The sequence below is a fragment of the Budorcas taxicolor genome, chromosome 1 (genome assembly GCF_023091745.1).
Source record: "Budorcas taxicolor isolate Tak-1 chromosome 1, Takin1.1, whole genome shotgun sequence".
Taxonomy (NCBI): Eukaryota; Metazoa; Chordata; class Mammalia; order Artiodactyla; family Bovidae; genus Budorcas; species Budorcas taxicolor.
In genome coordinates, this window is record NC_068910.1 from 206,448,508 (window position 1) to 206,591,971 (window position 143,464).

The window sequence follows — 143,464 nt, forward strand, 5'->3', positions numbered from 1 at the left end:
GAACTAACTCATTGGAAAAGACCCTGATGTTAGGAAAGATTGAAGGCAGGAGGGGAAGGGCATGATGGAGGATGAGATAGTTAGTTGGCATCACTGACTCAATAGACATGAGTTTGAGCAAACTGCAGCAAATAGCGAAGGACAGGGAAGCCTGGCGTGCTGCAGTCCATGGGGTCACAAAGAGTGGGATGCGACTTAGTGACTGAACAGCAACAACCTGTGCAGACCCCCAGCTACCTGCCTTCAAGTCCCCTGGCCCTGAGAGAGGTACTTGCTAGCTTTGCTTTTGTCTCTCCTCTTGCTTATAGGAACACAAACAGCCTTCCCTCAGGGCCACTGGGACTGTCCCAGCCACGTGGGCAGGACCCAAGCTGTCCTGGTGAGGAGATTTGAGATTTGACCAACATCCTTGTGATTTCCATCAACTCACAGCTTGATCTATCTATTTTACAATCTCAACTGTGTGAGATATTCTTACGTGGTTTTCCAGTTTCCACATTCCGAAATGGTTGCATGGGCAGAGGCGGCTATAAGAACCTGCATGCCTGGGGATGTCCTAGGACCCCTTTTCCTGTGCTAAGGGGCGAAAGTCTCTGCCCTTAACTTCCTACGTCATCTTGCTCTGCCAGGTATTCTTGAGCTGTTTCACCTTTGGCATCTGGAGAACAGGCTCTTGGACATTTTTTGGGGACCGCAAAAAATGGGGCAGGTGACTGGGGCTCATGCTTCACTTTCCATTTCTTATTCTGGGGTTCATCAGGAGAAAACCACCTCCATCCTCATGCCCTCATGGGCCTGTGCCCATGTACCACAGTCCTGCCCTGAAGTGAGTGACCTCAGACACACGGCCACGTGGGACAGGCAGCCGGACAGACTCACTGCAACAGGCTGGGTGGGGGAAAGGAGGGCCACCTCCAGCATGGGGATAAAGCTGCCAGGGGTGTGGGGACTTGTGAAGGGCTGTGAGAGGGATGGGATACTGGGGCATCCAGCCCTCGGTCCACCTGGGCCTTCCTGTCACTCAGGATGGGTTCTGAGATGTGGCCATCAGGGTTCTCTTTCCTGAATCCCACCCAGATGTCCCGATTCATGAGTCTGCGGTAATCTGGAGGCATCACAGCCCCTCCCCCAGGAGAGTCTGCTGGGCAGCCTGGTTATGGCAGGACTCATCGTATTGTGGAGCTTCCTTGATGGCCAGTGGGTAAAGAATCGGCCTGCAAATCAGGAGACACAGGAGATGTGGGTTCGATCCCTGGGTTGGCAGGATCCCCTGGAGAAGGAAACGGCAACCCACTCCAGTATTCTTCCCTGGAGAATCCCACGGACAGAGGAGCCTGGCGGGCTACAGTCCATGGGGTTGCAAAGAGTTGGACATGACTGAGTGAGGCCACTGATGACAGGATTGTAAGTGGTGGGGGGAGGGCTGCGTATCAATGACACAACAGGGAGAGGGGTCCTCAAGCTTACCTCCAGGGCGGACTTCATGAGGACGACACCACATTCACAGGGAGACAGAAGTGCTGCAGGCATTCAGAGGAGCTGGGGAAAAGCACCAGGTCTCACCCACTGACTGAGTGTGGTATGGTGTGTCTAACAAGGCAAATTCCCAGGAATTTCTCATGCATATTCACCTTTAGGTCCAGGCCTCTCATTCCAATATTTGAATTCATATTTGCATCACCCGGAAGCTGTTCAGACTCTGGACACCCAGACCTTTGCCGTCAGGGTCTCGGGGGGATTCCAGGTTTCAGGCATTGCTACAGGACAGGCATGGAGTGAGCGCATCAGGAAAGGGGGAGCTGGATACCATCCTGGGTCCGTCACCATCGTGGGGACAGAAGAGTGGCCATCACTCACGTGGAGCTGGAGAGACACGCTTCCGTGTCATCTCCGATTCCTGAGATGGTGAAGCAAAGTGGAAGGAAGGTGACATCTGGTGGAATGGATTCCCCCGCAGCCCTGGGGAGCCCCCAAGATCCTGTGCTTCGGGGCTCACAGGTGGCCACACTCAGCTGCCCCACAGGAGGAGCCCTAAGAGCTGTGGCTCTCGGCAGCTCTCAGGAGGGAATCGAGTGTCCCAGATGCATTCACAAGGCTGTCAGCACCAGGCACCCCCCACCCAGGGGCACTCTTGTTCCCCGCCTGTTTAAGGTGCTGCTAGAGTCACCAGTGCCCTGCAGCTTCTCAGGAGGGAGAGGTCATGAGCTGGGAGGGGGTCCGGATCCTAGGAAATGCAGGGTTGGGGGAAGCGGGGGAGGAACCACTGGACAATGAGCTCGGCCAGGATGACTGGGCAAAGCCAGGTTCTACTGAAGTTGTGTTGATGTCGGGTGGCAGGGACGGTATTGGCCTCAGACGTGTGTCCTGCTCTCCTCTGTGGACTCAGGCCCTCTGGGGAGGGAGCACGGAGTGGGCACCACTTCTTGTGAGAGGCCTCGGGGCCCGCACACATCCAGAGCCCATATCAGGTTATAGACAGGTGCAGGATGTCCAGACTGGAGACGTGAAGGGCAGTGTGAGGCTGATGGGACACCAGTGCCCGACCAGGAGGAGACAGACCGGCATGGTGGGGATGAGGTTGGCTGGGAAAGGTGGGGCCAGAAAGGGTCCAGGGACACTGGACCTCAGGGAGCAGACCCCAGGCTGTTCCTCGGTCCTCAGGGCCCTGCGCATAGCACGCATGGCCTCAGTTCTAGGTCTGAATCCTTACCTGGTGTGGTTTCCCATTGACTCCCTTCCAGGCATTGCCAGCTGACAGCCCAAATAGCGCTTTTGATCTCTCCTATGGTTAAGAGTTGAAAACTTGGTACAGTTGAAATAACAAGGTGTCAAACACTGTTGTGTAGCAATTGAGACATAAGAAAACCAAAGCACTCTCAAGTTCTTCCACGTGAGGCATTTATCACACAAATGACAGTGCCCACATAGGGACTCGTTTCCAATCACAAACCTGTACAAAATCCCTCAAAACCCTGCACTGAGAGGCAGGCAAAACCCCAGGGAACCAGTTATGGTTACCATGAGTTACCTTTGTTCTTAAGAGAATAGGGTTTGTACCATGCACCACAGGTTACTTCAGTTAAATTGTCATTAACATCAATTTTAGGACTTTTTGAGAAATAAAGAACAATTTACTCAAATGGTGGGTTGTGATGGGTGCATTGGCAATCCTCAGTGTCTATGGCCCATTCAAGGAAAATGGTGAAAATGGTTTCAACCTCTAGACCCTGTGTCGCCCAAGGCAACTAACTAGCTTCCCAAACTGTTGAGGGAAAAGTGCCTTCTGATCTCCGGTGACTCAACACTGGGTTATTGCATCGGAGTTACTGCTGCAACATGTACTTCCTGGCCTGGTTCCTGCGGTTGCAGTCACAGACTCCAGGGTAAACCAACCCAGACGTCCCAACTGGTAGGTGAAAGTTGATGAGTGAATATAATAACGAGAGCACAGACGTCAGGAGACACAGTTCGTCTCTTGTCTGTGGAGACAGCTGGTGTGTTTAGAGGCCAAACTTCTGAGAATGACCCAGTGAATAAACTTAGAAGTCAAGGACTTCAAAATTACTGTGACAAATCTAATAGGGTAAAAGAGAGACAAAGCGGGGTGCAAAGTGGGAGCATTTCAATGAAGGATTGGAATCTACGAAAATTGTTAAATGGGCTTTCTGGAAGGGCAAATGAATATCTGAAGTGAGGGTGTTTCAGATGGCTTTGACAGAAGACTGGATATAACAGGACACAAGATTACTATGTTTAAAGATAGACCAAGAGAAAATATCTAAAATGAATCACAGAGAGAGAAAAAACTGTGAAAATAGAACAAAGTGTGAGACAGGTAGGGAGGACGTGATTAATATCAACATGGATGTAACTGGAGTCCTAGGGAAGAAAGAGAGGGAAAGACAGGGGAAATAGAGGGAGAAGGGGGGAGAATAGAGGAGGAAGCTAGAGGGAAAAGTGATACTTAGAAAAATAATAGCCAAATATTTTTGAAATCTTATGAAAGGTAACAACCCACAGATTCAAAAATCTAATTCCAGTCAGGATGAATAATTAAGAAAAAAAATCAAACATCATAGTTCAACTACCTATAATATAAAATATATTATATACTATAAATATAATATAAAATATGCTATCTAAAATATAAAATCTATAAATGTGTGAATTATTGTCATTAGTAAATGATTTTAGAAAATTCACTATGTGCACATCAAACTACACTATTCTGAGTTATCAGATATTCAAAGAAGAAACCACAAGGGAAATTAGAATAAACTTCACAATGAATGAAAATAAAATCACAATATACCAAAACTTAGAGGATACAGTGAAAGCAGTGCCTAGAGGGAAACTTATAGCTGTAAGACCGCAAATCAATAAACTTCCACTTTAAGAATCTAAAACTTCCACTCTAAGAACCTGGAAGAAGCACAAACAAAACCCAAACCAAGCAGAAGGAAGGAAATAATAAATATTAAAGCAAGAATAAATGCTTAGTTATTTAGGAAAAGATTCCTAAATAATCTTTTAGGAAGATTACAAGATACAAAGTCAGTCTAGAAAGTCAATTCTATTTCTACATACTGCAAATAATTGGATAATGAGTTTAAAATATATCTTTTACAATAATAAAAAAGAATAAATCTAGCTAAAGATGAACTTAAAACATAGTAATACTGATGAGAGACACTACAGATGATGTATATATGGTGAGATATTCTATACTCGTGGGTTAGGATCTTTAAAAGACTTCCCTGGTGGCTCAGCTGGTAAAGAATCTGCCTGCAATGCAGGAGACCCTGGTTTGATTCCCGGGTTGGGAAGATCCCCTGGAGCAGGAATAGGCTACCCACTCCAGTATTCTTGGGCTTCCCTGATGGCTCAGAAGGTAAAGAATCCACCTATAATGCGGGAAACCTGGGTTCGATCCCTGGTTGGGAAGATTCCCTGGAGGAAGACATAGCAACCCGCTCCAGTATTCTTGCCTGGAGAATCTCCATGGACAGAGGAGCCTGGCAGGTAACAGTCCATGGTGTCACAAAGAGTTGAACACAGCTTAGTGATTAAACAATAACAAATACACCTAAATACAGTCTATGAAATAGAACATAGTCGCTGAGCAACTAAGCACAGCACATCACAGGGTATTTAAACTGTCAAGATGCAGTCTCCTCTTTGGAGGACCTGTGGTCTTCCCAGCATTCTTGCCTGGAGAATCCCAAGGAAACTGGCAGGCTATAGCCTATGGGGTCACAAGAGTCGGACATGACTTAGTGACTAAACCACCGAGATGAGGTCCTAACATGAAGTAATCTTTAGACGAATTCAATCCCTGTCGAAACCCCACTAGATTTGCTTTTCCTCTCCCCTCCTTTTGGGATGACAATTGATAAACTGGTTTTAAAATCTATGTGGAAATCCAAAGGACCCAGGATGTTATCCTATTCCAGGACTTACTTTTAAACAATGTAACGAAGATGGTGCGATATTGGTGTAAGACCAACGGACAGCCGTTGGGAAGAATAGATACTCCAGAAATGCACCCTTCCTCTCATGTACGGTGATGTGATGAAATCAAAGTGCTGGTGCAATTCAGGGGAGAAAGGATGGTGTTTTTGGCAAACTGATGCTCGGAGCTATTAAACATACAGAAAAAATAAACTTTGGCCTTTGCCTTTTGGCACATGCAGAAATTAATTCAACACGGATCACAAACTGAGAAGTGAAAACCAAAACAATGGCACTTTTAGAAGAAAATATTAAAAATATTTTCATATTCTTGTGGTAAGTAGGTTCTTGTGGTAGATTTCTTAAAGACATACATGCAAAGAACCTATAACCACAGAGGAAAATTGGATTTTGTTAAAACTAGGAACTCTGATCATCAAAAAAAAAAATTAAGAAGTTAAATGGCAAGCTGCAGACTGGGAGAATATACTCACAAAATATTTGGGCAACAGGGGACATGTATGCAGGACAGACAGACAAATCCTATAAGTCGTTAAAAACAAAACAATCCAATTTTTAAAATTTATTTAATTGGAGTCTAACAATCCAATTTTAAAATGGGGGGGGGGGAGCGGAATTGAACAGACACATCACTAGTCAGTAGAGAAAGTAAAACCTTGGTGATGCAAACACCAAGCACGCATGAGAACAGCTACAGTTAACCAAAAAAAAACCAACTGGAAATGCAAAGTGATGGCAAAGACGTGGACCAGCTGAAACTCTTACATGGCTGGTGGGAATACGTTGGTAGAAATTTGGAAAACTGGTTGGTAATATCTACTCAAGTTAACCATATTCTTGTCCCATAACCCATCAATTTCACTGCTAGATATATTCTCAAGAGAAATGAATATTTACGTCCACCAAGATACATTTACAAGAATGTTGATAGCATTTTTATTTATAATAGCCTCAAACTGGAAACAACACAAGCGTCATCAATAAGAGAATGAAAAATAAACTGGGTGTAAAGGAATGAACCATGAGTATGTACAACAACAAGGGTGAGTCTCAAAATCATAATGTGGAGTGAGAGAAGGAATACACAAAATAGTATATATGGTATTCCAATTATACAGAGATCAAGAATAAACCACTAATCTATAGTGTTTATTTCGAAAGACTGGAATTGGTTGAGCAAGTGCCCAAGAAACATTTTCACAGGGTGAATGTGTTCCATTTTGTAGTTGGTATTTAGGTGTATTTGTTGTTTAGTCACTCAGAAGTATCTAACTCTTTGCAACCTTGCGGCCTATGACCCACCAGGCTCCTCTGTCCATGGGATTTCCCAGGCAAGAATATTGGAGTAGGTTGCCATGTACTCCTCCAAGGGATCTTCCCAACTCAGCATTGCAAGCAGATTCTTTACCACGGAGCCACCCGGAAAGTCCTAAGTAAGTGAATAGACATGTAAAATTCATCAAGTTTTAACATTAAAATATTTGTGTTTTACTTTAAAAAGAAAAGAAAAGAAAAAAAATATCCTTCTTACAGGAAAAAAAAAGAATCTGCAACTTCTGGAGCCAACCCTGACCATTTTGGATCTGAGATTGGTACTTTTTTGCTGTGTGACCGTAGGTAAGTTACATAAACTCTCTGTGCCTTATTTCCCCATTGTGAAATATAATAGAGTGAAGAATAATTAGAGACTCTGGTTCATGGGCTTCTCTGGTAGCTCAGCTGGTAAAGAATCCACCTGCAAGGCAGGAGAACCCAGTTCTATTCCTGGGTTGGGAGGATCCCCTGGAGAAGGGATCGGCTACCCAGTTCAGTATTCTTGGACTTCCCTGGTGGCTCAGTTGGTAAAAAATCTGCCTGCAGTGCGGGAGACCTGGGTTTGATTCCAGGGTTGGGAAGATCCCCTGGAGGAGAATGGCAATCCGTTCCAGTATTCTTGCCTGGAGAATCCCATGTATAGAGGAGCCTGGCGGGCTACAGTCCATGGGGTTGCAAGGAGTTGGACATGACTGAGGGACTAAGCACACAGCACTGGCTCATGGAGCTGTGCTAAGGATTAAGTGAATTAATGGCTCTCAAGTTCAAGGTGTTGGGCACCTAGTACAGTCTCCAAGGCTTAGTTCTTGTTAGCAGATGATGGCTAAGCTTCCTTCAAGCTCTGAAGTCTCAGAGGCTTCCCCAGCTCACTTTTTCCCACTTTGCAGCAATAATCTTCAGCTAGAGCTATCATGGTACGATGTTTACAAGTTATTCTAGATCTTCTACCAAGAAGCACTCCATTTACCTTTGGTATTGCCCTGTAAACCTTGATGATTTCAATTTTTGCTGTAGTCGTGTTCAGTGTGTGCTATTAAAACATTCCACCATGTTCACAAATGCAAAATATATCAGCTGACTACCTGTGGAAAATACCTAGATTTCACACTTGCTCAGCCCTTGGACAGAGAGGTAGTGGATGCTTTTCTATGCCAGTGACCCGGGAACGAGCAAAACTGACCGTTAGTAACCTCACTCCCTTCCTGTTTTCTACAGTAACAATTACATTGGGCAATATTATTACACAGATGATTACATCATGCTTATTTTAAAATAATTCTCCTTGTGGCATAAAACAGAAACTGAATCAAGTTTTGTGGTTTGGGGGTTTTCACGCATCTGCAGGGGTGACAGCTGAAACCTGCCCTACATCAGGCAGGGGCTTCTTCCCTTTATTAATTGCAAAATAAATATACTTCATTCAGTGGGTCTGTTTTGCAGCAGAAAGATTCCTTGGGAAGTGTTTATACCTAAGCTGTGGCTAAGTCACTGACAAAATGCATTTTAGTAAAAAAAAAGTTTTTAATGTGAATGTAAGGAGTAAATGTAACTAGATGTGTATCAGGGAAAATACAAGTCATGTCTCTTAGTAAAGGCAGCCAACAAAAATTTGTAATTTAAACTCTGATGTAAAATTGTTGAGGTCCTTTAATGGACCGGAACCTGGTGGTCTGGAGTCGACCAATAAGAAAGTAAAGGAGAGAGAAGGAGGCTGATATTCCTTTGTTTACACAGAAAGCCAATAAAGCCCCTGCACGGGGCTTGCTCTGTTCATGAAGGCCTCAGGCGCCCTCTCGATGGGGTGAAGGTGCAGAGCGCCTTCTCGAAAGGGTCTTAGAAGCCCAGGCAGCAAAGTGAACTCAGAGAGCCTCTGCGCTCCAGGGGATCAGCCTGAAAAAGAGAGAGAGGGAGAGAGAGAGAGAGAGGAAGAAAGACACAGGGACCAGAGCTCTGATGGAGCAAAGCTATTTTAATCAACATGGTGTGGGCATACATACTGTCTTACAAGGTAGTTATTTTCAGCAAAGATAAAGATTAAAATTCCAGACTTACAAAACTTAGGCGATCCATATTAGAGAGAGAGAGTTGTAAACAATCACTTTTACCGCATGGTTCACAAGAAAGAAGAGGGTACTTATTACCGTATAAAAAAACTAATGAAGGAAATGCCTGGATTCCTCAGCGCCCGGGAGAGGTTTGCCTCTCCTCTTAATTCCTGAGTATTTAGGAATTAATAAGGAACAGAGAATTCCTGACAGATCCAAAACAGCACACAGGAAGCCTCCTGTTAAATGCTTCTTGACGTAAAGTGTCTGTGACAAATCAACCAATCTACAGATACTGAAGAGTCTCCTTACAGGCAGACACCTGCTAAATGGTGGGGACCAGTGAGAAGCAGTCAGTGTCTCCATCCTCTGGGTCCAGAGACTAGTGGGGGAAGCAGAACAAATCTGTAAATTCAGATGAACTGAGTGTCAGCAAAAAGTAAGATGCCTTAATATTTTCTCCAGTTGTATTGAGAGATAATTGATATACAATATTATATTCAGTTCAGTTCAGTCACTCAGTCGTGTCCGCTCTTTGCAACCCCATGAATCGCAGCACACCAGGCCTCCCTGTCCATCACCATCTCCCGGAGTTCACTCAGATTCACTTCCATCGAGTCGGTGATGCCATCCAGCCATCTCATCCCCTGTCGTCCCCTTCTCCTCCTGCCCCCAATCCATCCCAGCATTAGAGTCTTTTCCAATGAGTCAACTCTTCACATGAGGTGGCCAAAGTACTGGAGTTTCAGCTTTAGCATCATTCCTTCCAAAGAACACCCAGGACTGATCTCCTTCAGAATGGACTGGTTGGATCTCCTTGCAGTCCAAGGGACTCTCAGGAGTCTTCTCCAACACCACAGTTCAAAAGCATCAATTCTTTGGCGTTCAGCTTTCTTCACAGTCCAACTTTCACATCCATACATGACTACTGGAAAAACCGTAGCCTTGACTAGATGGACCTTTGTTGGCAAAGTAATGTCTCTACTTTTGAATATGCTATCTAGGTTGGTTATAACTTTCCTTCCAAGGAGTAAGCATCTTTTAATTTCATGTTAGTTTAAGGTAAACAAGATAATGGTCTGATATATGGATTGCAAAATGATCACCATAATAAATTTAATTAACATCATCACCTTCTATAGTTACAGATTTTTTCTTGTGATGAGAGCATTTATGACTTATTTTCTTAGCAATTTTCAAATATACAATATAGTATTAACTCTATCCACCATCGTACATTATGCATTGTGTGCTCAGTTGCTCAGTCAAGTCCAACTCTTTGCAACCCCGTGGACTGTAGCCTGCCAGGTTCCTCTGTCCCTGGGATTTCCCAGGCAAGGTTACTGGAGCAGGTTACCATTTCATCCTCCAGGAGATCTTCCGGGCCCAGGGATTGAACCCATGTCTCCTGTATTGGCAGGTGGATTCTTTACCACTGCGTAACCTGGAAAGCCTGTACATTACATCTGCAGGAATTATCTTTTAACTGGAAGATTTTACCTTTGTCCACCATATTGATGCTTTAATATTTAACGTCAAAATATATCATTGTGAGGTTGGTGACAATGTTCCTTTGTACATTTATCCACCCATTTTATTCTTTATAGAATATCCTACATGGCAGTTCATCATAGAAGGCAAAGAAGAATAAATTCACTGGACGAGACGAGCAGTGAAAACAATGGAGGAGGGAAATGGGCAGGTGAGGGGCTCAGGATGTGAAAAAAAATGTCAGATGCATATGAAACACCCTCTCTTCTCAGCTCCCAGGCACCTGAACTACCTAATCTTACTCAAGCGTCACAACAGTACTCTTTTTATTCCCATTTTACTGATGAAGATGAAGGATTTGAGAGGTTAGAAACCAACTTGGCACCGGTGATGGCCAGCGATGGGGCTGCCATCTCGCCCACCACTGTCTGCCTGCAGATGCCTGGACCTGAGCGTGCACACGTGCACTCTCTCTCTCTTTCTGAGTTCTAGTAAGGAGGAAGAGCATCATTCCTGGTCCTCACCTTCTGAGATTGACAAAGGATGGTCACGGTCCCTTGTCCTGCAGCCCAGCTGTCTGATTCTGGTGACCTGACACCCTCTCGTTCTAGGTCCTCTCACTGCTCATCTCCAGAGCTCTTCCACCCACTTCCTCACCCCCATACTCCATGTAACTGCCCCCGCTGCCACAGTGACCTCACTCAAGACTGTCCTATGACTTAAAAAAAGCTGACCTTGATACAGCCTGGAGACAGAACATTCCATGTGCACAAGGATGCCTCCAGCGACCCCTTTATGATCACATCCCCTTTCACTCCTCCTCACCTGCTTCTTAACCTCTGACAATCACAAACCTCTTCCCCATCTGTATAATTTTGTCATTTCAAAAATGTTGCATCAATGGAACTGCATAATATATAACCTCTTGCGATTGGCTTTTCCCATGAGAATTCTCTGGACGTTCTTCTATGTTGTTGCCTGTATCAGTCGTTCCTTCTTTTTTATGGCTGAGCGGTGTTCCATGGTGTGGATGGACCACATTTGGTTTAATTCTTCACCTGTTGAAAGACATCTGGGTGGTCTCGAGGTTTTGACTATTACACATAAAGCTGCTGTAAACCTCTGTGGGCAGATTTCTGTGTGAATGTGAGTTTTCGCGTATCTGAGGTTAATGTCCAGCAGTGCAGTGGCTGGGCTGAAGGGTAGTTGCATGTCCAGTTTCTGAAGAAACTACCGGACTGCTTTCCAGAGTGGCTGTACCTTTTACATCCCCACCAACAAGGCACCAGTGATTCAGTCTATCTGCACTGTCAAACCTGGTGATGTCCCATTAATTTCTAACTTAGCCATTCTTATATATCTGTAGTGCTATCTAACTGTGATTTTCATGCAGAACTTCTGTTCATGCACTTATTTGCTATCTCTTGGGGTAAAACGCCTGTTTGTGTCTTTTGCCCATTTTAAGCCAGATTGTTTGGGCTTTTACACTGTTGAGTTTTGAGAGTGCTTTATATATTCTAGATACTAGTTCTTTCTTGGATGTGATTTTCTCCCTTCCATAGCTTGTTTTTTCATCTTTCTAACAGGGTCTTTGTCAGAGTCAAGATTTTTCATATCAATGTATTAATAGTTCAATGCATTCACATTTCATTTCATGCATCATGCTTTTCATTTTTGAAACCTCCTTGCCTGGCCCTGGATCCAGGATTTTCTCCCACTTTTTTCCTAAAAGATTTGTTGTTTTACATTTAAATCTATGGTCCCTTTTGAATTTGCACTAAGGAGCTAAACCTGAGCCACAGTCAGCTCCAGATCTGGTTTATGCTGACTGTATAAGAGCTTCTCCATCTTTGGCTGCAAGGAATGTAATCAATCAGATTTCAGGATCGATCATTTGGTGATGTTCTTGTGTAGAGTCGTCTCTTGCGTTGTTGGAAGAGGGTAAGAGTTGGACCATAAAGAAGGCTGAGTGCTGAAGAATTGATGCTTTTGAACTGTGATGCTGGGGAAGACTCTTGAGAGTCGCTTGGACTGCAAGGAGGTCAAATCAGTCAATCCTAAAGGAAATCAACCCTGAATATTCATTGGAAGGACTGATGCTGAAGCTGAAGCTCCAGTACTTTGGCTACCTGATGTGAAGAGCTGACTCACTGGAAAAGACCCTGATGCAGGGAAAGATTGAGGGTAGGGGAGAAGGGGGTAACACAGGATGAGATGGTTGGATGGCATCACCAAATCAATGGACATGAGTTTGAGAAAGCTCTGGGAGTTGGTGAAGGACAGGGAAGCCTGATGTGCTATAGTCCATGGGGTCACAAAGAGTTAGACATGACTTAGCGACTGAACAAAAGGGCAGCTGAGATGTGTTCAGAAAATCCACAGTCCATCCAGCACCTGCTGATGGGGCTGTAATTGTCTATAAAACCAACTTACCCACTGAAAACATGACTTAGCCACTGAACAACAACAATTTTGAGTTAATTTTTACATAAGGCATGAGATTTGGACCCGGTTTCTTTTTCTTTCTGACTATGGATGTCCAGTTGCTTCAGCACCATTTGTTGCAAAAGATATCTTTCCTGCAGCGAAGTGCTTTGAACCTGCGTTAAAATCACTTGGGCATTGTTGTGTGCATCCAACTCCAGGTTTCCCTTTTGGCTTCCATTGATCTTTCTGTCTCTCCCTTTACCAGAAACAGTCTTAATTCCTGTAGCTATAATTAGTCCTGAAATCAGGTAGAGCAATTTCCCCTACTTTATTCTTCCTTCATAACAATGGTTTAAGTATTCTAATCCCTCTGCCTTTCCAAAAATTTAGACTATACTTATTTTAATCTATAAAGAAATGTTGCTGAGATTTTGATAGGAATTGCATTAAACCTGTATTTGATCCGGGAATAACTGACATCTTTACTTTGCTAAGTCTTCCAATCAATGAACATAGGCTGTCTCTCCAGGCTGCAGTGGAGATGCAGACATAGAGAACATTCTTGTGGACACAGGGCAGGAAGGAGAGGGTGGGACGAATGGAGAAAGTAGCATGGAAAAATATACATTTCCATGTGTTAAATAGGTAGCCAGTGGGAATTTGCTGTGTGCAGGGAGCTCAAATCCGGCCCTCTGTGACAACCTAAAGGGCTGTGATAGGGTGGGAAGTGCGAGCGAAGTTCAAGAGGGAGGAGACATTTGTATACATACGTAGGGTTGATTCATGCTAATGTATGGTAGAAATCAACCCAGTGCTGTAAAGCAATTACCCTCCATTAAAAATAATTTTAATTTAAAAAAAGAAAAGAAAAAGAGGATTTTCTTTGATTATCTTCCATCATCATTTTGTAGTTTTTAGTGGATAAGTCATATACATGTGTATGTTAGGTCTGTACCTAAGTATTTGCTTTTGTTTGAACAACTGTAAATTACTTGCTATTTTTAATTTCAGGGTCCATATGTTGATTGCTAGGATATAGAAATAAATTTTATTTTTGTGCATTTATCTTATATTCTCAAACTTGCTTATCTCACTTAATGTTCTAGGAGCGTTTCTGTTGATTCTTTAGTGTTGTTTGGTGAAAGTTCAGTTCAGTCGCTCAGTCGTGTCCGACTCTTTGCAACCCCATGAATCGCAGCACGCCAGGCCTCCCTGTCCATCACCGACTCCCGGAGTTCACTCAGACTCACGTTCATCGAATCAGTGATGCCATCCAGCCATCTCATCCTCGGTTGTCCCCTTCTGCTTCTGCCCCGAATCCCTCCCAGCATTAGAGTCTTTTCCAATGAATCAACTCTTCACATGAGGTGGCCAAAGTACTGGAGTTCCAGCTTTAGCATCATTCCTTCCAAAGAAATCCCAGGGCTGATCTCCTTCAGAATGGACTGGTTGGATCTCCTTGCAGTCCAAGGGACTCTCAGGAGGCTTCTCCAACACCACAGTTCAAAAGCATCAATTCTTCAGCACTCAGCTTGCAGCTTGCTTCACAGTCCAACTCTCACATCCATACATGACCACAGGAAAAACCACAGCCTTGACTAGACAGACCTTAGTCGGCAAAGTAATGTCTCTGCTTTTGAATATGCTATCTAGGTTGATCATAAATTTTCTTCCAAGGAGTAAGCGTCTTTTAATTTCATGGCTGCAGTCACCATCTGCAGTCATTTTGGAGCCCCCAAAAATTAAGTCTGACACTGTTTCCACTGTTTCCCCATCTGTTTCCCATGAAGTGATGGGACCGGATGCCATGATCTCCGTTTTCTGAATGTTGAGCTTTAAGCCAACTTTTTCACTCTCCTCTTTCACTTTCATCAAGAGGCTTTTGAGTTCCTCTTCACTTTCTGCCATAAGGGTGGTGTCATCTGCATATCTGAGGTGATTGATATTTCTCCCAGCAATCTTGGTTCCAGCTTGTGTTTCTTCCAGTCCAGCATTTCTAACGATGAACTCTGCATATAAATTAAATAAGCAGGGTGACAATATGCAGCCTTGACATACTCCTTTTCCTATTTGGAACCAGTCTGTTGTTCCATGTCCAGTTCTAACTGTTGCTTCCTGACCTGCATACAGATTTCTCAAGAGGCAGGTCAGGTGGTCTGGTATTCCCATCTCTTTCAGAATTTCCCACAGTTTATTGTGATCCACACAGTCAAAGGCTTTGGCATAGTCAATAAAGCAGAAATAGATGTTTTTCTGGAACTCTCTTGCTTTTTCTATGATCCAGTGGATGTTGGAAATTTGATCTCTGGTTCCTCTGCCTTTTCTAAAACCAGCTTGAACATCAGGAAGTTCACGGTTCACATATTGCTGAAGCCTGGCTTGGAGAATTTTGAGCAATACTTTACTAGCATGTGAGATGAGTGCAGTTGTGCGGTAGTTTGAGCATTCTTTGGCGTTGCCTTTCTTGGGGATTGGAATGAAAACTGACCTTTTCCAGTCCTGTGGCCACTGCTGAGTTTTCCAAATTTGCTGGCATATTGAGTGCAGCACTTTCACAGCATCATCTTTCAGGATTTGAAATAGCTCAATTGGAATTCCATCACCTCCACTAGCTTTGTTTGTAGTGATGCTTTCTAAGGCCCACTTGACTTGCCCTTCCAGGATATCTGGGCTCTAGATGAGTGATCACACCATCATGATTATCTGGGTCATGAAGATGTTTTTTGTACAGTTCTTCCATGTATTCTTGCCACCTGTTCTTAATATCTTCTGCTTCTGTCCTTTATCGAGCCAATCTTTGCATGAAATGTTCCCTTGGTATCTCTAATTTTCTTGAAGAGATCTCTAGTCTTTCCCATTCTGTTGTTTTCCTCTATTTCTTTGCATTGATTGCCAAAGAAGGCTTTCTTATCTCTTCTTGCTATTCTCTGGAACTCTGCATTCAGATGCTTATATCTTTCCTTTTCTCCTTTGCTTTTCTCCTCTCTTCTTTTCACAGCTATTTGTAAGGCCTCCCCGGACAGTTATTTTGGTTTTTTGCCTTTCTTTTCCATGGGGATGGTCTTGATCCCTGTCTCCTGTACAATGTCACGAACCTCATTCCACAGTTCATCAGGCACTCTATCTATCAGATCTAGGCCCTTAAATCTATTTCTCACTTCCACTGTATAATCATAAGGGATTTGATTTAGGTCATACCTGAATGGCCTAGCGGTTTTCCCTACTTTTTTCAATTAAAGTCTGAATTTGGTAATAAGGAGTTCATGATCTGAGCCACAGTCAGCTCCCAGTCTTGTTTTTGCTGACTGTATAGAGCTTCTCCATCTTTGGCTGCAAAGAATATAATCAGTCTGATTTCAGTGTTGACCATCTGGTGATGCCCATGTGTAGAGTCTTCTCTTGTGTTGTTGGACGAGGGTGTTTGCTACGACCAGTGCATTTTCTTGGCAAAACTCTATTAGTCTTTGCCCTGCTTCATTCTGCATTTCAAGGCCAAATTTGCCTGTTACTCCAGGTGTTTCTTGACTTCCTACTTTTGCATTCCAGTCCCCTATAATGAAAAGGACATCTTTTTTGGGGTGTTAGTTCTAAAAGGTCTTGTAGGTCTTCATAGAAAGGGACAGTCTTATTTCTTCCTTTTCAATCCGTGTGCCTCATTTCCTTTTGCTTTACCATAGTGGCTAGAATTTCCAGTGCTGTGTTGAATAAGAGTGGTGAAAGCAAATATCTTTACTTCATTCTTGATCTTAAAAGGAAAGCATTCAGAAAAAAAAAAAAAGGAAAGCATTCAGTCTTTCACCATTAGCTGTAGTTTTCTGGTAGATGGGCTTTATCACGTGGAGGAAGTTGTCCTCTATTCCTATTTTACTGAAAGTTCTTTTTTAAAAAAATCACGAATCAGTGTCAAATTTTGCCAAGCAGTTTTTTTTTCTCTGCATTAAATGACGTGATTGTGTGAATTTTCCTCTTTAGTCTGTTAATATGGTTCACTCCATTAAATAACTTTCAAATATTGAAGCAGCCTGGCCTGCCTAGAATAACATCCACTTGAACATAGTACGTAAGGTTTAAAAGGTATTGCTGAATTCCATTTGTTAACATTCTGTTAAGGATTTTTGCATCTGTATTCATGAGGGATATTGGTCTGCAGTGTCCTTTTTTTCATGCTCTCATTACCTGGTGCCAGGATAACACTAGCAAATTAAATGAATTGGGAAGTATTCCTTTATAAACCATCTGTACCCAAAGAATTCTTTATTTGGTGTTTTAAAATCTTGAATCTAGTTTCTTTAATAGCTGTTGTTAGTCGTTAAGTCTTGTCCGAGCCTTTTGCAACCCTGTGGGTGCAATTCTGTTCTGTGTGGTCAGTCATTTGGTTCTGTCCGACTCTTTGCCACCCTGTCGACTATAGCCCACCAGGTTCCCCTATCCATGGGATTTTTCAGGTAAGAATACTAGCGTGGATTGTCATTTCCTTCTCCAAGGGATCCTCTTGATCCAGGGTTCCAACCCATCTCTCCTGAACTGGCAGGCAGATTCTTTACCACTGAGCCTCCAGGGAAGCTCTCTTAATATTTATAGGGCTACTCAAATAACCTATTTTATATTCAGTGAATTGTAGTTTTTTGAGGAATTGGCCTGCTTCATCTAAGCTGTGAAAATTGTGTGTTTAGAGCTATTTGTACTGTTCCCCTATTGTCCTTTGGATGTTTGCAGGATCTGTAATGGTATCCCTGCTCCATCTTGAATATTGGTAATCTGTCTTCTCTCTCTCTCTCTTTTTTTCCCTTTACCAGTCTTGTTAGAGTTTTGTCGATTGCATCGATCACTTCTAAGAATCAGCTTTGTGTTTCATTGATTTTCTTTAATGTTCTTCTATTTTTAATTTGATGATTTCTGCTCTTATGTTTACTGTTTTCTTTTGACTTATTTAGCTCTTTTTCTACATTTCTGAGGTGGGACGTTACATTATTGATTTGAAAAGTTTCATCTGGGTCAGAGAACACACTGTATAATTTCAATTCTTTTAAATTTGTTGAGGTTTGCCTGATGGCCCAGGATAGAATCTGTCTTGGTCTATGTTTTATGAACATTTGGAAAGAATGTGTAGTCTCCTGATGTCTGGTGGGGTGTTCTATAAATATTGATTGGATTTCATAGGCCAGTGGTGTTGCTGAGGACATAGATATACTTGTTGATTTTCTAATTGTTCCAGCAATTGAGGAGAGACAGAGAGAGGTGCGGATGTGTCCAACTGTAACTGTGGGTTTATCTCTTCTCTTTTCAGCTCTATCAGTTTTTGCTTCACAAACTTTATAGCTCTTCTGTTTGGTTCATACATACTTAGAATTGCTATGCTTTCATGCTGGATTGGCCCATTTATGATCATGGCAATACAATGTTCCCTCGCCTTCTTAAAATAACTTAGTTAATTTGTTTATTTTTGATTGGTTTCAGCCTTTGTTGCTGGCGGGCGCTCTCTAGTTGTGGCGAGCTGGGGCTCTCCTGCTTGCTGTGCTTGGGATTCTTGCTGCAGCAGCTGCTCTTGTTTCGGAGCATGGGCTCCAGGCTGAGGGCTTCAGTAGCTGTGGTGTGTGTTCTTAATTGCTCTGTGGCGTAGGGAGTCTCCTTGGACCAGGGGTTGAACCAGTGTCCTCTGCATTGGCAGGGGATTCTTAGCCACTGAAAGTGTGAGTTGCTCAGTTGTGTCTGACTCTTTGCGACCCCGTGGACTGTAGCCCGACAGGCACTTCTGTCCAGGGGATTCTCTAGGCAAGAATACTGGAGTGAGTAGCCATTCCCTTCTCCAGGGGATCTTCCAGACCCAGGGATCAAACTCGTGTCTCCCGCATTACAGGCAGATTCTTTACCATCTGAGCCAGCAGTGAAGTCCATAGTGGCTCTTAATTTTTGTACAGCTTATTTTCTTTGTGTTGTGCTTCCCTGGTGGCTCAGCAATAAAGAATCTGCCTGCATTGCAGGATGTGCAGGTTTGATCCCTGTGTTGGGAAGATCCCCTGGAGTAGGGCATGATATCACGTTCCAGAATTCTTGCCTAGAGAATCCCATGGATAGAGGAGCCTGGTGGGCTACAGTCCATAGGGTTGCACAGGGTTGAACGTGACTAAAGCAACTTATCATACATGTACATTTTGTCTGCGTTGTTCAAATTGGATGATTTTTATAGTTCTATTTCATTAATTCTTTCCTTTTCCCCTTTATTCTGCTGTTGAGCCTGTCCACTAACTATTTCATTTTGGTTATTGCATTTTTTTGTTGTTTACAATTTCCATTTTATTCTTCTTTACATCTTCTATTTCTCTGCTGAGAGTTTCTATTTTTCAATTTGTTTCAAGTGTGTTCCCAAATGCTCACTAAAGCATTTTTGTGATGGCTGCTTTTATATCTTTGTTGGGTAATTGTAACTTTTTTTTTTTTTCATCTTGGTTTTGGCATCTATTGATTGGCCTTTTTTCCCATTTAAATTTTGCTTCTCTTGATTCTTGGATGATGAATGATTTTTTATGGAAACCTAGATATTTTCAATGTAATGTTACAAGATGCTAGAGCTTATTTAAGCCTTCTGTTTTAGCTGACTTCTTTTGACATCACTAGGCAGGGAAGGGAAGAGGAGCACTACCTCATTACTGCCTGTGAGGGTAGAATTCTAGGTTTTCTGCTCACTCTTTGTAGACATCCAAGGGGGAGATTTCTTGTTACTGCTGGGAAGGACTGGAATCCTGACTCTCCACTGGCCACTACCCATGCCTCCCTGGCTGGGACAGGGGAATTTCATTACTGCTCCCCACACGCTTTCCACTGGCATCATGGTTTGGATCGTGTTCTCCTTACCACTGATTGGTGCTGTGAGGGCTCATTCCACTGTGTCTCCTCTGCCACCACTGCAGCAAGGAAGGGAAGGAAGCAAGTGGGTCCCAGACTCCCTGTCTGGCCTTCTCTGATACAGTTTTGATGGGGGATGAAGCAGGTTTTGGTGCTTCATGACAGCCTGGGGAGAGTGAAAATCTAGGCTCCCCTTTTATCTTTGCTGGTGTGGGTAGTGTTCGGAGTTTACTGCATGGTATTTGTCAGGAACAGAGCCGTAATTGTCTACAAATTTTCCATCCTGCTAGGTGGCTCTCTTTCCATTCCCGTGGCTAGAGTGAGTAGTCTTTTGTGGGACCTTTTTCGTTTGTGCCAATTGCCATTTCCGGTTTGTTGGTTTCTTCAGCAGAGCGTCTGGGATCCATGCAGTGAAAGAAAGCCCGGAGACCTCACCACCATGTATTACCTTGGGTCCCCAGGTCCTGGCCACCCTGTCTTGTCCACTCCACCTTCCAGAGTCTCCTCATGTCTGTTTTGTATTATGTCCAGAGTTTTTAGTTGTACTGAGGGGACGAATAGAGAAAAGCATGTCTATTCCATCTCCCCTCTAGTCTGCCTGTGACTTTTAAAAGACTGCACTTGGACTTGTAGCTAGTTCTCTCCCATTTAGAAATAGGTTTGACATATTCTCAACAAATGTTCCGTTATAGTTGTTCAGTCGCTCAGTAGTTTCAGACTCTTTGCGATCCCATGGACTGCAGCACGCCAGGCTTCCCTGTCCTTCTTTGCCTCCTGGAGTTTGTTCAAATTCATCTCCACTGAGTCAGTGATGCTATCTGACCATCTCATCCTCTGCCATCCCCTTCTCCTCTTGCCTTCAATATTTCCCAGCATCGGGGACTTTTCCAGTGAGTCGACTCTTTGCATCAAATGCTTGGCAGCTGTAAAAAAGTGGAAAAGGTGCTCATCGAGAGTTAGGAGAGCTGGGTTCTTGCCTCGGCATCTTGGCCCCAGGCAGGTTTCAAACCTCGTGTAGCCTCCATCCCCTTCTTTACTGCAGCAGGAAATAATTTGCTGAGATAATCTCTGACACTAATTTCCTTGCTGGAGATTTGCCCCCTTCCTTTCCTCTAAAAAGTAGCCAAGATTTTTTTAAAAATTAGATTGATTCTCTCTTGCCTTGGGGACTTTTGAGTTGCAAGGCTCTGCCCTGAAAGTTTCCAAGTGTACAGAAGATAATCTCCCTAACCAGACTTCTGTTTTCAAAAGCCAGGGCTCAGCAAAGTGACAGTCAGGTCTTCCCAGAGGGGAAGGGATAGAGCTGAGTTTCCAGAGGGGAGAGGCAGGAGGTGGAGGAAATATTTCCCAGGCTTGAGGAGGGGAAAAGTGGGTGGGCAGATCCCAGGAGAGCTCAGGTGTCTCCAGGAAGCATGAGGACATCTGCTGGGTGGCCTGGGTGCTGAGCACAGTGGACTGGAGCTGTGGTCTTCGGAGCCATGGAAAGTTACTCTGTGTTCCAGTGGGCCTGACTTGTCCTGCTCCTGGGGCTTGGGACTCAAATGCACACGTGTTCCTGTGATGGCACCTGTGCTCTGACCCTGCAGGGCTGTTCCGAGCATCTCAGAGGGTAACGCACGTCACAGCACTTTTCAAGCCATTAGATGGAATGATCTGGTGGCTCTGGGTGGGGGTTGTCTTGAATTGAGTACATGGAGTTGGGGAGGGCAGTTCCCCAGAGGAAAAGTGGGTGCCCGTGGCCTGGGGGGGGGGTTCCATCTACTCCCCAGCTGGCATCTTTTATGGGGGGATATGCTTCTATGTCTGTGGGGGAAGGAGGCCTCCAGTCGTTTTCTGATGTCTGCCTCTGAGACTTCTCTCCTAATTTTCTCCTTTGAAGGTCATCTCATTGCCAGATGCTATTTCCTCTTTCTTCATTTGTAGAAATAGCTGGTCTCCTGTATCTTTCCCACCATTCTGTGTTCCACGTTAATGAGAGAAAACAAATAATCTGCTTGCAATGGTTAACTTGCCTCTTGCTAACTTAGCTTATAAAATACTTACCTGCCTTTTTCCTTCCCTCATTCACTCACCTCCACCTTCCCTCTTACCATCTGGGCTCTTTTTCTCCCTCCCTCCACCTGCACCGCACTCTCAGTGGTGACCTCGCCCCTGCTCTCACCTCTGGCAGGCTGGGGGTGGCAGGGCCCCTCTCTGGAGCTGGGCTGATGCTCACATGTGATGGGGGGAGCATCTGGATCAAGACGCTGGGGGAGTTAGACTGTTGTTGTTTAGTCGTGCCCAACTCTTTGTGACCCCATGAACTGTAGCCCACCAGGCTCCTTTGTCCATGGGATTCTCCAGACAAGAACATTGGAGTGGGTTGCCATTTCTTTCTCCAGGGGATCTTCCTGGCCCAGGGATGGAACCCATATCTCCTGCGTTGGCAGGTGGATTCTTTACCACTGAGCCACTGGGAACCCCGGGGGACTCAAGAGGGCTAGTAAAATAGGAATCAAACAAACCATAGAAAGAAAACAATGTTTCTTAAAAGTACACCAATTACAGAGTCCCCATTTGGTGTGTGGCTTAGCCTGTCATCCTCCCAGGCAGCCTCTGTCTGTGCGTCTGTCTGCTCATCTGCTCCCCTTTCCACCCTTTCCACCAAAGGCCGAGACTCCTATTCTTCCCACTCAAGGCTCGTTCTCTCTCCCCCTTTCCACCTCCTTCTTTCCTGTCTTCCTTCCTCCCTCTCACCTCTTCTCGCTGTCTCTTTCTCTCTTTCTCTTCCTTTTTAAAAGCGGAAGCAATGGAGGTAATGTGAACTGAAGCAGAAGGGGTCCGATGACTCTGCCAACATGAGTGGAAGGACCACAGAGGCCAAGAGGCCAGCGGCCATGACCTGAAAGCAGGTCTCCAGCCCAGCCAAGGGCAAGCCTCCCCTTGGGATGCCTCCAGTGACCAATACCTGCAATATTGTGGGCCTGGGGGTACTACAGGGCAGGGCTCCCCAGACCATCCCTGCCTCCCAAAGGCCCCACCCACTATGTCTCCCATCCCCGCCAGTCTGGGGAAGGGGCAAGCCCCACCCTTCCTATTGGTTGTTGAGGCACCAGATTCTGCTTTTATTTGTCGGATAACTTTACCTTCAGAGTCAGAGGTTGGGTTGTAAAGAGTAAGCAAGCAAACACCTTCCTACACCACACCTCCAAAGTCAAGCTCGGTTGAGGCTTTGGGGAAAGAAATCCCATAAGCTCTCACGTTGCTGCAGAGCAGGTGTCAACATGATGAGAGGAGCTAAGGAGGTGGGGGTCAGCCTTCTGTCACAGGTTTTTTTGTTTGTTTTACTCCAGTCAATAGTGGTGGTGGTGGTGATTTAGTTGCTCAGTCGTGCTTGTAACCCCATGGACTGTAGCCCTCCAGGTTCCACTGTCCATGGGATTTCCCAGGCAAGAATACTGGAGTGGGGTGTCATTTCCTTCTCCAGTGAATCTTCCTGACTCAGGGATCAAACCCACATCTCCTGCATTGCAGGCAGATTCATTACCACTGAGCCACCAGGAAAGCCCGTCTGGGCAATGGTGGGCACCACATGGGGGAGAAGCCCGCCTGGTGGAACACTGACAGGCATGCACATCTCCACTCTGGGCACTTCATGCACACTGGGAACACCCAGCCTGGAGGATCCAGAGGGACTGGAGGTGGGAGGTATTGACTGAATAGCTCATGAGCTTGGACACTGCTCCTGGGGCTGATGATCCATGAATGGGTGGATATTCCTGCCCGCATGGGGTTTACATTCTTGAGCAGTGTGGTGGACAGGAAACACAATCGATAGTGAATTAATTAGGTGATGCATGGATTATAAGGGGGCATAGCATCAGGGATGAGAGGGTTTGCGAGGGGGTGCAACTGCAGATATATATATATATAGTCTCCAGGGTGGGACACCTGCAGGACTGATTCCGAAAGGGCAGGGCCAAGAGAGACCTGAGGCCTGAGAGGCACCAGTGTGCTTCTGGAAGGGTGTCCCTTAAACTACACAATAAGAGTCCCTCTAACCTAGGCAAATCAGTTCAGTTCATATTTACGAAATACGCTAATCTCACAGAGCAGGTATAAAACATACCAAATTTAGATCCCTGGGTTGGGAAGATCCCCTGGAGGAGGGCATGGAGACCTACTCCATTATGAGGAGGGCATGGCAACCCACTCCAGCATTCTTGCCTGGAAAATCACATGGACAGAGGAGCCTGATGGGCTACAGTCCATGGGGTTGCAAAGACTGAGTGACTAAGCACAGCACATACATTCATCATTAATGTATGTACCCAGGTTGCTTCTCCAGGGCAAGATATTCTCAGGTCCATGCCCTGAGCCATGAACCACCTGAGATCTCCTGCCTCCTGAAACTACAACTCAGCGCTGTCACAGATGATAATTAACCTGAGCTCCTTTGTTCTTTCCCTTTAAAAAATCCCCAAATCAAAGGGCCGGTGGAAGTGAATCTGAGGCTTGTCTCCCCATTCCTGGCTTGGTGCCCTGCATTTAAGGCTACACTTTCCTGCCTCACATTCCAGTGTCAGTAGTTTGGCTTGGCTACATGATGGAAAAGCAGAGCTGATCTGGTTTTGGCCACAGTGATGGGATGCAGGCTTGTTACCGGGAGGGCCGTGTGGTGACAGCCTCCCATAGTGGAAAGCCAGCAGACAGAAAGCAAAGCCATGGACAGAGCTTCGGGATCAAGGGCTGAAGCCTGAAACCAGTGCACCCTGAGTCTTCCTGTTACCTAAGACAGTGAAGTACCTTGAGCCAGTTGGAGAGGGTATTCTTTCACTTACAACCAAAGAAGTCCCGATAGCCACGTCACAGATCTGACCGACCTTATTCACCATTTGCTTATTCCCAGGTTTGGCACAAGAAGGATAACATTAGTAAGGATTAGAATTGCTGGCTATGTGTCCATGAGCAGTGGAGCACACATTATCTCCCACGTTGGCTGAGATGATTGTTATCACCATGTACAGATGCGTAAGCAGAGCTCTCCATGGCCTGTAACGGAAAAGCCAGCAAGAACCCACTTTACCACTGTCTTCCCTCTCTGGCTTCATCCTCAGGCTCCACATGTCTCCCTGCCCATTCCCAGGAGCTTGGCGAGCAGAGCCTTACACTTCCAGTACCTGACCAATCACTGGCCAGATCAGCTGGTGTAGAGCTGGGGGCAGGGGCAGTTCCAGAAGGATGTTCTGAGCACATGCCCAGCAGTGAGGAGAGTGGGTCTCAGGCAGAGAATACATGCCAGGGAAGTAGGACCACACTGTCACTTGTCCTGGCTGCACAGCACGGTCCAGTCGATTCTCATGGAGAGTTCCTCCATGGTCACGTTCTGTTGTGTCTTTCGCCCCTGTTTTGTGTTCCATTTGGCCCTGGGGCAAGTGGTGGGCTTCAGGGCCGCCCACAAATCCCAGGTCTCAGAGATGAGGCACCTCCATCCCTGCCTTTGGGTCTCAGTTCTCATAGACAGGCTTGTGAATCTGAAACCTCTTTCCAGAACATTTGGAGTTCATTGGCCTCCCTGCTCAGCATGTTCAAGGCACCACACAGCCTGGTGGGCCCGGCATGTAGAGAACCAGTGGCACCTAGAGATACAGCAGTCAGATTTCTTAACAACAGAATAGAGGTGATGCGTGAACTATTCAAGTGAACTGTGCAGACAAAAGCAGGGCCCTCTCGCCTTTGAACTCATACTTTACACTGCCTTTCCCTCCATCCTTTGATTCGAGGGTCATGAGACCTCAGGTGTAGCCCCCCTGCCTGGCATGAAAAGCCGTGCTCCCTCTCCCCGTGAGAAAAGCAGGGGCTTCACCAACCTGAGGAAAAGTGGGGAGGGGTGACCCAGGTGTGCTGGAGGTGAGAAGGGATGCATTCCCACCTGTGGTCCCCACATGCAAACCACTGAATAAAAGTATTAGCCTCTGAGATTGGGAGTAAGAAATGTCTTATCACCATGGTTACCAGGAAATGGTTCCACTTACTTATAATAAGGGTCTTAGCAGGCCATCTGATACTCCCATCTGGGGCCACATGAGAGGGTGTCTGATGTGTCTCTCCTTATGCAGTTACATGAACACAGCTGTGAGCCAGGTACTGGGAACACTAAATTAAAAGAAAAAAAAATGTTTTTGGTTTTTTGTTAAGGTGGGAGTTGGGAAGCTGGGGGAGGACAGAGGCCTGGGCATCTTCACCTAGCACCCTTTTGTTACCCAGGCCTTAACTCTGCGTCTGGCACCCAGCAATGTTGGGTGAATGAGTGAATGTGCTGCCTCAGTTTGCAAGGGCGGGTGTCCCAGATACAGAACTGTAACGGGGGGCGGGTATTGGAGCGGCCGTCTCCTCTTTAGTTCTCACGCTCCTACCTGGCAGAGAGGTGCCCAACAACGGAAAAAAAGAGAGAGAGAGAGAAGTTCCTTTACCCTTCCACTCTCCCTCCCAAAACGAACTCCGCAACCCCCCTCCCGGCACAGCACTACAGGCTGTAAGGTGGCAGTCCTGACGGGGACCCCCCGCTGACAGTCGGGGGCCCAGGGTCTCTGGCCCAGCCCTCGTGAGTTTCGGAACTCGAAGACTCGAGGTCCGGGGAGGATCCTCGGCACCTGCTGGGCCAGCGGCTCGGACAGCCAGTGGAGCTGGGACGCGGAGAACTGGGCCAGCCGCGCCCCCGCAGAAGCAAAACAAGAGCACGCGCACCTGTCGGCTCCGCCCCACCCCCGCGCGCCGGCCAATCGCTGGTAGAGGGCGGGGCCGGAGTGGGCGAGTCGTGGGCGGGGCCGGGGCCCCAGAGCCCTTAGAGCCGGAGCCCGAGCCCGAGCCCGCTCCGCGCGCAGCAGCCGAGCCGGTGCGAGCGCAGCCTCGTGCCCGCCGCCCGTCCCCGCCGCCCTCAGCCTTGTCCCCGCCGCCGCCGCCGCCGCCCCCGGGGCATGGCCTGTCTGATGGCCACTTTCTCGGTTGGCACCGCCATGGTGAGTGAGCGCATCCTTTGCCCCCGGCGCTGGGTTCTGTTCTCCGGGAGAATAAGAAACGCACAAAGACCCGCACCCTGACATCTGCCCGTGAGCCCCTGGGGAGGCGCCCGACTCACATCGCCCCCCGCCCTGGCCACCTGACGCCTCAGGATGCTGCTTGCAGCCGAGGACGCGGGGAAGGCGGAGGGCCAGGGGACGGAGGAAGGGAAGGAGGAGGTCCCACGACTAGACAGATGGCCTTGACCTCGTCCGCCTCAGAGTGCTCGGCCTGGGAACCCATGGCATACTGGGGTGGGGCGGCAGCCTGGGCCAGAGAGAAAAGGGGGTCCCATCCCTCTGCCCGCTCGCGTGGCGGGAGCCTGAGGATCCGGCGCTTCTTGCGCTGCTCTCCGGAGCGCCAGCACTGTCTAGGGGAACAAAAGAGAGAGAGGTGGTCGAGAGCCTGGGCTGCCCCTTCGCCCCCGGGGACAGCCTCTCCCAGACCTGCTCAGGAGGGGCCTAGACGGAGTTAGGGGGAGGCGAGTGAGGGGCTAGCCTGGGTCACATTTCTCTACCCTGGGAAGAGACTGGGGTGGGGACAAAGGCGCTCATCTCACTCTTCCCAAGGGTGCCAGCTCCGTAGGGGGACCACCGGGTGCAGGCGAATTCTTTGCTAGACACTTACAGTAAGTGCTGTTTCTATAGGTGGTCAGGAGTCTCCTCTTGCCCTTTAAAACAGCTCCATAAACTCACATTAGGAAAAAAGCAAAACAAAAGTCTCACCCATCCCAGGGCCTTTCATTTCTATGCCCAGCACACCGGCAGTGCAGTGAGGTACTTCTGGACTGATTTCAGGTCATCTAAAGTACAGATAGAATAAAGTATTCCGTATTCCAAGCCATCTCGCCTCCCCCCCACCAACCGCCCCCCCCCCCCACCATGCATCCCTCTTCTGTCCTTTGTCTGTGTGTTTACTATCCTGCTAGTCACTTCCCATGAGCTGTAACCCCACCGTGCACAGCACGCACGGGTTTCTTCCCCATCCTTTGCCTTTATTTCATTTTTAGCATCCTGTATTTGAAGTCAGCAGGGCTCCGCAGGATTTGACCGACAGTTACCTCTTGCCTTGAGCGAAAGAAAAAAAAAAGTAGCCGGGTTTCTGCGCATGCTCTGCTCTGACAACTGCATCCTATGATTCCAAACAGGTTACTGTAGAACATACCCAGCCTCGCCAGCTCATTATATAATGATTTTGTGTAAACCGAGAGAATGGGGCCGCGGACACATTGAGGAGGTTGGCAGAGCAGGAAAGAGCCAGGGACAGGGGGATCCACATGCCGGGTCCCATCTCTGGAAGGTCTCTGCCTTTATGACCTAGCTTCTTATATATGAGAGGGATACCCAAATGAAAAAGGCAGCCCCCTCATGACGTTTGCTTTTATCTGGTTGAATGTTTGGGTAACACTTGACTATTTTTCATTTTGCACTTGTTCATTTCTTTGGGATTCCAGAATGAAGGTGGGAATGGAAAATGAAGGAGATTATTGTTGTTAGTTGTGGGTAAAGAAAGTTTCAGGTCTTGGAGGTGCCTGGTAACTAACTCTTGAAGCCCTTTCAAAGCTGCAAAAGTGGTTTATACATGTGGGACAATAGTGAATCAGCATGTTTTAAGGTAGAGATGTTTTTGCCAAGATTTCCTGAATGTTACCTTACGGTTTGATGCAGCACCAGAACTTAGATGTTTCTTTCACAGGAGGCTGAGCTCACTTTTTTCAGAGAATGTTGTTTTGCGTGAAAATCATTCTCCCTGAAAACGTTGTCCTTTTTTAAATTTAAAATTTCGACCCAAGTCATAAGCAGAACCCTAGAGACATTCCTAGGGCCCTAAACTTTCCTCTAGGGTCCAGCCCAGGGCTGACTGCCAGGTGTGAGTCTAGAGAAGGTGCCTTGGAGGATGGGAAAACCACCCACCCGTGTTCGCGAGTCCCTGAGCTGGGCTGGGTGGGGCGGGCAGGGCTCCCAATGGGATTGGCATTTGGGGCTGTTGGAAGCCAGGTTTTGGAGACAATGAGGTTGGCACTGAATGACCGTATCAGTGACACCTACCCTTTGCTTAATTAAGGGCTTGACACGGGTTCTTTTCCCTTAGGCAGTGCTCTTGAGGGTGCTGGACCTAGTTTTCCCTTTTTTTGTGCTCAAGGTTCCAGTGTGTGTGTTTTTGTGGGGGGGTCTGCCCTCCAAATGCAGGGTCCACTCATCAAGGTGGACACTGTAGCTGGCAGCAGGGAGAGAAGTGGGAGAGAGTGCATGCCAGTGCCTGGAGCCTGTGAGTTCCTCTTTCCTTTCCTTCCCAAGATGCTGTGAAAAGATGCTGAAAAGTTTCTATCTCCAGCTGGGCTTCCCTGAGTAAAGAGAGTGAACCAGCGTCACTATGGTCTGGGGTGGGGGCAGGGCTTGCTGACTGTTAGAGACCCTCCCTAGCTAAATAGGTATCTAGATATGCAAGGAAATCAGTGGCCCAGAAAAAATTCTTGCCAACAGCAAGCAAAAACAGTCCAAATGGGTCTCCTTGCCACTCAACACCTGTGAATGGACTTGCTATTATTTACCGTTTATTATGCAGCACTAGTTGTGTGGAGGGAGAGGGCAAAGACAATGCTTTGGTAAGACAGGGAAACATACAATGAAAGGGAACAAATAGGGAGGGAAGATATATTTGTTTCATTTTTAATGAGCTCCGGAGGCTAAGGACAAGCTAGCTGTAACCTACATCCTCGGCAGCTCTCATCTGAGGATGTGTTTGAAGAGAGCTGGTCTATTTTGGAGTGACAGCCACTACCTCCCATCAGACAGGATTGTAGGATTTTATTAATTGGACACCCGTTGGAAAGACGGGTGATGGTATGCGCTGCTTTGGTTGCTTTGGAAGGTGGGCTTGTACGGTTTCCCCAGTCTCTTGTGGCTTTGCCTGTGATGAACAGGGGCTGGGATGGCCTAGGGACTACTGCAATTTGCCTATAGCAAGCCAAGCAATATTCCGGCGTGATTAGGGACGCTGCCTGTGGGAGCACTCTGCAGGAGCTGGCCCCCAGCTCGGCCTCTCCTTAGCCCTGGGGCCTCAGGCTCTGTGAAGTGGAGTGGAAAAGGGTATACCCCCTGTCGAGCTGTGGAGACAGAAGGGGAGTAATCTATGCAGCCTGGAGTGTAATTGGGCACATTGTCGTGCATTACTGAATGAATAGTCGCTATTGTTCATAATCATTTACCTACCACGCCGGAGGCATAATAATTCAAAACTTTATATAGGAAATACGGGCCTCTGGCTTCTCTCTTTCAGTTCCAAATCAGTTTACTCACCCAGCTTTGTCCCACCGGCCCGTCCATCTGTCTCCCTCCCCACTATCCCCAGCTAGTGGAGGTCACTCACTTCCACCACCCTCCTGCCGCCCGGGCTCCCGCACCTTGCGGAGCTACTCGGCTACTGGCTACTTCCTCCTTGACATCCCTCTGCGGCCCCACAGAGACTTCCAGATAGAATGCAAATCCCTTAACAAGCTTGGCAAGCCCTCCACCCTGTGGACCCGGTGAGCCTCTCTAGTCCCATCTTGTTCCAGAAGCGCTTTCCCCCACCCCACATGGGCGCTCCAGCCCCCGAATTTCCGGTCTCCAGGTGCTCCGCCCTCTCCTGCTGCCCAGCCTTTGCACCTGCTGTTCCCTCGCAGGGAACGTCATGAAGCAGCACCTCTCCTCCACCTCCCCTTGCTAAGCCCAGCTCACAGTTTATTTCCTCAGAAGCACTGTGTGTCCCACACCCCCAGGCCCGCGCTGCACTGGGTGACCCCTGCGGGTCCCAGTAGCGTCTTCCTTCTAGTCCTGGCCCCTTCGTATTGAAATTCTTTGGGGCCCAGTCTTGGCCCTGAGCGTGTCTGGCTGGCTGGCTGCGGATCCCCAGGGCTCTATCTGGGCTAAGAGTGAGGGAGGGAGGGAGTAGATAAGTCTAGAGGGGAAGTCAGGCCCTTGCCATGCTCCAGGTGGGCATCTGCTCCAGCTGGGAGGAGGGTGGAGTAATGGCTGCTCATCCCCGTGCTGTGTGAGCTTCATCAGCACTGCGAGACCCGACGTGTCCCTGGGCTTCCTCAGAATGGTCCACCTTGGCGGGAGGGGGAAGGCGGCCACGCTCTGCGGAGGGGCTGCTGGAAACTCCCTGTCCCTAACTGAACACAAAACGATTGGCCACCCAGACTTTAGAGCCTCAGGATGCCACGCAGACATCTCACCTTTCAAGGTGGGGGGTGAGGACGGACTTTGGAGACCAGGCCTGGAGCTAACTGCCCTGCCCATTGGTCTCTCCACTACCCCACGTGTGCGTGCATGCTCAGTCGCGTGGACCTTTTGCGACAGTGGACTGTAGCCCGCTAGGCTCCTCTGTCCATGGAATTTTCCAGGCAAGAATACTGGAGTGGGTTGCCAAGCCCTCCTCCAGGGGATCTGCCTGACCCAGGGATAGAACCCCTTTTCCTGCGTCTCCTGCACTGCAGGAGGACTCTTTACTGCTGAGACCCACCCCCCCCCCCGCCCCGGCCCCTAGCCCTTCCACTACTACCGTACCCACCACGCCCCCCGCCCCTCCAGCCCCCGGGAAGGGGTGGCTGTCTCCTCCTCCACTACACGACCCCCGGCCAAAGCCAGGACTGGTGCTTCCAGGACTCTCGTGGAGTCACACTGGGTTATAACCCGGAGAAAGAAGCTCCTGTTCCCGGAAGGGCAAGACAGGTGGCACAGGAATGGCATTTGGGGCTGCTCTGTGTGCTGGAGTTGAAGGTGAGCGTCGCACTGGTGGGTCAAAGCCAAGCTCGTGCAGAACTAGGGCAGGGTCTCTGTTGTTCCTTCAAGGGGTCCCATCACTGAAGGCGCTGGGCCAGCGCGGATGCGGAAGCCTTGCAGCGCCCTCCTGGGCTCAGGAGGGGCTCCTCCACAGCCCAGGCTCTGAGGAGGCCCGTTGTCAGGCTGACACAAACCCGATTGTGTGGGGGATGCACGAACCCACTCATGTTTGCATTTGAAGCACTTCACGTGCTTGGTGCCAGCAGCAAAGCAAGATTAATTTTGTCAAGAGTTTTACTCTGCACTTTAATTTTTATCCACAGAATGTTACAGTCAATGAACTAAGTTCTGATGCAGTTAAGCTTTCCAGAGGTGGGAGATGCCTGGGAGGTGTGTGTGTGTGTGTGTCTTTTTTTAAACTGCAAAACAACATTTTCAAGCATCGTAAGAACCAGAAACCCCTGTGGTCACATCTCCCCATCCCCTTACTCCTGCTTTAAAGATTTGAAACCTCCAAATCCTCTGATACTGCAGGGGCCCTTAAATCCCATGATGGAAATAATGTCAGCTCATTAAGGATGCAGTCACTGTATACACAAGAGGTCATTCTAATGGGGAGGGGGCTTGTTTTGGTCACTAGAGTTGCTGGGGTTTGTAAGAATGTTTATTGATGGTCCACCCTCTGGTTTTGTTTTAGGTTTTTTTAATAGAAACAATAATGATCAAAAAGCCATCAACTTTAAAGAAATACCCCACAAACCTATGGAAAAATAACAGTGTGATATTATTCCTGTTTAGAACAGATAGCAGTATGTCAGGGGCTACCCAGCCTTACAGCCATCAGAAGGGCCTGAATTATCAAAGACGGTCATCCAGATCAGACTAGATCAGGTGGACTGCCTTCAACAGTATGGAGGTGTGTCACTGGAGGCCCACGCTTTTGGCATGGGGGAATGTTCTCTCTCCATTCAAGAGACAGCTAGAAAAAGCACAGCACATTATTTGTCCACCCCAGGGTTCTTCTGTGTTTTGGATGTGCCTGAAGCATATTGATTTGTTCAGTATTGCCAAGCCATTAGAAAGGATATTCCTTTCTCTGCATAAATACTTTTGGTTCTTGGGTCACCTGCTCAGTGGACTCCCAGTGGAAGCCTGAAAGGCCAATGGAGCTACGTATTAGGTATCCTGGTGATGCAGTGGAAGAGGAACCTGTTTTTATGGATGACTCATATTCTGGTGTTCTTGCTTGGGAAATCCCAGGGATGGGGGAGCCTGGTGGGCTGCCGTCTATGGGGTCGCACAGAGTCGGACACAACTGAAGCGACTTAGCAGCAGCAGCAGCAGCATATTCTGGGATCCCTTCTGCCCCTCACTTGATCGTAGAGTTCCTTAAAATAGTCTGTGCTTCAGTTTCCTTGTCTGTATCACAGAGAAAAAAATCAAGCTTTCCAACACTTCAGAGCTATTATGAAGATACAGTGAGAGAGGAGAGTTGTAGGGGGGTTGGAAAATTTATCAGGAAAACACAAAGACCAACTCCCAGGGGTCCAAGTGATACCATTGCTCTTGAAAAACGTGTATGACTTTACACCAGGGAGGTACTGAACGAGATCATCATAAAGCTCTTTCAGCTGTGCACTTCTAGCAGTCTCATGCATTTTTGTTGGGTTTTTTAACAAGTGGACTGTAAGTAGATGATTTTTTAGGGTGGCTGATGTTTCATTCTTTGAGACAAGTGGTGTATTTATTTTGGTTTTGTGATTAGATGCTATGATTTCTAAATAAGACGGTAGATCTGTTTCATAGTTTATCTTTAGCATATTTATAGTGGTAGAAGAAGTGAAGCCTGGAGAGAGGGAATTCCTCTAGGGGAGCACCCATCCTGTGCTGCTGAGGGCACGGTGGAGGGTGAGGAGTGTTGATAGATGGACGGTTCTCTTCTTGTGGTCCTTGCCGTGATGTAGCTTACACTCGCTCTTGGCGCTTCTTTCCTGTCTCCTTAGAACGGCTCTTCAGGGATGACAGAGCCCAAGTCAGTGTGCGTCTCGGTGGACGAGGTAGTCTTCGGCAACAGGGACACCATGGAGAAGGAGCTGTTGAACGGACATCTGAAGAAGGAGGACAACAATCTCACAGAAGCCCAGCGCCTCTCCTCCCTGCCTCGGAGAGCGGCAGTGAACATTGAGTTCAAGGACCTCTCCTACTCTGTCCCAGAAGGCCCCTGGTGGAGGAAGAAAGGTAGGCAGCGGAGCAGCTGGAGCCTTCGCGGTGGGCGGAGCCTTCGGTGGTGGGCGGAGCCTTCGGTGGTGGGCGGAGCCTTCGGTGGTGGGCGGAGCCTTGAAGGAATCATCAGGTGGTTTGGGAAAATCTGGGTCTGGAAGGTGGGGGACTGTCTCTTTCCACTCCGGCTCTGCTGTGGCCAATCTCTCTGATTGCTTTATGCCTGATTTTTGGCTTCCCTGGTGGCTCAGACGGTAAAGCGTCTGCCTGCAATGCGGCAGACCTGGGATCTATTCCTGGGTCGGGAAGATCCCCTGGAGAAGGAAATGGCAATCCACTCCAGCACTCTTGCCTGGAAAAATCCCATGGACGGAGGAGCCTGATAGGCTACCGTCCATGGGGTCGCAAAGAGTCGGACACGACTGAGCGATTTCACTTTCTCACTTTTTTCATGATATGAACAGATCAGATTAGATGACTCAAGAGACATCTTGAGTGTTTTTGTTTTTGTCTTTCTCACTGAAGTGTAGTTGATTTACAATGTTGTGTTGGTTTCAGGTGTACAGAAAAGTGATTCAGTTATATATATATATATATGCATACTTTTATAGCTTCTTTTCCATTAAAGGCTATTGTAAGATATTGAATAGCATTCTCTGGGCTATACAATAGGTCCTTGTTGTTTATCCATTTTATACACGTGGTGTGTATCTGTTAACGCCAAACTCCTAATTTATCCCTCTCCTTCTCCCTCTGGTAACCACAAGATTGCTTTCTTTGTCTGTGAGTCACACAGTAGTTCTTAAACTCTGATATGATCACGAAGTTTGACCAGCGCTCCTGTGTGCTGGCTTCCAGTCTGAACACGGAGGGTTCTCTTTACTGGATGCTGTTAATGTTAGTCTTTCTAGATGGGACTTTTTTAGTTTCAGAGAAAAATGGAAACAGGTGTTTCCTCCCATGCTTGAAGTGTTGAAAAGTAACCAGTGACCTAGGGTAACCTCTCTGGAAACCAGTTGTGTATGTTTATAGGTCTTGAAAGGACTGACTCAGGGGGGTGTTGGTGGGCTAGCCGTAAACACAGAAAAGCTGATGGAGCAGGTGAGACTTCAGAGATCGTGGGAGACGCGCACACACACGAATTTGCTGCTGCCCTTTTGCTTGTTGTTGGGAATCGACAACTGATGGTATTTTGAGTTTTCTTCGCAATGGAGATGCTCCTTTGCTAGCTCTGGATTTTCAGAGTGTAGAGATGATGCTTCCCTGGGTTGGTATTTATTTTTCAAGCCTGACTGACTTCTTCCCATGGAATTCACTCCTCATTCACCCCAGCTCTGTGTACCCACCCTGCGTCCATCTTTGGAGGCAGGGGAGGGAGGTGACTGGGAGAGGGCATGTTAGATGTCACCCAGAAACGATGGTCTATAGTTTCTACTGAACCATTTAAAACAACTGGAAAATCATGAGGAATTTGGAACAAAGTGATTCAGGTACCTTCTAAATGTTTATATTGTTTAAACCTTTTAACTTAATCTAGGCTCTATCCTTCTTTCTTTATGAAGAAGGCCCACCAAGACTCACTTTTTTTTTTTAACTTTTCATCTTTCTGCCCTCTCTTGCCTTCCCTCTCTTGTTTCCTACTGCCTTGACACGAATCTGTTGAGATGGTTGGTGTGGCACCCCAGAATCCCTTAGAACCATGGTTTTAGAGCCTTGATTGACAGATCCCTGGGACTTTGGAGCCAAGTTGACTGTGGGATGACTGTGGGTCTGTTACCACAACCAGGAACAGATCCCAAACAAATACTATCAGCAGCAGATAGTATCTGAGTGATCTGAGACATATTTTCAGGGTGTGTCAGCCTGTTTCATTAACAAAGAAATTCTGTGAGAAGCTCAGGAGCCTATTTGTTTGAGCCTCTTGAAATTTCAACATAAGTTTCCAGCTTTTTCCTTCTTCACTTAAACAAAGATTTTTATTGAAAAAATGCACTAAGTGACTAGGAGGACATTGTGAGGTTTTGACCTGCTGCATCTCTATAGATAAGTGGTGGCAAACCTGTGGGAGAGTGAACAGGTTTCTGTCCATGTGTTACGTGTGGCCTTGGAAATGTGATCATGGTGTTAGCAGTGCTTAGATGGGTATTTTTCAAATGGAGACAACTTGCAATGCAGAAACGCCAACATTTGAAAATGGAGGCAGAATGTTGGCTTGAAATCCAGCCTGGCAGGTGTTCACTTGGGGCTCTGGCAGGTGAAGAATATCACTTCCTGGCCAGATGTGTGGCTTGCCCACACTATAGTCTCTACTTGTTAGAACTGGTCACGCTGATTGTCAGTGGAAATGGCCTCTTAATTAGCAAGGGAGAGGCCACCAAGGTCCATGGCCAGTGGCCTACTAGGAAGCCTTGCCCAGGTGGCTTCTGGGTAGACACTTGCCCTGAAGTAACCTCTGTGTAGGCTCGGGATGGGGGGCTGGGTGGAGGAGTAGGGTGTGGGCCCCAGGGACCTGCCTGTGAGTCAGAGATGGTTAGGGCTGGAGTGGAAGGCAGGCTGATGTGTCCGGGTTGCTGGTTTCTCAAGCAGCGAGGCCTGACTTCTCCATCCGGCTTCCTCCTTGGCCTCTGCAGCACCTCTGTTCGCTTCCTCCGGCCCTGCCCTCCTTCCCGGCACTCCATCATTTCCTTTGTTCTTGGTGCCCCAGTGGTTTATCACTCCCACACGCCCGGAGGCTGGGGGGGGTACTTGTCCACCTTCTCACCAAATCAGAGGAAGCAGTATGTGCAGGACTTGCCCCGAGCCTCAGCTTCGGGGATGGCCAGAGGCTGGACGGTGGTTTCAGACTTGGTGGTCCAGCTTGGTGCCCAGGCCACGCCTGGTGCAGGGCCTCGGAGTGCCAGGGTTCCTGTGGCCACAGGGCAGCGGTGCTTTCTCCAGGCTCAGTGCCCACAAGGCCCGCTCTGCTGCTGCTCATCCAGCTGGCCAGCGTCTCCCTTTTCTCTTGGTGGCAGCTTTATATTCGGCGTCACCTCTGTGTGATGTGTGATGCCAGGCGTCATGCCGAGTGCAACTGACGGTTGGGGCAGGAGCTTTTGTGCTTTTTTCTCTCACCATGTTCTGTTCTTCTGTCTGTATTGAGTTGTTTGTTTTTTAAAATTCAACGTTATGTGCCAAGCTCACTATAAGGATCACAGCGGGGCTGAATGCAGCGCACTGAGGAGGGGAGAGGCGTTTCTGAAAGGAAAATGAGAGTTGTGGGTTGAGAGGGTGACGTGTTTCAGGACTGCCTGGTTGTATAGTGAGTGATGGACACAGGAGCCTAAAGGCTGGGGTGGTCGCTCAAAGTCAGAGCCAGCACCTCCACTCGCCTTGGATTCCTGTCCATGCTTCTCCCCCTCACACAGACACTAGTCCACTCAAGTTAACTCCAGGAAAGCCTCCCCCGACCCCCATCCCAGAACATGGTGCTATACAATAACTCGACACAGAATGCTGTAGCAAAGTCTGTCACTGGCATTAGAATAATATCACAAGCTCCTACACAATTATTTTAAAGAAGATGGATAAAGGAAGCTTCATAACCCTTAGTGGAAAGGATGTGAGTGACACCATGTTTAAGAAGGCGATGTCAGCCCTGGTTCTTTACAATTCTTGAGCGTGATGATTGCCAGGCATTGACTGTGGCCTTTGAGAAAACATCTTGAATTTTCAATTGTAGTTACATTTTCACTATATGATTAATGATGTCTTTAGAGGAAAATGTGGATCGTATAATAGATTCCTAGTAGAGAGCATAATTGTGAAAGGAACCATTCCCAGGAGAAAAGAGTGCCCCCCGGGGAGGATCTCACTGACTTCTGATACAGTAATGACTTTACCTCAAGGAATTCACTCATGGAGCCAGAGTTGATGGGACAGATGACTTGGAACAGTTTGGACGTTGGTATCATAACATTAACTGGTCACGTGAACTACTGTGTTGAGGGAAATAGGGGAACGTCTAGTTTAATTGTCCTCACTCACCCCAGTGTGACTTAAATTTGAAAGTAGCTTTTGCTTTGTGGAAGCTAGGCACTGCGTTGGTGTTGGTAACATTTAGGACTCCATATATATATATGTATATATATTTAATTTTTTTGATTGGAGTATAATTGCTTCACAATGTTGTGTTAATTTCTGCAGTACCAGGAAGTGAATCAGCTATAGCTGCCATCTATGGGGTCACACAGAGTTGGACAGCACTGAAGTGACTTAGCAGCAGCAGCAGCATACATATAATCCCCTCCCTCTTGTACCTCCCCCCACCCCCACTCATCCCACCCCTCCAGGTTGTCACAGAGCACTGAGCTGAGAGCTTCCTGTGCTAGACAGCAGCTCAGGACCCCTGTTAGGAAGAGAATCCATATCATGAAAGGCTGAGGTGGAGCAGAGGCAATTCTACATGCATACAGCACTCCCTGGCTTTCAGAGCTTGTCCATGAAGTGGAATAGTGGGTACTCTTGAGTCGTCTGCCTTCCAGGGAGAATGAAGCCATTTCCATTTATAAAATTCAAGCAGCACTTTGGTTTAGGTGACTCAGGGGCCAATTCTGTCCTTTCAATGCAGTGAGTATAGGAGGTTCGGAGACATATCCCAGGTCACAGGAGCAGGGGAGGTGGGACACGAAAGCATGGGGGCCTTGAGACTAGCCCCAATGAGACACCCAGTAAGCCCCCGGCTTCAGCATGGGCACCTGACAACAGGCCCACCGTGGCATGAGTATGGTTCGCCCCTTTTTACAGAACCACTGAGGGTTGCCTTACTGTTACTTCTGGTTTATTTTCCCTTTAATAGGCCTGCCTGGATGTCAGTCACCTCTGCCTTTCACAGGGACCCATAAAGAGGCTTCCTAATCTCTTGGAGAGGCTTGGCTGTCCTTCCTCTCCGGAGGGAGGTGAGGCTGGTGTGCCTGACATGCTTTGCACAAACAGGTGACTTGATTCTTAGAAATGAAATTACACCTCCCCAGATTACCTGTGGGTTGAGAACAAAAGTAATCCTAGCTGGGGCTTTAGAGAGTCTTCTTTCCTCTTCCTCAGCCCGGCTGGGGTCTCAACATGCTAATATTTTGATGGAATGGGACAGCACCTCCTACTCTGAAACTAGACCCTCCAGCCTCATCCTTGCCAAATGTCAGGATAGAGTTAAACATTCTGGGCGGCCCCACATCAGATTATCTGTATTGGTTTGCTTCTGAGCCATAAAAATGCATTTGAATGCCCTTCTCAAATTCAAGTTTGCTTTCTCTTAATTTCCACAGCTATTTCACAAGGCCTGCAATGACAGGCTAGCTAAAATGAGTAGAAGGTGCCATTAAAATCCCTTTCAGCAATTCCATTAAGGGGAAGACTGGATTCCATCCCAGCACTGGGTGACTGGATCCAACTGGTGGGGATATAGATGGGGAGGAAGGCCAGTGAAAGGAGGACTGTAGAAATCCCAGAACAGTGAGGGGGCTCTAGGGGGTGGGTTGCCTAGGTGTGAAGGCAGGTTTATGCTCCTCTAGCATGAATGATATTTAAAAAATTAATTTTTATTGGAATATAGTTGCTTTACTATGCTGTATTAGTTTCTACTGCACAGCAAAATGAATTGGCCATACATCGATTACTTTCATCTTCTATGAACCTGTCGTGCAAAGGCAAGCTTTCTTTGGGGAGCAAAGAAAAGGCTTCTGCTACTCTGCCTTTGTTTTTGAGGCTGTGGCTGGTCTTATGGTGCAGTTTAGCAAACCTAGACCTTGCTTACGAGGACTCCCTGCTTGATGCTGGGGTGCTGACATGGGGAGCCCAATGACCCCAGGTCACCTTGGTGAATGGAGACAGCTGGAGCTCTCCTCTGCCTCCTCCGGGGCCAGTTGCCAGGTTCTCTGTGGCTCCCTGGAATGATGAGGTCTTCTGGAATAGTTCTGAATCTCTGCCTTATAGGCTCCGAAAGAGGCTTTGAAAAACTATAGCGAAAGTGAAGTGAAGTTGCTCAGTCGTGTCCAACTCTTAGCGACCCCATGGACTGCAGCCTACCAAGCTCCTCCATCCATGGGATTTTCCAGGCAAGAGTACTAGAGTGGGGTGCCATTGCCTTGAAAAACTATAGAGGATGGGCCAACTCTCCTGACAGATGGAGGTAGTGTGACCATGTATAAAACCAAAAGAGTTTGCTAGCTTACAGGCAGAACTTGAACATCCAAAGGGTCTAGGCACCCTCTCTGTAGCTCTCTGGGGCCTGCTGCATGGAGGTCAAACCATCACTAACTGGGACCTGGAATCAGGGGTGCATGATCCCTATGTAGTCTGATCAGGCTCTACAGCCCCCACAGACATAGCACAGGTGACCCTGCTGACACTGGCTTTGAGGTCTCCTCTTCTCCTTCATGTCCATGTCAGGCCACCCCAGTCGCCTTCCAGTTGGCAGGACCCGCTAACACACTGCCATTTTTCTAAAGAGTGTGCCTGGTCTGGAGCCATCTGGTCTCCTCAGTGTGACCTTGCAGGATGGTGCTCTGCTTAGTGGGGGGTTGGTGTCACTGTGTCACTTTTTGAGTACATTCTTGTGACACTCATCTTCGCCTGCTGGGTAGGTACCCTCCTGCCTTCCTTTAACACCCCCAAGTATGCTCATTAAAACTTCATATGCTGGAACTAACATCTTCTTGTATAAACCAGAACTTTAAGATATAACCGAAGGTGACATTCTGCTGAACATGAAACCATTTCTTTTGTGTATAAACCGGTAGAATAAAATGTTTAGTAACCACACACCTGCTTGTTTTGAGTTCAGTTCTAGAACCAGCAGAATTGCTTATTTAAGGAACAAAGGCAACCACGTGGGTCAGATGAAAAACATTTGGAAAGACTGACCTGAACAAAACGAGGAGCTTTTAGGATGGTGGTACATCCTCTCTAAAACCTTCACTGATGGAGTTCCAAAACCTCTATAGAAAACTTACCTTTGAATAAAGTATCTCTAGTATTGGGTGGTTTTGCCCATAATTTGCAAAAAGGCATCAGGAGGCATTTTCAGAGTCTAGGATGGAGGCGGGTGTGCCTGCCGTGACTTGACCTGACCCACAGCCCTTAGTTTTACTTTTCGTCAGCTGTGTCTGCTGTTAGTCTTCTTTGTGCTTGACTTCAAGACTGCAATTATGTCCAATGGAGTCCTATATTTAGAGCCTGAATCTTGGAGCCCAAAGGAGCCTGGGAGCTCCCTGCTCTGACCTCTCACCCATGGGGCAATCTTTCTTGCTCCATCCTGACAGCAACCAAGGCCTGGCACCTCCCGGCTTGACCAGGTCCATGTTTGCACAACTCTCATTCTTAGAATTCTGTCTGTGGAGCTGAAATTTCAACTCGAGTAATGTTCATTTGTTGATCCAAGTTCTGCTTTTCAAAACTCTGAAGAAATGTGCATTATCTTGGTCTTGAAATGAGCTCACAAACTGGGAGGAAAAAAGCCTATGTACAAACCAGGTGCCTTAAGCTCCAGGGCTATCTGGAAAGGAGAGAATGAAAAGCATGTGGCTGGTAGAGGAGGTGAAGCTGGAGCCCTGCTCTGGGAGAAGGTAGCGCAGTGGCACTCCTGGGGGCAGGGCAGTGAGCAGGAGCCCCTCCCGGAACGCTGTCGGTGGTGAACTGATAAGGGTGGGGATAAACTGAAAAACAACCGGAGTCATTCTGTCTGTTTCTTTTACGGTCATCAGACAAGCTGCTGTGCTCAGACAAAAAGTCCCTCGCCTTGATATCTCCTCTGCCTATCTTGAAAGTGAACCTTTTAGCAGGAGTTTAATGGGATTTCTCAGTTGTTGTTTCTTCCCTCCCACTTTTGGGGGTTAAGTGTTTATTTTTTAAACAAATGCTTTTCTAAACAAATGCTGTTTGCTTTAGCATATTGTGTCTGTTAAGTGCACATGGGGAAGCCACAGGGCATCATTGTCAGTGTGGACCTAACCAGAAAGAAAAGGAGGCTTAGAAGGAGGCAGATGTCAGATTCAGGCCTAGACCTCGAATCTTACTAACCACCAGCCTCTCCACCAGCTCTGAGCTCCACTGAGAACCCTCCTCCCTCTGTCATTTTGCAGGTCCACGTAAGATCAGCTGTTTTTCTCACCTTTCTTTGCCCATGACAAACACAACCCCAGACCCGGTGGCAGCAAAGGTGCCACAGAAAGCCTCCCCACCTCCTGGGAAAGAGACCCCGAGTTCCTTCATGGGCTGGGCCGGGGGCGGCTGTGTTCACCACCCTAAGGACTCCGTCGATCCTGTGCCCTCCAGGATGGGGTTCTCGGGCCAGCTGTCCTTCACCTTGCCCTTCCTTCCAAGGGCGACCAGACTGGCTTGTCTCCAAGGAGCGAATTCACTGGGGCCAATCCCAACCCCCGCAACCCCTTCTCCCTATTCCACACTTCTCCCCCGGCGCCCTCGCCCAGGGCGGCTCTGGGGAAAGCGAGGCCCTGGCCGGCCAGCCAACAGGGCTCTTGCCCGGCTTTTAAAATGGAGTAAAAACCCTTGTCTTTTCCGCCGGGGCGGATGCTGATTCTGCAGGCCTGGGGCCCTGGGTGACGTTTGCACTGTCCTTGCCAAGCGGCGGGGACACACCTGCTTTCAGTCATATGGTTGAGGGTCCGGTGGAGGCTGCCTGGTGGTTTTCGTGCACGTCGGGAACCCTATATTCTGAATGGTTGGAAGAGAAGAGCACTGGCCGGCCCCTCAAGCGCGCGCGTAGGTGCGGGCTGGGCAGGGGCGCTCCGCTGCGCATGCGCAAAGGCCACCTGCCGACGCCGCCGCCCGCGCCGGGGTTACTACCGGTCAACGCTCGCGGGTAACCTCGGCGGCGGCGCCGTGCTTGGCTGCCCGCCCGGCGCGGTAGCTAAGCGGTAGCTGTTGCTAAGCGCGAACAGAGGATGCCAAGCTGCTAGGTCCGGATGCTGCGGCCTCTCTGAGCGGACCGGGCCGCCCTCCGCAGACCCTGCCCTGTGCACATCGGATGCCGAGCCTGAGTGCCACACGGCTCCAGACCAAATCCGACGGACACCTGGGCCCAGAAAATGAGAGAACCTTTCTATAGCCTAATTTTACCCTGGAGACGTCACTAACATGCATCTGATGAATGGAGTTCCTTTTTACCCATGATTATTACTTTGATGTCTATTTAAGCATAATTGGGAGACTTCACTGGGATAGAAATAGCATATAGATATTTAGAAAGACCATCTTGAGGGAAACTGGCTGGCTTCCTTGTGTAGTGTCTTCCTCCTGGAAGCTTTCCTCAGAATAGGGAAGCTTCATGAGGTTTCCGGACTTCTGTTGAAAGTGGAAGGTAGGGCCATGAGGCCAGGTGCGCGTGTTTCCTGTGAGACAGCCACATCCAAATCCTTGTGAATCATTCTTGTTTTGCTTTGTTTTAAATTCACCCTGTAGGTGAGACAGTGAGAAGCAGGGCCTCCTGCTTTGGGCCCGGCAGACTGAGCAGTCAGTGTTTTAAAATGAGCAGGGTGGTTCTTGGAATCCTGGGGTTCTGCTTAGGAATCCGAGGGGCAGATCGAGTAAGGGGGCTGGAATCCAGAGTGTCAGCTGCCAGGCTGCTGCTCCCCACTCCCTGGTGACTCACTTCCACCCTGGGTGGGTTTGTGAGGCTAGGAGAAACAGCAGCTGAACTTTATGTGTGCTTCCTGGAGCATACACGTGTACAAGGTGTGTGAATATAAACATGATCTACAAGTTGGGCTCCATTCCAGAGCCTTGAAGGCCAGGGATGCCTTGGTAGAAGCAGAGGTGCCATGCTTTGCCCCTCCCTGAGGACCAGGGTCTTCCCTGGACACCTGGCCAGTTTGGTTCCTCTGTGCTGAATTTAGGTGAGTTATGAAACATCCAGGGCTTCCTGGGTGGTGGTAGTGGTAAAGAATCCCGCTTCAAATGCAGGAGACTAAAGAGATGTGGGTTTGATTCCTAGGTTGGGAAGATCTCCTAGAGCAGGGCTTGGCAACTTGCTCCAGTGTTCTTGGCTGGAAAATTCCATGGACAGAGGAGCCTGGCAGGCTGTAGTCCATGAGGCTGCAAAGAGACTGGGCACACACACACACACACACACACACACACACACACACATGAAACATTCAGCACCATCATTTATATGGTTCTTGACCAAACACAAGGAGACAGGGAGTTAATAACTGTTCTCATAGCCTTGGGTTTTACTTGGTTGGTTGTTTGATTTTGTGATTGTAGAGTTGACGTTTTTGTAAACCTACCTAGAGAGTGTAGTTCTCAAGCACCAAGACTTGCTGACCTGAAGGTGGGATACAGGAATCAGAAATGGTGGTGGGTAGTTGCTAAGCAATAAATTCTCTCTTATGGTTTCCTGAGTGCTGCTGGTGAGGTGCGTGGAAAACCTTTGGAGAAAGAAGGAAGTGCACATTTATGATAGCTGAGTTGTTCCCTCATTATAAACAATAATGGGGCTTATTGCCAACACAAGAACAGATTATGGCCAAAAGCTGGTTGAAAAATGGAGAGTTTCATATTTCACCGGAGTCCCCATTAAGACATGCAAAGAAGCTTGTGGGTTTCCTATTTCTAAAGACCTGCATATTGGTCTGTCCAGAAAATGGTTCTGTCCTAAATGGTATGAGAGGGCAGGCTGTCTAGTCATGGGCTTCTGCTCTGACTGGCAGCCACAGGGGCATTGGTGGTGAGCCCAGTCTCTGTGTGGCCATGCATGACCAGCGCATAAATGCTGTTCTTGGGTTTCCAGATATTTAACATGAAATCCCATTGGCTGTAGTTTTGTGGAAAAGGCATTTTCTTTCCTTTAGAGTAATTTTGAGTTAATGTGTAATAAGAAGGAAGTTAAAGTGAACTGAATTATTATTTATTACATAGGGCTTTAAGTTCAGTTCAGTTGTTCAGTCATGTCTGACTCTTTGCAATCCCATGGACTGAAACACGCCGGGCTATCACCAACTCCCGGAGCTTGCTCAAACTCATGTATATTGAGTTAGTGATGCATTCCAACCATCTCATCCTCTGTTGTCCCCTTCTCCTCCTGCCTTCAATCTTTCCCAGCATCAGGATCTTTTCCAATGAGTCAGTTCTATGAGTCAAGTGGCCATTGTATTGGAGCTTCAACTTCAGCATCAGTCCTTCCAATGAATATTCAGGACTGATTTCCTTTAGGATTGATTGGTCTGATCTCCTTGCAGTCCAAGGGACTCCCAAGACTCTTCTCCAACATCACAGTTCAAAAGTATCAATTCTTTGGCGCTCAGCTTTCTTTATGGTCCAATTCTCACATTCATACATGACTACTAAAAAAACCATAGCTTTGAAATTATGGACCTTTGTCGGCAAAGTAATGTCTCTGCTTTTGAATATGCTGTCTAGGTTGGTCATAGCTTTTCTTCCAAGGAGCAAGTGTCTTTTAATTTCATGGCTGCAGTCAACATCTGCAGTGATTTTGGAGCCCAAGAAAATAAAGTCTGTCACTATTTCCATTGTTTCCCCATCTATTTGCCATGAAGTGATGGGACCAGATGCCATGATTTTAGTTTTATGAATGTTGAATTTTAAGCCATCGCTTTTACTTTTTCACTTTCATCAAGAGGCTGTTTAGTTCCTCTTTGCTTTCTGCCGTAAGAGTGTTGTCATCTACATACTGAGGTTATTGATGCTTCTCCTGGCAGTGTTGATTCCACCTTGTGCTTAATCCAGCCTGGCATTTTGCATGATGTTCTCTGCATACAAGTTAAATAAACAGGGTGACAATATACAGCCTTGATGTACTCCTTCCCCAATTTGGAACCAGTCAGTTGCTCCATGTCTGGTTCTAACTGTTGCTTCTTGACCTGCATAAAGATTTCTCAGGAGGCAGGTCAGCTGGTCTGGTATTTTCATCTCTTTCAGAAGTTTTCACAGTTTATTGTGATCCACACAGTCAAAGGCTTTGGCATAGTCAGCAAAGCAGAAGTGGGTGTTTTTCTGGAACTCTCTTGCTTTTTCTGTGATCCAACAGATGTTAGCAATTTGATCTCTGGTTCCTCTGCCTTTTTTAAATCCAGTTTGAACATCTGGAAATTCTCAGTTCACATACTGTTGAAGCCTCACTTGGAGAATTTTGAGCATTACTTTACTAGTGTGTGACATGAGTGCAATTGTGCAGTAGTTTGAGCATTCTTTGGCATTGCCTTTCTTTGGGATTGGGATGAAAACTGACCTTTTCCAGTCCTGTGGCCACTGCTGAGTTTTCCAAATTTGCTGGCATATTGAGTGCAGTACTTTCACAGCATCATCTTTTAGGATTTGAAATAGGTCACCTGGAATTCCATCACCTCCACTAGCTTTGTTCATAGTGATGCTTCCTAAGGCTCACTTGACTTCACAGTCCTGGATGTCTGGCTCTAGGTGAGTAATGATAGCATCGTGGTTATCTGGGTCATTAAGATCTTTTTTGTACAGTTCTTCTGTGTATTCTTTACACCTCTTCATAATATCTTCTGTTTCTGTTGGGTCCATACTGTTTCTGTCCTTCATTGCCCCTGGCCCTACACTGCATGGCTCATAGTTTCATTGAGTTAGACAAGGTTGTGGTCCGTGGATCAGTTTGGTTGGTTTTCTGTGTTACATGGGGCTTAGTTAAAATGTTCCTTCTTTCTCTCTTGTTTATTTTAATAAAATGATTCCCAGTCTAGTGCCCTTTAGTAGCTTGTGTTCAGCAGAGAAGGGGTTGAGTGGGAATGTGGCCTCAAGAGTTAGAGTCTGGGTTCAAAGCCTACCCTACTCTAGATGGGCATCTGGGTGAGTTACTTAAACTCCCTGTGAAAAGGGATTATTGGTAATAATACCCATGTTATTGAACCAAATAACTTGATATAGGTGAAGCTCTGTACTCAATGTGCAGTATTTAATAAACAGTAGCTACAGTCCTTATGAATGCTACATGTCCTTATGTCTGGAGGAGGGCATGGTAACCCACTCCAGGATTCTTGCCTGGAGAATTCATGGACAGAGGAGCCTGGCAGGCTACAGTCCATGGGGTAGCAAAGAGTCAGATATGACTGAGTGACTTTCACTTTTTTCACAGTAGTTATGAATGGTATTATATGGGCTATAATTAAATAATAATAGCCCAGAGGTCATAGGATGGATCAGAACCTTTGTTTATCATTCTAAAAGTCAGTTGGGGGTAAAATCTGAGACTTTAGAAATAAAAGAGTCAAGACACTGTACAGTTGGTGGACGTCAACTTAGCTGAGCGTTTCTTGGGTGTGAGGGAGGAGCAGGGAAGCATTTGGGACCTTCTTGAGGTCACGAGGCTGTAAGTCTCGAGTGAGAGGGAGAGTCCAGCCCTGTCTCCCCATCTTGGTCTGTGAGGGCTCCCCAGCAGCCTCCCAGAGGACGGTGGCAGTGGTGTGACCTGCCTTGCCAAGTGAGTCCCCATCACTTTGTCAGGCCTGGTCTCCAGGTCATCAACAGGGGAATCCTGGTTGGAGAAGTGTGAGTGATAAGTTCAGAGTTTCTGCAAGGACCCCAGGATCCTGTCTGGACCCCAGGCTCCTTCTGTTCTGTGTCCAGTCAAAATATCCCTTGACCTCCCTGGCCCAGGGACATTTATTTTTTCCACTTTATTTATTTTTTAAATTGAAGAATAATTGTTTTACAGAATTTTGTGGCTTTCTGTCATGCATCAAGAAGAATCAGCCATAGATGCACCCATGTCCCCTCCCTTCCCAACCTCTCTCCCACATCCCTCCCCATCCCACCCTTCTAGATTGTCACAGAGCCCCTGTTTGATTCCCTGAGTTCAGTTCAGTTCAGTCGCTCAGTCATGTCAGACTCTTTGTGACCCCATGAATCGCAGCACGCCAGGCCTCCCTGTCCATCACCATCTCCCGGAGTTCACTCAGATTCACGTTCATCGGATAAGTGATGCCATCCAGCCATCTCATCCTCTGTCCTCCCCTTCTCCTCCTGCCCCCAATCCCTCCCAGCATCAGAGTCTTTTCCAATGAGTCAACTCTTCACATGAGGTGGCCAAAGTACTGGAGTTTCAGCTTTAGCATCATTCCTTCCAAAGAAATCCCAGAGCTGATCTCCTTCAGAATGGACTGGTTGGATCTCCTTGCAGTCCAAGGGACTCTCAAGAGTCTTCTCCAACACCACAGTTCAAAAGCATCAATTCTTTGGTGCTCAGCTTTCTTCACAGTCCAACTCTCACATCCTTACATGACTACTGGAAAAACCATAGCCTTCACTAGACGGACCTTAGTTGGCAAAGTAATGTCTCTGCTTTTGAATATACTATCTAGGTTGGTCATAACTTTTCTTCCAAGGAGTAAGCGTCTTTTAATTTCATGGCTGCAGTCACCATCTGCAGTCATTTTGGAGACCCCAAAAATAAAGTCTGACACTGTTTCCACTGTTTCCCATCTACTTCCCATGAAGTAATGAGACCAGATGCCATGATCTTCGTTTTCTGAATGTTGAGCTTTAAGCCAACTTTTTCACTCTCCACTTTCACTTTCATCAAGAGGCTTTTTAGCTCCTCTTCACTTTCTGCCATAAGGGTGGTGTCATCTGCATATCTGAGGTTATTGATATTTCTCCCGGCAATCTTGATTCCAGCTTGTGTTTCTTCCAGTCCAGCGTTTCTCATGATGTACTCTGCATAGAAGTTAAATAAGCAGGGTGACAATATACAGCCTTGACGTACTCCTTTTCCTATTTGGAACCAGTCTGTTGTTCCATGCCCAGTTCTAACTGTTGCTTCCTGAGCTGCATACAGATTTCTCAAAGAGTTCCCCCTGAATCATATAGCAAATTCCCATTGGTTATCTATACACTCTAAAGGTTAAATTGTTTACTTCCTGCCTGCTTGTGCCCTGGAGCATTGTTTACACAGAGAATGAGCCAGTGTCATCAGAGAGAAATCCAATGAGCTTGGAGGCTGTGGGAGCAGAGCCTGCAGCAGGATTCAGGCCTGGCCCAGATTATACCTGCTGCAGGTCTTTGCGGACAGCAGACTGTCGTGACAAGTGGACCCCACACTCACATGGGCAGGGCAATGCAGGATGAATCTGCTGCTCTGGGACTTTGTCAGCATTTCAGGGGGGCGGGGGAGCATTGGGGTGGCCACCTAGGCAGCCTTTCCAGAGGGACTCGGGGGCCCAGGTGTCTGGACCAGCCAGGAAAGAGCATGTGGATCTCCACGAGTTTCATGACTCTGACGCTTGAGGACTTGTTCTGAGAGGCCTGCCCACATTCAGAAGTACCCGCCTCTTGGAATATGAGCTGGACCACCAGCCTGCGCCACCGGCTTCATGAAACCCCATGCAAAGTGGGCCTTCTTGCTACACATAACATCAGTGAGCTCACCAGGAACTGAAAGGGGGACACATCACAGCTGTGTTTCTGGGTGGAACTTGAAAATCCATAGGCTTTGGTAATTTTATACTGTTTCGTAAATGATTCCGTTGTATGGAGGATTTTCCACAGTGCTTCAGTCACCTATTCACAAACTTGCCTGCTGGGGAGAGTGCGAAGGAGCCGGATACGCTTCTAAGAAACCCTCCTGGTGTGGGTGCCTTCGTGGGCCTGCCTGAGCCCTTCTCTGGGTATTTTGTTCTTAGTGATACCGCTCACTGCAGAAAAAGGTCAGTTTGTCCACCATCCTCCGCAACAGCTCCAGCGACCAGTCAGGGAACACGGGCGGCCGATGCAATCACTGATTTGCCCGTCAGTCAGCTCATCTGAAAGGCCTGATTGTCTCTCGTGCACCGTGTCGCCATGGTCTAATAGGCGGCATTGTCTTACTTCGCAGTCCCCATTCTCTTTTTGGCAAAGAACTGGAGCCTCTTCCTGGTCTCCCAGATGGCAGATTCTGAATTGCAAGGATCATGGTTTGTGAATTTTAAAAATTCTGCTTCGAGCACGCAGGTGTCCTAGTGGCTGGAGTATGAGCTGAGTGGTGAGAGGCCTTCTTACCTCTGTGCTGAATGGAGGCCCATTCCCCTGACACAAAACAACTGACTGCAAAGAACTTGGAAAACACCTGCTGAGCGCTGTGACCTTTACCCCTGGTGAAGCACTTTCATATGGTGGTTGACCAGAGGCAGAGAAACCCCCAAACTTATTGGAGGAACTTGAGACTTGGAGAAAGTCATCCTGGGATGGGGAGGGGAAGCCCAGCAGTGTGTGGGCTTCATCATCACACGACTCACTGGCTGAGGGTGAACCCTGAGTAAGACGACCCCATGCCTGGCAGGTCCCAGCTCCCCCTTCACTGGCCCAGCTCTAACCCCAGGTGCCTCCTACAGTTCAGCCTTATCCCAGGAGCTGAGTGTCAGGAGTGTGTCCCCTGGGACTGTCTCTGGGCCTCTTCCATTGAATTGTGGACATCCTGTGCTTTGTACCAGAAGGTGTAGGATGAAGCCAATTTCAGGATCAAAAAGTCCATAGATAGAACAACCAAAGAAAACAGGATTTATGTGAAAGCTCGACGCTTTCTGTTAGCTTGTGTAGAAGCCCGATTCATAAGGAAGATGTTGCTTTGGGGGTTTTGTTGTCATAAAAATTATAAAGCCACTGGAAATTTCATTCTTCTCCAGCTGACTTTAGGTGTTCAGCCCAGATAAAGGGAAAAGCTAGTGAGGGCAGCAGGATGTCTTTATTCTGATTTGCTTCATGAGAGGACTGCTTGGACTGGGTGCTCTCATGGACACTGGGGTCCTCTCATTTGTGAGCTGGGCCACACATCCTGCAGTCTGCTGCACGTGACATGGCCAGCCAGGGGACAGGAGGATGGCAAAGCAGAAGCAAAGATGAGCCTCCCCTCATGGGAGGGAGGTGTGGAGAGGCCCAGGAGGCAGGGCAGACCTGGACAGGCAGGTGGAGTCCTGTCAGAGCAAGGATAAGAGCAGCTTAGGGGGTAGGAGGCCTGGCAGGTGGGTGCTGAGCTCACTGGACAACCTCTGGGGGAATCCAGGCAATTTGGCGTTTTCCCTGTTTCTGAGTGCCTCCCTGTTTTAAACGCACTTCCACATCTTGGTGGAGATCTGACGACCAGCAGATGGAGCTCAAGGCGGGGAAAGTGCCGGTGAGACAGACGAGACACCTTGCCTGCGTCTCTCCTCCATGGAATGGCCCAGAATGAGATCCAGGACAAGGCCCTGGGCCGGAGCGTTCCAACACCTGTCACCGGAGGAGGCAGCAGCTCTGGGTGGTGGGGACAGGGAATGATGGCCAGGAGGCAGACATCACTGGCACACCCACCTCTGGGCACCTCACGGGCTCTCCTGTCAGCTCCCAGACTTTCAAGGGGGCAGCACTGAATTTGCCATCCAGGCACTTCAGAGAAATAAAGGTAGGGACTTTTACAGGGGCTGTTTCTTGAGGGAAAACAGTCATCAATGGACATAAAATAGCTTTGAAAGGAATTACTGCTATCGAGACAGTTTTCACCTAAGATCTTGGCGAAACAGTAAAACTGTCCTAATGATTTACCTGCGACTGAATATTTTCATAGATGAAGCTCAGTGCAGTGCAAAGACAGTAACCAGAGCTGCTTTGGCCATGAGAAGAATCATCAGTCACAGCTTTTCCTCACTGACAGGGATGAATGCCATTCCTTGAGCTTTTGAGTTTCTTCTTCATCAATTTGCCTTGCAGAGAGAAGAAATGACATTTCAATATACAATAGCAGGTGCATATATTAGTGCTCGTATTTACAAATGCATCCTTGTGTGATCGTATTTATACACGAGTATTTTTTTTCCAAGTTAGGAAAAGCTATTAAAGATTGCAATGGTCCAATCTTCTCATTTGATAGATGAGAAAGCCCAGGTTGAAAGACCTTTGGTTTGAGATAAACCAGCTTTTGAGATCCCGCCCTATTACTGCCACCTCTAAATTTGTATCTTACATGCATGTATTTATTTTGTTCTGACTGAGATACTGATGATTCTACTGTCAGTATTAAAGCCTCATGTAACCAGATTAGAATAAGTTAAAAAAAATCAGATAATCAGATGAACCAACTAAGCCCATCCGCCACAACTATTGAACCTGTCCTCTGGCGCCCAGCCTGTGTTCCACAGCCAGAGAAGTCACCTCAATGAGAAGCCTGCACACCAGACCAGAGAGTAGCCCCTGCTTGCCAAAACTAGAGAAGAGAGCCCACGCAGCAATGAGGACCCAGCACAGCCAAAAATAAATAAATAATTAAAAAAATAAAGTGGAGCTGGAGAAGGGGCAATTCTTGGAATACACACATTATGACACATTTATATGAATTCCAAAACCATGGAAAACTTACCAAACTTATTTAAGGATAAATACAAATGTCATACAATAGAGACAAAAATAAGGGGATAGTACAGTTCCAGATGGTTGAGATCAGGCGTGGCATGACGTGTGTCTTCATTTATTTTTCTTTCTTAAGCCTCACCAGCTTGCCATCTCCAGCGGAGAATTAGGCTAGCAGCCCACTGCTTGGTTTACATTCTGGCCTCCCACCTGTTAGTCATGGTACCTTAGGAAAGCTATTTTAGCTCTCCATGCCTCAATTTTCTCTTCTATAAAATGGGGGTATTAAAGTCTGTACCACATAGGGCTGTGGTGAGAATCAAACTAATTCATACTCACGGGGCTTTCCAGGTGGCGCTAGTGGTAAAGAACTTGCCTGCCGATGCAGGAGACCTGAAGGGACGTGGGTTCAGTTCCTGAGTTGAGAAGCTCCCGTGGAGGAGGGCATGGCAACCCACTCCAGTATTCTTGCCTGGAGAATCCCATGGACAGAAGAGCCTGGAGGACTACAGTCCATGGGGTCACAAAGAGTTGGACATGACAAAGTAACTCACACACACGCTTGGATTTTAACTCACTCCAGGGTCAGGGTTTGGGAAGTCATTGGAGGGAAGGTCAACTTCTGATGTCATCCCAGGCCAGGTGGTGGTGGCAGTGAGTGAGGTTCGGGGGCCACTGCTTGGGGGCGGCAGGGGAAGGGACTTCTGTGCTGGGGCTGCTGCCTGTGTGCTCTGCCTTTTCCAAAGTCCCCACGTGCCTGCATGTGACAGCGGCTCTTGGAGACTAACGTAGCCGGACCTGTGAGAAGCAGCAGAGGATGCTTCTAAACCTAGATCCCAGCCTGGGGCAGCTCGTCCCCAGGGAGTGCGCCTACTCTGCCCTGAATCAAGGGCTGCTCCAGCAGGAGGTTCAAGGGTGGGTGAGGGCCTGTCAGCCACTCACTCCATGGGTGAGGAGCCAAGACCCCAGTGTCTGCCAGGGCAGGTGCTCAGAGCAGGTCATAAGACCAGAGCAGGGATGTGCAGGTGCCCATGTGGGGAGAGCAACCCAGCCCCCTTGGAGGGTGGAGAGTAAGCCAGAACTATGCGGACTCAGCTCAGGAAGGCCTGGGACACAGTTCACTACACGAGCCCCGGCCCCACTGAAGAGCCCCGGCCTCCCCGCCCCCACCGCCGGCCATCCACAGTAAGGAGAGAGACTTCCATCTGATGGGACCCACGGGGCAGGTGCAGTCAATGCCCCACTGTCCCCAAGCCAGGAGCCCGCGTGGCAGCAGCTGGGCACCACCCTTGGTGCTGTGACTTTTCTCTGGGGAACAGGAACAGGATACTGCATTTCAGTGACTCTGTCGAGTGGCCCCTGACTTGTCACTATCTGCCGAGTGGCTGGGCTTTGAAGGACAGGCAAAGAGCCCTGTGTTGTGGGGGTGCCTTTTAAGTTGGTGGATTTCCCAACCTTGTTGTGCAGTTGGGAGTGAGAGGAAGCTATGGGCAGCTCTTTGGGATGCTTGTGGACACAGAGCAGCGTTTTGCATACTTACTGACGTGATAATCGCCCACCAAAATTCAGAACCCATGCAGACAGGAGGGTGAGGGGACGCTTCTGCTGAGGTTTGGGGCATTGGGATGCTGGGAGGCCGGGGCAGGCAGAATGACAGGGACCCCGAAACAGGAGGGAGATTAGGATGGTGATGCAGGGAGAGGTTCTGAGGAAACAAGGATGAAAAGCATTGCTGAGCTGTGGTCAGGGGACCATTTTAAGCCTCTTAAAGTCATGCCCTGGGGAAACCATCCAGAAAACTTGCCGCCTTGTCTGTTGCCCAGTTGACTTCCAGGGTTGAGCACCTGCTTAAAGCCCAGGGGTCAGTGTTCACAACCTGACAATTCGAGCAGCTGTTCCGAAGGCAGAATGGACTTCCTGTCACGACACCCACTGAGGGTGGCAGATGAAGATGTGCTGTTTACACAGTTCGGGAATGAACAGTAATGTCCTCATTTTACAAGTAGTCCCTTCCCCCAGACTCAGAAACTCTCACATGTGGTTAGGTCCATTTGGACATTTTTAGGTCCAGTTTCCCGGGCCTGGTTCCTGGTTCCTGTTGTGGGCAAAAAAAGTCCCCTTTTACTTCAGATGCAAAAAACAAGAAGAGGTTTGAGTGGTGGGTGTAGCTTTGCCCCTTAATATGGAAAAGTACTTAAAAAGGAAATCAGTCCTGAATATTCACTGGAAGGACTGATGCTGAAGCTAAAGCTCCAATACTTTGGCCACCTGATGCAAAGAACTGACTCATTGGAAAAGACCCTGATGCTGGAAAAGATTGAAGGCAGGAGGAGAAGGGGGTGACAGGGGATGAGATGGTTGGATGGCATCACTGACTCAGTGGACATGAGTTTGAGCAAGCTCCGGGAGTTGGTGATGGGCAGGGAAGCCTGGTGTGCTGCAGCTCATGGTGTCACAAGGAGTCAGACATGACTGAGCAACTGAACTGAAGGAAAAGTGAGACACTGATGAGCTAGCCCTTGGGCATTAGGGTAAGAAGCAGGCAGGGTTAAGGAGGAAATGTCATCGGTGTCTGGGAAAACGGACCTTGTACTTTTTGCCTTGAGCATACTCTCAAAGAGGGAGGAAAAGGGTCTGGAGAACAAAGCAGTCTGTTCTCATCATGAGTCCCTTTGAACCCCAAGACCAGACTGAAGGGGAAGGAAAGGGGAGCAGGGGAGGTGGGGAGGGGTGTAGCTGGGCTCCTCTTGTCAACGTTGGCATCTAGAGGAAAGTCATGACCGTGGGTGTAGAAATGGTTCTGCTTGTTGATTTCAGTCTGAGGTTGATGTGACACTTGGAGCTTATTTGGCACCCTTATCAGTGCTTTTGGCATAACTTAAGTCATCAGAAGGATTTTTTTTTCTTCAATGTTCTAGCAGGTTTAGAAGCTTGTGAAAAAGATCAGTTCTGCTTTTAGAAGGATAAAAATACTGCAGTGATGGAGAACTGCTTTGTGCCTGACAGGCAGGTGTGACGGCCGCCGTCTGCACTGGGGCAGGGGCTCCTCTGCCAGTGGGCTTCTGTACTGACCAACTGTGGAACATGGGAGTGTGTGTACACGGTGTGTGTATGTATGGTATGTGTGTGTGTACATAGTGTGTGTACACACACTGTGTGTATACATGGTATATGTGTGTATATAGTGTGCATGCGCACAGTGTGTACATGGTGTGTGTGTACTTGGTGTGTGTGTACATATGGTATGTGTGTGTACATGGTGTATGTGTGAGTACATGGTGTGTGTACACAGGTGTATGTACATGGGGTGTGTGTGTAATGGTGTGTGTGTATACATGGTATGTGTGTGTATACAGTGTATGTACATGGGGTGTGTACATGCTGTGTGTGTGAATGGTGTGTGTGTATATGATGTGTATATATACATGGTATAGTGTATAGTACATGATATAGTGTATATACATGTGGTATGTGTATATATATGGTGTGTGTACACATGTGTATACATGGGATGTGTACATGTGTGTACATGGGATGTGTGTATGTGTGTTTTACGTGGTGTGTGCACATGATGTGTGTACATGTGTGTGTACACGATTTCTGTGCCCTGTGTACATGGTATATGCATGTATATAGTGTGTGTGCACACAGTGGTGCACACTGTGTGTGTCCATGGTATATGCATGTACATGTGTGTGTGTGCACATGGTATGTGCGTGTGTGTGCATGGTGTGTATGTGTGTACATGTTGGAGGTGCATAGCACATTGTTCTCTTGACATCACAGCTGCTCTGAGCACCCAGCCCAGGAGTCCTGGCTCCAGGGGGCTGTGATTCCAGATGACCCATAGAGCCTGGCAACAGGAAATGATATCACTGCAGTGTGCCAGCAGTGTTGTCCGGGACCCTGACCCACTGAGAATCAGCAGTTCTCACAGTGTAAACAGAGGCAGGCCTGCTCCCAGGGAGGCTGGGGTCAAGGTTCCTCTTCACAGGGGCTGACTGGGCTCTGTACCTAGCAGCCTTTAGAGGCTTTCTGGAGCATTCCAGGAATGGGCTCTGGCTCATTGAAAATGATCACAGGCTTGAGCAACCAGATCCAGAATGTTAACCCTGGGGTGGATGCTCTTTTGGGTGCCCCTTCCCTGCAGATGCACCAGGATGCACACAGGGTCCTCAGTCCACGTGAATGAGGATGGTGGCCCAGCTGTCCCTCTCTAGGTGGCAAGGTCGCTGTCAGGTGGCTTGAGGTTCACCAGGCGCATTTTGGGCCTGTTGCAGCTGCAGCTCCACCACATCTTCCAGCCCCTACCTGCTGGAAGGGCACCCCTACCTCCTCTGGATGCCCTTCAAGCACATGATCTCGTTCTGTCTTCACAAACACCTTGAAGATCAAGGTGAGAAAATGGGTCTTGGAAGCTGAAACAACTTGTCCTGGTCACACAGCAAACTCCAAGGTGGTGGAGGAGCCACTGGGGCCAGACTGACTCCATCAGAATAGCTTTCAAAGCTCCAGGAAGACCCCACATGCCAGTGATATTTGGGACCATGGGGCTGGCGGCTCTGCAGAAGTATTTTCCAGTCAGCATCTGGTCTGACTTATTCCTTGGTGTTTATGGAGTTATCATTAAAGAGACACAGGGCTGGTGAAGAGATATGCAGAGTTAGCAGGACATGTGCTAGTATTTGCTGGATGCTGGGGATGGATGAGCTGGGACCCTCCATCCATCCTGCTCCTCTAGGCAGCCTCATCCCAAAGCTTATGTCAAGGCAGTGTGAGGACAAGATAGTGACCCTGAGAAAGACAATGCAGGGGCGTCCAGACTCCGACAGACATCTCACTCGGGCCACCTGCCCACTGCGCTCACTGCCTCCCACACTGGATTGAACACTTCAGAAACTGGCATGTGTTTCAATCTGTGGTCAAGAGGAATTTCACACACTTAAGGGTATGATTGAACTGACCACTGAAATGCCTGCAGTCCACAGGTGCCTCCCTGCACAGCAGGAGTGAGTGAAGTCATCACCCCAGCAAAGGAGATTTCGAAGATGAAGGAGCTTGTGCTATGGGCTGAATTGCTCCCCACAGTCAGGCACACTGGATAACACTGGCAAGCACAGGGAACGTTTACACTCGCTTCCAGAGGTGACTGACCAATCAGAACACAACTTGTCCTCTCCTGAGCCACCGAGGCAGCCCCTCTAGCCCACACATGCCTTCTCTGGGTCTCCCCCCACCCCACTTCCCTCTCCCATCATTCATCCCATTTCCCCTTCCTGGTTCCCAAGCATGGAGAAGGATCCAGAAGGATTCCATGCTCACCAGATCAGACAGTCCTTTGATTGCTGTAATTTTCACATCCCGTGATATTGACGTTTATTTTCATCCATTGAGTAGGAGTGTCTGCCTATGTCTCTGCCTCTCAGCAGAGAAAATATGCAGTCAGCGAGCTCAGTTCTGGGCAGTGGGGGATCACTGGTGTCTGTGGCATGAGGCAATGCCCTGGGGTTAGGCAAGTTTTGTCTGGCAGACCTAAAAAATGTTTCACTTGACGATTCTGTGAGTCTGCTGTGCAAAATTTTACCGTTAAAAAATAATCGAAGGCACACATCCATTTGAAAATAATGATCTAGGTTTATTGCCTTTATAATCTGCTTGGGCTCCCTTGTTTCTTTTTAGTTGTCAGTGTTCAGAACCAACGGAAAAACATCTCTTTGAAGTGAAAGACCTGCTTCAGATTGAGACAAGATTCTGGGCTAGGCTCTGCAGGCTGGTGACCTCAACATCAGTGTTTGCTGTGAGCATTGTGTCTGCAGATGGAATTCTGTGTCTCTGGCCCTTATGTCAGGACCTTTGGTTGTTTTGGTAGGAGCCTGCCCCTTAACCTCAGCTGACATTTGGTTCAGCAAGAGAGCCCCACGTGACTCAGTTGGAGAAGTCTAAGTTTTTCTTTCCTCATGGGAAACTGAGGCCAAGATGGTGGGAAACCTGTGCATGGCCACTCTTTAGCCATGAGCACAGCCAGATGTGAGGCCCAGGTTTCCTCCTACCACCGTGCTCCCTGGTTTCCAGAGGTCCCTACGGGAGGCTCCAAGGCCGATTATCTTTCTTTCTGTATGTAATTGCACGGCATGTAATCAGCTCCTTTAACCTCATCATGAAAGAACCTGTACTGGAGATGATGTAACCAGGCTTCATGCCCACGTGGGCTGCACAGGAGAGTCTGAGAAGGACCGTGGACTGGAGAAGGACCCCTGGGAAAGCTGAAAGACAGCAGCTCTCATCACTTCCAGAATATTCCTTCTCAGGACACTGCCTCTTGTGAATGTCTGCCGGCTGAGAAGTGTAGCTTCTCCATAATGTTCATGTAGGATTTATCTTCAGAGGGAAGTGGTCCCCTGGGTCTGGCAGGGATGCTGCTGGTGTGGGCAGTGTGAGGGTGGGCGTGTTCATTTCCCATGGCTGATGGAAATGACTACAAACTCGGTGGCTTAAAAACATACAAATCTGTGGGTCTTCCCTGGAGGTTCAGAGATTAGGATTCCACACTTTCCCTGGAGGGGGTAAGGATCCAGTTCCTGGCTGAGGAACTAAGATCCCCACAGGCCCTTCAGTTCAGTCAAAAACATTATTTAAAACTTTTTTTAAAAAACCTCACAAATTTGCTACCTGAAAATTCCAAAGGTCGGAATCTAAAATTAAAATGTTAGCAGGGCTGTGTTCCTTCTTTCCTTCTGAAGGCTTCAGGGAAGAATCCTTTCCTTCCTTATCTTGCTCTGGAGACACCTTGGTTCCTAGTCCCATGGCCTCTTCCTCCACCTTCAAAGTCAACAGAGTAGCATCTTCAAATTTCTTTTTCTACGCATCTATCTTCATAGCTCCTGCCCCTGCCTCTGACTCTCCTGCCTCCTTGTTTCCCTCGTAAAGACCCTTGTGATGATTTTGGACCATCACACCCAGCCCCCCACCTGGGTAATCCAGAATAATCTCTCAATCTAAATATTCTTCATTTAATCCCATCTGCAAAGACAACATACAGATGCCAAGGGCTAGGATGTGGACATCCATGGAGATTATGATTCTACCTCCACAATGAGGCAGAGTGTGAATCCCACCACCCCTCCCTCCACCCACCCACCCACCCCTCCCTCCCTCCAGAGTTCTCCTCACCCCGAGTCTCCAAGATCTGGGCGTGAAAACTACTCTGGGGCTTGCAGTTGGGGATTGCTCTAAACATGGTTCTGCTGTTAACTGGAAAAACAAAGCGCAATGTGACAATTATGAGTTAAGTTTTATTTGGGGAAAAATGAGGACTATAGCCTGGGAGACAGCGTCTCAGGCAGCTCTGAGAAATTGCTCCAAAGAGTCAGGGGAGGAGGTCAGTATGTATGTAATTTTGGTGAAAGGTGAGTATATGCAGTTGACCATGTATTTTTGGCAGAAGGTTTCTGCTAGTCATGGGGAACAGTTGTCACCAGAAAGGATTTTAGCATTTTTCTAGATACAAGGAGATAAAAGAATTGGGCTCAAAAAAATCTTGTCCTGAAAATATCTAACTATGTGAAGACCTGTTCTGCCAGTTTTTCCCAGAGCACTGATGCTGCGTTCCTGATCTCCACCCTGAACTCCTTTGGTGGGTGCTGATGGTCAGCAGTTGTAGCAGCTCCTGATTTGACCCTTGTAAAGACAGATGGCACGTGTCAACTTGTGGGTGACATTGCTATTCCTGGTGCACTTTGGAGACATGGGCTGGGACGTCCTATCAAAGAAGGGTCATGGGATTAAGGCAGCTGCTAGTGCCTGCACTCAGGGCTTCTGATGAGGGGCCTGCAGGTGGCCCTCGAAGCTGTGGCTCTGGTGGTACTCCTGACAGGGGCAGCATGGTGGGAAGTCTGGGAGGAATGGGAGAAGAGCCAGCCCAAAGCCTTCCTAGCACCTGGCATACTCGCAGGCTGTCACCCTTCGTGCTGGCTGAGCTAGCCTCGTTCATTCTAGAATTCTGGAGACCCATGCCCTCCAGAGCAACTTGCGGTTCGGGGCAGTGCTCTTCCTCGCTTCTGGGTGTAGAGTGCATGCCTTCCTCCCAGGCATACCCCGGCTCTCCTGATCTCCCTCAGAACTGTGCCCCCTCCTTACCTGGCCTTCCTCCAACTTCCTAGAGGGATGATGAGGCCAGAAGTGGCATGGCTGGTACTCCAGGGTCCTAGGGCAGGACTGGCAACAATGGCCTGGGGACCAAACCCCTCCCCCCACCTCCTGGTTCTGTAAGTAGAGCTTCATCCGAATGTTGTCACATCCATTCATTTCATCTGGCTGCTTTTGTGGTAAGACCACAGAGCTGAGTGGTGTGTCAGGCTGTGTGTCCTGCAGAGCCTAAAATATTGATGATCTAGCCCTTAAAGAGATGAGTTGCCAACACCTAGTCTGCAGGGTTTGAGCCCTGTCATCACCGCCATCTGACCAGTCATTCAAGGAGCACTTCCTAGGGGCCTCCCTGGTGGGGGCGTCATGTTGGCCTGGGGAACAATGGAGGTGACCCAAGCTGGTGTGGCTTTTGAGGAGTCAGCCATTGTTTGCTCTCCTAAAGTGAAAGTGTAAGTTGCTCAGTCGTGTCCAACTCTTTGCAACCCCATGGACTATACAGTCCATGGAATTCTCCAGGCAAGAATACTAGAATGGGTAGCCTTTCCCTTCTTCAGGGGACCTTCCCAACCCAGGAATTGAACCCAGGTTTCCCACATTACAGGCAGATTCTTTCCCAGCTGAGCCATAAGGGAACCCCAAGAATACTGGAGGAGATAGGCTATCCCTTCTCCAGTGGATCTTCCCGACCCAGGAATCGAACCAGGGTCTCCTGCATTGCAGGCGGATTCTTTACCAACTGAGATATTAGAGAAGCCCCTTGCTCTCCTAACATCACTCATCTTGTGGACTGGCAAGATTGCTGGAACCATGTCTCTGCATCCATCGGGCAATTGTGCCTGCGTTTGGTGCCCCCAGTCATGGCCTCCAGAGGAGCTTCCCTCCATGCAGTCAGTCCCACTACATGAGGGTCATGGTATCTGGGTGTGTTATTCTGTTAACACCAGTCATGTCAGGGCTCACAGGGCAGGAAGGGCAAAGGATCAGGGTTTCCTGGATGAGCCCGTGGAGGAAGGTGAGGACCCTGTGTCACCTCTCGGGTAAAGCTGGTGACCTGGCCACTCATGTTTAGAGTGGACGCTTAACCTCTACCCCAAGGTGGGATCCAGAGACTGGGCGGAGGGCGTTTCTGGGAGCTGGCCCAAATCCCATAGCTCGATGGTGGCTGAGCTGGGACCGGACTCCTCCCAAAGGGCCTGAGATGTGAGTTGTCAGCACTTGACAAGCCAGGGTCTTGCCTCTAGGTGACACATGAACTGTTCTGAAACCAGGAGGTGCTGCAAGTCCCTATTCGCCCTTCCTCATGTTCCCTCTGAATGATTTTGCTGTGGTCCTTTTCGAGTTGTGAGCATTAAAAAGAGCTGCCCGAAATATCCAAGAGCTTGTTGTTTTCCCGGGGGCAGGGGGTACGTGGAGATGCACATGTGGAGTCCCGGCGATTAAAGACCTGGATCCGAACCTCCTCCTGCCAACTGGTGGTGTCAGAGGTGACAGCAAGGGGCAGGACAGGTGATCAGTTTCTGTGCCCACCCTACCTGTGCCCCCACCCCCGCTCTGCCAAGGAGCCGAGGAGCTGATGGTGGGAAAATATCCATTAGCAGAAAGAACAAATAGAAAGACAGCCCAGAAATGGGGACTTGCTCGAAGGCCCCCGGCCCTCATTTCCATGTGAGCTGCTGGCTCCTTGCCAGTGTCCTCCTGCCTCCCTTTCTACATGGAATCCCCAACAGCCGTGTTCAGATGGCGCAAGGCACCCCCACCCACCTCGCTAGCTCAGGGGCCTCTTTGTAGCTTCAGATGGACTCGACGAGGAGGCATCTGTAGGGGTTTCAGATGTCCCTGGTGGTCAGATGGTCAGTGATGACAGTGGTCTGGGAAAACTTATTTGGAAAACTGACCTCTTGGATGTGTGGAGATGGGAGTTGGGTTAGAGGGGTTGGGTCTGTGCCTTATCATTCCTGTGTGAGAGGAGGTCTCCCAGTGAGGATACAGACCGCAGTGTCCTGGAGCCTGGCTGATGAGTGTGGGGACCCTGGGGGCAGTTGAGAGGGGACTGGGTTGGGGTGTGGAAGGGAATATTGGCAGTTCTATTCCTCTCCTGCAGGAAGCATCTCTCTGTCCATCAAGGACCCTTCTCTGTGATGAGACTCACCTTTTTTCTTTCCCCCTAAGATATTTATTTATTTATGGCTGCGGTGGGTCTTCATTGCCGAATGCAGATGTTCCCTAGTTTGATGCGTGACCTTCTCATTGCAGTGGCTTCTCTTGTGGTGGAGCATGGGCTCTAGGTTGTGCAGACTTCAGTAATTATGGCACACAGGCTTAGTTGTCCCATGACATGTGGTACTTCCCAGGATACTACCAGGGATCGAACCCACGCTCTTCTGCATTGACAGTCAGATTCCCAACCACTGGACCACCAGGGAGATCCGAGACTCACCTCTTTGCTGAGACTCAGAGGAGGCTATTCTGTGTGGCCCAGTCACTCCCACAAGCTTGACATACATGCTAGCTGTGGGCCCTGTGGTTTGAGCACAGTGTTTTTACGGCACCCTCACCCCCTGGAGGGGTCTGAGTGCTGAGCTGCTGCTGTGGCCTTGGACTTCCAGCCAGCCCACCTGGGAGGATACCCACTGTCTACTCCAGCCCTGCCACACACCACAGACCTCTGTGCGGTGAGCTTGGAAACAGACTGACTGACCTTGGGATCTCCCTAGAAAAGCCAGCCCTTGTTAAAAAGTCTGAAGCTTGTTAAATGAAACTTGAGTGAGCAGGCCCCTGGAGCTGGAGATGAAGGACAAGCCGCTTGTCATTTTCTGCAGGTAACAGGGTCGGGGGCCTGATGGGGTTGAGGGGTGGCAGACCCCGATGTACCGGCAACACTACTGCTCCAGACCGTCTACACCAGTCTGTGTGTTGCTCTTCCCCAGCAGAGGGTTTTATGACAAGGAGGGGCTGGAAGCATCCACTTGGGTCGGAGGACAGACCCCGCTCCTAGCCCTAGCGAGAGGTCCTTTCAGAAGCAGGGCGTGAGTTCCCCCCAGACCAAAGAGGCTTCCCACAGTCCTGGCAAGAACTTTTGGTTTTCTTTATTTAAAAAACAAAGCAAAACAAAACTCAAGAACGTTTCACAAAGTGAAAAAGAATTTGAAGGATGAGAGGTGATTGGACAAGTTGGGAGCTCTTTGGAGGCACAGAAGGGCTGGGGGCCTGGCTCCCATAGCATCTTCCTGCATCAACACTGGGAGAGGCTGTTAGTACCCGGGTGGCACACGTGGCCTCTGCTGACCAAGGGCATCTCGTGTTTGAGGCGGGAAGGTGTGTGTTTATTCCCATCCTTTGTTAAATGTTTCATGCAACGGCAGACTGAATGCGCATTCCCGAATCGAGCTGACCTTGGGGATTCGTTAGGGCTTCCCAGGTGGTGCTAGTGGTAAAGAAATCGCCTGTTAATGCAGGAGACACAAGAGATGTGAGTTCAATCCCTGGGTCGGGAAGATCCCCTGGAGAAGGAAATGGCAATCCACTACAGTATTCTACCTTGGAAAATCCCATGGACAGGGGATCCTGACAGGCTGCAGTCCATGGGGTTGCAAAGAGTCGGACACAACTGAAGCGACTTAGCACACACGTGCTTGGGATTCATTGGGAGCAAGCCTGCATGTGGAGGGAGGGTGGGGAGGGGGCAGCTGGCTGCCCGAAACCCCCAGCTGCACTTCCCTGGACTGGCAGAGGTTCTTGGCCACTCTGGGGTTGGGCAGAGAAGTGGTTGGAATGTTGGGTTCTCTGCTCAGCCACTGTGTGGCCTCAGGCAGGTCATGAACCCTCTCTGAGCCCTGGCTTCTCTTCTGCACTATATGGAGAGGCGCCCGGGACTCAGCCTGCTGTGGGGCATGAAGACGGAGACACCGCAGAGCTGGCCCGTACTGACCCAAATGAGGGCTCCTAGAGCTGATGCTTCCCGAGGGGTTGGGGGCTGCTCCCAACCCCTCCTTCAGGGGCAGGTTTCTAGAGTGAAAAAATCCATGCCGGGACCCATCCAGCCTTACAGAACCTCGGAGGTGTTGATAAGCACCTTTCCTCTTTAAAGCACTGTTAGCTGACATAGAGAATGTAATAGCAGTCAGTCGCTGCTTCTCCCTGCTGTCCTGACTTGGAGCTTCCCTTGTGGTTCAGTTGGTAAAGAATCTGCCCACAATGTGGGAGACCTGGATTTGATCCCTGGGTTGGGGCAATCCCTTGGAGAAGGGAAAGGCTACCCACTCCAGTGATCTTACCTGGAGAATTTCATCAGTCCATGGAGTCGCAAAGAGTTGGTCACGACTGAGCGACTTTCACTTCACTTCCTGAAGTGCATTCTGGACAAGAGTTAGCTCATCCCAGGGGCTGGCTGTCTGGCCAAGTGGGGGGAGGGGTAGCCCACTGCCAGGCTGGGGTCACAGGCCTTCAAACAGGCACTCGCCATGTGGGGTGGAGGGGCGGGGACAAAGGAGCAATTTCCCATCTAAGGTCTAAGGGGTGTTTCTTAATTTTTCCATAGCAAAGGAGAGCTGTCTGCATTTCCAAGGGAGGAAATTACTGGTTTTTCCCTCTATTTGGGAAAGATGTGTTTCCCTGATTAAAATTCAACAGCCCAGGGGTTCTACTTAAGATTCAAAAGCAATTCCCACACTGAAGTGATGGCAGGGGGCCTGAGGACCCTCCAGAAGCTCTGTGGATCCCTTTTCGTGATCTCAGGGCTTGTCCCTTGGGTGGTTCTGTCTGCGGAAAGTATACGGAGCCATGCGTACACTACCGATGTGTTCACTGTTCTCTGTGTATTCTCTATGTTGGGTTTACCTGGTGGCTCAGAGGGTAAAGAATCCACCTTCAATGTAGGAAACCCAAGTTTGATCCCTGGGTCGGGAAGATCCCCTGGAGAAGGGAATGGCAACCAACTCCAGTATTCCCGCCTGGAGAATTCCATGGACAGAGGAGCCTGGTAGGCTGCAGTCCATGGAGTCACAAAGAGTCCAACACGACTGAGTGACTAACACACACACACACACACACACACACACACACACTTTCTTTATTTCGGTAAAATTTGGATCAAAAGGGATTCCTCGGAAGTGACATAACATGCACGGTTTGACTGCTCTTACGTAAGAGTTTATAGACGACTGGGTGTGTGACACAGAGGGCTGTGACACGGAGGCAACAGTGGCCCGTCCATAAGGCAGTGCCCACTTGGTGAGTTGATCTTGGAGACCATCCAGGCTACTGGTCCTCCACAAGCTCCTGGCCATATCCTGCTAGCCCAGCACTCTCCAGAGGGGTCTGGTCATGTCGGAGGGTGGCTTGGAAAGAAGTGACATCCGCATGGCTGTGCCTGAGGTACTGGCCATCACTCTGAGCTCACCTGTGCAAAGAGCTCACCTTCTGATTATTAATGTCATAGACACTTTCTCAGGGACCACTACACGCCAGGCACCATTGCACACGCAGGACTTGGTGCTTCAGAAGATGGCTCTGCTTATGTCTTCCTGAAGCTGAGGGGTCAGGAGGCAAAAGGAGGGGTGCATTGGGGGGCAGGTATCAGATTTCAGGCTCCCCTTGGGCATTCGGTTTGTGGCTGGCGGGTGGGCACTGTCTTTAGAAGTAGCCTGCTCAGAGTGTCCTTCATTCCCCAAATGCAGAATGTCCGGACAGGCTCTTTCTGAATTGCTGACGGTGTAAGAGTAACTCACTGCAGGCATAACTGAGAGCCTTCAGTTTTTGCTTCATGCAAACTGTTAGCAAGCATCTTTATCTCCGCTTTTTATAGATGAATACAGCCCCACCAGGCAGGTGCTGAATGGACTGTGGATGTTCTGAACATATCTCAGTTCCCCTCAGAAAGGATTTGTTTTTGTTGTTCAGTTGCTCCTACTCTTTGTGACTCCATAGACTGCAGCTTGCCAGGCTTCCCTGCCCTTCACTGTCTCCTGGAGTTTGCTCAGATTCATGTCCACTGAGTGGGAGATGCTGTCCCACCATCTCATCCTCTGTCCCCTTCTCCTTTTGCCTTCAGTCTTTCCCAGCATCACAGTCTTTTCCAATCACTTGACTCTGCATCAAGTGGCCAAAGTGTTGGAGCTTCAGCTTCAGCATCAGTCCTTCCAATGAATATTCAGGGTTGATTTCTTTTAGGATTAACTGGTTTGATCTCCTTGCAGTTCAAGGGACTCTCAAGAGTCTTCTCCATCACCACAATTCAAAAGCATCAATTCTTCACTGTCCAGCCTTCTTTATGATCCAAATTTCACTACCTGACTACTGGAAAAACCATAACTTTGGCTACACAGACCTTTGTCAGCAAAGTGATGTCTCTGCTTTTGAATATGCTGTCTAGGTTTGTCATAGCTTTTCTTCCAAGGAGCAAGTGTCTTTTAGTTTCACGGCTGCAGTCACCATCCACAGTGATTTTGGAGAAAGGATTAGATCATAGAAAAGTCACCTCCAGTTGGCTTCATTTTCATGACCTCAGCGGGGTTTATGGAGAAAGCCTTTACGGGTTTACGCTCATGGTTTTCCTTCCTAATACCTGCTGGGCAGGGCACAGGGTCTGTCAACCAGTTCTGAGTTTAGTGGAGCCACGGGATCATTTGAAATGCTACGGTGTGTCTTAAGCTCTCCTTACAAAACACAGCATGCTTAGCAAGGGCATTTGTAAAGCAAAACTCTGGAAAATGAATCTTGCTTCTCACCGACTGCTCTTGAACACCAAAGACAAGCCAGGCAAGATGACCCTTGGGTGCCCTCGGGCCTGTGGGGCTGTGGGGATTCTCAGTCAGATCTGGTCCTCCTCCGTATTGGGCTTCTCTTCTCCCGCAGATGCTCCGTCCTCCCGTGCCCTGGGCACCTGCTCGAGCCACCCTTCCAACAATAGTATTTCCTCTAACTGCCGGGGCATGACTAGGCTTTCAGCCAGAACCAGACATCACACTGTACTTTTGTCCTTTTCCCCATGAAGACCCCCTCCACATCCCCACGATGTAAAGCATCCAGGGCTGTGAGACAGACTGGCCCCGGTTGGCTGGAAACTATGGGTTTCCATCTGCTGCCCCCACAGTGCCACACACCCCCACTCAGCAGCACATTTGCTCCAGCGCTCCTGCAGTTGGAGGTCAAGGGACACTCCCACTGTTGGTCCCCATCTTCTCGCTTCAGGCCTTCCCATCTGAGAGGATGCTAGCAAAGCTCCCCCACTGAACCCAGGGTCTAAGCAGTTTCCTTCCCTGTGATGGGTGGGCCCAAGGCACTGTCATCTCTCTGTCTTGTCTCTTTCTCTGTCTCCCCGTCTCTCCTGTCATCCCAGGTCTGGGTTTTGACCTGCCTTTGGGGCTGGACCTTCTAAGGACAGAGCACGCATGCCCTGTGTGGGGCTGATGGGCCCTCGGTGGCCCTTCCTCTTGGGAGGTTTATGTGCTTACAGTCCCCTGAGTGCTCGCCGGCCCGATCCAAAGAGCAGCCCAGGATCAGCACCTGTGTAAACAAGTGCCCTCTAGACATGGAGGAGGCGGTTTATCCATTGTACCAAAAGCTGGGCCGAGCAGAGCTTCCTCTGGGAAGTAGGGCAGGGGGGTGGAGCGGGGTGGGGTAGAGCATCTCAATTTCATGTTTCTATATGGGGATCAGACACCAGACTCTGCAGTCAAGGACGAGCTTGTTACATAAATACAGGGATGCACCTGGGGAAGGAAATGGCATCCTGCTCCAGTGTTCTTGCCTGGAGAATCCCATGGACAGAGGAGCCTGGCAGGCTACAGTCCATTGGGTCACGAAGAGTCAGGCACAACTGAGTGACTAAGCACAGGGATGCATTTGTGTTCACCAACTCGCTCACACACTCGACTCTAACAGGAGTGCCCCCATTGGCTCCCCAGCCCTCAGCCAGTGCAGAGCACGCCCTGTCCTCCCATCCTGGCCTCTGTTGGTCCAGGGTTGGAGCAGGTGGATGCTTCTTGGACTTCTGAGTCCAGTGTCCCCTTCCAAAACCTTCAATCCCAAATACAGGTCTGTCGTTTTAAAAGAAAAGCAGGTTTCTGATACAAACGCGGGGCCCGAGAGGGTGGACCACACACAAGGACACTTCTTGGCCAGCCAGCTCTGTGTCATGTCACACACGCTCGCTGTCCCTCCCCGTCCCCTTGGGAGCCCACGCCCCTCCCAGGAATGAGCTGGGAGGCAGATAACTCCTTTGGCTCCAGGTGTGTTGGTTTAGCCCGGAGTCCACAGTCAGACCCCCAGTTCCAAGCTGGTGGCTGTAAATGACAAGACCACAGTCTATACCCCTGTCTTGTCTGCCTTTTCCCCTGAAAGGCTGACGCTTCCCCCAGCTCCCAGACTCGGGTCTGTTCCTGGCATCCTGGCCATGGGCATCACAGCCTGTGTGAGCTCCCTGGAAGTGTTACTATTATCCACTGCCCTCGTGTGGACCCCATCCTCAAGGGTCCCAAAGAGAGCAGCTCCCATGGCCCCTGCCCGAGGGGAGGGGCCTCACAGACCCCACATGACAAGACTGCCCTCAGGTGTCATGATCCAGAATGTGCATGACCTCCAAGTGGCTGGTGGTCAACTCAGCCACCCCATACCTCCACAGGCAGCCCCGGTTTCCAGGGGACCAGCTGGGGGTTGGCTGGTTCTGAACTCGGGGAAGCACAGAGCTGAAGGAAGGTTTGCACTGGAGTAACCCCAAAGCCACCTGCATCCCCCAGGAGACTGGTAATGAGCAGATGCCTGGCATTAGCATTCCCTCGATGATGTCACACCAGTCCCCTGGGATCCCCCTCCACAGAGCTCCCTCCCATGTGGATGGAGCCCACTCTGGAGCTCTACCCACCGGGGCAGGGGGGTGGGGTTCCCTGCTGTCCCCCAGCTCTTCTATCTGTGCCCACGGCTGGGCAGGTGTAACCTATCAGGGTCCTTGACCCCCGCCTTTGTCTTCTTTGGCTTCCCTGCTGTGTGTCTGTCCACCTGCCATCACTGACGTCCCAGTGGCAAGAATCTGACTCACCTGCAGACCTGAGCGGCTCTCCCAGGTGCCCCCCAACCTGTCCATCTGCCACTCGGTCCCTTGCCCCCAGGATGACTGTCTCAGGCCTCCCTGGTGACCGCCATTCCCCATAATGAGTCAAGTCGCAAGGCTGCAAGCTTCCTACCCTTTGCTTCTCTCAGCCTGATTAAAAAGTCCTCAGGGACTGACTCCCCACTCAAATCAGGGAGGCGCCTGGTGACAAGTGGGGGATTGAGGTTCCCATCTGTGAAAGAAGAGAGGCCACTGGGAGAAGATGCCGAGACCTAGACCCAAGCTGGGGTTTGAGTAAACATGGGTTTGGGGCCCGGGGAGTGACTAGGGGCTCATCAGGTACCCCAAAGGCCCTCTCATCAGGCCCCTTTCAGCTTTGTGTGGGGAACCAGAATGCTGAGTTTGCCCGATTCTGATCATTTAAGGGCATGTCCTGGGAATGTTTCTCAAGGACTGAGAAGTGTCTCTGAATTAGGAATCTTCAATGAATCCAGTTGCCTCTATTTGATTCCTTTTTAAAAAACAAAATTTATTTATTTGACTGTGTCAGGTCCCACTGCGGCACGTGGGATCTTTTAAGATCTTCAACCATCTGCTTGAAAAGAAGTAACGTGACTCTGTCTGGCATGTGTAATTCTTTTTTTGTCCTTTCACAAGGCTCTTTGATGGAGATTTGGCAGAAAGTCCAAAGCAATGTGGTATAACTGCAAAATGATAAACTTTCAATTAGTAATGAATTATTAGCATATGAAACATTTAATTACAAATGTGGATAAGTTCTATATAAATAATTTATACCAATAAAGATTTTAAATAGATAAGTCATATGGATTCCTCATACCCAAGATCAGGGGCTCCCAACCTCTAGGATCTAACGCCTAATGATCTGAGGTGGAGCTGATGTAATAATATCAATAGCAATAAAGTGAACAATAAGTGTAATGAGCTTGAATCATCCCCAAATCACCCCCTACCCCCTAGTTTGTGAAAAAAATTGTCCTCCACCAAACTGGTCCCTGGTTCCAAAAAGGCTAGGGATGGCTGCCCTAGGTGATGTCCAGGGAAGGGCTTTGTAAATGCTACAGCATTATACACCCACTGGTACTTATCGCTAATATAACCCATGAAATGCAACTGAGGAAGTAGGCAGAGGCGCCTAAAGGACAGGAGGTCCATTTTCTTGCCCAGAACTCAGCATTTTTATAAATGCTGTGGAGTGAAAAACCTTGCCTTTGGCCTTGGTTCTGCAATTACATAAAATAATGTGTTTGCCTCTATAGTGCTGAGGGGAGAATCACTATGTCCTGGGATGGCTGGAAATGAACGTGATCCTTTTTTCACAGGATACAAGACCCTTTTGAAGGGCATTTCTGGAAAGTTCAACAGTGGAGAGCTGGTGGCCATCATGGGTCCTTCTGGGGCTGGAAAGTCCACACTCATGAACATCCTAGCTGGATACAGGTGAGCAGACCCTCAGCCAGTGGTCCCCCAGGGGCCAACGGCTTTGATGGGCCACCCCATCACTTTTTAAGGCTCTGGGAAGCCTCAGGGGAGTAGCATCTGTTTGGTGAATACAATCATTTTTCAGCTCACCCCACACCCACACTCCTGCCCAGACTGCCCAGCACCATCCTGGAGCCACGTGCGGCAACTTGGAGACAGGTCTCCCAGGCTAGTTCCCTGGGAAGTCATTTGATCCAACCCATTCCTTGGAGGAAAGAAGGGACCCACCCCAGGGCCCACGGTCATAGTAGTGGGCTGGATGAAGTTGGAGAGCAGGTGTAACCTCACTGGTCTCCATAGACTCTCTGTGTTTCTGTTCTTCATGGCATCAGCGAGGCAGCACTGGATAAGGTGGATCCTAGCAGGATGCCTGTGGCTCCCTCTACCTCCCTGGGCTGCGATGATGCACCAGAGTCATACTGGACAGTAGAGATGCCCAGTGCGTCTGAGTGGGGGTGTGAGTGTGGCTGGTGGGGCCACGCCCCTCCGTCTCCATCGCATACCCAGGATGCCGCACCTCCACTGTGCTCTGAGAGAACACCTCCCCATCTGCTCAGTCTGGTGGGTCCAGGGCCCAGACCCCTCCTCTTCTCTGAGCCACCTGGGCCCGGGGAGCCTGTGCTGGTCCTTCCCAGTCAGCATCAGATTCATGCTGCCCTCAGGAACTGGTTCTGACCTACCTAGTGGTCCCACCCTGGGCTGCAGAGTCTTGGCCTTTGGGGGATTTGATATAACCAAGGCTACACACAGGATTGTTCATATGCTCATCTTATAACCCTGCAAAGCCGGGGGCGTGCCTGGGGCTTCATGTCCACAGGTAGGAGCATCCATGTATTGGTTTGGTCTGTAGGCACCTGTAACAAACGTGAGATCCCAGAGAGGCCCACGCTTGTTCTCCCCTCCCTTTCCACACTGGGCCTTCTCTTCTTGGGGTTCCTTCCTCTGAGCGTTGATCTGGGCTTCCCGGCCATGCCCAGCTTGGTGTCCCTCCTGGGCCAGTTGGATGATGCTGGGAGGGGCTGTGGTCTCCCCCTTCCCTCAGCCTTGGAGGAGGGGGAGGCGGTGCAGGAGGGGCCGGGCTGACACGTCCTCTCGTGACCCTGCAGGGAGACCGGCATGAAGGGTGAGGTCCTCATCAACGGGCTCCCTCGGGACCTGCGCTGCTTCCGGAAGGTGTCCTGTTACATCATGCAGGATGACCTGCTGCTGCCGCACCTGACCGTGCAAGAGGCCATGATGGTGAGTGTCCTGGGGCCTGCAGCCCCACACCTGGCCCCCCCCACCCCCTGCATGAGGCGGAGCGGCGCCTGAACCCCGCCCTCCCCTGCATCTGCCCCCCCACCCTCCGCATGAGGTGGAGTGGCACAGGCACCCCACTTTCACACAGCGTTCTGACCCCACGTGCTGTGTGGACTCACCCAAGGCAGCCCCCCAAGGCCCTGTAGACCCCGGATGGCAAAATCGAGGCCAGGTTTCTGAGAAGGTGATTGGCCTGGCTGATGTGGGGGCCACTGCCAGGGTGACCTCAGTCCCAGGCCCACGAGTCGAGGGTCTTTTCTTCCCATTGGTGTTCTATGGCTTTGGCCAAAGTTCCAGGCAGTCTGGTGCCTGGATTAGGGCCCTGAGGGTCTCATCCCTCTGACTCACCTGCCTGCCAGGTGGGTATAAAACACGTGTTTGCTGCTCACTCTCTGGGTCTCAGGCCCGCACACACATAGTCCAGCAAGGTCATCAGACATGTAATCCTATACAACCACACGAGAAAGGGTGCCTTGGAGAGTTTAGCGGTTAGCCCGGGCATCTTGTACAGCAGGGTCTAGGATGGCCTGGCATGGTCTGTACTCTTTCAGCAGACCATGACCTAGCCCTGTGCCAGGTGGACAGGGACCACACTGACCCGCTGTGGGCTATGGAAGCTGCTAGGGTGCCTCCCAGCCAGGAAGTCGGTGGGCAGCCCTTGTCCATGATGGAGCATGGGTCCATGGGGCTGCCTGCTTCTCTGCCATCTCCTCATCTGCGGTGCAAGGCAGCGCCTGGTCTCCAGGCCTCTCCTGGCACACTGGGGACCTTCCCAGCTAGTCTACCTCGTGCTCGGGCAGTAGACAAGCATTCACCATGGATTTCCACAAGAGAGGTCTTGCCTTGCACTCCTGACATACACGGGGCCAGGCTTCCTCTCTGAGGGGTCGCAGAAGGGTGGATGCCCAGCATTTTGGCTGAAGGGCAATTCCAGGGGATCCTCAGTTCAGCAGAGAGAAGCAGAGAAGGTGTTGGGTAGGTGGTCTGCCTTCTAACCTGCTGCCCCAGCAGCCCTAAGCGCCCAGCAGCCTGACCATGTAGCCCCTCTGGCCTCCAAGTGGCTATTCTTATGGGGGCATGGGCTGCTCAGGAGGAGTTTGCAAATAGGATGGTGAGGTTGGGAAATACATGATTTCTACTTACCCTGTGAATTCCCGCATTGTCACTTCACCTTCATCTGGGGCCACTAGAGCTTCATTCCCTGGTTACTTGTTTGAGAAACTCCACTTCGATTTCTAGCTCTGTCACCGCTTTCTTTTGAAAACGAGACCTTCGCCTCCTGTTGTCACCTCTGTCTTCCCCCTAACCTGTCTCCAGGTTCTGCTGGGAAATCCATTTATTTTTCAGAATTAAAATCAATTACATTTTGATTGTGAGAACTTCATGATCCCTTTGATAAATACTGTGAAGTTAATGAGAAATGATTAACTGAGTAAATGAGTTATTCTCAGTTAATGAGAAAGGATGGCCTTCCCAGGTGGCGCTAGTGGCAAACAACCTGCCTGCCAAGACACTTGGGTTTGATCCCTGGGTCGGGAAGACCCCCTGAAGGAGGAAATGGGAACCCACTCCAGTATTCTCGCCTGGAGAATCCCATGGACAGAGGAGCCTGGCGGGCTACAGTCCATAGGGTCACAAAGAGTCAGACACAGGTGAGGCGACTTAGCATACTGGTGCACAATGAGAAAGGAACCCTTGTACTCTGCAGGGTCCTGTCCCACACGTGGGGATGGTGTTGGCCACGAGCCCTTGGTGGTGCTCTTCTGTGCACTGCTTCTGACCCTCCAGGCAGCCTGAGACATGACACCCGGAGTCACATGGCTGGTGGCTGCTCCAGCCTGATTCTGGGAGCTCAGCCTCTCAGCCCCTCACCCCTGCACCACAGTCTCTTGCGGGGCCACTGGGCAGCCTCACTGGCTCACCAGGTGGGCAGGTTCTGACCTCAGTGCTGTGCCGAGGAGGAGACTGAAGTCCTTGCTTCCCGAGGTCCCAGCAATCAGCAGGAAGCTGGCCATGGTGATGGCTACTCAAGCCTTCGCCAGACAGGGTCAGGGGCCCCGTGTGTGCTAGCAGGTGGGATATCAAACCACACAACAGGAATAACAAAACTAGACTCTCTGTATGTTGTTGTTGTTCAGTCACTAAGTTGTGTCCGACTCTTTGCGACCCCATGGACTGCAGCACGCCAGGCTTACTTGTCCTCCACCATCTCCTGGAGTTTGCCCAAACTCATGTCCATTGAGTCGGTAATTCCGTCCAACCATCTCATCCTCTGCCGCCCCCGTCTTCTGTTGTCTTCAGTCTTTCCCAGCATCAGGGTCTTTCCCAATTAACTCCTTTTATGTACCACTTGCCAATTTCTGTGGTGTAAATACTCCCATTGTGGACAATGGCAAGCCATCAGTGGTTTCACAGGTGGCTTTGTGAAATTCCTGACAGTGATCTTGAAGCCTCCAAAGCCTGGAGAGTCCACATCGCTCAGTTGCCCACATCTAACTTCCCTCAGGGACCAGCAGAGAATCCACTGAAATGACTGAAAGCATCCCAGGCCTCACTGCTCTCCGGGACCTTCCTTAGTGAAGCCGAGGGAGGTGGGGAGCCCGGACCTCTGTGGGTTTCCTCTGTCATCGGCAGCTCAGCCCCTGGGGCCCTGGGGCTGCCGTCGCTGAGTTAGGTTGTCTTGCTGCTGGCCGTCTGTTCTGATCCACACTGCTGCTCTTGTCCCCTACAGGTATCTGCACACCTCAAACTCCAGGAGAAGGACGAAGGAAGAAGGGAGATGGTAAGTGTCTGCTTGGGTCACGTGAAATCCACTTGGCAGTCACAAGTGGAGGGGCCTCTAGGGACTGACTTGGCTTGTGGCTTGGTGCCTGGCTGTTTTTGTTGGGGGGTCAGTGGCGTAGCAGTGTGCACTTGGACTGGCACACGACTTGAATGCCCATGCTGCCAGAAGATAGATGTCACAGCTCATGGATGTAGCAAGGACACGGGCTTGAGGAGCCAACCTCAGGCTTAGACCCAGCACTCTGCCCCTTTTAGTTTCTGATACACTTTATACTCCATTGTTTTTGATAAAACACTAACAGTGAAGATGGTTAGTCATCCATTTAAAAATAACCAGCCTCCACTCCTCCACACTTGCAAGAAGAAATTTGGTTCTTACCTGTTATTAACCAGTCTTTTAAAAATAACACAAGCAAGTTTCTGAGATGACAGAGATCTTGTGATCCTTTTCATTGCTTTTTTTGCCTCCCTGAAACCCCAGGGAGCCAAAGGGTGGTGGGTTAACAGACCCAGCGGGGAGCACCAGAAGCCCCCACTTAGTGGAGAGGCCTGTTATATTTACATACTGTCTAAGACAAACCCAACTCCCTTCCTCTCCACCCCATGGCTGGCACTGGTGGGAGTTCCAGTGTAAGATGGGATTTGGTGAGATTCTACTTTTATTATATTATCCTGTCTTCCTGTGCCTGTAGGGCCACAGGCCAGCAGCAGAGACAGTAAGATCCGTGGAGTTGGTGCCAACAATGCGACTTGGCTCTTTATGTGTCCATGCAAAATGGAATGAGTTCAGTTCAGTCGCTCAGTCATGTCCAACTCTGCAACCCCATGAACCACAGCATGCCAGGCCTCCCTGTCCATCACCAGATCCCGGAGTCCACCCAAACCCATGTGCATCGAGTTAGTGATGCCATCCATCCATCTCATCCTCTGTCATAGAAAACAGTCACAATGTCAGCAGCAACGTGATAGTTGATAGGATGTGATGCAAACCTCCTTGGGTTTCCCAGGTGGCACTAGTTGTTAAAGAACCCACCTGCCAATTGAGGAAGCATAAGAAATGCAGGTTCGATCCCTGGGTTGGGAAAATCCCCTGGAGGAGGAAATGGCAAATTTCTCCACTATTCTTGCCTGGAGAACCCCATGAACAGAGGAGCCTGGCAGGCTACAGTGCATGGGGTCACACAGAGTTGGACAGGACTGAATGGCTGAACCTGCACGCAGCACAAATGACCTTGGAGCCTGGTGTGTCTTTAGGGGCCCTCCTGTCCCTCCCTGTGCCCTCCTCTCCCAACCCCACCCTTCAGAAAGCTGAGGATTCGGGTGGGAATTCAAGAGGATGAGGAAATGGCACATCCAGGGTAGGGGAGCCCGATTTCTGTGAGGAGTGAAAACCCCTCCTCGCAGATGCTTTGCGTGGACTCTGGTTCTGTAGCTGAAAGGAATAAAATGGATGAACAGACCTCAGAGCACAGATGTGGGGAAAAAGCATGGGAGGCATGGGTATTCCCACCACCACGCTGTTCTGAAGGGTGAGCCTCAGACACAGGCTAGCCCCCTGGGAGGATGGGTGAGCAGATGTGGGGGTTCAGAGGGTCTTGCTGGCATGGAGAGGGCCCTGAAGTGAAGCAGAACTAAGTCCATGAGGGGACCCTTCAGGCCAGGCCTCCTAGAAACCACTGGAAACCTGAGGCCAGGGCCTCCAGCACCCGGGACTTTTGTCCATAGCTGCCTCCTGGAGGTGGGAAGCTGAGTGCGATGCTCTCATTTATGTCTGAGCTCCCAGAACAGATGCGATCCATGAGTAAATGGGTGTGGGATGGTTTGCCTGCAGCGTGGTCCGGGGTACCAGCCTTTCCAGGTGGGAGAGGGAGTCGGGAGGGAGCGTTTGCTGAAGGGCGGGGGCGAGGAGCACGTGTGTGCCTCTCAGCTGACTCCACAGAGGAGCACCCACAGCCAGTCCTTCCGCCCTGCACCCGCTCTGTCTGTCAAGTCCTGACCGGTCCTCCTCGTCCTCAGCAGGGTCCAGCTCCACCCACCCCCAGAACCATCAGCAGGGCTGCGTGATTGTCCAAGGAGAGGACAGGCCCTGACTCATTTCCCTCCAGCCCCGTTGTGTCCCTGGGTCCTGGTTGTTTACTTCTCAAGGAAATATAACAGACTGGAATGTTCCAGCAGGTAGTGGAATGTTGCCCACTCGACCTCGTTTCCCAGAAAAGTGGCCCCAGCCTCGAGAACCCCCTCAGTGAGGGGCCTTCCTCAGGAGTGAGGTCTCCCAGGAGGGGACATTGTTCTTTCTGATTCACTTTAAAACAAAACCAGCCTGCAGGGCGTCACTCCTGAGAGAATCCTAGACAAGATGCCTGCACGCAAGGGAAACAGGAGGTGCTGACCTTGGCCTCCGCCTCCAGCATCCTTCCAGTGGGGCAAAGGGCAAGTAAGGAGTGGGTGGTCTTCCTCTTGAACCTTTGGACTGGATTCCTGGAGACCGCTGCAGCCATGTCATCCTGGGAAGGCCAGTGGACTAAAAGCGTTCCTGAAAGATGACCTTTTCTGGGCAGCCTCTCTGCGAGGTTCCGGGATGGCGTGCCTCAGTGGCTGTATGTTCTGGAAGAGGTGGTGGAGCTGGATTTAGGGCTCAGCAGGGGAAAGGCCAAGTAGGATTCAAATGCAGATCTGTCTGACCTGCCTGCTTCCAGCTCATGGAGCAGCAGCACCCTGGGCCTTCCCATCACCGAGGCCACATTGTGTCCTGACCGCACAGAAGTAATTCAAGAGCCAGAGTGGAAATTTTCCTCCTTGAGTTCCTTCTCCTTGAGGATGACCTCATCTCCCTAGAGAAGTTGCTGGACTAGGGTCTACCTGCTGCCACCATGGGCTAGGACAATGGTCCAGTGAATTCTGGCAGGACCTCTGTGACAGGTTGCCTCGCACCCACTGAGAGGTGAACCTGACAAGGAGCCCAGAAGGGCAGCAGCTGACCTCTGCCTTCTTGTGGCCACCTCCAGAAGACACCAGGATGGACCCCGAACACTGACTGCTGTGGATGAAACTGATGAACGGTTTACACCGAACTTTTCTGACCTTCCTGCTCCCTGAATCCATCCCGGATCAGTGATGGGGGCAGCCAGGGAGGGCTGAGTGCACAGTGGGCTGTTTATACCTTGGTTCCCAGGCAGCTCCCAGGGGCAGTGTTACTAAGAAGGGTCACTAAGAGAAGCAGTGGTAGCTTTAAGCAGTGTCATTGCCTTGCTGCTGAGTCAGAGACCTTTCCCATTTACAAGTGTGGATGGAGCTCCATTTTTCTGGAGACCTGGCCTGTGTGGTTGAGTCCACGGGAGCTACGTGCAGTAGCAATAGTGTCACTAACAGCTGTGGCCGAGTGAGTGCTTACCGTGTGTCGAGCTTTTTATCTGTTATAGCGTGAAACTGTCAGGGTGGCCCTCCCCTTTGTGCTGGTCAGAGACCCAGTCACTCGTCCACCTATGTGTCCATGGATCCAGCCTTTCTGCAGTGTTTATCCAACACCTTCTCGGCCCTGGCCCTGAGTGAGGCTCACACATGAAGGCACTTGCTAGGTTGCCAACCAGAGGCAGGACCAGGACTCCAGCCCAGGCTGGCCTGGCCCCAGCCCTGCCTCTCAGTCTCCTGGGTCTCAGCCTCCCCAATCGGGACATCAGGCCTGGCAACGGATGGGCCGGATGTGCAGTCCCTCCAGGTGTGTCTGGGAGTTTGGTGGGGAAGGGGATCAGGGTTCCACATGGGCCCTGTAGGTGACAAGGAGTGGCAGGTGGTCTCTGATGCCACTCTGCTTCTGCTATCCCCCAGGTCAAGGAGATCCTGACGGCCCTGGGCCTGCTGTCTTGTGCCAACACGCGGACTGGCAGCCTCTCAGGTGGCCAGCGGAAGCGACTGGCCATCGCGCTGGAGCTGGTGAACAACCCTCCGGTCATGTTCTTCGATGAGCCCACCAGGTAATCAGGCCCTGCCCTCCCTGCTGGCAGAAGGGGCCACCTCTCCTCCCACCAAAGGGCTCAGGCCAGCCTGCGCAGACACAACCAGGGCGCTCTGAATGAGGGATCTGGTTGGGGCTCACGTCTCACAGTGTCCCTTGACTTGCAGTGGCCTGGACAGCGCCTCCTGCTTCCAGGTTGTCTCCCTGATGAAGGGGTTGGCCCAGGGCGGCCGGTCCATCATCTGCACCATCCACCAACCTAGTGCCAAGCTCTTCGAGCTGTTCGACCAGGTATGTTGGCCCGCTGTCATTGGCCTGGGTGAAACCAAATCTGGGTACTCGTGGCTTAGTTCATGAGTGTGTCTTCATTTTTGAGTGGCCTTAGGTGTTATATTTCTTAAGACTTTGGTGCCATAAGCACTTTAGGTGGCAGGGCCAGAGGGGATAGGAAGAGCTGGCCAGTGTCCTCTCTCTAGGGTTAGTGTCCAGCCACAGGGTATGAGTCACTGACATTACTGAGGCTTCATTAATGGCCCCCCTGAAGGCTGGAGGGGGATACTTGCCATACAGAATTAGATAGCAGGTTGTGATATTTGTACGGTATCATCTCTTTTATAAATGTTAGGCTTTTATATCATCCTGAGCAAAAAAAAAACCTCCCAAGGAATGCAGTGTGTAGAGCTCCAAAATCTGGCCTAAGCAAGTGCTTAGCATGAGGGGAAGAAAGGCAACAGAGTGAATAATTCCTGGTCATATGGTATCTTCTGTCTTTCCTGACTTATCGTGGATTTCCCTTTGAACTTTGAGTCCTTGGGAGGTAACATAAAGCTGTCCTGAGAGAGGAATTAATGGGTTAATGGATGAATGGATGGATAGGTAGATGGGTGGGTGGTTAGATGGATGGGTGGATGTACAGATGGATGGGTGGGGTGGATGGATGGATGAGTGGATATATAGATGGATGGATGAATGAGTGGATGATGGGGTGAATAGATGGATGGATGGACAGATGGATGGATAGATGGATGAGTGGGTGTATAGATGGATGGTTGGGTGAGTGGATGGATGGGTGGTTAGGTGAATGGATGGATGGATGAGTGGATGGATGGATGGGTGGGTGAGTGGTTGAGTGAATCATTGGATGGATGGATTGAGAGTTTCTCTCCCTTTACAGAGGAAGGCAGAGTTGATGTTTTCCTTCTTACCTTTTTCAGCTTTATGTCCTCAGTCAAGGACAGTGTGTGTACCGAGGGAAAGTCTCAAACCTTGTACCATATTTGAGGGACTTAGGTCTGAATTGCCCAACCTACCACAACCCGGCCGATTTCGGTGAGTTGAGCCTTGACCAGCCAAAGGGGGTCTTTTTTATTCCTGGTGGGTTTCCATTCTTACCTGTAGCCTTCAAATCAAAAATTACTTTAATATTCCACAGATAGCTCAAGTGCCGTCCTGAGGCAGAACTTTCAAGACCAAGTCAAAAGAGGTTTTCTTTCCTCCAGATGAAATACCTGGGACTACAAACAAAGGATCCGTTGTTAGGCCACATATTTCCCAATACTTGACTGTGTGATGCTTCCAGTCTAAAGGAAGTTATTTCTAAAAAGAAATAACCTTTAACAAAATCTCTTTTGCATTGATTAATGCAGATGTTAAAAATTCAACTTAAATTTTAACCAAACACAACAAATTTTGACCAAAGCAGTTTTGAACAAGACTCTGGGATCCCAGGGCTTCCCTTGTACTTCAGCTGGTAAAGAATCTGCCTGCAATGCGGAAGACCTAGGTTCGATCCCTGGGTTGGGAAGATCCCCTGGAGAAGGAAAAGGCTACCCACTCCAGTATTCTGGCCTGGAGAATTCCATGGACTATATAGTCCATGGGGTCGCAAAGAGTTGGACATGACTGAGCGACTTTCACTTCACTTCACTGGGTACCCAGGGCTTTCCTAGTAGTTCAGATGGTAAAGCATCGGCCTGCAATACAGGAGACCCAGGTTCAATCTCTGGGTCTGGAAGATCAACTACAGAAGGAAATGGCAGCCCACTCTAGTATTCTTGCCTGGAAAATTCCATGGACAGAGAAGCCTGGCAGGCTACAGTCAGTGGGGTTGCACAGAGTCAGACACAACTTAGTGACTAACACCCTGGGAGCCTAGAGCCCAGGTTAATGGTAGGGGCCGCTCCTCCTGACCCAGAGGCTGCAGCTTGTGGGCTTTGCAGCTCATGCTTTATAAGCTACATGCTCAGTGCCCCCAGGGCTCCTGCTTTGGCATTTCCTCTTGGCCAGGACCCTCCAGGGCACTGACACCAACATCCCAAGTCACTTCCCCACCAGATCTGCCCATTGCGCAGCCTGCGCGTTTATCTGCAGATGGCAACCTCTTTGTGTCCAGCACCTCTGGAACCGTCTCTCATCCTCCCGTCAGGTCCACCACTTCTGCTCCCTGCTGTCCAAGTGCAAGAACTTGCAACCCCCCTTGCTTGCTTTCTTTTTCTTTTGAGCTTCGTAGTCACTAGACCACCAAGCGCTTGTACACCCCAACCCCGTCCCATCCTCCCCCTCGGCCACGGTGCGTGGGGTCCTGTCCTAGCCTTGTGTCCTGCTTCCCTGGGGCCCCATAAGCTGGGTGGTCTGAAACAAGAGGAAGTCATGTTTCAGACTCTGGAGGCCAGAAGTCAAGGTGTCTGCAGGGCCGGGCTCCCTCCTGAAGCTCTGGGGGAAGGTCCTTCCTGCCTCATCCAGCTTCTGGAGGCTCCAGTGGTCCTTAACCTGTGACCCATCCCTCCAGTCTCTGCCTCTGTCTTCACATGGCTTTTTTCTCTGTGCTTCTCTGTGCGTGTCTGTATGTCACCTCCTCTTCTAATAAGGACACCAGTCATTTTATTCAGTTGCTGTTCAGTTGCTAAGTCATGTCTGACTCTGCAACCCCATGGACTACAGCACCGCTAGGCTTCCCTGTCCTTTACCATCTCCTGGAGTTTGCTCAGATTCATGTCTATCGAGTTGGTGATGCCATCCAATCATCTCATCCTCTGCCCCCCGCTTCTCCATTTGCCTTCAGTTGGATTCAGGGCCCATCTTAAATCCAGGATAATTTCATTTCAAGATCCAAAACCAATTACATCTGCAAATAACCTTTTCCAAAGAAGGCCACATTCTGAGATTCCAGATGGACATGAGTCTTTTGGTGGGGCATGCTTCAACCCACTCTATTCCTCCTTCTTGGTCTCCTGGTCATCAGCCTTTCTCACTCAGTTGTTTTACTTTCAAGCATCCAGCCCCACCAGTTCCCCAGACCCCACCTTTCCTACACATCCTCTCCCAAATTGTGTTCCATGAGATGGTGTTGCTGGGAAATGCCTCTCTCTTACAATAAGGGAGCTCTGACGAAGCCGGGCCAGAGTGGGCTGAGCGGGAAGGAGATGTGGGCCGAGGGAGAGGAGGAGGAGTCTTAAGCATCCTTGATGGTGGGGATGGTCAGGCTGGCTGCATAGTTGTTCAGGAGCAAGGACAGTGGGGGACAGGTGCTGCTGAACAGGGAAGGGTGGTGAGGTCCATGGCCAGCAGAGAGGTGAGGACCTATAGGGAAGGACAGATGGGAGGAGAAGGAACGGGGCACTGGGGAGAGCCCAAGGAGGGGCTCCTTAATATCACGCCTGAGGAGAGGGAGAGGCGTGGGGAGAGAAGGGCTGTTTGGAGGGTGGTGGGTGTAAATGACCACCAGAGCAGGCAGTTCTGGCTGGGTTGGTGTCATTGATTGTGACATTCTGGTGGGGCCAGTCTCTCCCGGTTTGTGATCGGATGGAGAGAGTTAGCCGTCCTGGCTTGGGCTCTGGAAACAGCTGGTTTTGCCAGAGAGGGTCCCTGGGGGCATTGCATTAGCAAGAATCTTACTGAGACGAAGGGTCAGGTCCCACACCAGGAGGAATGGGGGAGGGTGGAGGGAGAGTGCAGGTGGGAGGAGAGGAAGGAGCAGCAGGTGCCAGGGGAGGGTGGAACCGGAGAGAAGGAGCAACGTGGGACCTTGGACAGTCTGGGGTACAGAGGAGGCATGACACCAGGGTCAAGGAGGGTCAGTGGAGGTGATGCTCCCTGGGGATCTGAGAGGTGGAGCTTATAGTCCAAAACCTGTGTCCGCAGGGAGCTCAGCGCACCCCTCTCAGGACCCCCAGCACTTCTTCTTGGTCCCAAAGAGCTGCCCCAGCACTCATTGCTCACCCTCATCCTGGGAACTGCCTTCCCAACAGGAATCTTGCTTCCTTCTGCCCTCCTCCCAACTCCAATTCTGATGCATGCATGCCCATGACCAGCACTCAGTAAACACTAGACAGACGAATAAGTTAATAGATGCATGAGCTCATGACTTCTCGGGCTGTCCAGCATCACAATCTGTATTTGCATTTCCAGGCTCCTGATGTGATCAACGGCCTTGCTGGGTGTTGAGAACGGCAACAACATTGGCCACTAAATGATTTTTATCACATCATTAGCATCCTCACGCGGCATCTATATAATCAGTTAAAAGATATTCCCACTGGATTACTGACTTTGTTGCAGAGGGGAGAGGCCCGCATGAGCAAAGCCTGGGCTGAGCCCTCGGTCTCTCTCCTCTGTGCAGTCATGGAAGTCGCGTCCGGCGAGTACGGCGACCAGAACGGCCGCCTGGTGAGAGCGGTCTGGGAGGGCAAGTGCGACTCTGACTGCAGGAGAGAGCCTGAGGGCGATGCCGAGGTGAATCCTTTTATTTGGCACCGGCCCTCTGAAGAGGTAAACCAGACAAAACGATGGAAGGGGTGGAGAAAGGTAATGCACACCCCCAGCCCCCGGGAGCGCTGCACGCCGCCCCGCACGCCTGCTGCACGAGCACTTTCCTCAGCTCAGAGGAGGGGGCGTCCAGGGGCCGGGGGCTGACCCCTCCTCTCCCTCTTGGTGTGTCCGCAGGACTCCACTTCCATGGAAGGCTGTCACAGCTTCTCTGCCAGCTGCCTCACCCAGTTCTGCATTCTCTTCAAAAGGACTTTCCTCAGCATCATGAGGGACTCGGTAAGGCGGTGTGCAGTGGTCTCCGTGGCAACGGAAGCTGAGGGGTCGCCTTGGGGTCTATTCATCTGCTTGCGCTTTTCTCTTTCTGCATCAGTCCGCTTTCCGTGACGCCACAATAACAAACACTCCCCGGCTGCTAGTGGTTATGGCAGTAGTCACGCCTGGTTCGTGTAACCTGTGGGCGGCTGTGGGTTGTGGTCCTGCCCCGTGTGTCTTCTCGTCTGGGGACCCAGAATGGAGGACTGGCTCCTTTCTAGAGCACGACAGGGGAAAGTGTCAGAGAAACCCAGTGGCAGCCCTTACAGCTTCCTGCTCCTGGCGGGGTGGAGGAACCTGTCACTGGTGCTCACATTCCATTGGCCAAGGCTGGCATCAGGGAGGGGATTCCTCCCTCTGGGAAGCTCCACCCAGCAGAGGAAGGAGTTGGTGAAGGATTGGAAGTCAGAACAAGATCCAGCCTTTCAAGTGGACAATCTGACAGCACTTGTAGGGGGTCCCTGAGTGCCCAGGAGCTTGCAGAGCCCAGTTTGAAAGCTGGAGGGGCTGGTAGCCATCCAGGCTGTGCTCTGCAAGGGTGGGTCTGTCCTGTGGCCATTCTTTATCCGCTTTACCACCATTCTTGTCACTTGTCCCCTCCTCTGAAGGGACACAGTCCTGGTTTGCTATGTTGAAGGGGATTAAACGGAGGATAGCAGTTCCTTCTGCTTGAACAGCAGTAAAATGCTGCCCTGTGAGTGTGCATGTGTGAGTGTGTGTGTGTGTGTGCGCGTGCGTATGAGCTGGTGTAGGGTCCTGGGCTTGCTATAAGGGAAGCTTAAACTAAGGGTAGTGAATGAATGGGCTTCCTGGGTGACTCAGTCGTAAAGAATCCGCCTGCAATGCACAGGCCTCAGGAGAAGCGGGGTGACTGCCACCTTTCTGGAGGGAAGGGGCAGAAGCCTTGACCGCCACCCCTGGGGCCCCTGGTCTCCTTGTCCTCTCACCGCCCACCTCCGGGCTTGCACACCTGAGTGTGGATCTCGCCTGCCCAGGTCCTCACGCACCTGCGGATCACGTCCCACATCGGCATTGGCCTCCTCATTGGCCTGCTCTACCTGGGGATCGGGAACGAAGCCAAGAAGGTCCTGAGCAACTCCGGCTTCCTCTTCTTCTCCATGCTCTTCCTCATGTTCGCGGCCCTCATGCCCACCGTCCTCACATGTGAGTGCCTGGTCCAGCCCGCGCCCACCCCTCCGTCTTTGTCTGCCGCTAGGTTGTGGCTTGCTTGGCCACAAACATAGAGTGTCTTATTTTATTTTTTAAAATCCCGTTTTCTTTGTTGACAGATGTAGGTATGATTGTATGTTCTGTTCGATGAGAAAATGCATACGTGTTTAAGCCAAAGGAGTGAATCACTAATGGAAAATCTATAAGCCTGGTGGAAGGCTGAGAGATTTTAAAAGGTTTTCTAATTGGGAACCCCTCAAATGCTACTGTGCGAACATTACCTCATTCAGTTAAGATGGCCCTGGTGCAGCCAAATTTGTGAGTGGGTAAAGCTGTTTTGGGTTGCAAAGATTCCCTGGAATAGGACATGGCAACCCGCTCCAGTATTGTTGCCTGGAAAATTCCATGGGCAGAAGAGCCGGGCGGGCCACAGTCCATGGGGTCGCAAAGAGTTGAACACGACTGAAGCGACTTAGCATGCAGCAGTGCTGTTCTAGGTGGATTTCTGTGCAGTTCTAGGCTGCTTGCAGAGCAGGCTGCCCTTGGCCGCTTCAGGGGGACAGTGTGGAAAACTGGCTTCCCCAGGTCTCCCAGCCTAGACAGCTCCTCCGGCAATGCCTCTTCCGTAAGTTGCCCTGAATTTCCAGGAGCAGCTTCTGAGGACTTGCCGGGGGGAGGGATTGCATTGTCAGTTACTCAGTGAAAACAGGTTCAGCAGGAGATACTTAGACCAGTCTCTACAGTGGTGCCAGTGTACCAGGCAGTTTCTCCAGGCAGGTGAATCATTTCATACCTTTCCATTCAAACTCCAGATAGTAATACTTGAAGCTCTTCAGGTTCACAGCCCCAAGTTGGGGCTGCAGAGGGCCTCGCAGGAGAGCCTTGTCTGAGTTCTTGGTGTGCTGTAATGTCCGAGTGACCCTTTTCATTTTCCTGCCCCCTAGTTCCTCTGGAGATGAGCGTGTTTCTCCGAGAACACCTGAATTACTGGTACAGCCTGAAGGCCTACTACCTGGCCAAGACCATGGCGGACGTGCCCTTTCAGGTACGCTAGTGCCCTGGCGTGGTGTGACAGGGGGGGCTCTCCAGCATCCCTGGGGGGCGGGAAGCACGGCTTGCAGGTGAGGGTGACGGGCCCTGTGTTTCCAGATCATGTTCCCCGTGGCCTACTGCAGTATCGTGTACTGGATGACGTCCCAGCCGTCTGACGCTGTGCGCTTCGTCCTGTTCGCGGCACTGGGCACCATGACCTCACTAGTGGCGCAGTCCCTGGGCCTGCTGATCGGAGCTGCATCCACATCACTGCAGGTACCAGCCAAGGATGTACCACGGGGCGGACCTCGCTTCTCCACCTCCACCCATGTGGCTGGGGCTGCAGGCCCCATGGGCTCAGTACCCTGCCCCTGAGACCCCTCCTCCTGATTCTGTCCTGACTTCCCAGCCTGGCTTCAGCAGGTCGGTCAGTTGGGCCCTGGGGAAGGGATCAAGGTGTCCTGGCTGCTCAGGATTGGCAAATGGACAGCAGCAGGTGCCCTTATGTGTCACCAAGCACTTTTTTGGGGAGGAGCAGGCTGGTCTCTTGCACAAGGATGGGCTGAGTTTGTGCCCAGAGGCCAGCTGGACCTGTGATTGAACATGAGCTCATTGAGTCTAAGCACCCCCACAAGTTAGGTGCAATCCTCCCATTTCACAGATGAGGAGACTGAGGCCCAGAGAGGCAAGGTGATTTTGTCAGAATCACACAGCCAGCTCTGAGGCCAAGCTCTCAATTCCTATGTTTTGTTGCCTCTGTGGGATCCACACAGCTGTTCCCCAGACAACCCCATCAAACCTCACACTCCCACCTGCCCAAGCCCCTCCACATGCCCTTTCTAGACGTCTGGTACCACCTACTCCCAGCCTGCCAAACCCACTGTGTGCACAGTTTTTGCACCTCCAGGGCTTCACGTGCTCAGGCCAGTCTGAGCCTTAGGAAACAAAGCCAGAAGTCTGGGGAGTCAGCACCCCACGGCCTTCTGCCACCCCCTCCCCTGCTGAGTGGCCTCGTGTTCCATGTCCACGGCCTCTGGGCAGCACCCGCATCCATGGGCGGGAATGGCAGTGGTGTCCATCTCACAGCCGACAGCCATAGAAAGTGCTGGGCCCACGCCAGCTGCTGTCGGCACCCAGGGAGTCTCACTCCTGACCCTTCCTTGCTGGGACACAGGATGTCAACTCCTCAGGCATGTGCCTCCTGCCCCACAGGCGCCCTCATGGCCACACTAGCGTCTCTCTGTCCCTGCTTTTCAGGGCCTCCATGCTTTTCAGCCTCCATCCCCTCTGCTGGGTCCAGCTGGGCCTCTGGGCAGCAACCCGACCCCTCCTTGTACAGGAGACCAGCCTGCTCCTCCCCAAAGGGGTGCTTCTGTGCCATCCTGGCCCTGGATGACCTGTCCTGACAGCTCTGGCCCTTTCCTGGAAGCATGGACTGTGGGCTCCGGGCTCCCTGAGGAGGAGGAGGAGGCGGGCAGGAGTAAGGTCTTTCTGTGTCCCCTCCCAGGTGGCGACCTTCGTGGGACCCGTCACGGCCATCCCCGTGCTCCTCTTCTCAGGGTTCTTCGTCAGCTTTGACACGATCCCCACCTACTTGCAATGGATGTCCTACGTCTCTTACGTCAGGTAGACTGCGGGGCCCCTTAGGACTCGGGGCCTTTAGGACAACAAAGGGAAGGGAACTGGGGACAGGCAGAGGCTCGCGAAAGCCCCTCCTTGGCTATCAGCTAGATGCCAGCTGGATTCTCAGGTCATGAACCCAGAAAGTATCAGTGCCTTTTTCTTCCTAGTTTTGTGTGCCTCACCTTCACCCTCACACACACAGACACACAGACACACACACACTCATGGATAAAATAAACCCGAGCTGCTGGTGCCCTGGAAATGGCAACCCACCCCAGTATTCTTGCCTGGAGAATCCCATGGCCAGAGGAGCCTGGCGCATTGTGGCCCATGGGATCGCAAAGAGCTGGACATGGCTGAGTGACCGAGCAAGCATGCACTGGTGCTCTGGACAAGCCATGGAAGCCCCATGTCCTGTGTGCTTTAGAGAGCTGCCTTGAAGAACTTATTCCTCTCTGGAATAAACACTGCTTATAACAAGGTTCTTGTTGTTGTTCAGTCGCTAAGTCATGTCTGACTCTTTGCAACCCCATGAACTGCAGCACACTAGGCTTCCCTGTCCTCCACCACCTCCCAGAGTCTGCTCAAATTCATGTCCACTGAGTCAGTGATGCCATCCAACCATCTCATCCTCTGTCGTCCCCTTCTCCTCCTGCCTTCAATCTTTCCCAGCATCAGGGTCTTTTCCAACGAGTCGGCTCTTCACAGCAGGTGGCCAAAGTATTGGAGCTTCAGCTTTAGCATCAGTCCTTAATAAATATTCAGGACTGATTTCCTTTAGGATTGACTGGTTTGATCTCGTTGAAGTCTAAGGGACTCTCAGGAGTCTTCTCCAATACCACAGTACAAGGTTCTGAGTAAGAAATCCAGTGGAAGACAAGACATGTCTCAAGCATCCTCATATTCTTGAACAAGACTGCTCTGGTGCCTTAGCACTTCAGCGTCAGGTTTCACACTTTGGCATCTTGGCCCTCAGCAGGCACGGCCGGTCATTAGCGCTTGTGCCCCCAGCCACAGCCATTCCACATGACACCCAGGGTCCCAAGCTGTGAACAAGCTTGTGTTTTCTAGAATGTCAATTCAAAGCCAAGTATATTGTTCCCAAGAACAAAATCGAAACGAAGCCCTTGTGCAGAGTTTCAGCAACGGTGCACCTTTCAAGACTGAGAAATCAGAGACCCATGTCTTTCTTCTCAGAATTAGCATTTTTGTTCTGATAATGCAGAGCTGGAACAGAATGAAAGGTGGTGCAGAAATGTTTTATTCAAATGCTCTGCAGGCCTTGAAAAGCCCTCTGACCCTTTATTCTATTTAACTGTTAAAAAAAAGGTGTAATATCAGAAGTGATCAATGTGTTTTTCCAATCGTGTCACCTCTGAACGATACCCACTCTTGGTTAAATTTGGGTTGTTTTGTGTGTGTGTGTGGAGACTTTGGAGGCAAGGAAATTGGAAGACATTCGGTCAAGCTGTTGAGTGGATTTATGCTAGGAAGCTGCAGAGCGGTTAAGAAGTATTCCAGGAGAAAAGACCTCCAGGGAGGGAGGGAGCCAGGCTGAGGATGGGGTGGGGAGGTCAGTGTACATTCCACAAACATGGGCAGAGGTAGGGATGGGGGTCCCTGAGCCCTCCTCACTCTGGCATTCCCCCCTCAGGTATGGGTTTGAGGGGGTCATCCTCTCCATCTACGGCCTCGACCGGGAGGACCTGCACTGTAACACTAATGAGACGTGCCACTTCCAGAAGTCAGAGGCTATCCTGCGAGAATTGGATGTGGAGAACGCCAAGCTCTACTTGGACTTCATTGTCCTGGGGATTTTCTTCATCTCCCTTCGTCTCATTGCCTACCTCGTGCTGAGATACAAAATCCGGGCCGAGAGGTAAAGTGTTGGAAAGCCAGAGAGAGGAACGTCGGACACCGTGGCCATGGGCCACTTCCAGAACCCTTGAGGGGCTCAAGGACACAGACACGCCTGTGGACCCTGAGGACTACGTTGGGTTGTCAGCGGCCAACCAGTGCTGCACTTCGCTGCCCCACTGAGTTGGGTCTTCTCTCCATTACCCTTTCTAGCTATAACTAGGAAGAAGATGTAGAATGGTCTTTCTTTTTCACATGCAGAAATTTTTAAAATACAACCCCTGAGGCAGAATTTAAAACTGCCACAAAGTGGGTGACAAGAGGCTTCCTCAGCAGAATTCTTCCTTCTGACCGGGGAACTCTCGTTCTGCACGAGGAATGTGGGCAGTTTCCCGGGGCCCCTGGGCAGTCAGATGTCCAGGGGTGGAAAGGCGAAGCCAAGAGGGACTCCATCCTGTGACTGGTATTTTCGTAGTTTCATCTTTCTACAGTTTGTCTCTTTTTCCAACGAGAAGTCGTTTTCCAAGTCAAAAGTTGATCAATTTCATTCATTTCCAGAAGCTGTACCTTTTTAGTACTTGGTGAAAAAAATTATTCAGGGTAAACGTACTTCGTGGAGAGACGTGAGGGGTTTGGCTTGATCGCTGAGCTGGTCTGATTTGCAGACAGATTCTGGGAAAGACATAGGTGCTGATTGCAGGTTGGAGGAAAACCGTGGAACCAACCATGTGCGCTAAGCCAGGCAGGAATTTTTTAAAGTTGCACAGAAAGTTGTAAGGCAAATTTGGCTATCTCTTTCAAAATCTTTTTTTCCCCCTGCGCTTCTGATTTTCACTTAAGCAAAATATATTGGGTTTTTTTTTTCCCCTAACTTTCTGAGCACCTTAATTTTGCCTAAAAATTCTAGAAGCTCAATCCTGCTGATTTTTTACAAACATTTTCTCTTCCCTCACTTATCACATCAACTACCTCCACTGAACCTGGGGACGCTGGGCTTAGAGAAACCCAGGTGTGAACGTGCAGGATCTGCAGGCGTAGCCCATGAAAGATGTACTAACTGCACAGGAGGGAAGATGCTGAGATTTCCTGAGAATCCAAGGCCTTTGTAAGAAACAGGCAAAAGCTGAGTGTGGCCAAGATTCTGGAGCTCCGTCAAACTATACCAAGAGCCGTGGGAGATGCTGTGTCCCACATCTGGTTTCCATGGCAGCTCAGCGGCACCATCATCTTTTCAGTCTTTCCAGATTGGAAACGTCTTTCCAATGAGGCGATCACATAAGCAAAATCCCTCTAGGGCAAGAGTCATGGGCACTTCTGTAGGGTAAATGGCCTTTGAATTCCTGGCAGGAGCCTGTGTGCTTGTCAGAATCAGTGTGGCCACAGGGTAGAAGGGGGCTCAGGCCAAAGAAGGTTTCTGAAGGAAACAGAACTATTTTCCCCTTCTAGAATGCCGTGAACCTGGAATCAGGGTCTCCGAGTGAATCTGCTTTTTGTTGTATGGAAGTTTGATAAAACCCCTTACTGCAATGGCCTGAGATAACATCCGGGCTTCCCAAAGTGGCTCAGTAGTAAATAAACCGCCTGCCAAGCAGGAGATGTGGGTTCGATCCCAGGGGCGGGAAGATACCCTGGAGAAGGAAATGGCAACCCGCTCCAGTATTTTTACCTGGAGAATCCCATGGACATGGGAGCCTGGCAAGCTGTAGTCCATGAGGTCACAAAGAGTCAACACAATTGAGCAACAAAGCAACAACAAAAGATAATATCCAAGTAACTTGTTGATTTTATTTTTCTAAATGGGTTTAGTTAAGAGGTGGGGGGAGGGGTGATGTGCTGTCTCACACATTGAAATTTAAACCAGGGCCACTTGCCAAGTCTAATTCTTTTAAGTAATTTCTGAATGTAATGACTTGGATCTTCCTTTGTCTGTGATTTCATTTCTTCATTTAGAAGGAAGGAGAAAACTTCGGATGAATGATTTGCTGCCTTTCTGGTTGTTAGTATAGGTGAGAATATAAGTCCAGAGAATCTCTGATTCATGGGGTTGAGGAGAGGAAGGGGCTCCACTGTGTTCTAACCCCCGTGGCTCCTCAAAAGCATCAGGGCCTGGCTTTGCTGACCAGCCCATCTTGGGAGCCTTTCGCCACTGTCTGCAGTACCTCAGACCTCCCTTTCACCTATTCTTACTGAGCATCAGCTTGAGAATTAAATGCTTCCAAAGCTTCGTACATGTGACATGGGAAGGAAAGACACCAGATAAACATTTTACACCGAAGATGCTGGAATCTGATTAAGTCACCTTGGGAGAGGGCCCTTCCGGACCAAGAAACAGGACTTAAGCTTTTAGGTAAAAATTCATCCTAGAGACCCACAGGAAGGTCATTTTCCCACCTGAGAAAGGTCAGGGGCAGGCCAGTGCGTGAGGTAGAAAGGCCTCCAGTGGGTTCACGGCTGAACATCCCCCCCGAGCACCTAGCATCCATCGTTCCTCACTGGGCGACCTGGCTATGTGCCTAACCAGCTCCTCTGCTCAGGTCCTTACTTCCTAACGTGTGTTGACTCCCCCCCGCCACTCTCCGCATGCTTGGTGCGGCCAGAGCACCGAGGCTGGGGAGGCTCAGTGAGGCCCCGGGCCCGAGGGCCAGGAGAGAGCCAGGTCTGACCCCAAATGCTCTATGACTTTCGCTTTGCCCTCTTGCCTCCTGTTCTCAGTGTGTGAATGTACTCAAAAGTACTTTTCAAGGTGTAAAGTGTGATACAAGGATAGCTCTGGACTTGCTGTCACCGTGCAGACCATGGGGATGTGGGGCAGCCTGCTCCTCTTTCTTCGGTTGCCTTTTGTAGGGGGGTCCCGAGCTGGCCTGGGGACCCAGCTTCTTACCCCCACCACACCCACCCACCCTGTCTCAGCAGAGAGGTGCCTTCCTCTGCCTGTGCCTGGCTGTAGCCTCCTAACGCGGCCTGCCTGTGGGCTGGCTGGGGTCCGAGAGGGCCCAGTGTGTGTGTGCCTACGAGTGTGTGCACACACGCGCAGGGACACGCGCCAGCTCGCTCCGGGTGTGTATCTCATAGTATTATCTGTGGCGTCTCTGTACATCTTTACTTGTCCTTTACTCCAAGAAGGAAAGAGAAAATTCCCCGACTTCACACCTGCCGAGCAGATGGTGAAGCGTAGTCAGAACCCACTCAGTCTCAGCAAATGCCGGCTTGATCAGCGTGTGGCAGAAAGCAAACCCAAACAACCCAGCTGGGCGGAGGGAGGTGCAGTGTGTACGGCCATCAAGTTAGAGGCTCTGAAGAAATAAGACCGCTAATAAAATATTTTATAACTTTTTACTTGTGTTCAGTGTTAAATGCTTCAGACTCAAAATACTGGGCTTGGATCTGACTCGGTAAAGGGGAGGGGTCTTTGTGTTTGGAATTATCCTTGCTGATGTCCAGCAGAGGTTCTGGTTCATTCCTCAGTGTTCCGGTCTAACGCCTGATTGTAAGCAGTCTCCTTTCTCTCAGTAACTTTCGTGTTTCATGTTGAACTGTCTTGAAGTGTTGTTTTTCTCCTCTGTGTTCCAGCCTCCTCACCCATCTCTTCCCCACCCTTGTTAAAAGTGAGCCAGGGCTTTAAAAGTGCCGACAGCCCAGATTCACAGGGACCATGTGTGCCTCCCTTGTGATGGTCCCAGGGGACAGGGACCGTGGAAGCTGGTGAAGGGTGTTGCTCAGCTCCCTGGTTTCAGTTGGTAAATACACCCAGAGCCACACTTTCCAGGGAAGCATGTTTAGGGCTCGTTGTCATCATGGGCTTGCCTCTCTCCTTGGGGACACAGAGGATGGAGCCAGGCAAGTCCCGGGATGGGCGGCCCCTGCATTCCGGCTAGGTGACCGCAGAGCATGTGCGGACACCGGAGAGCTCCCTGGTGTGGGGCAGGCTTGAGAGCCTCCCTCTGCTGCCTCTCGGCACCCCTGCTGCCCTGCAGATCCCACCCTTCTTCTCTGCAGCTTCCATTAAGGTCTGGTCCTTCCGGTCCCTGCACTTGACCTCCTGCCTCAGGGAAATGCCCCGGAGACAATCGCCTTCTGCAAAAACAGGTGTTTCTGATGTCCCTATTGGGGGTCCCCCTGGGACCAGAAATGGGGGAGCCCCACACCCTCCCTGCAGAGTCCACTTTTCTCACCTGCAGGCTTCATTCAGCCTGGGATGAAAATCCCGCTTTCTGGGCAGGAAGTCAGCATGCAGTTGAAGCATTCAGGCATGTCGTTCTGAGGCTCAGCCCAGGTTTTCTGACACCTGTTACATGTCCTCCCCCGCTTCTTCTTCACATCTTTGAGGAAATAAAGGTTTAGCATTAGCTTCATTTTTGTTATCTCTGAACACATCAACATGGAATCAGTCCTCAAACAGGCATTCTGTGGCCTATAAGAGTGGCCCTGAGGCCAGCCAAGAAAGCCAGGTTTCTACAGACGACTCAAGTGAATTCAGGCCAGACTTGGAGCCCCTGACACCTCCCTGTTCTTAGAATAGTCCTTTAACATCAGAGGAGAAAGTGCCCCAAGTACACTGGCTACCACCTTCCAGCCAGCCAAGTGGTCATCATGGGAGGGGCCCAGCCTCGGGGTTTTTCCACAATATAAAGCCGCAGAGGAAGGACAGAAGCACAGAAGTGTGTCCTCATTTGCTCACAGACCAGACAGAGCCTGCAAGCCAGGTCTGGGCCCCACTTTGGGAGGGAAGATGGGCTGTGAGTATACAGTGGGAAGGCCAGACCCAACCAGTTTGCTCCCCGTTCCCACGGAGACACCCCCAAACCAAGGATGGGGCCACAAGTACATGTGAATTTCTCCCTGGGGCTCGTGGTTTTAACCAGATGTTGGAAACAGCCCGAGCCCAAGCCACACAATTGGAAAAGAGCAAAGCGGAAAACGGCTATGGTCAGCCGAGGTTCTGTCTTTACGGCCCACACCTCTGCTTGGGGTGTCTATAAACATGAGCGAGAACCCTGCTGATCACCTGAGGGCGCCTCCGGTGTGTACTTGGCACACGCATTTAACTGTGGCCCCAATTCTGTGTACAGTTAAATGGCACTTCCTATGTTCACTGACACTAGGACATCTGGCCCTGGGGAACTTGGAAGCCATCTGCTGGTACCTCTGCAGGATGGAGGTCATCCCTCACCTGCAGCAGGGCAAAGGTGAGCTGGGGCGGAGATGCTGAGGCATGGCCAGGCGGTGAGGTGTGACAGTCCCTGACCTGCTTGGGGGCAACTTCTCAAGCCCCCCAGGGTGTCTCCTTGAAGGAGTGTTCAGGAAGCCTTGCTTTCATTTCACCTGCCACAAGGCAGTGGTCCAGTCAGCACAGCCTTGGATCAGCACTATGGGGCTTTCGAGAAAACAGTATTTACCAAGCAGGTCTTTGCTGGGGCAGAGGAAACAGCAGGCTCACTCATTCCAAGGGGAGAAGTTACCAAACTCACCTGCCCTCTTGGGGATCCCAGAACATGCCCTCTCGAGCTGGGTGGAATGGATCAGGTCTCGAAGGGATAGCCTGAGAGTCGTGGGCACCTGGGCCAAGGTGGAGAGCCCTGCGTTCATGGGTTCCTGGACATCCCAGGTGCAACCCAGTCTGAAAGGCACCACAGTTGGTTTCATCGAGAGTATTCCAGTGGCTGTGGTAGATGCTTTGTTTGTATATCTCTACTTTTTTTCCCCACAATTCTGGCATCGTGTACCTTAGGGGACTCTTTTCTATGACCTTTGGAACACAGGCTGCCCAAGATTCATCACAAATCATCCATTCATCATCACTCATTCCAAGTCCTTGGCCAGTGAAAAATGATAGCAAAAGGTTCTATCACCCAGATTGTTAACAATATGAACCACTCACCCCACACTAGAAGTTTTCTGTCTCTATCACCAAATGCTCCCTGGGGAGGGGGATGACCAGAGGTGCGTTTCTCGGTAGACCGTGTATGTTTTTAAAAAATTAGCACATGTAGCTGACCCCATTCCCCAAGTGTGTTTTTTCTTTGCAGACAGAGTGGCTTAATACCTGCTCAGAGCTGAATCTGAACTGCTGCCTTTTACTCGATGAGCAGCTACTTTGCGTTTTTTCCTCTGTTCTTCCTTCCAAAGCAAGAGTCAATGCAAATAACACTTTTAATCATTGTGTAAAGATGTGCATATATCTGTATATCTAACATGTAATTATGTAATCCCTGGTTTTTATAATGCTGTGTGGATAACCTTGCCTTGATATAGCCGCGTAGCTTTAGGAAATCCTGGCAGAGGTGTGCACCCTCGTAGATGAGGATGACATCTATACATACGTGTATATATATATATATATATATATTTTTTTTTTTTTTTTTTTTTTAAAGTGATGGTGGCTCCCTTGGGTACCTGACTCCTTGGCTGTTTCCCTCTGTTGGAACAAGCACCTGAGCAGACCCTAGGGTGTGAGCTTTCTGACTCAATCTTATAGACCCTGGTCCTACTTTGTATATCTCCGTAGAATTATCTCCTTAGATGATTTGTACATGCATTTTTTGCAGACTCGAGTTTTGTTTTCTGAAATTAGATGCCATTTATGAAAATGTGACATAAATCAAAATAAATCATCATTATTTTCAGATTTTCTTGTTTCTCGCTTCTCTTTCCTTTTGACAGCAGCAGCTCAAAGACCTGTGGGGAGAATCAGGCCTGGGGCCTGGTGGAGGCTGTGGGGAATTTTCTTGCACTGCGCTCTCTCCTAATGAAACAGTTCCTCTGGAAGGTGTTATGATGGATGAAGCTGGGAAGGAAAGTGAGAGTGAGGGAGGAGATATGCCAGCCCCACTCGATAGGCAAAGTGGTAACGCAGGGTCAGGTGGCTTTCATATGTGATCTCATTTCTCAGGCATCCTTGGGGATAGAAAACTATGGCCAACCCATTTCACAGGCCAGGGAACTGAGGTTGAGAGATGAGACAAGTGTCCCAAAGCAAACAGTGGAGGCAGAATTCAGACGGTGACAGTCTAGCGGGGGACCCAGGACTCCTGACCCCTGCATCACACTCCCGCCTTCAGAAGAAGGCATTGAGGAGCTGATAGCAAAGAGTCGGTCCAGTCACAGGAAGTGGCCTGGAGGAGTCTGCCCCCACACCCACACTTCTCCCAGTCTCTGCTAGGAGATGCAGGTTCAAACCCTGGGTTGGGAAGATCCCCTAGAGAAGGAAATGGCGACCCACTCCAATATTCTTGCCTGGGAAACCCCATGGACAGAGGAGCCTGGCGGGCTATAGTCCATGGGGTCACAAAGAGCTGGACACGGTGACTAAACAACAATCGGACAATGGGTGAACATCACGAGGAGTCAGTGTCGTGGGTCTTTACGCTGTCAGGGCCCCACAGGGGTCGGCACTAGGGTTCAGGCTGGCCCTGGGCCCAGGTGTCACTCTGGGATCCTCACCTGGGAGAGGCCGTGATGGGGAGGCCTAGGTTTCCCTCGCAGGTGTGTGTGAGGGGACAGGACACAGAGAGACGCCCCGCTGAGGCCTGGCACCCCCACTGTCTTTCCCTGTGCGGGTCTCTCTGTCTCTAGACGCCGTCCTCTGCTCCCAAGCCCCCCGCACTTCCCCACCAGCATCCCCACCGCTGTCCACTCCTTCCAAAATGATCTTTATCAGACATCTCATTCACCAATTATTCTACCCACGTCTTTGAACAAATAAGACGAAAGTTAGTCATCTCACCCCCGAACCGTCCCAAGCACAGCCCCTCAAGGAAACCAGAGCTGCCCACCAGATGCCTGGTGATCACCCTGCCCCTCATCACTCTCAGAACGACCCTCCTCACACCGGCTTCCACCCCCCACTCCAAATCAGACCAGAAGGTACAGCACTCGTGCCATCCTCGGAATGTTCCAGAATCCACGGAGCCATGTCCCTTCTGATCCCCGCTGTGGTTGTTTTTACCATAGCATGCATGCTTCAGTAAATCTGAAAAGTAGGAAAACAACCTTATACTTATATCATTACAACCTCCAATCTAAACCACAGGAGCTTTTCTGGAAATTCAAGCAGAAGGAAATGTGCAATGTGGAACAGGCACACAGAGAAGCTCTCCCCCTGGAGGTGGGACTGCAGACCCCACGCGTGACCCCCCACGCTCATGGTGCTGCCAAGGCAGCCCCTCCCACACCCTGCCTCTAGCCCCAGGGCACCCGCGCCAGGACACCTCCCCCAGGCCTCTCCCAACCTGGCATTCCTCCCCATGCAGTTTTCTTCTAAGGGGCAGCTTGGTTTAGGGATCCGCCTGTTGGAAACCTTGTCTGAGCTTGGCCGTGGCCTGAGGCTCTGCCCCCGCCCCGAGTCCTTCCTTCCCTGCTCCTCTTGTTGGTGTCAGACCCGAAGTGAGATCTGGGACTTGCGTTATCACCCGCTCGCCTCCCTTGCAGGCTTCCCTGATGAATGCACTGATCACCTGACTCTGCAACACCCTTCCTCTCAGTGCCTCTGAGCGTTCAAGAATTCTTAGAACAGAGTGATGCATTCCAGTGAACAGTCGACATATCTTGGAACAATACGGAAGGGGTCATTGCCAAATAAGAAATGTCAGAGCAACGCTCTCACAGACCAACCACACTGACACAAAAGGAGGGGAAAAGCCTGTGAGCATCACAAGCAATGTTAAGCAATAATAAGCAGGTTGAATGGCCACTGTGTATGCTGGGGGTGGAGTAAGCCTGATGTTTGCTTTCCCTTTTCTACCAGCAGCAAGGCAGCGTCAAAGCACTGGCTTCTCCTGGGCACGTCAAAGCACTCATCCCATGGTTTCTGGAAGGTTCCACAAATGTGCATCATTAATCAGTGAGGAAGGTATTTGATATCACAGTGATCCCTGGATCCTAGGAGACCCAATTCATTATTTGAACCTACTGTGACCACTGGTGGCTTCAAATTTTAGATATGCACCGGTCGGGAGGTAGGAAGGTTTAATGGGTGGTGTATAGGCCATTTGCAACCTGGACAGGCGGTGTCAGTTGAGTGTCCGAGGGTGTGAAATCCACCAGTGATGATCAAGTTACACGCAGCCCAGGAAAAAGCCAGCACACTTTGAATCTGAGTCTTAGCAAGGCTGTGTCCTTGAGCGAATTTCTCTCTGTTTCTTCACTGGTAAAATAAGGATAAATCTAAGAAAAAAGTGCCCAGTCCACATTGTAGTACCTCTTCTCCCAGAATGTTAAAATTGGTTAGCACTCTCTGTACTTAATTGACATCTAGCGTCCAGAGCCAAGGAAGACCACCCACCCCTGGGAGGCCCCCCCACCAGGTCACACAGAACTCAGGGACTGAGCAGGGCTCGGTGGGGTGTTCTGCTGGGTCCTGGCAAGTCAGTAATTAGGATAATTATTCACGTTTTTCAGCATTTCAATGTTTCCTTTTTCTTTTTCTTTTTTTTTTTTTTGCCTGCACTGTACCCCTGCAGTGGAAGCTCTGAGCCCTAGACCTCCAGGAAATTCCCCATCAGTGTTTCCTTTTTAAACCTAGCCAATTGTTATAGATCTTTCTTTATACAAGCTTGTAAACATATTAAGAATTTAATTTCCTTGTGCTTAGTTGCTTCAGTGGCATCCGACTCTTTGCAACCCTATGGACTAGACTGCCAGGCTCCTCTGTCCACAGAATTCTCCAGGCAAGAATACTGGAGAGGGTAGCCATTCCCTCCTCCAGGGGATCTTAATCTTCCTGACCCAGGGTTCGGACCCACATCTCTCACCTCTCCTGCATCAGAAGCCTGGTTGTTTACCACCAGCGCCATCTGTCAGAAGTCTATTGCTGTTTATAAAATGGATTAGATGGGAGGTGCTCTGATTCCGCCACAGCGCATCCTCACAGGCTGCCTCCTGGCTGTGGATGCCTGATCAAATTACTACAGGGCTCCGTGAAAGCTTCCTCTTCTGAATAACTAAAAAACGGGATGGCAGTACCCACCCCCCACACCACATGGGCTTTCAAGGACTTAGCAAATCTCAAGTACCTGATGGGTGTCTGCCGCATGCCAAGTGCTTGATCATCTTATTAGCTTTGATTATCTTTACAGATCCGTCTGGGTGTCAGCCAGCGACTTCCGGCTGGCTGCAACGTGAGATGTCCACACCTGGGGGAAGGATAAAGGCGGAACCACCCTGCCCCCAACACATAGCTTGCCGAGGAGCCACACCCCTCCAAACTCCTCCCACCCCAGGTGTCACTGTGAGATGCTCAGCTTCACGCAAACCCTTTGTTTGTCCAGAGGATGAAACGAGGGGCAGCCACACGCTTCAGGCAGACACACAAAATACATTTGCACTGTGCACATCAGTGACTTGAGTTTTCTCTATGGCTGAACTTAAAGCTCCCCCTCAGGCATTTTGGGGTGAATTCTGCCCAGTTCCCTGCTGAGTAAGCTGGGGCTTGCTGGGGTCTGGGCTTCCACACTGGGCAGGGTGATGTGGACTTCTGTAAGCCTCCCCCTTTCACCCAGGCCTGGTACACACGGAGGCAGGGTCCCAGAGGGACACTGAACCTGCAGGTTCAGTGGGGCTACTTCCAGCTATCTTTGGCAGGACGTGCAGTAGCCACCCAGCCATTGCTACTTACTGACCTGTACAGGGAAGCCCCTCTTCTACCCACCGCCCAGAAGCTGCCCCACCCAGCACCTGGCCTGAGAACTAAGAAGGAGCCCTCTCTCCTCTGAGAGCTCAGAGCTGCTGGGGCGGGGAAGTGCCTGCAGACCCTGGAGATCTCCCTCCACTGCTGTGTGACCTTGGGCTCCTGACCTAACCTCTCTGTGCCTCTGCTTGTTCATTTGTATAAACAGAGATAGCAATTGTACTTCACAGGCTGCTGTGGGAGCTGAATGAAGTAAAGTGTGTGAAGCCCCACAGCGCTGCAGCTGTGTGCACTGAAGGAGGCTGAACCGCCTTTTCAATGTTTATTTTCAGGGAGACGGGGCGCTAGACGCTTCCATGAGACCCCCACCTCCTCTGCTCCCCCACCCCCTGGGACTAGAGGACATCTCAGGAAGCGGGAAGTGGAGCACCACGGCCGGGGTTAGACTTAAGCGCAAGGAAAAAGAGAATGAGAAAAAAAAATTCCAAGTTTCCTGCTAGGATGAAGTTTTTTTTTAATTGGTGGAAACCGGGGGTCAGCTCTGCTCAAGATCTCATGCTGTCTGGAGGCGAGGTGGTCAGTTGACCAGGCCTCTTAGTAAATCCCATTTAGAAAGTGAGTGATTTGGAGACAGGCTGAAGCTGGGATTGCAGGAAGCTGCAGTCACTCAGGTCAGCCAGCAGAGGGGGCCACTGGTCACTGTGGTTTGGACAAGGTTGGAAGGATGGGGAACTGGGCTTCCCTGTGTCCTGCTCCATCGCGGTCAGAGCGGTCTGGCCTGATGTCGGTGGTCTTTGAACACACTTATGAGACTACTACAGCCACAGTCCCCGCCCTGTGTGGCTAGGGTGAGGCATGGGATTGAAGTGACTGCCCTAACTCAGTAATGATATGAAATTATTTAAGAAGTGGCCTGTCCAGGTCCCCACAAGTCTGCGGTTATCTTGGCTTGGAGGACAAGTGAGCCACTGGCTCTGCTTGTGTATTTCATTTTGACTGGAGAGTGACAGTCTCAAAGACGATCCGAGTCTGCCTGGTCAGGCCCCTCTCTGGGGATCGTGTCCTTCCTGGTGTCACAGACCCTCACAACACACAAGTGTGTTGGCTTCCATTATCAGATATTGGCCCTGCACAGAAAGATGTGCCCAGCTTCTTTCTGCCTAACTGGACATCACTGAGGTTGTGAGCTGCCCTGGAGACCCTGATTTTATCACCAGACTCTGAGATTCTTGGAAACTCCTTAGGTGACTCTGATCCACACCTGTTGTTTGAGCCACTCGAGAAGTGTTGGCTTTGGGGAGGAGCTAGTGTTCACGCCGACCGGGACCCCAGATGCCTGACTTGCGTGATGACCCCTCTGACCTTTGCAGGAACAACAGAGATGTGTGGGCCCCAGGACGGAAGGGTTAAGGCTCCATCTCCCCATCTTCCCACCTGTGGCCAGGTCTCCTGGTAGGGACGAAGGTTGCTCCAGCATCCAACTCTGGCCTGGGGTCTCCCCAAGTTTCCCAGGAAACGCATTCTCCAGACAGGACCCTGAACAACCAGAGAGCGAATAGAAGCTGCAGTCTGGGGGCTAAGGTGGGGGCAAGGACCCCTCCCCTTGATGGTGTTGGAGGCCTTGACACAGAAGCAGTGGCTCTGAGCTGACCACAGGAGTGCCAGGTGGGCAGTGGCAGCAGTGTCAGTGGGCAGACAGTGGCTCCAGTGGGCTCCATCCAAGAGGGTGGGTGCAGGGGCCTTGGCTGCCTCTGAGATGGGGGAAGGGAACTGCCCCCTGTGACCCCAGCCTTGTCTCCCTCCTTACCCTTGCAGGGCTGTACACTGAGTGCCCTGTCCTCTTGGGGATAGGGGGTGAGCAGGGACCTATGGGGGAGATGCTGTTGGGAATCTGTGGACAAATTAAGGGGAGTGGTTGGTGCCAGGAAGAGATGCTGACTCAGGGCCAATGGGGATGATGGATGGGACAGAGTCCTTTTCTTGGGGTGGAGAGTGTGAGAGGGCTGGGGACCAGGTGGGGGGCTGGTCCAAGTCAGGGCAGCTCTTGGTCCTCCAACCAGACCTCACTCAACACATCTCAGTGTAACAGGCAGGCCGCCCCTGGGTGGGCTCTGGGTGGCGCCCCCTCAAAGGGCTTTGGGATGAGTTGCTTATCCTACAACAAGGGTATTAACCTCTCCCTTCTAGGACACACAGAGGCTCTCACTCTACAGACCTGGCCCCACGTGCAAGGCTAAAAAGGAAGACTTTTGTTTTGAAAAGGAGCCAGTGTCTCTTTTCCAGTGGGAAGGGTGGCTCAGGCCCAGAAGCCCTGCCTTTGGGGGCCACACTACTTCCTGGCCCCCGAGCAGCAGGAAACAGCCCTCAGTAGCATCAGGGGAGTCGGCCGTGTGGCCTGGAGAGCAGGAGCTCAGGTCTGACAGTGTGGACACATTCCTGGTGTCCCGGGAGAGCCAAGTATCTCTGAGAGTGGGGGAGATGACTCTCCATCTGGGGATGGCCAAGACTTCAAGAGCCCTCATGGTGACACTTTGTTCGTGTATCAAAACTGCATCCATTTTTGGAGGAAAAGTAGCAAAAGAAGGCCAAGGTGTCACAGATGCTACACTTGACTTGCAAAGAAATACCAAAAAAAAGTGCCAATTGGTAACAGGGATTTATTGGCTCTCTCTTTACCATGAACGTCATGAATAACCTTTTGTGGGGAACGCACATTTGAAATGGTGTTTCTCAACACCATTCTAAGTGATGCTTAGAAGGTGAGAAACCTTCTAAGTTTCTAAGTGACACTATCTGTCCTGCCACACTAGGTCGCAGCTTTGCAGCATCCTCACCTCTAGGGAGCTACTTTGGGGTCCTTCCCTGCTCCCCAGGCCTAGGGCAGACCCTCTGCGGGTGATGCTAAGACACTGCCCCCTGCCCCCATCAGTGGAAGGCTGAGAAGGGAGAGAGTGACTTGGCAGAAATAAAACACAGCGGCGTCAAGTCTTAGGAATGAAGACCTGTCCTCATGCTGAGCACGGGAGCTTTATTCTTTAAGACATCAGGCCCCAGGCATTCGGTTCAGGCCTGGCCAGGACAAGTGTGAGACAAGCAGAGGGATGAGGGTGGGCAGGCTAGGTACCCAAGTGCGGAGGTCCCCTCCCTGGGTGTCAGGCGGCCACGCGGCTTCAGAAGGTGCATTCTGGAAATGAAGCACAGACAAGCGTCACCCTCAGCTGTGTGGTCCCCGGCCACCACTGCCTGGCTTCTCCAGGTTCAGACCAGCTCCAAGGTCAGTGGTGTGTTCTGTCTCCCTGCCAAGTCCCTGGGGAAGGGTTGAGTCCCCACCTCCTGGGAGAACAGCCACATACCCCAGGGGTACCCCAGGGGTCAGGACAGATAGAGCCTGAGATGGGCAGGGCCAGACAGGGCCGCTGCTAGAGTTCAAAGAAGTATCGTCTTGGGCTGAGGAGTGGGTGGAGGGGGTGATGATCGGCACAGGGGTGACTCCCCACTGGGCCCAGAGCCTGATCTGGACCTTTGCGGGAAGGGGAGGAGCCCTGGGCAATGGGTAGCCCCCCACCCCCATAACTGGTTAGGGAGGCAGACCGGCTGGCTGGAATGCAGGCGCCTTTGTCATTCCCCAGGGACAAAGGGTAAGTGTGCCCCCATCTCCCCCCGCCACCCCACCCCGCCATTGTGCCGATTCCAGGAAAGAGCCTCATGGAGTAGTACGTGCCTCTTAGAAGGTGAGCTGACACCTGGGCTCCAGATGGCTCACGGCAACCTCCAAGGGGGTGGAGATGGGGGATGGGCCGGGGGCGGGGGACACAGCCAGAACAGCAGAGCACCCAGTGCGCTGCCAGCTGCTCCTGGGCGGGGTCCCCCGGGGCCACCCTGCACCCCATTGCCCCAGCCAGGGAGCGGGGAGCCCCTCATGGTGGGGGCAGGAGGGGGGTGGCGGGGTGGGGAGACGTGCCAGGACTCCACGTCCAGACAGAGAGCACGTCACAGATCACAAATGACCAAGACTCTGAGTGGGGTGCTTGCTGAAAATGGCCTTGAAAGTCAGCCCAGTTTTCCAAACCCATGTATTGTCCACTTTTCTCCAGAGGAGCTTTTAAACTATTTCCCTCTACATAAGGCCTTGACTCTGAACACCTTTCTGAAATGATGAAAAACTAAGTGCATGCGTGATCAGTCGTGTCCGACTCTGTGTGACCCCCTGGACTGCAGCCCGCCAGGCTCCTCTGTCCATGGGATTCTCCAGGCAAGAAAACTGGAGTGGGTTGCCATGCCCTCCTCCAGGGGATCCTCCCAACCCAGGGATGGAACCCACGTCTCTTGTGTCTCCGGCATCAGCAAGTGGGTTCTTTACCACTGGTGCCACCTGGGAAGCCCCCCCTTTCCCAGCAGACAGCTGTGGCATAGGGGGCCCCACCCAGGGCCCAGGTGTGTGCGGCTTCCCAGGGCTCACCTGCTTCCTGCAGGGGCTTGAAGCACCAGGGCACCCCGGGGATGCTGGAGTCGAAGCAGCAGCCGCGGTTGTTGCACTGCTCGGGGGTGACCTCGGGGTAGCCGCAGTCCACCCTGTCCTTGGCCGGCACCGCACACTGGTTCGCCGCTGGCCCATACAAAGCCAGGTCAGAGAGCCCTCTCTGGCTTGGGGTTGGTCCACCGGCCGCATTTACAAGTCCGCACCCTCCCCCCAGCTCCCGGTTCATAGGATACAACCCCTCCCCCAACATCTGCTGCTCCAGGGCCTTCTTTCCCCATAAATATTTCAGGAGAACGGTTTTGTGAAAGATCTGGCCAGCTGCCCGGGGTCTCTCACTTGGCTGCTCCTAGCACCTGTGGAGCCTGGGTTCCCGCCAGTAGGCAGGTACCCACAGGAATCCAGGATCCCCTGAACCCGGAAACAAAGTTCCCCTTCAGTGTTTTATCAACAGAACTTCCTCCTTAAAAATGAATAGGATAATAGAAGGTAGGCATTCAAGTGAGAAAACCGCAACCTGTGCTATTTTCTGCCTCTCCCTACTTCCCTTGACACATCGTGCCTGTATATCTGTGGGTCTGTATGATTCACTTTTCAGATAAGCCTTTATGTCAGAAGCTCAGCAAAAGTCCGCTGTGCCTCATTCCTTAACCGGATTTTTCCTTAGGAAAAGAGAATTCACAGGGAACCTAGAATCCTCTTCTATGCCTGCCAGTTCATAAGTCCTTATTCCACTGGTTCCCAAACTTTGCTCACGTTGGGGTCAGGACCAGTGACACCTGCTCCCACCCAGAGACATTCTGATGTAGTTGGCACATCCTATTGGGCTTTGAGATTAAAAAGCTTCCAGGTGATTCTGATGGCTGCCGAGTTTGAGACCACTCAGAACCTGATAAAAGCCACACTTTAATTTCTGCAAAATCCAATTAATGGAACAGCCATGCCCCACCTGGAATTACAATTGAATGGCTAAATGAAAACTGTAGGTATTGAAAATGTTCTGGAAGTGGCTGTTTTCATTTGTCTTTTCTTTGTGTTTTGCAAATGTGTCAGAATAACGTAGAAAGACCTATACTGTTAATTCAGAAGTCTCCAGCAAAGAAGGCAATGGGAGGGTAGGCTTGGTGTGGCTACCAGGGTTCCCATCCTGCTTTCCACACTGACCAGCAGAGTCATTTATTAACTCTCTGAAGCTCAGTTTCCTTGTCTGCAAGATGGGGACAGCAAGACCCAGTTTGTAGGGCTGCTGAGAGAAAATATGTGTGTCTGGTAAGCTTGTCGTTATTCAGTCATGAAGTTGTGTCTGACTCTTTGCGACCCCATGGACTGTAGCCCACCAGGCTCCTCTGCTCTCCACTATCTCCTGGAGTTTGCACAAACTCACGTCCATTGAGTTATCTAGTCCACTGAGTCGGTGATGCTATCTAAGCATCTCATCCTCTGCCACCCCCCTTTCCTTTGCCTTCAGTCTTTCCCAGCATCAGGATCTTTTCCAATGAGTCAGCTCCTTGTGTCCGGTAGCTAAAGTAGCAATCATTAAATTATTAAGGAGCTTGGTCACTTTCTTCTAGCCCACAGAAAGCCCCCAGCCTGGCTGTTCCGTGTCCTGTCCCCTTGTCCTGTATTCCCACTCTGCCACCCAGCCCCTCCTCCTCCCTGCCGCCCAGTGGGAGGGGGTCAGAGCAGTACTCACACAGGCCCACGTACTGCCCAGTCGAACTGGAGGACCCCAAGGCCAGGACCACCACCACCAGCAGCCAGAATGTTCGGGCCTCCATGGTCACAGGCTGGCACTGGGGACCCGACCACTCAGAGAACATGCTGAGTTGCCCAAGAAGACACCTTTATACCCCTGTGTTTACACAGGCACTCCAGGTTCTGTTTGTTTGGGAGCCCTTCCCTCCAGCCCCGCCCACTCCTGCCCTGCACGAGACAACAAAGTCCCCAGAGGCTCGACCATCCCAAAGGGTAGAGGTGCTTCCCACCCCACTGTTTTGCGGTAGCGAGTAAGGGGCGATGGCAGATGCAGCGGCCTGTGAACACCTCTGTATCAGGGAGCCAGAGCAGGGTCAATGCCCATTGTCAGCCTGGCCGGGAGGAAAGAACAAAGGCTCAGTGTGAGGCTCAAGGAAGTATCGCCAGGCCTGGGCACCAGCCAACAACCCACCCAGGAGCAGGTCAGGAGGGTCCCTGCTCAGTGACATGAGTTTCCAGGCCACTTAATCCCAGGCCAACCTCGAGTACTTGAAAAGACAGGCGACAACCACAAGTCAGGTACACGGGGTGTACTGATTTCATTTCTGTATCACAGCTCTTGAAATGTAGAAGTGCTTTTTCTCTATTTTTTGTTTTTTCTCCAGCAAAAAATTATTTTTATCAACTACATTTTAACAAATGTATAAAGTACTGAGTATGTTTTAATAAAGCTACAATACCTGCAGTTGGTTGTTAAAGTCAGACAGTACAGAAGGCTCTGCCCCTTCTGTGTGACACTGTCCAAGTTTCACACATTCTTAGGTATTTTTCCAGAGTGTCCTCTGTACTTTTAAGCACATTTGTTCACACGAAAGGGAACTTACTCTACCTTGCCCAGCTTCCTTTCCATTTTTTTTAATGTGAAAGCTAAAGCTTGGAAATTATTTTATAACAACATATCTAGGGACTTCCCTGGCTGTCCAGTGGTTAAGAATCTGTTCTGCCAACGTAGGGGACATGGGTTCAGTCCCTGCTTCAGGAAGATCCCACTTGCTGTGAAGCAACAAAGCGCATCTGCCACAGCTACTGAAGCCCTCGAGCTCCAGAGTCCTTGAGCCACAGCTGTGGAGCCCGTGTGCTACAACGACTGAGCCCTGAGCCAAGAGCTTGTATTCTGCACCAAGAAAAGCTACCACAGTGAGGTGCACACACCACGCTAGACAGTAAACCCTGCTCTCCACAACTAGAGAAAGCCCTTGTGCATCAAGGAAGACCCAGCACAACCAAAAGTAATTAATTAAAAAGCACATCTAAATGAAATGGGAATAATTATACCCACTTTGCAGAGGAACAAACTAAGGCTCAAAATGTTGTTATCAAATCCATACTGCTAGTGGTATAACAGGCTGATAAATCGAGAGATGGGTTTTGGAGCAACAGTAGCTATTTCATTTGGAAAGCCAGGAATCCAGGAAGATGGTGGACTCATGTTCCAAAGAACTGTCTTAGCTGAATTAGAATTCAGGTTTCTTTCCACTAAAAGGGGAGGGGCGTGGTGGTTGCTGCAAACTTCTTGGTACCAGCTAGACCCCGGACCTTTTCTCTTGCAGCAGTCCACACAGGTCTAGGCACCATGTTCTTGTAAACTTCCAACAGGACAAACATTCTCTGCTCTGCAACTTTTTATCTCTATGTGAATGAAACATGTTTTACCTTTAAAGGTTAAGGCTGGGAGGCAGAGCCTTGAGAAGGGGCTATTGCATATTTCAGGCTATAGGTGACCTACTTGTACCAAGATGAAGGGGCATCATGATTAGGCTCCAGCCACAGAGCACAAGAGGGCTTCCCAGGTGGCGCCAGCAGTAAAGAACCCACCTGCCAATGCAGGAGACACAAGAGATGCAGGTTCAGCCCCTGGGTCAGGAAGATTCCCCTGGAGGAGGGCATGGCAGCCCACTCCAGTGTTCTTGCCTGGAGAATTCCATGGGCAGAGGAGCCTGGAGGGCTACAGTCCAGCGGGTCGCGAAGAGTCGGACACAAATGAGCACGCATGCCATTCATCCACCCATCTGTTCATCCGTTGTCCACAGAGCATGAAGGTTGGAGCTGAAGGATCAGCTGCAGTATGGAGTTGGGTTTGCTCCTCTCTGTTACTGGCCATCTGCCAAAGGTCACCAAGCAGGCCTGGCAGAGCTGCGATCGACCTGCCTCTGTGGGACCCTGCGGTCTCCTCCTCCATCGAGGACTCCACCCCGCCCTGTACCTGACTGGCAGGGAGAGTGGGGAGCGTGGGGTCTCGTGGTGTGTTCTCCAGGCTTCCTTCCTAACAGGGCATTCTTCTCTCTCTGTTGAACTCTGATCCAGGAACCGTGGGGTGCGAATTGTCCACCATCCTGGGGCAGACACACCTGCTGGCCGCACTTAACCCCCAGGTGGGGGTATGGTTTTGGAGGGGTTCCCAAACCAGGCAGGGGTTCATCTCTAGCACTGCCCTTCCCCAAGGGACTGACGGGGCGGGACTGCACATGCTCTGGAAGCAGGCACTGGGTCCCACCTCACGACTCCCCAGGCCCTGCTCTGCTACCCAGGGAGCCCTGCGTGAACCATGTGCAGAGACGCCCATGTCTGAATTGCCCCTCCCCAACAAGGCTTACAGACAGAGCAGTTTCTGCATTGTTTATAGGGCATTTGCTCTGCTTCCAGAGTGGGGAGTAACCCAAGCTAACAGATGGCTTGATTTTTATGTAATTAACAAGAACATCACATCAAATTCCTCACAGCATTTGCTGGCCTGACCCCTGCCTTCCTGCTCCTCACAATATCCCCAGGCCAGGCCAGGCAGGGGAACTGGGTTAGGTTCCAGGAAGGCACAGATGCCCAGAAAAAGGCTTAGAAGTGACAGTTATCTGAAGGCTGTCCTGGCAGGGAGATCACCCGGCTGCCCCTGGAATTGCCTGGAGGGCAGGACCTGCGTGGATCCCCGGCCTGCCCACCCAGGCGAGTAACTGGCAGGCCACTGAGTTCTCCCGCAGCCAGCACCACCTGCTGCCTGGTAACTTGCTCAGCATCCCTCAGTGAATGTGAATTGAGCCTCACTGCAGGAGCCTGGGGCTTGGGGACGAGGAAGGAAGAACGTGGAACGTGTCCCCAACCTGGAAAAACCCCCACAGGGAGATGGGGTTGTAGTTACAGTGATGGAGCCGAGAGACCTGGTCCCAGTCTGGGGACGGGTAACCTTGGGCTTGTCCCTCCCCGTCTCTGGGGCCCCGGCTTCCTCGCCTGTCACGTGGAGCCTGGCCCACAGGCGTGCATGAACTGGTGACCCCGAGCCAGATGCCAGGGTCACACTCTGATCACCTGCCAGGCGTGGTGCAGCAGCTACAGAGCAGAGGGTCCAGTGCCCCAGAACCCGGTCCCATAGAAGCCTTGGCTGCGGGAGGGTTGGGGATGGGCGGGCAGGACACAGGCTTCTTGGAGAAAATGGGGCGGGGCTGGCCTCGGATCCCCGGGAGCTGAGGCTAGGGGGAGAAGCCCAGTGTGTGCATTCTCTTTGTTCTGTTTCCACCAGGCGCAGAGGATGGGGACGGGGAGCCCATCCCGCCTCCCAGAGCACACAGGCCCACAGCCGTCAGCATTCCAGTGAGGCACTTCAAGTTCCAGGAATGAAGTAAAACCAGTGCCAGAGCAGCAGGCCCCCAGGTCATCTGTCTTGGCCCCGCCCCAACAGGTGGCTGCCTGGTGCCTAGAGCCCGGTCTGAGCAGCTGGTTGGGCTGGCCCGGGAGCCTGCCCTGCAACCCCCACCTGGGCAGTGTGTGCAGATGCCCAGGGCAAGCAAGGGCCAAGAAGCAGGCCATCTGGCCCCGGGTGCTGCAGGATGCCTGGCCACTGGCACATATGTAAGAAGCATGGGCTGAGTGTGATCATGGGATGGATACTTGGCCTGTGATGCTGGGCCCTCAGGACGCCAGGCAGAAACCTGCCCTCAGCACCCAGAGAATTGGCCTTGAAGTATGAACTGAAGTACAATACCTGACAGAGAGCTAGCTACCCAGCAGGCTTCTCATGGGGGGTGAGACTGCACTGGGTCTTGGGGGATGAGTGACAGTTCAGACGGGTGATGGTCAGAAGGGCATTCTGGGCAGGCACCATGAGCTCACCACCTCATAGGAAATACAGTCAGTGCGGCCTGCATAGGGTGATACACCCCACTTTACCGCTCAGCTTTCTGATACTGTCCCTCTTGGTTAGTCAAGCCCACAGAGAGCCACACAGAGAAAGAAGTTTCAAAGTCCACTCATTGACACCCTCTGGGTGGCTCTGGGATCACACCCTTCTCCAAGAAGCTCCCGGCGGACCAGCTGTCGCTTCGCCCTGCAGCTGCCTTGGGTGCAGCCCCACCCTCTGTGCTGAGTTCTCTGCAGCCAGACCCTCCCTGAGGAGCAGGACTGAGTGTCCATGCTCAGGGGACACAGACGTGGACTGATTCAGGGGGGACTGGTTTATACTGAGGGCAAATGGGGGGCTTGGGGCTGTACAAATGAATCACCCACCAAACGTGGGGAGAGGGGGAGAGGACAGTGGGCCCTGAGTCGGGCTGGAGGCCATGGATCCTGGGTCTCTGCCCCCAGTACTGGGCCAGCACCAGTCCTATCGCAACAGGGCTTGTGATACCCCCTGGGGGTTCCGGGAAAGTGATGTCCAGCTCAGGGTACACTTCCGGCGGTGTGGCCACCGTAACCTCTGCGTCCAGGGTGCCTTTGGGGTTGGAGCTCTTGCGTCAGCAGCAGGTGCTGTTACAATAAAGAAAGATTCCTAGGAACAAGTTGGCTGAGGACCAGGAAGCCCACAGGATCAAGGCAGAAATAAACAGAGTTAGAGCCTGGAGCAGGTGTGCCCGGGGCACCAGGCCCCTCGTGGACAGCCCTGACTTTTGGACCCAGAAAGCCTTTTTCTGCAGCTGGATGGGCTCCAGCAGGAAGCCGAGGCCTGGCAACCACTGAGGTGGCACCTGGGTGTGCCCTCCACTTGAGCCTGACCAGCGCTAGCCCCTGGCCCTGCCCTGCATCCTAGGGGGATATCCTGGGGAGGCAGAGATCGTCCCTGAGAGCCCCCAGTGCAGGCAGGACAGGACAAAGGCCCAGCAGCAGCAGGAGACGCCCCTAGGGAACTCCATCCTCAGCCAGTTCAGGTCAAGCCACTTCACTGTTCTCCCCTGTGAATCAAGCCGCTGTCACCGAGTGACCTGTGGGGATGCTGGGTGCGGTCATGTCCTTCCAAGAGTCATGTCCTTCCTGGAACCCCAGGGCATGGCTTCATTTGGAACAAGGTTGTCTGGGTATAAGTGTTTCAGTTAAGGTGAGGTCAGGCTGGGGTTGGGTGGGTCCCTGGTCCAGTCTGACTGGTGTGCATATAAGAGAGGAGAAAATACAGCGACAGACACACAGAGAGGAGACGACGTGAACATGGACAGGCACGGAGATGCCCTTGACTACAGGGACCAAGACCCAGAGATGCCATTCAGAGCTGAGGACCGTGGGCGGCCCCCAGGACCTGGGAGACGGGGGAGGCGGCTCCCCTAGAGCCTCAGAGGGAGCCGGGCCCACAGAGACTTCCAGCCTCCAGGCTGTCCGAGGAGAGCCAGGCTGTCCGAGGAGAGATGTCTGTGGTTTAAACCACTCAGTATGTGGTGCTTTGTTATGGCAGCCCCAGGGGACACCCAGCTGTGAGGGTCAGTCTATTTAATTTGTACTTTCTCCAGGGAGGGGAGGGGTTGTTGTTGTTGTTCAGTTGCTAAGTTGTGTCTGACTCTTTGTGACCCCACAGACTGCAGAATGCCAGGCTTCCCTGTCCTTCACCATCTCCCAGAGTTTGCTTAGATTCATGTCTATTGAGTCAATGATGCCATCCAACCATCTTGTCCTCTGTCACCCCCTTCTCCTCCTGAGGGGAGGGAGGATTTGGTCAAAGATCTGAATAGATGTCTCCTTCCCTGTCTCCCACCCACCCCTTGGTCACCTGGACAAGCTCTGACCAGGGCCCATGTCCTCTCACCCAGGACCCTGGCCCTCTTGCTGTGCAGATTGAGACCCCACACCCCAGCATCCCTGCCTGTGTCCTCATTGTGCACAAATGATTGGTTGTCTCTGTGAACCATGGGCCACAGTCAATCCCCAAGTGTCTGCTGAATCCCTTCCACACTTCCACACGACACCCAAATAATCCCCACCAAGCCCTCCATTCAAACGTCCTTGCTTAGGCAGGCTGGACCAAACTGGCCAGCGGGGAAGAACAAGGCTCTCACCTTCCAGTCAGGGCCTGGAGGACCAGGGCAGGGAGCAACCACGCCAGGGGAGGCCTAAGTGAGGTGACCGTATGGTGAGTCGTCCACATGGGGACATGTTCAGAGCATGTGGGATGCTATTAGTGATTATGCCAGGACAGCAGGTGTGGGGTCCCAGGCCACCTGGCAAGAGGACATCCCACCAGCCCTGAACCTGGTGGCAGTCACTTCTGATACGACTGTGTGACTTTGATGGAGCACAGACAAGGTGCTTTCTAAAGCTCTGGAAACAGTCAGCAAAAGAAGACCAGGAGCTGACTGTGGCTCATATCATGAACTCCTTATTGCAAAATTCAGACTTAAATTGAAGGAAGTAGGGGAAACCACTAGGCCATTCAGGTATGACCTAAATCAAATCCCTTATGATTACACAGTACAAGTGACAAATAGATTCAAAGGATTAGATCGGATGGACAGAGTGCCTGAAGAACTATGGATGGAGTTTCCTAACACTGTACAGAAGGAAAACCATTCCAAGAAAAAGAAATGCAAAAAGGCAAAATGGTTGTCCAAGGAGGCCTTACAAATACTGAGAAAAGAAGAGAAGCAAAAAGGTAAAGGAGAAAAGGAAAGATATACCCATCTGAATGCAGAGTTCCAAAGAATAGCAAGGAGAGATAAGAAAGTCTTTTTAAGTGATCAGTGCAAGGAAATAGAGGAAAACAATGGAATGGGAAAGACTACAGATCTCTTTGAGAAAATTAGAGATATTAAGGGAACATTTCACACAAAGATGGGCTCAATAAAGGACAGAAATGGTATGGACCTAACAGAAGCAGAAGATATTAAGAAGAGGTGACAAGAATACACAGAAGAACTATGTAAAAAAGATCTTAATGACCCAGAAAACCATGAGGGCATGATCACTCACCTAGAGCCGGATATCTTGGAGTGCAAAGTCAAGCAGGCCTTAGGAATCATCAATACAAATAAAGCTAATGGAGGGGATGGAATTCCAGATGAGCTATTTCAAATCCTAAAAGATGATGCTGTGAAAGTGCTGCACTCAATATGCCAGCAAAGTTGGAAAACTCAGCAGTGGCCACAGGACTGGAAAAGGTCAGTTTTCATTCCAACCCCAAAGAAGGACAACGCCAAAGAACGTTCAAACGACTGCACAGTTGCATTCATTTCACATGCTAGCAAAATAATACTCAAAATTCTACATGCCAGGCTTCCATAGTATGTGAACCAAAACCTTCCAGATGTTCAAGCTGGATTTAGAGAAACCAGAGATCAAATTGCCAACATCCACTGGATCATCGAAAAAGCAAGAGAGTTCCAGAAAAACATATGCTTCGTTGACTCCGCTAAAGCTTTTGACTGTGTGGATCACAACAAACTGTGGAAAATTCGTCCAGAGATGGGAATACTGAGAGAGTCAATTCCCAGGCAGGTTGATAAGAAGGCTGGGGTCCCCGAGGAGAAGAGACGGGTCTGGGGTTCTCGAGGAATAGGAAAGGACAGATGTCTTTTTGTTTTTTTTCTTTTTTTTTCTCTTTGCATTCCTTAGTCTTAGTCACATAAAACGTTCTTTTTTCTTTAAGCCCAGAACTGATGATAACACAACAAACAAGTCAGTTTAAACTCTGTCCTAGGGATTATATAACAGCAATGTATCCTGCTTAAGGACAGTTTCTCCTTCCTGAAAGCCTTCTGACGAATCCTAATATCTTAAAATATATATTTTGGGAGTGGGTCTGGTAGGCTCTTTCCATTGTTAGGTTCTAATCCTGTTATCCTAAAATGTAAATTGTGGGAGTGGGTCTGGTAGAATTTTTATTACCTTGAGACATTCTTTTGATTTATTGTAATAACTAATTTAAAAAGTGTATAATTCCCTTGCTAAAGACTAGCTTCCCTGGTGGCTCAGAGGATAAAGCGTCTGCCCGCAATGCGGGAGACCTGAGTTTGATCCCTGGGTCAGGAAGATCCCCTGGAGAAGGAAATGGCAACCCACTCCAGTATTCTTGCCTGGAGAATCCCATGGATGGAGGAGCCTGGTGGGCTACAGTCCACGGGGTCGCAAAGAGTCGGACACGACTGAGCGACTTCACTATACACTATACTATATAAAGACTAGCTAGGGGGGCACTCTCCACCCCTTTCCGATTCTATATCAGAAGTTTCTCTGTCGCTTTTCACTGTAATGAAACTTCAGCCACACAAGAGCCCTGAGTGGTCAAGCCTCGTTTCTGGTCCCGAAGCTAAATCTTCCTCAGAGATCATGAATCCAACATCATTCACCATAAGCTATCATCTTGGGGGCTCATCCGGGACCTTCAGAACAAGGCGGGAACACCCAGAGCTCTGGCCTCTGCTTTCTCAGTATACATGTTTTCTGCTTTACGTCACTCTTTGGTGTGCTTGTGTGAATGAACGACACGCCCTGTGGGAAGCAGGTGATGAGCCCTGCTCTGCGGTTTCACGGTACCTCATAATGACTGAAGGCAGTCCCCAAAAGGGGAGCCTTGTCAGGGCTTTATACCGACCTGCCAACGCCAAGAGACACCCAAGGTCCCTGCAAGGGGAGCAACCAAAAGTGGGCGAAGCGTGTGGGCTGAACTTTCCTTTCTGGGTCAGCTTTTCCTAGTCTCTTTGACCATTTCATAACTGCATGTCAGTCAGTCAGTCAGTTCAGTCACTCAGTCGTGTCTGACTCTTTGCGACCCCATGAATCACAGCACACCAGGCCTCCCTGTCCATCACCAACTCCCGGAGTTCACTCAGACTCACGTCCATCGAGTCAGTGATGCCATCTAGCCATCTCATCCTCTGTCGTCCCCTTCTTCTCCTGCCCCCAATCCCTCCCAGCAACAGAGTCTTTTCCAATGAGTCAACTCTTTGCATGAGGTGGCCAAAGTACTGGAGTTTCAGCTTTAGCATCATTCCTTCCAAAGAAATCCCAGGGCTGATCTCCTTCAGAATGGACTGGTTGGATCTCCTTGCAGTCCAAGGGACTCTCAAGAGTCTTCTCCAACACCACAGTTCAAAAGCATCAATTCGGTGCTCAGCTTTCTTCACAGTCCAACTCTCACATCCATACATGACCACAGGAAAAACCATAGCCTTGACTAGACAGACCTTTGTTGGCAAAGTAATGTCTCTGCTTTTGAATATGCTATCTAGGTTGGCCATAACATTTCTTCCAAGGAGTAAGTGTCTTTTAATTTCATGGCTGCAATCACCATCTGCAGTGATTTTGGAGCCCCCAGAAATAAAGTCTGACACTGTTTCCACTGTTTCCCCATCTATTTCCCATGAAGTGATGGGACCAGATGCCATGATCTTAGTTGGCTGAATGTTGAGCTTTAAGCCAACTTTTCACTCTCCTCTTTCACTTGCATCAAGAGGCTTTTTAGTTCCTCTTCACTTTCTGCCATAAGGGTGGTGTCATCTGCATATCTGAGGTGATTGATATTTCTCCCGGCAATCTTGATTCCAGCTTGTGTTTCTTCCAGCCCAGCGTTTCTCATGATGTACTCTGTATATAAGTTAAATAAGCAGGGTGACATACAGGCTTGATGTACTCCTTTTCCTATTTGGAACCAGTCTGTTGTTCCATGTCCAGTTCTAACTGTTGCTTCCTGACCTGCATATAGGTTTCTCAAGAGGCAGGTCAGGTGGTCTGGTATTCCCATCTCTTTCAGAATTTTCCACAGTTTATTGTGATCCACACAGTCAAAGGCTTTGGCATAGTCAATAAAGCAGAAATAGATGTTTTTCTGGAACTCTCTTGCTTTTTCCATGATTCAGCGGATGTTGGCAATTTGATCTCTGGTTCCTCTGCCTTTTTTAAAACCAGCTTGAACATCTGGAAGTTCACGGTTTATGTATTGCTGAAGCCTGGCTTGGAGAATTTTGAGCATTACTTTACTATCGTGTGAGATGAGTGCAATTGTGCAGTAGTTTGAGCACTCATAATTGCGTGTATCAACTACAAATTGGCACTTACCAAGAGTATTGCCAACGACTAAACAACAAAGGCATTTGCCATCTGCCTCTATGGAGATTTGACTTCCTGGTGGCTCAGACGGTAAAGCGTCTGCCTACAATGTGGGAGACCTGGGTTTGATCTCTGGGTCGGGAAGATCCTCTGGAGAAGGAAATGGCAATCCACTCCAGTAGTCTTGCCTGGAAAATCCCGTGGATGGAGGAGCCTGGTGGGCTTCAGTCCATGGGGTCCCAAAGAGTTGGACCCGACTGAGCGACTAAACTAAAACTACAAAATCTTAGTCGCTCCGAGGCAGTGGTGCTACAATATGTAGGTGACATTCTGCTCTGTGCTGAGACAGAGGAAGCTTGCTCACAAGTCTCAGAAGATTTCTTAAAACTTCCTGGCAGGCTGCAGTCATAAGCATCGAGGAAAAAATCTCATCTTTGTCAACAATCTGTTAAATATCTGGGCCTAATCATATCAGACTGACTACCCTGGTGGCTCAGAGGTTAAAGCGTCTGCCTCTAATATCAGAGACCCAGGTTCGATCCCTGGGTCAGGAAGATCCTCTGGAGAAGGAAATGGCAACTCACTCCAGTACTCTTGCTGGAAAATTTCATGGACAGAGTAGCCTTGTAGGCTACAGTCCATAGGGTCACAAAGAGTCGGAAACGACTGAGCGACTTCACTCACTCAATCATATCAGAAGGGACTAGGGCCATAGGCCAGGAGAGAATTAAACCTATATTAAATCATTCCTTATCTATGACTTTAAGACAATTGAGAGGATTTGGGGAAAGCACAGGCTACTGCTGCTCCCTGATGGCTTCCACGGTAAAGTGTCTGCTTGCAATTCAGGAGACCCGGGTTCGATTACTGGGTCAGGAAGATCTGCTGGAGAAGGAAATGGCAATCCACTCCAGCACTCTTGCCTGGAAAATCCCATGGACGGAGGAGCCTGATAGCTTACAGTCCATGGGGTCGCAAAGAGCCAGACACTACTGAGCAACTTCACTTCACTTCACTATGGGGAACTTGCCCGGCCTTTATATAAACTTATAACTGAAACTCAGCAGGCCCAAACTGACAAGCTGGTTTGGTCTCCAGATACTCAAAAGGCTTTTAAGGCTCTTCAGCCTACTCTCCTGCAAGCTCCTGCTTTGAGCTTGCCCAGAGTGTTAGATTTATTTGTCACTGAAAGAAAACATAGGAGTTTTGACACAACAATCAGCAATCTATATCATCAGCAATATACATCACCAGCAATCCATAGCTTATCTGAGCAGAGAATTAGATGTAATCTCAGGTGGGTGGCCACACTGTCTAAGAGTAATTGCGGCAGCGGCTTTATTAACACCCGAAGCCCTGAAAATAATTAATGGATGAAATCTTACTGTACTGACTTCTCATGATGTGAGTGGAATCTTAAACTCTAAGGTTAATACCTGAATGACAGACAGTTGGCTTCTTAAATATCAGTCACTGTTGTTAGAAGGGCCAATAACTAAGCTTAAAGTTTGTGGAAACTTAAATCCTGCCACTTTCCTTCCTGAAAAGGAAGATGATGAAACACCTGATCACGATTGTTCCTTATTTCTGACTTTAAACTATGCAGCTTGGGAAGATCTAATGGACACCCCATTAGACAATTCTGACATGGATATATTTACAGATGGCAGTTCTTTTGTTTGGAATGGGAATCGGAGAGCAGGTTACTCTGTGGTTACATCTGAACAGATTTTAGAGGCAAAGTTTCTTCCCCCTGGTACAAGTGCCCAATTGGCAGAGCTTGTTGCTTTGACTCAAGCCCTAGAGTTAAGCAGAGGGCTGCTGCTGCTGCTGCTGCTAAGTCACTTCAGTCGTGTCCGACTCTGTGTGACCCCATAGATGGCAGCCCCCCAGGCTCCCCTATCCTTGGAATTCTCCAGGCAAGAACACTGCAATGGGTTGCCATTTCCTTCTCCAATGCATGAAAGTGAAAAGTGAAGGTGAACTCACTCAGTCATGTCCAACTCTTAGCAACCCCATGGACTGCAGCCTACCAGGCTCCTGCGTCCATGGGATTTTCCAGGCAAGAGTACTGGAGTGGGGTGCCATCGCCTTCTCCATAAGCAGAGGGCAGAGATATCTAAATATCTACACTGATTCTAAATATACTGTTTTGACTTTACATGCCCATGCTGTGATATGGAAAGAGCGACAATTTAAAACAGCAACAGGAGAACCTATTAAACATTTCAAAAAGATTGAGAGACTTTTAACTACTATATATTGTCCTAAAGAAGTAGCTGATAAACACTGCAAGGGGCACAGCAGGGATGGGAGTAAAGTAGAGGAAAATCGGGTGGCTGATTCTCAAGCCAGAAAACTGGCATGTTAGGAACTCCCTCTCCTAGAAACACCCCTAGTCTGGACAGGTCCTGCTGAACAGGAAAAACCACAACATACTGAAGAAGAATTAGAAAGATATGAGAAAAGAGGAGCAAAAAATTACTGATAAAGGTTGGTTACAGTCTGAAGTTGGAAGATTCATAATTCCTGAAAATGCTCAATGGAAAATTCTTAAGGGTTTACACCAGAGTTTTCATTTAGATGTTGAAAGCACTTACCAGATGGTTTCTCACCTATTTGAGGGTAAAAATGTAATGAAAACTTTAAAGAACATTATCAAGAGATGGGAGGTTTGTCAGAAAAATAGCCCAAAGACTGAAAAGTTAGCAAAAACTAGGTTCCAGTGAAGTGGGAAGTATCCTGGAGAGGACTGGGAAATTGATTTTACCCTTGTTCCAAACACAGATTTTCTTACTTACAAGTCTGGGTAGACACTTTAACTGGATGGATTGAGGCCTTTCCCTGCCATAGTGAGCAGAGTAAGGAAGTTATACAAATTTTAATCCATGAAATTATTTCCAGGTTTGGGCTGCTAGAGCCTCCAGAGCGACAATGGCTCTGCCTTTAAAGCTGCTGTATCTCAAGGGGTGTCAGAAGCTCTAGGAATAGAATATCGCTTACACTGTTCCTGGAGACCCCAATCTTCAGGAAAGGTAGAAAAGGCTAATGACATTATTAAGAGACATCTGCGTAAATTAACTCAAGAGACTCGGGACAGTTGGCTTAAAGTTCTACCCATAGCTTTAATGAGGGCTCAGATTGCCCTTAAAACGGAAGGACTGTCCCCCTTTGAATGTATCTATGGAAGACCCTTCTTATGCACAGACATTGTTATAGACCCCGAAGCCTTAGAATTAACTAACTATGTGACTCAGCTTTCAGCCTTTGAAGAAATACTATGGAAATTCGGGGAGGTGACTCCTGACCCAGCCTCTGAGTCAAACAAGCCACTGAGCTAAGCACGAGGTCCTGATAAAGACTTTGGTATCTGAAGGCCAATCTCTTGAGCCCCTCTAGGAAGGCCTTTACCAGGTTATTCGTTCTTCTCCCATAGCTGTCAAGGTGCCAGGAATTGATTCCTGGGTGCACCACACTTGAGTGAAAAAGTGGCCCCCTGACCAAAACTAAACAAGGTCATTATATGTCTTTAGTCTATGCTGCCACCTTTTACTTTTCAGATGGGCTTGACGATCTATGCGGGCCTGCTTCTGCTGACTCCAAAAGTCCTGAGTCTTCCCTGTGACCCTCAAGACAATGCTTTCCTGTCCTGGGCTCATTCTTACGCTGCATTCCACAGTCGGTCTAATTGCTGGGTCTACGGAGCACTCCCCTCTTCATCAGTTGAAGGCATCCCATGGTGGGTCTCTCCATTTCAAGGAAAAGACTTTTTTCAACTCTGTGAATATCTTCACCAACAACAATCGTGTGTGATACCTCTCTTTAACCTGATGATATCTAGCAATCCTAAAATGGACTGGTGTAACACTTTGTACCTTAACTATGGACCTAATGGGACTTTCAACTTTGATTATACATTATCTTGGTTTAATGACTGTTTTGCTGCACATAAGAAGGTAAATGGGTCTAGATCTGGTGGTTTCCTACCTGATGTTTAGGGATGAGATCATACGGCTAATTCCTGAAAAGGGACCCCTACTATCTAATGCTCCCATATGCTGGGAATAAATACAGCCATCCCCAGAAGTTAGATGACAACTTAATTATAATGATTGGAAACCATTGGGATTTTTGCCTCAAGAAACATGCAATGTAACCATTCCTGTGTTTTCCAATCCCGGTTCAGGTCCTCCCTTTTTCTGGCCAGGTACGTGATTGGGACTGGATCCCTCAGTCACGCTGGTTTGCTCCAAACGGGACCTATTGGATATATGGGTCTTACCTATAGGCATGGCTTCCCCTGGCTGGATAGGGAGATGCACACTAGGTTTACCTTTTACTCGTGGCTTCATATTTTCAGAGCTTCCAGAGAAGCCTGCTAATCTGCCACACCTTAAAACTTGCTGGGTAAGGTCTGTATTTCACTGGTATGATTATCTGGCTGCAATATTCCTTCCCTCTCTGGGAACTACAGATGTTATGCTATGAGTTGATGCTCTAACTTTACTCATCAGGCTCTACAAGATCCTCAAAAAGCTATTTCAGCCCTTAATGTTGAACAAATACAAATTAGAAAGGTGGTTTTACAAAACAGATTGGCCTTAGATATTCTAACAGCCACACAAGGAGGAGCTTGTACTATTATTCATACCCAATGTTGTACCTGTATACCTGATATGAGTGCTAATGTTACTCACTTTACTAAACACATGAACAAAATGATTCAGGCTATGGATTCTCCTGAAGCTTCAGTCACTGCACTTTGGGAAACCTTAACTAGCTCCCCATGGTGGAAAACTATCTTAATCATAATAATTCTAATTGTTTTCTTTTTACTGTTTGCTCCTTGCACCTGTAACTGTGTAACTGGATTTGTTTCTAGCCATTTGAAAGCTTTTAAGTTAGGAATGGTTGTCCAGGCTCCTAGGAGTGCCACAGACTCTTCCAGCTGTTATTTGGGGCCCCAGATCAGAGATCCTCAATATGAGGTTTAGAGTAATATGTTGCCTCAACAATTTAGGGATGATGCCCTTTAACAGCAGGAAGTAGTTATGGAATGAAAACGATACCCCTTTCCCTTGGCAACATAATTCTCCTAAAACAAAAGGGGGGTGGGGGCATGGGTGAGAGTTAATTCCTAGGCAGGTTGATGAGAAGTCCAGGGTCCCAGAGGAGGAGAGAGGGGTCTAGGATTCTTGAGGAGGTGATAGGGGTCTGGAATTCTGAAGGAGAAGGAAAGGACAAACTTTTTTTTTCCTTAGTCTTAGTCACATAAAGTGTTTTTTTTTTTCTTTAAGACCTGAACTGATAATCACACAGCAAATAACTCAATTTAAACTCTGTACTAGGCATTATATAACAACAATGCATCCTGCTTGAGGATAGTTTCTCTTTCCTGAAAACCTTCTGACTAATTCTGATACCTTAAAATGTATATTGTGGGAGTGGGTTTGGTAGAATCTTTCTGTTGTTAAATTCTAATCCTGTTATCCTAAAATGTAAATTGTGGGAGTAGGTCTGGTAAAATTTTTACAACCTTGAGACATTCTTTTGATTTGTTGTAATAGCTAACTTAAAAAGTATATAATTCCCTTGCTCAAGACTAGCTGAGTGGGGTACCCTCTGCCCCCTTCTGATGTCTAGTTCGGAAGTTTCTCTGTCCCTTTTCACTGTAATAAAACTTCGGCCACACAAGAGTCCCGAGCGGTCAAGCCTGGCCTCTGGTCCTGAAGCTAAATCTTCCTCAGAGATCATGAATCCAAAATGGTTCACCACCTTACCTGCCTCCTGAGAAACCTGTTTGCAGATAAAGAGGCAACGGTTAGAACTGGGCATGGAGCAATGGACTGGTTCCAAACTGGGAACGGAGTACGAGAATGTCAAGGCTGCATATTGTCACCCTGCTTATTTAACTTCTATGCAGAGCACATTATGGGAAACGCTGGGCTGGAGGAAGCACAAGCCAGAATCAAGACTGCCAGGAGAAATATCAATAACCTCAGGTATGCAGATGACACCACCCTTATGGCAGAAAGCAAAGAGGAACTAAAGAGCCTTTTTCATGAAAGTGAAAGAGGAGAGTGAAAAAGCTGGCTTAAAACTCAACATTCAACAAACGAAGATCATGGCATCCAGTCCCATCATTCCATGGCAAATAGATGGGGAAACAATGGAAACAGTGACAGACTTTATTTTCTTGGGCTCCAAAGTCTCTCTGGGTGGTGACTGCAGCCACGAAATTAAAAGATGCTTCCTCCTTGGAAGAAAAGCCATGATCAACTTAGACAGCATATTAAAAAGCAGAGATACTACTTTGCCAACAAAGGTCCGTATAGTCAAAGCTATGGTTTTTCCAGTAGTCATGTATGAATGTGAGAGTTGGACCATAAAAAGAGCTGAGTGCCAAAGAATTGATACTTTTGAACTGTGGTATTGGAGAAGACTCTTGAGGGTCCCTTGGATTGCAAGGAGATCCATCCAGTCTATCCTAAAGGAAATCAACCCTGAATATTCATTGGAAGGACTGATGCTGAAGCTGAAACTCCAATACTTTGGCCACCTGATGTGAAGACTCTGGGAGACGGTGAAGGACAGGGAGGCCTGGCGTGCTGCAGTCCATGGGGAGGTAGAATAAGACACGACTTAGTGACTGAACAACTGTTTCGGGAAGCCCAGGATCATGGCACCAGCATGGTCAGACCATTGCAGGTCCTTGTCAGTAGTCAGTGGGCTGAATAACAGGGCTCGTGGGATTTCATTAAGTGTCTTGTTTACACCTTGCATTCAGTGGGGACAGTTTCTTTTCCTTTTGAGATGAAAACTCAGGTGATCCCATGATCCCTAAAGTCATGAAATGTAGTTGTCAGGAAATGAAGCTTCTGGCTCCATGCAATCATCATAATTCTGTACTCAATTTCATTCAGTGCTATAAAGGAAATAATGGTAGCATGATAATTGTATTATAGATTTATGAGTGTGTATCTGTATGTACATTTCTTCAAAATAATCCAGGAGGGAGAAATAGATGGGGTGGGTAAAGATAAGACAAGAATTGCTGTAAATTGATCATTGTTGAATTTACCTGATGGGCACATGGGGCCTCATTAAACTATCATCTCCACTTTAACATATGTTTGAAGTTAGCCAGAATGAAAATGTTAATCCCTCCTATTCTGACTTGCTCCTACAAGGGTAGGCAACCTGGGTGGGGCAGGGCAGGGTAGGGCAGGGAAAGGTGGGTTAAGGCAAGTTCTTCCTGAACTGAGTTTTCTCTGGTGCCTCCACTCTTTCTGCACCTATCAGATGTTTAAAACAAATTCACTGTCTCAGGGGCTGCTTTGTGGGCTCTTAGGGATTCCTAAATTGCCATTACTCTGATGCTGGTGATGCTGTCCCTGCCAGCTCAGCAAGGACTCTTCTCATCCCCTGGAAATGTGGTGATGTCATGAGTGATGTCATGAGCTCTAGGGTGTCTGTCACACCTCAAGAGTTCACACTTCTTGCACAAGCCCTAGAGGGAAGCACAGAGTTCCCCTGGGCCCCCATGGCTTGCCTCTGGTTCATTGGTTTACATGTAGCTGTCCAGCTTACCCAACACCACTTGTAGAGAAGACCAGATTTTAAAGAGAGCCATTTTTTTTTCAAAATTAAACTACAGATTTAATGTATTTTTAATCAAAATTCCAAAGGGAGATTTTTATGTAACACCACAAATTGATCATAGAATTTATATGAAAGGTGAATAGCCAAAGATACCCAGTAAAACGTCTTTAAAAACAATCAGTAAAAAGAAGAAGAGAAAGAGTAGAAGTATCTGTCCAATCAGATTATTCATAAATTGTGTTTAAAGCAAAGAAGTTTTGGCACAGTGATGGAACCATAAACAGCTGGAGCAGAACAGAAATAGAAATAGACCACTTACATAAGAAATTTGGATAATAACAGAAACATACTTTATATGATGGGGAAAGAAAGGACAGCAGAGTACCTGGTCAGGACAACCAGTTATCCATATTAGAAAGAAAGATAAATTTAGATGCCTGTATCACAACACTAAGCATCTCTTAATTATCCATCTTGAGAAAAAGGCAGATTTAGATTTACAACTTACAGTCCACTAACATATTTCCAGATGAATTAAAAGCCCCGAAGTGAAAGTAAGCCTGACAGTATTAAAAAGAAAATATAGACAAGCAACAATCTCGTATCAGACCCAACCCTCCTGCAATAATAATGGAAACTCTGGAAAATAAAAACAACAATCTGAAGGCATTGGGGAGTGAAAAACAAAACGAAAACACTCTGCAAGATCCTAGAGGGGCATCGACAACTGGAAGACGGGAAAGGGAGTGAAGTGAATTTGCCCTCTTTATGGATTTGCCTGAGGGTAGGCCATGGTTGATATTGTCTTCAGTTCAGTTCAGTTCAGTCGTGCAGTCACGTCCGAGTCTTTGTGACCCCACGGACTGCAGCACGCCAGGCTTCCCTGTCCATCACCAACTCCTGGAGCTTACTCAAACTCACGTCCAATGAGTCAGTGATCCCATCCAACCATCTCAACTTCTGTCATCCCCTTCACCTCCCACCTTCAATTTTCCCCAGCATTAGGGTCTTTTCAAATGAGTCAGCTTTTCACATGAGGTGGCCAAAGTATTGGAGTTTCAGCTTCAGTAGTTCCAATGAATATTCAGGACTGATTTCCTTTAGGATAGACTGGTTGTATCTCCTTGCAGTCCAGGAGACTCTCAAGAGTCTTCTCCAGCATCACAGTTCAAAAGCATTAATTATTCCTAAATGCTCAGCTTTCTTTATAGTCCAACTTTCACATCCATACATGACTACTGAAAAAACAAAAGCTTTGACTAGACGGACTTTTATTGGCAAAGTAATATCTCTCCTTTTTAATATGCTGTCTAGGTGGTCATAGCTTTTCTCCCAAGGAGCAAGCATCTTTTAATTTCATGGCTGCAATCACCATCTGCAGTGATTTAGGAGCCCCCCCAAATAAAGTATTTCACTGTTTCCATTATTTCTCCATCTATTTGCCATGAAGTGATGGGACTGGATGCCATGATCTTAGTTTCCTGAATGTTGAGTTTTAAGCCAACTTTTCACTCTCCTCTTTCACTTTCATCAAAGGCTCTTTAATTCTTCTTCACTTTCTGCCAGAAGAGTGGTGTCATCTGCATATCTGAGGTTATTGATATTTCTCCCGGCAATCTTGATTCCAGCTTGTGCTTCATCCCGCCTGGCATTTTGCATGATATACTTTGCATATAAGGTAAATACAGTCTTGATGTACTCCTGTCCCAATTTTGAACCAGTCTGTTGTTCCATGTCCAGTTCTAACTGTTGCTTCCTGACCTGCATACAGATTTCTCAGGAGGCAGGTCAGGTGGTCTGGTATTCCCATCTCTTTAAGAATTTTCCATCATTTTTTTGTGATCCACACAGTCATAACACTCTGGCATAGTCAATAAAGCAGTAATAGATGTTTTTCTGGAATTCGTGCTTTTTCGATGATCCAGTGGATATTGGCAATTTGATCTCTTGTTCCTGTCTAGTGGTGGCTAAAACCCCAACAGAAAGTCTACAGTCTTTCTAGCCTAAACAACTAGCATACAGTGAACAAGACAAGCTCAGCTTCTGGGAAGTGAAGGAGAAATCCTAGAAAGAAGAGAATCGCAGAGGGAGAACCCCAAACTCCAATATGTTTAAAAACCCTTTTCAAATTTTGATCTGACCTCTGAACTATGTGGGTTTCCCTGCGGCTCAGACGGTAAAGAATATGCCTGCAATGTGGGAGACCTAGGTTCAATCCCTGGGTTGGCACAATCCCCTGGAGAAGGGAACATCCTCTGGAGAAGGCAACAGTCACCCACTCCAGTATCTTGCCTGAAGAATCCCGTGGACAGAGGAGCCTGGTGGGCTACAGTTCATGGTATCACAAAGAGTCAGACACGACTGAGCGACTATCACTTTCACTTTCATTGATCCGTGTGTACACAGGACGCACATCAGCTAAAGATAAAAAGAACTGAGGTTTGAGTGCCACCCAAGAGGAAGAGTTTGAGGTTTGACTCCAGCCAAGCAGATGGCCTGTTGAAACAAGCAAACATACAAACAAGCAAATATAACACTCTTCAGGGGGATATAACAGAATCTAGATTCTCCACAACTTAATAGTATATTATCCTGCATATAATCCAAAAATCAGTTCAGTTCAATCACTCAGTCATGTCCAACTCTTCTCGACCCCATGGACTGCAGCACACCAGGCTTCCCTGCCCATCACCAACTCCTGGAACTTGCTCAAACGCATGTCCATTGAGTTAATGATGCCATCCAACCATCTCATCCTCTGTCATCCCCTTCTTCTCCTGCCTTCAATCTTTCCCAGCATCAGGGTCTTTTCCAATGAGTCAGTTCTTGGCATCAGGTGGCCAAAGTATTGGAGCTTAAGCAAAATTACTGAAAGACAAAGAAACAGAAATGTGTCATGCATTCTGAAGAATCAATCAATCAAACCAATCAAATTGGGATGACCCAGATGTAACAAGGTCATACCTGAATGGTCTAGCAGTTTTCCCTACTTTCTTCAATTTGAGTCTGAATTTGGTAATAAGGAGTTCATGATCTGAGCCACAGTCAGCTCCTGGTCTTGTTTTTGTTGACTGTATAGAGCTTCTCCATCTTTGGCTGCAAAGAATAGAATCAATCTGATTTCAGTGTTGACCATCTGGTGATGTCCATGTGTAGAGTCTTCTCTTGTGTTGTTGGAAGAGGGTGTTTGCTATGACCAGTGCATTTTCTTGGCAAAACACTATTAGTCTTTGCCCTGCTTCATTCCGCATTTCAAGGCCAAATTTGCCTGTTACTCCAGGTGTTTCTTGACTTCCTACTTCTGCACTCCAGTCACCTATAATGAAAAGGACATCTTTTTGGGGTGTTAGTTCTAAAAGGTCTTGTAGGTCTTCATAAAACCATTCAACTTCAGCTTCTTCAGCATTACTGGTTGGGGCATAGACTTGGATTACTGTGATATTGAATGGTTTGCCTCGGAGATGAACAGAGATCATTCTGTCGTTTTTGAGACTGCATCCAAGTACTGCATTTCGGACTCTTTTGTTGACCATGATGGCTACTCCATTTCTTCTGAGGGATTCCTGCCCACAGTAGTAGATGTAATGGTCATCTGAGTTAAATTCACCCACTCCAGTCCATTTCAGTTCGCTGATTCCTAGAATGTCGACGTTCATCCTTGCCATCTCTTGTTTGACCACTTCCAATTTGCCTTGATTCATGGACCTGACATTCCAGGTTCCTATGCAATATTGCTCTTTACAGCATCGGATCTTGCTTCTATCACCAGTCACATCCACAACTGGGTATTGTTTTTGCTTTGGCTCCATCCCTTCATTCTTTCTGGAGTTATTTCTCCACTGATCTCCAGTAGCATATTGGGCACCTAATGACCTGGGGAGTTTCTCTTTTGGTATCCTATCATTTTGCCTTTTCATACTGTTCATGGGGTTCTCAAGGCAAGAATACTTAAGTGGCTTGTCATTCCCTTCTCCGGTGGACCACATTCTGTCAGACCTCTCCACCATGACCCGCCCGTCTTGGGTTGCCTGGCAGGCATGGCTTGGTTTCACTGAGTTAGACAAGGCTGTGGTCCTAGTGTGATTAGACTGACAAGTTTTCTGTGAGTATGGTTTCAGTGTGTCTGCCCTCAGATGTCCTCTTGCAACATCTACCATCTTACTTGGTTTCTCTTACCTTGGGCGTGGGGTATCTCTTCACGGCTGCTCCAGCAAAGCACAGCCGCTGCTCCTTACCTTGGATGAGGGGTATCTCCTTACTGCTGCCGTTCCTGACCTTCAACATGGGATAGCTCCTCTAGGCCCTCCTGCGCCTGCGCAGTCACGGCTCCTAGGGATGCTCCTCCCGGCTGCCGGCCCTGGCCTCAGGCTCGGGGTGGCTCCTCAGGGTCACCGTCCCTGGCCTCGGGCACCAAGTGGCTTCTCCTGGCCACCCCTGACCTTGGACGCAGGATAGCTCCTCCCGGCCGCCGCCCCTGACCTCGGACGCAGGGTGTCTCCTCCTGGCCACCCCTGACCTCGGACACAGGGTAGCTCCTCTCGGCGGTTCCTGCGCCGTGGCAGCCTGGCACTCTAGGCCGCTGCCCCTGACTTCGGACGTGGGGTAGCTCCTCTCACAGCCGCCTGTGCTTAGTGCGCTGGCTCTCACAGCTGTCTGCGCTTAATCAAATCCCTTATGATTATACAGTGGAAGTGAGAAATAGATTTAAGGGCCTAGATCTGATAGATAGAGTGCCTGATGAACTATGGAATGAGGTTCGTGACATTGTACAGGAGACGGGGATCAAGACCATCCCCATGGAAAAGAAATGCAAAAAAGCAAAATGGCTGTCTGGGGAGGCCTTACAAATAGCTGTGAAGAGAAGAGAGGCGAAAAGCAAAGGAGAAAAGGAAAGATATAAGCATCTGAATGCAGAGTTCCAGAGAATAGCAAGAAGAGATAAGAAAGCCTTCAGCGATCAATGCAAAGAAATAGAGGAAAACAACAGAATGGGAAAGACTAGAGATCTCTTCAAGAAAATTAGAGATACCAAGGGAACATTCCATGCAAAGACGGGCTCGATAAAGGACAGAAATGGTATGGACCTAACAGAAGCAGAAGATATTAAGAAGAGGTGGCAAGAATATACAGAAGAACTATACAAAAAAGATCTTCACGACCAAGATAATCATGATGATGTGATCGTTAATCTAGAGCCAGACATCTTGGAAAGTGAAGTCAAGTGGGCCTTAGAAAACATCACTATGAACAAAACTAGTGGAGGTGATGGAATTCCAGTTGAGCTCTTTCAAATCCTGAAAGATGATGCTGTGAAAGTGCTGCACTCAATATGCCAGCAAATTTGGAAAACTCAGCAGTGGCCACAGGACTGGAAAAGGTCAGTTTTCATTCCAATTCCAAAGAAAGGCAATGCCAAAGAATGCTCAAACAACCGCACAATTGCACTCATGTCACACGCTAGTAAAGTAATGCTCAAAATTCTCCAAGCCAGGCTTCAGCAGTATGTGAACCATGAACTTCCTGATGTTCAAGCTGGTTTTAGAAAAGGCAGAGGAACCAGAGATCAAATTGCCAACATCTGCTAGATCATGGAAAAAGCAAGAGAGTTCCAGAAAAACATCTATTTCTGCTTTATTGACTATGCCAAAGCCTTTGACTGTGTGGATCACAATAAACTGTGGAAAATTCTGAAAGAGATGGGAATACCAGACCACCTAACCTGCCTCTTGAGAAATCTGTATGCAGGTCAGGAAGCAACAGTTAGAACTGGACATGGAACAACAGACTGGTTCCAAATAGGAAAAGGAGTACGTCAAGGCTGTATATTGTCACCCTGCTTATTTAACTTATATGCAGAGTACATCATGAGAAACGCTGGACTGGATGAAACACAAGCTAGAATCAAGATTGCCGGGAGAAATATCAATCACCTCAGATATGCAGATAACACCACCCTTATGGCAGAAAGTGAAGAGGAACTAAAAAGCCTCTTGATGAAAGTGAAAGAGGAGAGAGAAAAAGTTGGCTTAAAGCTCAACATTCAGAAAACGAAGATCATGGCATCCGGTCCCATCACTTCATGGGAAATAGATGGGGAAACAGTGGAAACAGTGTCAGACTTTATTTTGGGGGGCTCCAAAATGACTGCAGATGGTAATTGCAGCCATGAAATTAAAAGATGCTTACTCCTTGGAAGAAAAGTTATGACCAACCTAGATAGTATATTCAAAAGCAGAGACATTACTTTGCCGGCTAAGGTCCATCTAATCAAAGCTATGGTTTTTCCAGTGGTCATGTGTGGATGTGAGAGTTGGACTGTGCAGAAGGCTGAGCGCCAAAGAATGAATGCTTTTGAACTGTGATGCTGGAGAAGACTGTTGAGAGTCTCTTGGACTACAAGGAGATCCAACCAGTCCATTCTGAAAGACATCAGCCCTGGGATTTCTTTGGAAGGAATGATGCTAAAGCTGAAACTCCAGTACTTTGGCCACCTCATGCGAAGAGTTGACTCATTGGAAAAGACTCTGATGCCGGGAGGGATTGGGGGCAGGAGGAGAAGGGGACGACAGAGGATGAGATGGCTGGATGGCATCACTGACTCGATGGACGTGAGTCTGAGTGAACTCCGGGAGATGGTGATGAACAGGGAGGCCTGGCGTGCTGCGATTCATGGGGTCGCAAAGAGTTGGACATGACTGAGCGACTGAACTGAACTGAACTAAGATGTAACAATCAGATAAAGATTTTAAAACAGCAATCTTAAATATGCTTGAGGAATGTTTGAAAAGTGAAAAACAGTAGAAGAAAGGAAGGAAGGAAAGAATATGGTTTAAAAAGACTGACAAAAATTCTAGAACTGAAAACTCCAATATGTGCGATCAAAACTTATCGGATGATCTTAAGAGCAAAATGAAGATGACAGAGGAGTAATTCAGTCAGCTTAAAGATAGAGCAAGGTAACTTATCCTATTTGAAGAACAGAGAAGAAAGAAAGTTTAAGAAATACCAAAGCCTTCAGTACCTGTGGGGTACTATCAAAATATCTAACAGAAATGAAACAGAGAAAAGAGCAAGATAAAATAATTAACAACCTTTGAAAAGATAAAGAAAAAGATAAGCCTCTAACTAGGTTGATGAAAAAAAAATTAAAGAGAAGAACTGAGCTATCATATAGTCCTATAGACATTAAAAGGAAAAAAATAGGTAATCTTCAGAATAATATAATTAATATTAAAACCAACAAATGACAAATAAGGTGAAAAACACAATTTACCAAAATTCTTCTATTTTCAAGAATAAATAGAAAATCAATATATCCCTGTTTCTATTAGACTTTCTGAATTACTATCAAAAATCTTCCTATTAATACAAAGAAAGTTTCAGGCTCCAGTGGTTTCACTACTGCATTCTATTAAAGAAAGAACTCTAATCTTATGCAAACTTAGGGAAAAAAATGATAAGGAGGAAATACTTCTCAACTCATTTTATGGAGCCAGCATGAGCCTAATACTCAAACCTGACAAATAGATTATGAATTATGAAAGATCATTATGAACATAGATTCAAAAGTGCCTAACAAAATATTAGTAAAGTGAATCCAGCAAGATATAAAAACAAGATATCAGAATGCAGATGGATTTATCTGAGGAAAACAAGGTAGATTTAGCATCAAAAAATTTATCACATTAATCAAAAAATGAAAATAAAAAACATGCAATCATTTGAATAAACGCATAAAAGGCATTTAACAAATTTCACACCTGAACATGATAGAAATTCTCTGCAACTAGGAGTAAATAGGAGTGAAAATTCTCAAGCTGATAAACGGTGTCTACAAAATAAATCCCACAACTAACATCATACCTTATGGTGAAATACTGGACATTCTCCCCCTAAGATTGGGACCAAGAAAAGAATTCTCAGTCTCTCCGCTTCTATTTAATATTATGATGGTGGTTCTAGAAAATGTAATAAGGCAAGGGAAAAAATCATAGAAATTGCAAAAGAATAAATAGAGTTGTCTTTATTCACAGATGACGGTCTTTATTTCCAAATGCTTGTGTCTAATATATAAAACCTTCATTGATTTTTTATCCAAACTTTGTCTCATAACTTTGTTGTTGCCAAGATTTCTCAGGATTTTCTAAAATAGCACAAATTATGAAGGCACTGTTGACATAGATAGGAAATTTACAGTAAGGGAAACCTAAGTAGTCAATAAGGATGTGGAAAAGGCTCCACCTCACTCAAGAGACAAACTCACATTAGAATAACATATTACAAAATGTTGATAAGACTATAGAGAATTAAGAACCCTTGCTTAAAGTTGGTGTGGGCATAACTGACACTTTCACCTTGGCAAGCATTTGAGCAATACCTAGGAAACTGAGCAACTCCTTGTTGTCTCAACAGGAAGGAACTGATAATATACCTAATTGCCTATCAGTAGGGGAATGCAGTCTATGTTAAATTAAACAAACCAGACATATTTTCAATATAAATAAATTGCGTATGTTAGCTGTAAAATATAAGATGAAAAACTGCCTATTGGGGTCCCACTTCTGATTATTTTGAAAACAACAAATACTCTTTATTGCTTATGGACGTGATGAGAGTAATGTCGTTGTTGTTGTTCAGTCACTAAGTTGTGTCTGACTCTTTGCAACTCTACGGACTACAGCATCCCAGGCTTCCCTGTCCTTCGCTATCTCCTGGAGTTTGTTCAAATTCATGTCCATTGAGTCACTGATGCTATATAACCATCTCATCCTCTGCCACCTTATTCTCCTTTGCCTTCAATCTTTCCCAGCATCAGGGTCTTTCCCAATGAGTTGATTCTTTGCATCAGGTGACCAAAGTATTGGAGCTTCAGCTTCAGCTTCAGCATCAACCCTTCCAATGTATACACTGACTTTAGAATAGCAGTCTACTCTGGGGAGAGAGGGGAAAGGATGGAAAGAGAGGGCACCTTTATTGTTTTTTTTCTTTTTATAAAAAGAAGGTGTCAAGGGCACCTTTATTGTTTTATTTCTTTTTATAAAAAGAGGGTGTCAAGGGAAATAGAAGCAAAGTTGAAGGTGGATAAATCTGGGTGTCACACACATATAAATAACCATAACATTACCTACTGTTTATCTAAGCAAAGGGGCTTGAAATATGGCAGCTTGAATTTTTCATTAAAAATATCCAAATAAATAGAGTGGTCCAGGAAGCAGGGGGAAGAGGGTATAAGAGTGAGCAGACTTGGGAGAAACTGGCACCAAGGCTTGAGGTCAGAATCCTGGGGACCTAGCTTGTGGAGTCATTTGAACATTTCATTCTAGATGCTCAGCCAAGATCAAAGAGGTTTATCTGCACAGGGATGAGGAAGGGGACCAATAAAATCGCATCCAGCATCCAGTTTAAGAGTAAATAAAAGTCCCAAGTCACTTCAAGTTTACTTACTTGAATTCCTAGGTCCCTGGGCTTCTGCAGTGGAATCCCAACTTTCTCTACTAGTAGATTTGCCAAAATCACTAAGTATGAAGACCTGGCTGTGTCACTGGGTGGGAAAGGATGTGACTTGGCAATCCCGTGGGGAAGTGACGAGTAAGTGACCATGTTTTGTATGATGAATGCTTGGATCAAAAGTGCTCTCAGTGTGACACCCCACCACCATCACCACCATCATGCACTATCTCATCCTTCACCTCAAAGTACATCAGTGAAAATAAGCTAAAGGTAATGTTTCCTACTTCACAGGAATGACCCACTAATTTGTTCAAAGAGCATGTTGTTCCAGCAGAGTGAACAAATGTCCTATTAGATTTTTCACTACAATGCAGGATAAAAATGGTCCCAATTGAAGGTAACTTGTGAAAGTGAAAGTTGCTCAGTCATGTCCGACTCTTGTGATCCACTGGACTATACAGTCCATGGAATTCTCTAGGCCAGAATACTGGAGTGGGTAGCCTTTCCCTTCTCCAAGTGAATCTTCCCAATGCAGGGATCAAACCCAGGTCTCCCACTATGAAGGGGGATTTCTTACCAGCTGAGGCACAGAGGAAGCCCAAGACTATTGGAGTGGGTAGCCTATCCCTTCTCCAGGGGATCTTCCTGACCAGGAATCTGGTCTCCTGCATTGGAGGTGGGTTCTTTACCAACTGAGCTATCAGGGACGCCCCAAGGGACATCTCATAAAAATGCAGCCACATCTCACTCCTGGCTCTTTCCACCACATCCCCGACAATTGTCAACTCAACTATGTAGAGAATAGTTTTTAAGAAATTCAGAAAGCATTGAAAGCAAATCCATCCCGTAAGATACATGTCACCAAAAGCAAGACCATAGCGGACCATCAAAATTTCAAAGACACCATATCAATTACCCAGACTGGAATCTCCCAAGGATCCCTTGAAGCGGTCTACACAGGGGAAAGGAGCTTTCTCTGTGGGGAGAAGTCCTCACAGTTGGTACCTCTCCAGGGCTGTTGCTCATAGGGATTCTAACTGGTTTGTGCTAAGGTGCCATTTGGACATTTGCTGGGTTTGAAGCAAGCTTATCTCAGGTTGATCTTCCTTACTCACCATCATTCCAGAGTTTCAAAAACTGCTTTTCCCCTGCTCTAATATATTCACCTCATTAAGAATTCAGTCCACCGGGAAATTTAAAGTTCTGTGAGACCACCAAGAATGGCAATGTCAACAGGTCAGAACTGACCTCAACAGCCAATGCCTCTCTACATGTAGCTCTCAGTTATAAAGGGGCTCACAAGTTCTCAAGACCCAAAATAGACCTGTTTCACATATTAAATGGAAAGAAGCTAGAACCAAGGTTCACTAATAGATGATTCATAATCCATAGCACTCACATGATAGCTTATGTTTGCCTGTCTTGAGGAGTTTTACCAAAATGTTAATATTTGTTCAACTCCCACACACTGATACATTATTGAACAAAGAATAATCAGTCAATATTTACTAAACATCCATTGTGTGCACAGCCTTTAGCCCATATATTGTGGGAGGTCCCAAAGGAGGAAGATGATCCGGTTGCAGCTGATAAGGAAGCTGTGGTCATGAAGGGAGCAGAGTGACTTCAAAGCCAGACACCTCACTACGGAATCCACTCAGTGTCCCTTCTTCTGTAGCTGCTGCCCTCCAGTGGCTCCAAGCGTTAGGAAGGAACTTTATCGTTAGAATGTGGGGTGGGGGTCTGCTATTAAGTAAATGGTTAACAGGACATGAAGAACTGCATGGAACTCCAAGTGGCTTATACCTTTAAAAGTACACACGATACAACAGTTTATTTATTTTACCATAGTCCATATTTCTTTACTTTTACTTAGGGCTTCCGTGGTGGCTCAGATGGTAAAAAAATGTGCCTGCAATGCAGGAGACCTGGGTTCAATCCCTGGGTAGGGAAGACCTCCTGGAGAAGGTCGTGGCTACCCATTCCAGTATTCTTGCCTGGAGAATCCCATGGACAGAGGAGCCTGGTGAGCTACAGTCTAGGGGGTCGCAAAGAGTCCGACATGACTGAGCAACTAACGCTTTCACTTTCTTTATGTGGTCGTGTGTGTTGAAATGTTGTAACATTGTCTAGAGGTTTAATTTCACCCTAGAATTTTTTCCTCCTGAAATTAATCGAAGATGGTCTACAGCCAGCTTTGTGCTTTGTTTTCTATTAAATGTATTCCTTTTAATTCCATCTGAATAAAGGTGAATAACCCCTAGACTTTTGTGAATAATTAAATTAATCCAACATTGATTTGCATACGTGGAAGCTGTTATCATCCCCCAAACTCATTTTTTAAAAAAATTACTTAATTGAAGTATATAGTTGATCTACAAGATTGTGTTAATTTCTACTGTACAGCAAAGTGATTCAGTTATACATATATATGCATTCTTTTCCATATTCTTTATGTTAGGAAGGATTATGCATATCAGGTGAATATGCTGATTTCAAAAATAAATTCAGGACTTCTCTGGTGGTCCAGGTGCTAAGAATCAGCCTGCGAGTATAGGGGACTCGGGTTCGATCCCTGGTCTGGGAAGATCATACATGATGCGGAACAACTAACCCTGAGCACCACAACTATTGAGCCTGTGCTTCAGAACCCCTGAGCCACAGCGATGGAAGCCTGTGGGCTCTTGAGCTTGTGCCCCACAACAGGAGAAGCCATTGCAATGAGAAGCCGGTGCGCCCCACGAAGAGCAGGCCCACACACAGCAACAGAGACCCAGCGCAGCCAAAAATACATACATACATAATTAAATAAGTTCAGAACACAAAGGCAGCCGTGTGGGAGGGAAAGCGTGGGTATTGAGGCCCTGTTGAACACACATCACTCTTCCTAACAGAGGAACTGGCTCATTGGAAAAGACTGATGCTGGGAAAGACTGAAGGCAGGAGGAGAAGGGGCCGACAGAAAATGAGATGATTGGATAGCATCACTGACTCGATGGACATGAGTTTGAGCAAACTCTAGGAGATGGTGAAGGACAGGGAGGCCTGGAGTGCCGCAGTCCATGGGGTCACAAAGAGTCGGACGGACTGAATGTAACCGAATAGAGGAAATATGAAAGATACGAGAGATCCTGGGTCAAGCTCTGCCAGGCAGGAGGCAGTGGGGTGTCCGAAATGTGAGGAAGAGCAAGATGAAGATGTAGCTAAAACTCGCCTCTCTCCAGGGCATCAGGGCAGAATGAAACAGTTCAGACACAGGAGCATCTGTGGTGGGAGAGACCCTGCACAGCCCTGGGTAGAAAGGTCCCAGCACTTGGGTCCAGGCGGCAGCAGCTCAAGGGCAGAGCACAGCATGGTGACCCGGACTCGCCATGACATCATGTTTATCAAGCAGGAAGGCTGAGAGAGGATGGTCCTGTGAGGTCTCAAGACAGAAGACTTGACTGAAGCTTCGGTGGGTGTCCTCAGACTCCCAAGCTGTGGTTTCCTGATGGGCAATTGTGATCTCTCCCGAGGAGGGTGCGAGGCTGGAGCAATGATGTCAGGGCCACCTAACAGGTAAAGCGCCATCCCCACGCTGGCCGCAGGGTGGTGCTGACATTACAGGTGACCCGTACACAGCGACCGCCCTATTACATTGTGACGCCCTGGAGGTGCGAACTCTATAAACATCCCCATCCATCCGTCATGACTCACTGCAGCTGGACTTGGCCTCCTGGGCTGGGTCTCACTCTGGGTTTCTTGCCCAGAGCAGCTGCCCTGTCCTTGGCACCTCCTGTCCTGCCAGCTGTTCACCCTGAGCTGGAGGCTGCTGTCTGCTCAGTTCCCTGGCACCCCAGCTGCAGGGGAGGGAAGTACCCCCAGTAGCAGAGTGTGGAAGAGGGACTGGTAAGGGAGGAGAAGGAAGGAGGAGACCTGGCTGGAGTTCATGGGTGAGAAACCCAGTAATCCAGGGCTGCACTCTGAGGCCAGCAGTCAGCCATCCAGCGGACTGCAGGGCTCCAGCCAGCACCCAAAGGCTGTTAAAAGATTGGAGACTCATCAGCCGGGCCCTTGGTAATCATCCTATGTTTATAGACTCTAGTAAAGCACACAAAGCGGACAGGCAGGGTCTCTGTGCTGGTTTTGTTTGCCTTAATGAAGACCATTTGGACCCTAATTCAATGTGCTCTTTGTGCCCAGTTACATGTTGCAGAACCGTGTGGCCATAAAGCAGAAAAATTCAGAGATTCTTGAGCCCATACGTAACTGGTGGGGTGATCCTGAGGTTCAGAGTGATAAGGACTGTGCAAGCAGGCACGGGGCCAGGCTTCCCACTCCTTTTCACTCTGCGCTTTTGACTACGAAAAGGAAAAAGCTCCAAACTCTTTTTCTAGAAATTACAAAAATAATTTTTAAAGTTGTAATAACTTTGAATGATGCAGGATAAAGTGAATTGATATAAAAATATTTTTTTTCAATGTTTCCTTAAAAATGCTCTCATTTATATTATGGTCCTTTTCTCCCTTGCCTTTCACTTCTCTTTTTTTTCTCAGCTATTCGTAAGGCCTCCTCAGACAACCATGTGGCCTTTTTTGCATTTCTTTTTCTTGGGGATGGCCTTGATCCCTGCCTCCTGCATAATGTCATGAACCTCCATCCATAGTTCATCGGGCACTCTGTCTGTCAGATCGAGTCCCTTAATTCTATTTCTCACTTCCACTGTATAATCATAAGGGATTTGATTTAGGTCATACCTGAATGGTCTAGTGGTTTTCCCTACTTTCTTCAATTTCAGTCTGAATTTGGCAATAAGGAGTTCACGATCTGAGCCACAGTCAGTTCCCAGTCTTGTTTTTGGTGACTATACAGGGTTTCTCCATCTTTGGCTGCAAAGAATATAATCAATCTGATTTCAGTATTGACCATCTGGTGATGTCCATGTGTAGAGTCTTCTCTTGTGTTGTTGGAAGAAGGTGTTTGCTATGACCAGTGTGTTCTCTTGGCAAAACTCTATTAGCCTTTGCCCTACTTTATTCTGTACTCCAAGGCCAAATTTTCCTGTTACTCCAGGTATTTCTTGACTTCCTACTTTTGCATTCCAGTCCCCTATAATGAAAAAGACATCTTTTGGGGGTGTTAGTTCTAGAAGGTCTTATAGGTCTTCATAGAACCATTCAACTTCAGCTTCTTCAGCATTATTAGTCGGGGCATAGACTTAGATTATTGTGATATTGAGTGGTTTGCCTTGGAAATGAACAGAGATGATTCTGTCATTTTTGAGTTTGCATCCAAGTACTGCATTTCAGACCCTTTTGTTGACCATGATGGCTACTCCATTTTTTCTAAGGGATTCTTGCCCACAGTAGTAGATATAATGGTCATCTGAGTTAAATTCACCCATTCTGGTCCATTTTAGTTCACTCTTGCCATTTCCTGTTTGACCACTTCCAATTTGCCTTGATTCATGGACCTAACATTCCAGGTTCCTATACGACACCGGACTTTACTTCCATCACCAGGCACATCCACAATTGGGTATTGTTTTTGCTTTGGCTCTGTTTCTACATTCTTTCTGGAATTATTTCTCCACTGATCTCCAGTAGCATATTTGGGCTCTAAAATCACTGCAGATGATGACTGCAACCATGAAATTAAAAGACGCTTGCTCCTTGGAAGAAAAGTTATGACCAACCTAGACAGCATATTAAAAAGCAGAGACATTACTTTGCCAACAAAGGTCCATGTAGTCAAAGCTATGGTTTTTCCAGTAGTCATGTATGGATGTGAGAGTTGGACTGTTAAGAAGGCTGAGCACCGAAGAATTGATTCTTTTGAACTGTGGTGTTGGAGAAGACTCTTGAGAGTCCCTTGGACTGCAAGGAGATCCAACCAGTCCATCCTAAAGGAAATCAGTCCTGAATGTTCATTGGAAGGACTGATGCTGAAGCTGAAACTCCAATACATTGGCCACCTGATGCGAAGAACTGACTCATTTGAAAAGACCCTGATGCTGTGGAAAATTGAAGGTGGGAAGGCAAGGGGACGACAGAGGTTGAGATGGTTGGATGGCATCACCGACTCAATGGACATGAGTTTGAGTGAGCTCTGGGAGTTGGTGATGGACAGGAAATCCTGGCATGATGCAGTCCATGGGGTTGCAAAGAGTCAGACATGACTGAGCGACTGAACTGAACTGATATTATGGTCCTGTTTATGTCTTCTTAACCTTGTTTTTACTTTCTGGAAAAACATTGATGTTCTCTATAAAAATCTTATAGAAATAAATAGGATCATAATATAAATGATTGCACTTTTAAGGAAACATCAGAAATAGAATATTTTCATACCAATTCAGTTTATCATACATCACACAAAGTTACTGCAACTTTTTTTGTGTGATTTCAAGAAGAGATTTTTTTTTAGGAGCTTCCCAGTTGATGCTAGTGGTAAAGAAAATGCCAATTCAGGAAATATGAGACATAGCTTCGATCCCTGGGTGGGAAAGATCCCCTGGAGAAGGAAATCTCAACCCATTCCAGTATTCTTGCCTGTTGAAAAGAGTCGGACATGACTGAAGCAACTCAGCATACACACATGCATAAGATTTTTCAATTGATTCATCAAATAACTTCTCCATTGAAAATCTGAAGATGAATTTTCAGTATCACTACTTTTATGATTGTTATCCTCATTACTTTCCTATATTTATTGATCAATATTCCTTTGTTTTCAGCTTATAACCAATAGTCATTATGATGAAAAATTAGTCAATATATTGCTTAAAATATAAACTTTAAAACACTAATGATCAAAAGTGATTTAATTGATGGGACACTAAGCAGAGGAGGTGTCTTGACATCAAACAAAACAGGATTCAGGACAAACCACTTACATATGATGAAGGGGGACACTTTATAAGCCACAAGGCTCAATAAAGGTGTAACAGTTATAAATGTCTTTGTACCAATAATGGGCTGCATGCTAAGTCGCTTCAGTCATGTCCGACTCTTTTCGACCCCATGGACTGTAGCCTGCCACACTCCTCTGTCCATGGGATTCTCCAGGCGAGAATACTGGAGTGGGTGCCACGCCCTCCTCCAGGGGATCTTCCCAACCCAGGGATCTAACTGGCATCAGTTATGTCTCCTGCACTGGCAGGTAATTCTTCACCACTAGTGCCACCTGGGCTAGGCAAAGGTAAACTTTACGAAACATAAGATACAGATGGTGCAGAAAGAGAGAGAAACACAGCTAATGTTTAGTTGGAAACACGTGGGGTGTTGATGAGGACCCCATTCTGTGTGTCAGTTATGTGAACAAAAAAATAAGAAAATGGAGACAAACAATATAACCAATAAGGTAAATCTTTTGTTCATTCAGTTGCTAAGTCATGTCTTGATTCTTTTCAATCCCATGGACTGTAGCATGCCAAGCTTCCCTGACCGTTATTTCCCGGAGCTTGCTCAAACTCATGTCCATTGAGTCAGTGATGTCATCCAGCCATCTCTTTCTGTCACCCCTTTCTCATCCTGTCCTCAGTCTTTCCCAGTTTCAGGGTCTTTTCCAGTGAGTCAGCTCTTCACATCAAGTGGTCAAAGTATTGGAGCTTCAGCTTCCACATCTGTCCCTCCAATGAATATTTAGGGTTCATTTCCTTTAGGATTGACTGGTTTGGTATCCTTGCTGTCCAAGAGGCTCTCAAAAGTCTTCTCCAGCACCACAATTCAAAAGCATCAATTCTTTGGTGCTCAGCTTTCCTTATGGCCCAACTCTCACAACCATACATGACTACTGGAAAAAATCACAGGCTGACTATACAGACTTTTGTTGGCAAAATGATGTCTGTGCTTGTTAATACGCACTCTGGGTTTATCATAGCTTTTCTTCCAGGGAGCAAGTGTCTGTTAATTTCACGGCTACAGTCACCATCAGCAGTGAATTTGGAGTTCAAGAAAACAAAATCTGCCACTTTTAATTTTCCATTTTTTCTCTATTTATTTGCCATGAAGTGATGGAACCAGATGCCATGATCTTAGTTTAGGGACACATGTATGTCGAACTTGAAGTCCTGATAATACAGATGGAACTGAGCAGAATCCTGTAGGGCACTGCCCACCTCCCCCACCCTCGAGTACAAAACCAAGAAGTTAATGAGAACGGTAGAGCCGCAGACTGTTTTGATGCACATTTATGAGTTAGTTTACAAACAGGGAAACTACCACCAGAGGGAAAAATCTAACTGCATGATGCCCAGACTGCGGCTGTGACATAAGCTGCTCCATCTCGAGCAGCACGGAGTCCATGGTTAGCACAGTCCCAAGAACTGGCCTCAAGGGAATGGGACTAACACTATTGCTCATAGTAACCCGCATCTTGGTGGGCATCAAAATTATTGCAGTTTGTTCTGCCCGTGTATGTGAGCAGGCAACTAAAACTGTCAGCAAAGAGATGCTATAGACTCACATCAACATCTTCCACTCTAAAGAATACGGCACGCTATGTCAGCACGAAGAACTACAGAAGATGGACCTTCACCTCGATCCCATAGAGATGGAGTGATGTCCTGACAAGTGGGAAATTGAAAGCAGCTTTTTCGACCCTTTCCTGTTCCCCGTTTCTCTTTCCTCTAAACTTAAAAAGAACCTACTTATAGGAATGAGATCCCTAAGCAATTGACACTAACTCCTGATGTATGTCCTCCTGAATTCACACCAGGCCTTGTCTAACTTGTGGATTCTTTTCCTAGATGAGAAGTAAGAATGAAGAATTGAGTAGTTCAAGAAGGACTAGCTCTCTACCCACAGCTGCCCCCCATTAGCAATCCTGGATTTAATTCATGAAGGCAAGATAACATGTGAAGAGAGTCACCCAGCCTGCACACTATGGAGAAGGGTGCAGAACCGAGCCTCCTGTCTCAAGGATTCACTGAGATTCTCATCCTCCCCTTTTTCCTTAAAAACTGTCATGGCTGAGCAGAATCTTCAGAGTTGGTCTCCAGATATCAGTCACCTTCTCCCCAGATTGCTGGCTTTTCTGACTAAAGCACTTTTCCTTTCCGCAGACACTTGCCTCTCTAATTATTGGCTTATGAGCAGCAAAGCAGCCAGATCTGGATTCCATAACTCAACTTCTTAAGTGCACGTGAAATAATCATGGAATTTAATCACAAAGAAAGCATTACATTCCATATGGTAGAAACATCACAATCACTCTACCATCAAATGTAAAAAAGCCACAAGATAATGACAACATTTCTGAAAGTTCTTGCAAAGGGAAATTTAAACATCTCTACTAAATACTTGTAGCTAAAAGATTAACTACAAACTGAGATTATAGACTTTCTTTTAAAAATCATGATAATAAAAACATCACATTTCTGAATCTATGAAGAAGATTTGAAACAGTAATCAAAGGAAAATTTACAGCTTTAAACACGTATCAATAATAAGGGAATTAAATCTCCAACTCAGGAAACTAGGAAAAGAATAAGAGCGCAAGATAAAATAGCACAAAGGTGAAGAAATTAATGAGGCAGCTAAGAGAAAAAGAATAAAGTAATAAATTGAAATCTTGGTTCTTTTAAAAAATAAAGTATGCAAACCACTAGCTAACCTAATCAAAATAGAAAAACAAAAAAGGAGAAAAAACTCAAATAAATAACAACAACAAAAGAATTCTTCGGGAAACATTATTAAAATACAAGAAGCTTTGAAAAATGATAAGAGGTTGCTCTACATAACTCTATGCAGCTAATTTGGAAAAATCTAGATGAAATAGACAAGTTCCTAGAAAAATCACACTTTACCTAAAGTGCTTCAGTAGAGGCATTAAGCTCGAATCAACCAAAGAGGTCGCTTCGCTGGTAAAAGAATCTGCCCGCAATGCTGAAGATTTGATTACCCAGGTCGGGA

At 48.7% G+C, this 143,464-nt stretch overlaps 1 protein-coding gene across 2 annotated transcripts; it reads left to right on the plus strand.

Moving 5' to 3' along the window:
* Window positions 1-26,458: 26,458 nt before the first annotated feature.
* On the plus strand, window positions 26,459-92,762 carry ABCG1 (ATP binding cassette subfamily G member 1). Of its 2 annotated transcripts, none has more exons than XM_052644752.1 (15): window positions 26,459-26,590; window positions 33,400-33,634; window positions 70,481-70,598; window positions 71,747-71,879; window positions 74,671-74,721; window positions 78,549-78,694; window positions 78,843-78,966; window positions 79,890-80,004; window positions 83,294-83,478; window positions 83,617-83,718; window positions 84,750-84,918; window positions 85,869-85,969; window positions 86,074-86,232; window positions 87,464-87,582; window positions 89,234-92,762. In XM_052644752.1, exons 1-15 carry the CDS (start codon window positions 26,549-26,551, stop codon window positions 89,460-89,462), a joined length of 2,028 nt encoding a protein of 675 aa, XP_052500712.1. In that variant the 5' UTR covers window positions 26,459-26,548; the 3' UTR covers window positions 89,463-92,762. The 2 variants fall into 2 exon arrangements, with proteins under 2 accessions (XP_052500712.1, XP_052500782.1); XM_052644822.1 differs by having other exon boundaries at window positions 83,294-83,442.
* The last annotated feature ends 50,702 nt before the right edge of the window (window positions 92,763-143,464 follow it).

Bases quoted from the DNA above. Each gene is read 5' to 3' on its own strand.
- ABCG1 (XM_052644752.1), top strand. From the start codon at position 26,549: ATGGCCTGTCTGATGGCCACTTTCTCGGTTGGCACCGCCATG. The intron at 71,880-74,670 runs GTGAGTGTCCTG...TGTCCCCTACAG, and splicing joins CCGTGCAAGAGGCCATGATG to GTATCTGCACACCTCAAACT. The intron at 84,919-85,868 runs GTGAGTGCCTGG...CCTGCCCCCTAG, and splicing joins CATGCCCACCGTCCTCACAT to TTCCTCTGGAGATGAGCGTG.